Genomic DNA, 121,063 nt, shown 5'->3' on the forward strand with positions numbered 1-121,063 from the left:
GAGGATGCGGGATATAAACTTAAGGTTTTAGTTTAGTTCAATCGGTAAAGTTGAAAAAGACCAGCCCGCAGGCTTTAGAGGGGCGGACCCTGCCTCGGCGAAGGAGCTCGTCGTCCCCTTTCACACGGTGCGTGTCTTTTGTTTTTATTCCGCACAGTAGCGCCCAACTCCTCCCCTATCCCACCCCTCGTCGGGTTCAGAGAAAGAGAGGGGGGCGGTGCCGCGACTGCCCACACTCCCTGATTAGCATATGGCGCAGAGCGACGTCAAGCGCGGTCAGCGGGTCGAATGTTTACAGCTGAGCGGGAGCGAGGCGAGGCGGAGAGGGCCGGAGCGGAGCGAACAGGATCGGCTCTGTGACAGGCGCGGAAGCTGGCCGTTCCGCTCACCGGTAAGAGCGGGCGCGACGGACTCGGTGGCCGCTCTACACTGACACGAGAGCGTTGCGTCTGCCGGCTGCGGCGCTCCCGAAGACGAAAGGGGCTGGCCTGGAGGGAGCAGCGGGATCACTGAGGGCAAGAGCTGGAAACCGGGCTTGTCACTGTCAGACTAGTATCGGGCCTGGCTTCTAACCCAAGAGACGGTTTTTTGTGTGTGTGTTTTTGTTTTTTTGCAACGTCCGACTCTATGGCGCCTTCGCGCGGAGTCGGCGCGCGCAGTCTGTGACGTCTCCTGGGGCCCTGGCCACACCCCCATATGCTCCTCCTCCTTGTCTGGCACGCTGTCAATTCCTCTGCAAGTCATCTGTTAGTGGCCAAGACCCCTAAGCTGTGTAAGCTCTTGGCCTCCTTCAGGTGCCAGCTGCCTTCCCTTTCTGCTAGACTCTTCTCTTCCTTCTCTTAGTGGTCTTGGTCAGTAATTATTTCCCCTCTTGCTGCTTATGGCAGGTATTCCATCCCACCTTGTACAGTTTGCTCATGCTGTGCCACTCTTCCTCTTAATCTCATGTTCTCTTTTTGTGAGATTCTGAAGAACTGGGAGTGAATTCCAGGAGCCATCTTATACAAACCATACAGTTTCAGGATGTCCCTAATGAATATGCCTGAATATATTTGCATACAGTACTTGCAGATATGTATCATTAGGGATATATTGAAAACCTGATCCCTTTGCTAGTTATCAACCTGGCCAAAAGTTAAGATGTGTGGGATGTTTGTTTTTTGTTTTTTTTTTTTTTGGGGGGGGGGTGTTTGGTGGGGGGGGATTATCACTTAACTCATGCTATTTTAATTCAGGTCTCATTAATCCAATGACACCTATTCCCCCCCCAAAAAAAAACAATTATCTTGACAATTTGCATAAGAAGTTTATGAAAGGAATGGGGACTAAAATAGTTTGAAGTGTGAAGTTTGTAGATGGAGTAGTGTTTTTAGTAGCTACTATTAACGCTTAATGCATCAGTCCAAAAATGTAAATTTATGTGACTTATTCTATCTTGTAATGATAATAACTCCTTCAAAAATATCTTGTGCACCGCACTCAATTACCACAATATATATAGGTTGCTGCTTGAGCCATAGTTCTGTACATCTTATTCAAAAAGTTTCTGATAAATTTTATAATAAAATAATTTTATTTATATGGAACTCAAGCGCTCACAGTTGTACTGCCATTAGAATATATCTCGGGGTATAACTTTAGTGTGAGCTATCATCGGTCCTTATTTTTTTATTAATCTCTTTGAATTTAACTTATACTGTACCTATTCGCTATAACTGTTTACTATAAATTCTTCTTATATCATTATTGTAATAGTACTTAGCTTGACGGAAGATCTCCATTTCGCTCTCTCAATTTGCAACAGAGCTTCTTCAGGAGCACTATAGTTGATTTTATCAGCACTAAACAACAAAGAATAAAGACTAAGCTCACTAAACATAAATGCTATTTCAAACCAATTTTTCATTTGCTTGAAACTCTAACTATTACTGAAGGCTTTAAGGGTCAACCTAAGGTTACCTCATCCTATTACAGTCTGCATATTATAACCTTGCATAAATGCGTTATAAATACTTTTATTTTGTTTTATTTTATTTTACTATTAAAGTTACATATTCTTTATGGATACCATTTTGTTTTTACTTTTACTATATAAATGGTTAAAACATTACTACCTAAATAAGCATTATATTTAAACATGCCCACATCGATCTATTTTTGTGATTGCATATAACCACCCAAAACTATTAAAACTCCACTACACCCATTATCCTTACTAAAGTTCACTAACTTTATCTGCATCAAACTACACCCCTAAAACAAACCAACCTTTTAATAAAACGTTGTTATATAGCCGGTTCGAAGACTCCGAACTCTTTACCCTCGCTTAAAATTTCAAAGTGTCTTTCGTCACATCCGGGAATAGTCTGCCAGACGTGCTTACCGACATTCTCTGAAAATCCTATTTTATACATTTAGGGTCGTAACTCACTGCTGCCTGATTCGACTAAAACCGGAACTCTAATAGAGGTTTGCATATGAGGAATTCAATGACTTAAATAATTTAAACAAACGAATAACCTTTTTACAGAATATATAAATATGTATAACATTTTAAAAGAAAACTTGCCAATTAACTGTCGTATTCAATTCTTTAGGTTGGAGACTTTGTACTCGATCTATCCATCTTTGTTCTAATTGTAATTTTTTTCCCCTATCTCCCCCTCTAACAGATTCCGCCACTACATCAATGACCATGCACCATAGTTGTTCAAACGCATGACCGTATGTTAAACAATGTGCCACAAATGGGGCTTCTTTTCTTTTCAAATGCAAACAAGATTTATGTTCTGTCATTCTAATTTTAAATGGCCTAGTTGTCTTGCTGATATAAATTTTTTGGCATGGGCATTTAATCATATACACTACATGGTCCGTTCTACACGTTGTTCTATATCTCAACTGGTAACATCTATGATTTAAAGGGTTTTCAAATATAGTTCCTTGTATAGTTAAAGGACAAATTTGGCATTTTCCATACCTAGAGTGATTACCATTGACTACAACTTCTTGAGATGTTTTATCAGGTTTTAAACTCAGGAATTCTTTTAAGTTCCGTGTTCTAGAGTATGCTAATCGAAGTTTGATAATCTCAAAACATGGACTTCTCTGAACGATCCTCCAATGATTATGCATTGTTAGAAATCTGTTTAGATTCTGTATTGAATCTTAAAACGCATGTCTGATATTCATCAGTCTGAGGATGGAATTGTACAGATCCTGCCTGTAGGGATAATCGCGGGTGCAAAAGCCATTCTTGATTGTTTTTTGCTCTCCGATATGATCTTTTTAACACTTTTTCTGGATAACCTCTATGTTTCAGATTTTTGGCCAACTTATTGGCTGATTGTTTGAAATCACCTGTATGTGTACAGATGTGTCTATAATGTTAGAATTGCACCAACGGCAAGCTGTCTTTAAGTGCTGTTGAATGACAGCTGCCATATTGTAAAAGGTTTGTTGTATCTGTAGGTTTCACATATAGCTTAGATTCAAAATGATCACTTTTGTTGCTAACCCAAACATCCAAAAAGTTAATGCCTTCAACTGAATAATTCATTGTGAATTGTGTGTTGTCATCCCTAGTATTGAGCCATTTTACAAAAGATGCAAGTTGATCAATTGAGCCTTGCCACAATACAAATACATCATCAATGAATCTTTTCCATCCTTTAATGTGTTGATCCCAAGGGTGGGTAACTAAGTAAGTTTCTTCAGAGTGCTTCATATACAAGCACGCTATTGAAGGTGCACATGTTGCACCCATCGTTACTCCTTTAACTTGTAAATATAATTTAGACCCATCAGTAAAAAAATTTTTGTTAATGCCAGTTCTAATAAGGCCATGATAAATTCAGTTGGACTTTAATGGGGTCGTTACCGATTATTCAGTGCTTCTTGTGCAATTGTCAATCATCTTCTATCTTGGGGCAGTGATGTATACAAAGACACAATATCTAGCGTGACTATGATGGTAGATTTATCTGAAACATCGGTTGTATGAGTAGAAAATGACTCGTGTCCTTGATGTATGAAGCACTAGTTTCTATCGAAGGTTTTAAATAATAGTCTGCATATACGGAGAGGGGTTCCAGGATAGAATTTTTTGAGGATATGATCAGTCTTCTTGGTGGTTTATCCAGTCTCTTATGGATTTTAGGCGTTAAATAAATCCAAGGTATAGTGCTATGTTCCCTATTAAGGAATTTAAATTCACATTTAGTCACATAACCTTCATCAAAGCCTTCCTGTGTTAAAGTCAAAATCTGAGTTTTCAACTGAGGTATAGGATTATGTAGTACGATCAGATAGTTGTTGATTCAGTTCATTCCTATAATTTGTTTCATTCCAAATGACAGTAGCTCCACCTTTATCCGCTCTGCTAATAATTATAGTTTGATCCTGTTGCAAATCTAGCAGCGCTTTATGTTCTTCCTTAGATAAATTGTATGTTTCTATTTTCTTATATCGCAATTTAGCAACATCTTGAAGCACCAACTGTTTAAAGGTGGATATTAAAGGATCTATTGGTCCAGGGGGAATCCAAGTTGATTTTTTTCTTTACCACCGACCTATCATTTTGTGATTCACTCCCCCCAAAAATCTTTTTCAGAGATAAAGATCTAATAAACCTCTTTATGTCTATCTGGAATTGAAAATGATCATAAGGCACAGTCGGAATGAATGACAACCCTCTTGACAACACCTTCTGTTCATCGCTAGTTAGAATACGATTAGAGATGTTAATAATAGTGGAGGCAGGGATCTGGCCCATTCTTTCTAATAATTGCTGTTCCGAGCTCACCTTCGACCTCTGCTTCTGCCTCTGGATCAACCTCTTCGAAAATTCATCTGTTTTTGGTCCGCTAGATTACCTTCTGACCCATCACTTCTAGAAGAATTCAATAAACCAGAAAGCTGGTATCCGAAGACCTATCCTGAACCTTCTGTAGAGTGGAATACAAGCGTGCAAAACCATAAGCTAAAAGCCCAAACTTATAATGAGAAACTTCATTCAAACAGTCATGTTTTAACCATTTTTCTGAACTGCAAAATACCAGATGACTGCCTTATCTCAAGGGGCAAGGTATTCCACCACATTGGCCCCTGTACTGCCAGCATGGTTTTACAGTGACCAGAGTTTCACCACACCCAAAGATGGTACTTCCAAATATAACTTATCAATCGATCTTAACAGTTGTGACGGATGCTAAAAGTGCAATAATTACCTCACCACTGACAGGCCATCATTGTTCACAAGCTTGAAAATTATGCACAGCACTTTAAACTCAATCCGCGCACTAATTGACAACCTTAAACTCAACTTTACTTAGGGCCAGATTCTATAAAGGATGCCTAAGTTAGACACTGCATTGTTACGCCTAAACTTGGGATTTGCATTCAACATTTTTAAAAATTGGCTTAATTGGCATGGTAATTAACCATGCTGGTTTTCAGCCAATCAAAAAAATTACGAGTTCCGCGCCAAACTCTTAGGACATCTATCATTGCCTAATTAGAAGTGTCCTCCAACTTGAACAGTAAGCATGGTTAGGGGTAGAGAATAGGCCAGTTGTCCAATTAATAATTTTTCAAATTATTGAAACTATTAAAAGTATTTTAACAATTAAGGTCCTCTTTTACTAAGCCGCGGTAGAGGTTTCTAAATGCTCATAGGAATTCTATGAATGTTTGAGCATTTAGTGCGCTGGGCCACGGTAGAAACCTCTATCATGGCTTAGTAAAAGGGTTGGGGGCGGGGTAAGTTAGACACCTAACTGTATGCGCTGTTTATAGAATCTGGTCCTAGTGTTCATTAGTGTGAGCTAAGCTTTAGTTTAAAGGGTCCCTTAATGCATGAGGAAAAAGAACAGTCCTGTATGACTTTTTTATTTAAAAAAAAAAATTATATTCCGCACAGTCCCATAGTTCTGGTACAAATAACTCAAACAAAAACACACACAATTTCCCTGGCTTGGGGTCTACAAAGAAAGGGAGAAAAACATGCCTAAACATTAAACTCTTGTTATTTTAGTTAAATTTATGACTCTACTTTTTCAGGATGTCTTATCAGAAATGATTAATTCAAAACAATACGAAATCAATAACTTAAAAATACAAGTATAAATTGCTCATAGTAATAAAATACAATGCAGAACTAAATAGCTTAAAAATTGGATTATCAGATCAAGCCACAAATACCAGTTAGGCTGAAAGTCATAAAAGTCAGATGTTTTTATTTTGTATTTATTTTTAGTAGTTTACAAAGTGGTTTACATTCAGGTGCTCAAGCATGTTTCCCTATCTGTCCTGATGGACTCACAAGCTGATGTTCCTGGGGCAATGTGATTAAGTGACTTGCCCAGGGTCACAAGGAGCAGCATGGGATTTGAACCTACAACTTCAGGGTGCTGAGGGTGTAGTTCTAACCACTATGCCACACATAAATCTGCTTGTATTAAATTCTACAGCCCTTAGCTTTGTTCATACTTAAGAAAACATGGAGTAGTGTGTTACCAACAGCTTAACAGAGGAAAGAGGAACCAGAAGCAAACTGCTGAAAAAAGCAGGGTGATCCTGGAATATAATGGCACTATGCACTGTTCAGATATTGAGGGCATTTTTTTTAATCAGACTGGATTACATCCTTTCCCTTAACTCAAGGTACAATTTTTATATTCTCAGGGTTGACATGGCAGTAATAGGAGTAATGGGGTAAGGATTGGGGTCTATATAAATTCGATTTAGTATTAGCTCATTTTATGATTATGTATTTGGAGGTTGTACTTTATTTTGCTGTAAATAGCTTTGGATAGCTCAGTGCCAGGAAGGCAAGATGTACATATCTTATAAATAAGATTTAAAAAGATATGCAATAACAGGCACCCAGTGAAGCTTCTCTGAGACTGGCAAGATATATTCACAGGATCATGCTGTCATTCAGAACACAGTAGCCAAACATTTTGACAAATTGTAGCTATGCCTGCAAAAATAAAGTAAGATCACAAATCATTGCATTACAGAAGTCCAGTGTTATATTACATTTACATATGTTTTTGTAATCAAGTCCTATTCAGAATAAGGCTTAGGCAGTCTGAACTGGCAGAGATAAAAGCATAAGAAAATCCAGGCTGAGTCAGACTGAGGTCCATTGAGCCCATTAATGTCTCTGACATTGGGCAATCCAGGTTGCAGATACATGGCAGATGCCAACATGTAGATCTATTTCCAGGGCTAAACAATGGATCTCCCTTATCTACTTGGCTAAAAATTATTTAATGGACTTCCCATCCATACCATAGTAACATAGTAAACGATGGAAGATAAAAAGACCTGAGCCATCCATCCAGTCTACCCAACAGTCACACTCATTATAAACTCATGGCTCAGCAGGGAATGTGATATAAAACACCACTTGTTCATGGTTTTTCTTTGGCATTTCTGGGACTTAGACTGAAGAAGTCTGCCCGGCACTGTCATTATGCTCCAACTGCTAGAGTTGCTGCTGAAGCCCACTCCAGTCTATCTGAATCCATCTTATCATTTGTGGGACATAGAGCTAGATTCTGTATAGGACACCCAGTCTCAGCGGCCGCCTAAGCGGCTTTTGAGAACTGCACACAGCATCCTATATAGAATCACGTCTATACGCCTATCTACCCCGATTCTCTAACTGGCGTCCATGTCATAGGTGCCGGTTAGAGAATCGCATTACCACTGAACTGATAGCTGCAAGGGAATCTCCCTGCGGTAATCAGTTTAGCGGCCGTGACCAGGAACCTGTCTCCCCATGTAGTTGGCCGGCAGGAGGGGTGACCACTCCCTCCCGCTGCCACCCCCAACACCCCTGCCCCACATAGATACACACTGTCCGTGGCAGGAGGTATGTCCAATCTCTCTTGCCGCAAGCTCCAAAACAATTCCCGGCAGAAGGGATGCCCAGTCCCTCCTGCCAGAAACCCCCCCCCCACCCTGAAGATCAACAGCAGGAGGGATGCCCACTCCCTCCTGCTAGAACCCCCCGAATAAATGCCCCTACCCCGACATTCACTGAGCTGACCCGGATCCCCCTCCCCCCTGCCGGTACCTTTTTCTTACAGCCCAGCCAGAGGGGTATTTGCTCCCTCTAGCTGGCAGGCCCGCCTCTACAGAATGCACTGCTGGCTCAGCTGATCGGGGAAAACTTCCTCTGCCGCGATCATCTTATGGCTGCTGTGGCCTGACTTTAGGATCCCGTGACAGCATAGATAGGCAGCCGGAATATAGGCCTGGGTTTTCTGGGCCTACATGTCAGCCGCCTCTCTTGCCATGAATTGCAGCCGCTTTAACCTGCCTAATGCCACTTCCGTGATGGCCACGCCTACTTTGGCATTCTGCGGCCTAAAGTGGCTACCTAGCCACGATGCCAGTTGCCTTTTATTTAGGCAGCGGTAGGTGCTTCAACACTGCCATTTTTGGACGTTTCTGACAGCATTTTTCAATTAACTTAGGGATCAGCAGGGTGCCTACTGACTCCTAAGTTTAGGTGCTGTTTATAGAATTTCCCTGAATGTGTCAAGTGTGTTGAATTTAGGGGTGAATATGTGGAATAACTTGTAATTTATTTATTTTTAAAATTTCTATACCATCTAATTCCTAGGCGGTTTACATGGCTCCAGGTTATTCCCTTCTTGGTTGGACTAATGAAATTAATTTATTGAAGCATTGAACATTGTGCCACCAACAATTACTCAGGCTGCTGGACCGGCACGTAAATGCACTCTCTCCCTTGGCACCAAATGTTCTACTCAGCCAAAAGAAACAAAAAGTCATCAGACTGGTTTTTAGTTTGTTTTAAACCTGTTCTTTTTTATTCTTGGCAAAAACAAAACCACAAAAAGAATATGATCATGATTGCACATGTTTTATTAAAACTTGTTTTACTGCTTGTTCATACAACAGGTCCAAGCGGTTTACAATAAATATTCAGAAAGAACTCCAGTTATAATAGGATAGACCTCAAAACATACAAACAAGAATTAAATCAGGTTACCAGTCTGTAACAGAAGCCCATACAGCTTGTAAGCCAAAACAAATAGAAAAACAAACAGCTATCAAGTAATTTCTCTGGTTATAAAATTAGCACAGTTCCTGTGCTGAGCCATTTAATGGTTCTCTTCAGGGCTCCTGGGGCTTTCCAATTAAACGCCCTTCAGTAGGAGCCCCAGTCTCCCTGATTCACTCTGGGGTCTTCTACCCCGCTGGGAAGTTACCAACTTATAGTCCAAAGGTTAAAAAACCCCACATAAACAAAGCCCACTGTAAATCCCTGTTTCTGTGCCTTGCACTGCTTCAAAACAAATCAATTCCTCTTCTTTTTTTCACTCAAGCATTCTTAAAACGCAAGAGAATACCCCTAGGTCTTGGGGTGAAGGGTGTAATAAATCTAATCTAATCTTTGGTTTATATACGAGTCATCTCTGAAGGAGCTCGACTCGGTTTACAAGTAATTTAGATCAGAATATATAACAAAGCATAAAACCTTACAAAACTAGAAAGATAAAATATGCTACTAATACAATACTTCAGATAGGTGAGCCTCTAAGGTCTTATTCTCCCTCTCCTGTACTGAAGGAATTCAACAACTACACCTCTCCCCCACTTTCTTTCTAGGCTCAGGAAATGCAGGTATTTAAAAGAGGCTTGTGCAGTGCAGTAAGAATCTTTCCTTTCAAGGTTTTTTACAAAGGCATAACAGTTCGTAGTTCCTGACCTGTTCCTTGGTCTCACAACACCTCCATTGCCACTTCTGCTTTCTCTCCGGTCTGGACACTGGCTTCCCAATCCATACTACTCTCTGTGGGAGGGATTTCAGCAAGTGACCTGTGTATTTTAAATGTCTATCAATTATTTATTTATTTAGATTTATATCCCATCCTTCCCAAAGAGCTCAGAACGAGTTACAGTTTACATTCATAGTGTTACAATATAGGGTTTACATAGAATGTGTTGCAAAATATCTTCATTTAGGATTTGTTTCAGTTTGGATAGACTTGTGCCAAGTAGTATTCTTTGGGATCTTTGGCTCAGAAAGGATTGGAAGTGCAGTTCTGTATCACAGATACCGATTTCTGCAAGGCAGGCAAGGAGGATAGCCTGATCAGTGGTATCAAAAGCTGCACTCAGATCAAGCAAGACAAGTAGGATGTCATTTCTCTTATCCAGCAGTTGCCAGCAGTCATCTGTGATGTTGAATAAGACAGTTTCAGTGCTGTGGTGTTTTCTGAAGCCTGACTCAATGGCCAGGTTAGTGCTGCCTTTTCCAGTATCTTAGATATGTAGGGCAGGTTGGAGACGGGCCTGAATGGATGGTGTGTTTAGGATCGTTTTTTTTAGGAAAGGCCTTATAATTGCTGATTTCCAACTTTCAGGCACTTGTCCTGATGTCAGAGGGAAGGCTTCTGGGCCAGCCTTGGGCCAATTGTAGGAACCGTGGCTGCGGCTTTGTGAAGAGAAGTGTGGCTGGGAGGAGGGAGCCGGCCAGAGGAGATAAACACCTGCAGGAGGGAGGCACAAATTTGGGACACAGAACAGACGGAGGGAAGGACAACTAGGGTTGCGTTGGGACATGGAAGGAAGGAGGAGGGTCATGCTGGGACTGGAAGGAAGGAAGAGGTGCGCGTTAATCCCAGTTATCAATAACTAGGTCTCACTGCATAAAATGGGACCAGTGGATTGGTAGGGTTTTTTTTACCAATAACTCATGTTATTTTAGCATATCTTAACAGTAGCTTGTGTTGATAATTATGCCCTAAATCTTAGCAACCAAATTATAGACTATTCTTAAAGATTTGCTAGATATCACTATGCTCTTGTTCTCTGTTTATCTGTCATATCAGTCAGTGCCCTGATTATGGCTAGATAGATCTGGATGGGCTGGAGCAGTCTACGACAACAACTCCATTTCGGGCGTATGTCCAGTGCTAAGCAGACTTCTAGTGTCTGTGCCCTGAAAATAGCAAGGACGGATCAAGATCAGGAATATTTAGGTTACATTGCATCATATGCTATGAGTATATCTTAATGGGCAGACTGGATGGATCTTTATCTGTCATATATGTTACCTTCCAAGGTGTTCACCCTATTACAGATTTTGGTACCATCTGCAAATAGACAAACTGTGCCCCACAGTCCTTAGGCAATATTGTTTACAAAAATGTTAAAAAGACCAACGACTGATCCCTGTGACACACCTCAGAGTGAACTCTATTTACGAGTACCCAATGTCACCTCCCATGCAACCAGTTTCTAACCTAGTCAGTCACTTTAAGGCCCATACCAAGGGTTCTTAATTTATTTATGAATCACCCATGGGGAACTGTGTCGGAGGCTTTGCTGAAATCTAAATACACCACATCTAGAGCTTTTCCTCAATCCAGCTGTCTGGTCATCCAGTTAAAGAAATTAATTGGTTTTGTCTGACAAGACCTATCTCCAGTAAAACTTTTACTTCCTGTTCTTATATCCATTTAATAAAGAATGGAATATACACTGAAGATCCCTAAATAGAGTTTCACTTCAAAATAGCAGTGAAATGACTTTGATAAAATGTAGGTGAGAGGGAGGACCTATAACCACCTTACTGGGCAGACTCAATGGACCATTTCAGTCTTTATCTTCCACCGCCTACTATAGTTTGTTACTTCAGAAAATCCTTGAATGCTTTAGCAGATAACAATCCTGTATTGTCATGTGCTTTATCCTGTTCTTGTAATTAGAAGTAAAATGACATTCTTCAGAATAATTTTGTTTAGTACTTCTTATCCAGACAGGATTTCAACGTGATTTTGGATTTCCTTCTGGACTGCATAGAAGTTTCCAAGATGTCATGAAAGAAAATGATGATAATTCTCCAGTGATAGGTAAAGTGTGTTTGCTGGCCCAGGTCATGTAGAGTGTCATTAATCTTTACTTGTTGCAACGCTGGACTGTACCAGCTCTGACATTTAGAAAACTGCAGTCAGTGACTGGATTTCAGATTTGTTTATCCAAACAAGAAGAATTTTTCTTGTTCTTACCCAACTTGATCAATAAATTATCAACTTGATCAATAAATTATAGTGTTTCAGTACCCTGTGACACTCGACATCCATTCTTCTTACTGCAGCTGGGCTATGGTATTTTGTTAACAATATGGCACATAATTAGAATTGCAGGGTATTGATATCATTTGTAACCTTGTGCTTGTAACATCTGCTCTTAGGCTTAGACTTACTAATCTCTTTAAGCAGAGTCTATATAATATGGTAAACATTTTTCCTTTCTTCCAACTCCCCTCCCCAGAGGTTCATCTTAGGGCTAGTTACTTTTCATTAGAGAAAAATGGGAGGTGCTGTAAGCGCTGGGGAAGATAATGATGAGCTGATTGATAACTTGAAAGAAGCTCAGTATATCCGCACCGAGCTGGTGGAACAGGCATTTCGAGCTATTGATCGTGCAGACTATTATCTGGAAGAGTTTAAGGACAATGCATACAAAGACTTGGCCTGGAAGCATGGTAATATTCACCTCTCTGCACCATGCATTTACTCCGAAGTAATGGAAGCTCTGGACCTGCAGCCAGGGCTTTCCTTCTTAAACCTGGGCAGTGGAACTGGCTATCTGAGTACCATGGTTGGACTCATTTTAGGTAAGTGTTTTATGCATGAAATTGCAAACCTTGTATTGCCTACAGAATAATGCCTACAGATTATTCACTTCATTGTAAGGTAAACACTCTTTTTAACATCATGAAATATTCTTGCATAATGTGCCACTTTGAAGATGGCATTTTTTTGTGCTTATTGCATGCTATATATAGGATTTCTGTTTTTTTAAGTACAAATTGTAAATTTAAGTGTTTGGTTTTTTCCAGTTCTTTAGGGGTTCTTTGAGGTACAAAAGTGCTTCCTATGCTTTTGCATCCCAGGTGCTATTGTTGGGGACCTTGTCTGGTTGAATCAAATATGAACATTTGTGTTACGTAAGAGTCGGTGAAGAAAGGGCACAAAAACTGAGTGCCAGGGGAGGGGTGAGAAGACAAGGGGAAATGAAGATTTTTGGTGTTTAATAAAATACATATTTAAAAATGTTTTGGCATCAATGGGGTTTTTATTTTGGTGCTTATCTGTTAAAATCTAAAATAAAAAGCTGTAATGTTAAATATGGTATTGATTTGTGAATTCTACTCAGTCTAAATGTGACCATTTTCAAAATGTTTAGAATGTCTCAAATGTATTTTAGCATGATTTTTGCAGGTGAGCCATCTGTCTGTGCATTCTGTTTGTTTGCATAGTAGAGTTAAGAACCAATGGGAGTCCCCAGATAAAGACCAGGAAAGTATAAGGTTTCAATGAAAAATTTGCACAGAAAATTAAGGAAGGCACAAACCTAAGGGCAAGATGCACTAAAGGCAGCGATTTGTTGCTAAACCTATTTTCACAACTGTAGCGACGATCTCTGTTACTGACCTGATGCACAAAATGGCCCACTGCGTGTTTTTCCCCTCAATCGCCCATTTTCTGGTCTGGTCATGCAAATTAGCAAAACCCCCATGCAAAATAGCCAAGTGATTGATGCACAAATTGCTTGGCTGTTCCCTCCCCCTAAAAAAAAATGAAGTTTTAGCAATTGTAAAAACTGATTTATCTAGACCTGTCCCATTAAAAAAAAAAAAAAAAATTTAAAGTCCCTCACCACCGATGACAGCCTTCCTCAATGACTCCCGACGAAGCTCCCCCGACCCAGACACCCCCGAGCCACTGTCTCTACGGAACCCAAAACAAATGGTAGGAGGGATGCCCAATACTTCCTGCCATGCAGAACACCCCTGTGCCAGGCACCACGGAACCACTGCCCCCCCCCTGTGTCTCCCCAAAATGGCACGAGGGATGCCCCCTCCTATCTGCCACCAGATGCTCCCCCAAACCTCCCCGTATCTTTTTAAAATGTTGGAAGAAGGACGCCCGCTCTCAAGCTCCTGCTTTGTGCCTGCCTATCTAAATGACGGGCCTTCTCCTCCCTGGTGCATCATGTGATGCACAGGGAGGGGTTTTAGGCATCTGACTCAGACCAATCAGGGCTTGACCAATCAGGGCTTTAGGCTCCTCCCTCAGTTTCTTGGATACAGAGGGAGGTGCCTAAGGCCTGATTGACTCAGATGCCTATGGTCCCACCCCTTGGGAAGGGCCTTAGGCATCTGAACCAATCAGGGCCCCTCCCTGTGCATCACATGATATCTAAACAAGCCCACTGAAACAAGAAACCACTGCATACCCCACCAACATCACAGCTCAGGAACTAGCAGACTTCTTTCTCAACAAGATAAAAAATGTTCAGTCTGCAGTAACCAAAGCTCTTACCACCAGGACACACACCCTCGAAGCATCTCAACTCCTCACTGAGCCTACCAAAGCGGATCAAATCTGGACTTCATTCTACAGCCTGTCCATCCCAGACCCAAACAAACTACTATCTAAATTGTTGGTGCGCTTCAGCCCCCTAGACAACTGTCCCTCTTATCTCCTCACTACTTTTCCTGAACAGATCGCCAGCTGGATTACCAACCTCCTAATTAATACCCTAAATCAAGGCCACTTGCCAGAAACAATGGGTAAAATAGCATTCACCCCTATACCGAAATCACCAAAGGCAGATCTCTCCTCAGCCTCAAACTATAGACCCATTGCAGGCATACCCATCCTGACAAAAATCATTGAGACCCACATATGCAAACGGCTCACAACCTACATTGAACAACTCTCATGCCTCTACCCATCCCAATTCGGATTCCGGCAACAGCACAGCACAGAACTTCTACTCCTCACCTTGATCACCAAAAACAAACAACTACTCAGTACAGGAAGTCAAGCAATACTCCTCCAATCTGACATCTCAGCAGCCTTTGATTCAGTAGACCACCACCTACTAATAACAAAACTGTCAGAAATTGGCATAACAGGCACATTGCTAAGATTGTTCTCAGATTTCCTGAAAAAAAGGGAATAAATTGTCAAACTAAATGGAGAGATCTCCAACCCCTGAATAGCCTTCTGTGGTGTGCCACAGGGCTCTCCATTCTCTCCCCATCCTATTTAATCTCTTCATGAGCTCTCTAGGTAACATCAAGTTTGAAGACGAGAGCATATTATCCTACGCAGATGACATCTTTCTCCTTATTCCCATAACCAGCAATCACTTGGACATCACCAACAAAGTCTCACATAATATTGAAAGAATCCAAATCTGGGCGACTACCAACAAACTAAAATTAAACACAACTAAAACCAAAGTTATATACTTCCACACACCCCAACAGACGGCACCAATAAGCATTACTCTTCGATCGGGCAAAACCCTCCCTGTAGAAAAATCCTCCAAAATCCTAGGTTGCATCCTGGACTCCACACTTACCATGGAACCACAAATTTCCAGTCTCCGAAAGAAATAACTCTATACCTTGAGACAACTAAGACTAATCAGACCATACTTTCACCAACACCATTTTGCCTTAGTTGTACAGCTGATGATACTTCCACAACTTGATTACTGCAACTCCATCTACGTGGGAATCAGCATCACTCTGATTCACAAAATGCAACTCATCCAAAACACTGCTGTCAGACTAATCTTCAACCTGAGAAAATATGACTCGATTACAGCCTTCATCAGGCAACTACACTGGCTACTCATCCCGTCACGAATAACCTTCAAAACTTCATGCATCATTCACCGTATACTTTATGGAAACTCCGCAACCCCTCTCATCCAGCTCTTCAAGGCATGGTATACTTCCCGCAGAACCCTCAACAGAATACTTCTAAATCTCCCTTCCACAAAAAATCTACAATACAAGTGTGTTTTCCACTCCATGTTCACCTTTCTAGGCGTAAAAACTTGGAATGACCTTACTGAAATGACCAGGACGGAACCTAACCACATCAAATTCCGGAAGAAACTGAAAACTCATCTATTTTACATTTAATCACTTGTATCATCTTCTCCTCCTGTATCTTCCTGCCCTCCATTGTCCTCCCTACCCTCTTCTAACCCCTTCCTCTGTAATGTCGCCAAGAGCTTGTATAGGTATGTACGACGCACAAGTGGAAGAAATAAATAAATAAATGATGCACTGGGAAGGGGAAGGACTGCCATTTAGATAGGCGGGCCTGAAGCAGGAACCTGAGGGCGGACTTCCTGCTTCCAATATTTTAATAAGGTATGGGGAAGGTTCGTGGGGAGGTTCGGGGTGGGGGCGTCCAGTGGCAGGAGGGAGTGGGCATCCCTCCTGCCATTTTTTTTTTTTGGGGGGGGGAGTTTGGGGCAGGGGGCATTGGCTCCGGGGTGGGGATGATGACCATGGTGCGGAGGTGTTCTGTGTGGCAGAAGGGATTGGTTATCCCTCCTGACATTTTGGGGGTCTCGGGGGGGGGGGGGGGGTGGGGCGGTGGCAGCTGGACAGTGCTGGGGGTTTCTTTTTTTTAATGGGACAGATTGTGTGTGTAACACACACATCTGTGCCATATAAAAAAGAAGCCCTAACAGCAGTGACAGGAGGATGCTTCCCTTGTCACTGCCGTTAGGGCTCTGCGCATGTGTCAAATCGCATCTGTACTTGGACGATTGGTTGATCAGAGCCCTGTCTAAGTCAGAGGGAGAAAAGGCAGTAGTGAAAGTGGTCCAACTGCTGCAGAACCTGAATTGGATAGTCAACTTCCCAGTCCCTAGAGTATTTGGGAACTTGGTTCAGTATGGTGGAAGGCCATGTTTTTCTTCCCAAGCCATGCAAATAGAAGATCTGGAGATGAATTTCAAGCCTCTTGACAATGCTAGCACCTACAGTGTGGTACTACCAACCAAACAAGTGGTTCCTTGGGTGAAGGCTGATATGCACCCAAGACACCCTATTGTCATCCTGGTCCCTGCAGACAGATCCCCTTCAGATTCAGCTTACCTGGACATAAGAAGTGTCTGGTCTAAATAACTCCATGAACAGGCTACATACCACCTCGTTTCTTATCTCTATCTCCAGAGGAGGCCAAGAAAAAAACCTACGAGACACAAAAGTGTAGTTTTAAACATTCAAGCCTTGGGAGCATTTTGGCTTCCTACAAAACTGATAGGATGACAACCAAAAGTCTCACACAAATACAAATGACGGGCCATTTTATTTGGATTATGATATCATCAATTCATTATTAAACATATGTTGTTGGTACATCTGTGACTCATGTAGTAGGGGTGGAAAATGTACAATTTGACTATCTCTGCCAGCACACTTTGGACCCAGGGGAATGGTCATTGTACCGGGCAGCCTTTCAATGCTTTGTGCAGCACTGGGGACAATTGACAGTCAATCTCATGACTTCAGCCGTGAAGAAGAAAGCAAATAGTTTCTTCAGCTGAAAATTCGAGTCCAGAAGCACTGGATGGGATGCTTTAATGCAACCATGGCCAGAGAAAGAGCTGCTGTACATTTTTACCCTGTGGCCTATGATAGGCTGGGTTCTCCACAGAATAGCTCTCCACCCAGGATTGGTAAATTCGGCAGCTCCGAATTGACAGTGACAGGCTTGGTACACAGATCTGGTGTGTCTGCAGAGACAAAGGTCTCAAATTACCGGTACGTATAGATTTAATGTCACAGGGTCTGGTTCCCAGGGAAAATCCAGAATGATTTGGTCTTCAGCATGGCTCTTGAGCGCACAGCTTTAGCCCAGAAAGGGTATTTGGAGGTGGTTATAGCTACTCTCCTTAGAGCTAAGAAGCCAGTGACAGTTGCAGCATATGTTAAGGCCTGAAAAATGCTTCAGCTTTGGTGCGCTAATGACAATATGGAATTCTTCAGAGTTCTGATTTCAGTAGTCCTAGCATTTCTGCATGCTGGGCTTGAAAAGGGTCTAGCAGTTGGACCTCTCAAGGTTCGGGTAACTGGATTGTTGAGTTTAAGAGCCAAATTGGAAAAGGATTCTCTGGCTTCTCATCCAGAAATAGCCAAATTCTTGAACGAGGCGCTCAGGCTTCATCCTCCTGAAGGACAACCTTTTCCATCATGGAACTTTAACTTTGTGTTGTAGGGTCTCAGAAGGCTCTGTATGAGCCTTTACAAGATGTGTCTCTGTTGGATTTGGTGGTCAAGAGAGTCTTTCTAGTGGCTATCGCCTCAGCAAGATGAGTCAGAGTGGCAGGCACTTTCATGCAGAGAGCCATTCCTTAAGATTACAGAAGCTGGGGACTTTGCACATGGTTCCTTTCTTTTTGATGAAGGTAGTTTTGGCTTTTCATGTCAATCAAGAGATTCGACTGCCTGCATTTCAGCTCACAATTTTGAAGAAATATGGCAAACTGTTGAAAGTTACTGGATGTGAGGAGAGTTCTCCATTATCTCAAAGTGACAAATGACTTTCGGCTCTCCAACCATCTTTATGTCCTAACTAATAAGACCAGGCAGGGCAAGCCAGCATTTAAAGCATCTATTTCCAGATGGATTCACATGGCGATAACATCAGCGTACGTTAGCTGTGGTAAACAGCCACCAGTATCTTTGAGAGTTCATGCCATGGGCGGTGAGCAATCCCGCTTGAGGAGATTTGCAGAGTGGCTACATGATCCACATTTACAAAGTTTTATAGAGTGGATATAGCAACGCAAAAGGATGTCACTTTGGGATTCTCAGTGTTAAGGGCAGGCTTATCTGCCCTACCCTTAGATTCCAAGGACTACTTTGATATGTCCCACTTGTAAGGACTTGTATGCCTTGTGTAACGGAAGGAAAGATTAGATTCTTACCTGATAATCTTCTTTCTGTTAACATGGCATACGAGTCCTGACTCCCCACCCTATTTGTGTAATTATTTGCCTGCTTAATGGCTCGGACAAGTATGTCTGTCCAGAACTTGAGATCTTCTCATGTATTATGCCATTGCATTGTTATAAATGCAATTGAGAGTATACCAACTACATAAATGTTAGTGCTGGTTGCACTCTGATAGGTGGCCTATTTGTTTCACTTTGTTTTATATGATATGCTTGGATTAACATTGTTATACTTACTACTGAGCAGAACGGAAGTGTCTTGTTGGGGAAGTTCCCCATGCCCCTTCTTCTTATGTTTCCTATTGTAGGGATTATCAACTGCTTTGGTACAAACTGAAGAAGTGCAGTACAGCCCACTGGGGAAGGAGGTGGAGCAGAAGAAAAAATATATGATTCATTTTGCAACAGCTTGTGATTTGGGGGAGTTAACCCACTTGTCAGGACTTGTATGCCGTGTTAACAAAAGATTATTGAGGTAACAATATAATCTTCTCATATCTTGCAAGAAGCCTAAAATCTGTAAAATAGTACCCTGCTTATCATTTCAATTGCAGTTTTATGCAGTTTAGGGAAAGAAAGTACACAAACTGTGTTGTTTTGTAAGTGATCCTGTTGTGCATGAAGCTCTAAGTACTCTTTGGGCTAGATTCACTAATCTGCCCGATCGTGACCAATCTGGGCAGGTCTGATGGATTCAACAACCAGTAATATACAAATGGGGGCAATCAGAGGAACGCCCCCATCTGCCGGCACAGATCGCTGGTGTGCGATCCTGACGCATGTACAAACCATCTGTAGATAGTCTGTGCATGCGTCTAAGACCCGTCCGAGCTGCAACTTTTTTTTTTTTTTTAACTTTTCTTTTTAGCCCAGCGAGCCCGTGGTTTTAACCTGCTTTAAACCTGTGGGTTAAAACCATGGGCTCGCTGTGCGGGGAAGGGCAGGAGAGATTCGGGGGAGAGCAGGGCGGCAGGCAGGAGAAATTCAGGCGGTGATTCGGGGCAGCAGAGAGCAAGGCAGAGAGCAGGGCGGCAATGGAGCTGGAGAGTTGGAAAGGACGTTTGCGACTGGTCCCCAGTAGTCGCTTCTTGGGTTAATCGGCCAGCCCAGTTGGATTGTAAAATTTGTGTTGTGAATCGCGTCCCTGCCTACTTTGCATGCCATTCCCCTCATTTGCATGCGCGGATCGGAATCAGATCGGCAGAGAGGTAAGTGAATTGGGCCGGAGTAAAATCGGGTCGCAAACCTATCGGTACACGAATGGTTTAGCTTTATGAATCTAGTCCTTTCTTAGCAAGGACCTATTATAATGTTGCCTGACACTGAGCTGAGGATTTCAATGTGTTTTCCACAATGACTCCTAAGATCTTTTCTATGCTGAGTTTCATGTTGACTCCAGGATCCTTTGTCTGGAAGTGAGTGCATTTGCATTTTCTTGTACAACCCTACTCTATTCCTGAACACTTACGTAGTCAATCCTATCTTGTGAGATCTCGTGTAGGAAGCTTCATTTGCATAGTTTTGCTTCTCCTATCTTACATCTAGACTGCCCTCCAACTTCCACTTGTCTTCATACAAGCGAGACAGTAGGAACTAGTCTTTTCTCTAACTACAATATTTTTCTGCTACTTCACATACTTTCGTACTGCAGAGGATAACTTTGGCGGACAACTCTAGCTGCGGGAGATTGCAGACTTCAAGGACAAAGTCTGCTTCCAGGGAATTGACAGCTTTGCAGTGCAGCCACCTAGACTGTCTGCATTCTCAGTTTGTGGCTCAGGGAGCATTCCCCTGGAGTATTGCTCACCCCAGGTTCGTTCACTAGCGGATTTGAGCACACACTGTGTGGTTCCTTAGTGGTTTATCTAGGATTAGGGCCGACTGCATTCCTCCACCCTTTAGTATGCAAGGATTCTGGGAGGGTTGGAGGTCTCCAGCTGGTGCACTGGACCCGAGAGGCAGTGAGAAAAAACAGGCAGTCCAGGTTTCAGGCTTCTTGAGCAAGAGGATCTCCCTGTAAGCTTTTGCAGCTTCCAGCACACAGCATGGTACAGTGAGCAACAAGCTGTGACAGCCTGTGAGATCTATTTGGGAATGTCTCAAAAATTGCATTTTGGGATGTTCGGTGGGTAGTCCTAGGTTCCCCCACCTGAAAAATCCTAAAATTGACAATTTTTTAATTTTAGCTTGCCATTCCCAGGCTGTTTATGGCACTAAAATCACTTCTATGGTGGCCATCTTGGATTTCCTGATTTGAATTTAAATCATCTATCTGCCTCAAAACACCTATTTTTTGTTCAAAAACAATCGGGATGGACTCCTCAGGGCAAGATTCTGTAGATTCATGCACTGTTTGCAGTAGATAGCTATTGGAGGAGCATCTGTGTTCCACATGCCGCGCGGTGCATAAGGAGGGAGGTAGCATCTGCTTTGCCCCCCCCCCCCCCCTTCAGGGGGTTGTGATGCTCAGTGTATCCATGGACCTGTAACAAAAGTCAAAAATTGTGCCAGGGAGCAGCACAAGTCTGTCCCCAGCAAAACACAGCCGTGATTCATTGCCAAAGTCCTCCAAAAGCTCAAAACAGGGTCCAGAGGGGCTTATAAGAGATCTCACGAGATGGGATTCACTACCCGAGTGTTCAGAAATAGAGTGAGGGTTTACAATAAAGAAGATTACGAAGGTAAAACCTAATCTTTCCATGCCCAACATGATGAAATATTATACCAATATGCTGCATTAAAAAGCAAATAAAATATAGGAATTATTGGGAAAGACATGGAAATAAAATAGACAATTCTCTAATGCTCTTGGATTACTCCATAATGTGGCTGTGTATCTTGAGTACTATATAAACTAAACCTTAGGTTTGTATACCGCATCTTCTCCACGATCGTATAGCTCGGCACGGTTTACAGGATTAAGATAAAATGGAACTCCAAAGGATGGTTGTGGGTTAAGAAGAAAGGAGAAAAAAGGGGGGTTTTGGGTACCAGAGAGGGGGGAGGAGTTACATTTTTGAGAAAAGCCAAGTTGGTTGCCCCATATCAAAAAAAAGTTAAAGTTGAACTTAAATAGGTTCAGAGAAGAGAAACCAAAATGATAAAGGAAGATGGAGTAACTCCTCTGTGGGACAAAACCAAATGGGCTAGAGTTCTTCAGTTTGGAGGGAATATGTAGAGGTCTTACAAAATCCTGATTGGTTTGGAACAAGTTAATAGAGAATGGCTCTTTTTCATTTGCAACACTACTAGGACTGGAGGATGCTCTATAAAACTGCAACAGTAGGTGGCAGATTTAAAACAAATTGGAAAAAAAAATTGTCACTAAGTGCAAGGAGCATGTGGTTGAGGTATCTGACATAGCAGGGCTTGAAAGAGGTTTGGTCAAGCAATTGAAAGAAAATTCTCTAAACCATCAAACAGTAGTTTTACTAAGCCTGTATGGTTTCTCTGGGTATAAGCAACCAGGAGTAGGTCTGTTTGAAATCCAGCTGAGTGCTTGTGACTGAATTAGCTGGTGCTGAATTCTATGGACCTTTGTCATGATTATGTTCTTTACTTTCTTGTTGTCTATAGGTCCATTTGGTGTTAACCATGGGGTGGAGCTTCATGCTGATGTCATTGATTATGCAAAGCAGAAATTAGACTTTTTTATCCGAAGCAGTGACAGTTTTGACAAGTAAGACAACCATATGCTTTTGTGATGAAAGCTTTCTTCATCATGCTGAAGATCATGCAATGTTCGCTTTCAGTTGTTTACTGTGTTCAGTTTAAAATCTGTATGTTAATTTTTAAAGCATTGCATAGTACTGGTCCATGTTATTTGGTGGACATGGGTCAATATTCAGCTAGGATGGTTAGAGGGACATAATCAAAACATATGTCTAAATCTGATTTGGGCGGATGGCACTAGATGCTCAAAGTCAGCAAAGGGAAAATGCCTGTTTTTGAAAAAATGAATCTAGAATATAGTTGTTTTTTGTTTGTTTGTTTTTAGAAAATCATCTATCTGGATGTTCAGGCTATTGTTTGTCCAGACCACCATACCACGTTTTCAACCAAAATTTTGTCCAAGTGCCCAAACGCCCAGAACAAGACCATTTGGATGTGGGAGGGGCCAATCTTGTAATGGACTGGCCACCCAGGCGACAGAGCAGTGGGGTATCTTAGAGGGACTGCTGTAAACTTCACAAAAAGGGTGCCAGATAAACATCTCACCAGAATTCCCTTATAGCAGGTGTGTCAAAGTCCTTCCTCGAGGGCCGCAATCCAGTTGGGGTTTCAGGATTTCCCCAATTAATATGCAATGAGATCTCTTTGCATGCACTGCTTTCATTGTATGCTAATAGATCTCATGCATATTCATTGGGGAAATCCTGAAAACCTGACTGGATTGCGGCTCTCGAGGAGGGACTTTGACACCCCTGCCTTATAGGTTATGGTGAGCCCCCTAAAACCCACTACAACCCCAATAGCCCTTATTGTTGCAATTGGCACCTATATGGCATTAGAATAGGGTTTTGGGGGGGGTTTTGGTGGGCGCATATGTTCCACCATAAATGTAGTGGTTAGATTGGCTTATGGGCCTGGGTCGTCCTCTCTATGATTCACTAGCCCACCCCACAAGCTATTTAAGACACCTGTGTGCAGCTCTTCTAGGCTTTCCTATACCAGGTGCTGATGTTCTGGAGACAGTTATGTACTTTTTTAATTCTGATCTTTGTGGGAGTATGAGGGGGTCAATGAACACTGGGGGAATGTGTGTGGGTCTTTACTTTGTCTGTGCAGTAGTTATCTGGTCACTTTGGATACCTTTTTGGCACTTATATATGTTTTTACATCGTCTAACTCACAACATTTAAGTTTCGCCCAGGATGTCTAGTAAAACATTCGATTATCCCTACAGGACATCCCACCCTAACCACTCCTCCAGATAGGCTCCTTTCAGCTCTGGGCATTCAGAGGCATAAAATTCCCTCGACATGTCTAGAAAGTGCTGAGTTAGGCGGGTTTTTAGATGTGTTTACGTTTTGATTATGAGCCACAACTAAATCTGGATATTCAGCACTGCTATCCAGATAGTGACTGATGCTGAATATTCAAATTCAGCAGTGATTGGTATTATTATCCAGATAATAATCCCAATAAAGTTAGAACAGATTTTATGCTGCTAAAACTTTATACAGATATTTAGTCCTCTAACTGGATAACTTATCTCAGCTAACCGGATAAGTGTAGACTCTGCCCTAGCACTGTTCAGATAAGTATAAAAAATATGGATATTCAGCAACATTGTCCTATCATAATTGTATGTGCTAACAAGACACCAGTTCTATAGTTACTTCCTTAGTGTCCTCACTGTAAGGTTGGTTAGTGGCCCCCACAATGTATGGTTGGTGGGGTCACTTGAGAGGCGCCCTTACACACGCCAGGTCCCAGGTTCAGTTCCCTCACTGAAGATTCACCAGGAAGTAGAATCAAAAAGGCAACAGCCAGAGGTGATTGCATAAAGAATATATTATAGAAATAGGCTTACAGAAAAGCAATATTTATAAGCATTACAATTAATGAGAGAGCAACGCAGTTTCCCTGCCTTACAGAGTTCAGAGGAAAAGAGAGACATAGAAGCCTGAAGTTCCAGGGAAAGGCAGAGAGAGAGAAAAGGGGGATGGGGTGATGGTCCATGCTTCGTGTTCCATAGATAAAGAGAAGGATAGACAGAGAAAGAGAGAGCTTCTTGTGTGTTGCAGAGAGGAGGCATCCTATTCTGAATATAGAAAACTATTGAGCTTCAATAGAAGTTAAATCTCCCCCTCCTTAGTAAACTTGTGCTAGACAGCCGAAGAATAGGCTATGGTCAAATGTAATTTCCAGTATGCCTCTGACAATAGTTTCTGATTAACTTTAGTTATCTGTGCACCTGGACCCATTGTCCTAAGCACCCTCTTAATCAGACATTAACACATTAACACCTTTTAGCTAATCATGATTCAATCAGGGCTACTTAAAACCGTCTTTTTGGGTTATATGAAACAGTCTGCCTACACTCAGGGTCTATCTACATTCACATGTCAAAGTCAGATTGATATAATTTCCCATAGGCCTTTGCTGACATAAGTTATGCTGATTGCTAGCGATAGCTATGCTGACATCTCCCATACTTTTTTTTAAAAAAATTTTTCTTTTTATTCTTTGAAATGAAGGGAAGCTTGTGGTACTTACAGCCAGTCTGCAATTAGCAGATGCCTCTCTTACCTCCAACATTATAGCCGCACGTCCCCTGTCCTGAAGAATCTCCAGGCTATGAAGATAAACAGTTCCCATTATGAGTTCAAACCTCTGTCTTAGGTTGTATAGTCCGTCATCTGGGCGGGGACCCCAGTATGCTTATATCTTACCTGTCGTTGAACGAATGAACGGTGCATAAGGGATGCAGGAAGCTTTCTCAGAGGTTAAGGCATAAAGGTACCAGTATGGGATATGAGATAATATATTATGTCTGACCCTGGTATGGCCATGCCAAATCAAAACCAAATTAGAACCAAATTAGCAAGTGTCAGAGAAGATACTGGAAATACATGTATAACTGCCTTAAAAGCTAGAAGGAACTTTGTATGATATGCGTTGTAAAGAAATGTACATGTGTTTCACTTTACAGCAAAGGAAAATCATAATAATACATAGCAAAATTTGTACAAGAATTAAGATAATGATAGGGTGAATTAAAACATTAAATACGTGGTTTGCAGTGGGCGAATACTCAAAGAAAAGTTCCCAAACTGAGACATGAGTCTCGTAGCAAATTTTCTACAGTTTGTGCAATGTGTCCATTTTCAAAAGTGATAAATGTCTTGTTCCCCATATCAAGAGGTAGTGGATGCACAGCATATGAAATAAAGTCTGGAATGTCCATAGAATCATTAGTAACCAGAGGTGTGGAGTAGGTTGTCCCATTAATGGTGATGGAGGACAGAGGTGAATGACTACACCAGGTATTATTCAGTAAATAGGTTGAACTGTACAGCAAAGCGTTCATAGAAAGATGGCTATCATGAATCCGTAGATCCAACAAACAGGAAACGTTTTGTGGAAAGAATAGGTGAAAACAAAAATGTCCAGCTCCAAGGTAGTACAACGTGTGTGAAGAAGTAGAGGAGTAGGAGATCTTTGCGGACAGGGAGCAGGAAGCTGAATTAGTCCAGCAGGAACCGGCAGTCTCTTTAAACTGGTGAGATGCACACTTGGGATGAAATGATGTTTGCACAGGATCTGTCAGTCACTGGAAACTAGTGGTGTTCACCCTTGAGATGAAATGATGTCGGTGCATACAGGGAGGGATAAACCGGCTTGAAAAGAGTCCAGATATCATTCAGCAGCTGTACTCCAGTGTGATCCAAAGAAGAGATAGAAAACGAGAGAGAAACCATGTTGCCTGTACTGAATGTATATATAGAGAGAGACCAGGTTGCCTGTACTGAATGTGGCAACATGTAACAATATTAATGCATTTACTTGGTATAGTTATGGCAAAAGACAGACAATATTCAGGTACTTAAGGTTCTTAATCAGACATTCCAAAAAGATATGTTTTTGTGTGCTGCATATAACTATTATGGCAATTCAGAGAGACCATAATTCTGTCCTGAATGTATATATAAAAAAATTATGTCGGAAATGTGTACTGAATCTAGTGAGGATCATAGAATAAACACGGTATAAAGTAAAACCTTTACTTAAAAATATAACCCCTAACTAAGCTACATTTAGGATATGAAACAATAGGTAAAAAGAACATTGTGCAATTGGGCTAGTTAAAAAAAAGAATGGGGAAAAGAGCTCTAGAAATGGCCAATATTATGTATCCTGGGGTACCCCTCAAACTAAAACAAATAGACAAAACACAGACCACATGGCACAGACAAAACATAAAACACAAAGTTTGAGGCGTGAGGCTATTCTTCCCTCTGTCAAGTGTGCAGGGCTGAATTTAACTCTGCAAATAAACACATTGTTAAAAAAAAACCCAAAACAAAGATGAACACATGAGTCCGAACTGCTGCTAAGAAAAAGAAAAAAACATTTCAAATTAGCCGTATCCTCAAGGTCACTTAGAGCAAACTTCATCCTTGTTCCATTCCGGCCGACCTTGACCACATGTCTGCCACCTGGGTCCCACTGCACTCGGAGGAGTGGGCACTGCGGTGCAGAAGTCAGGTGCAGGCTAAATTTGTCGTCTTGTCTGCACTGTCGTGTCCTGGCATTCAGAGGCAAGGGGCAAATTCTGGAAATAATTAGTCATGTCTAGGACAGAGAAAAATGCACATTTAGGATTAAGTTTCACAGTAATGTCAGAGTAAGAGGCTGCCACTGGTACTACAGGCTTTGAAATCTTAGTTAGGGCCTGAGAGTGTATAGTGAGCCTAACAAAGCCCTCTGGTTTAGCATCTGACCAAGCTGGAGAGCCATATGCTAAAGAGAGAGGTCCACTCAGACCCTCTCCTCCATCTTAGGCACCAGTTCTGTTGCTGGAGGAAGTACTGGTTGCTGTGTTTGTGGTTGAGGATCTTCGGCCTCAAACAAAATTTCATTATACCTTTTCCCACAATCTTGTGCCCAAACAGAAACATCTGCAGCCTCTGAGTGAGTTACACTACGATCATGCTGCTGCACTGGCAGGCAACACTGTGTGGCTAACTGCAAAGGAATTCCTATACCCAATACAAGACTAGCCACTTCAACTATTTCTTTGTCTGTATTTTCACTCATGCTGGCAGTAGTTTCTACAATGTCTTTTATTTGTTCCTTTTGTGGGATAGACACACACTTTGAAGCTGTGCCATTTAGATCCTGAATCTCACAAATTTCCATATTTTTCTGATCTCCAGTAGGAGGCGCTCAATCTGTAAAACTGATTCCAGCCCCTGTATCAATCAAAGTTAATTTATCCTGACCCTCTATGGTAGTATTAACATTGGGGCGGCCGCAAATGTCCAAAATCAAAGATGCCACATACCTCAAGCTGAATTCTGAGTCTGACTTCTTTCCCTTATCCTGCGTCTCCAAAAGTGAGTCCACAGGTAAGTGAAAGGAGTCTGGCTGGGCTGTGAAGGCCTGAGTCACCTTGGCATTTGGACACAGAGAGTCAGGACATCCCTATGGACTAGCACAGTTGTTCCTAGCTATCAAATCACTTTTTACTCTGTCCAATTCTATCTGCATTGTGTGACGGTCCTGTTCCCATTTCATTTTCTCTTTTTCTAATGCTTCTGTCTGTGCTCTGAGCTCATGGAAAGGAATGTAAGTGGAGGCATTTCTGTAACTACCTCTGCCATGCCCTCTATTTCCTGTGTGTGGTGTTTTATTGTATTGGGGTGCTCCCTCAGCACGCCACCTTCTAGCTTCTCAAACTGAAATAATTTGAGCTGGCTGGGTCTTCCACACAGACCCAATCCTGAGCAGTAAAGTGTCAAAAGGCGTAGTTTTAGGGTCCTCCGAGAACAACAGAAGGTGTTTAGTAATCTCAGGAGATAATAATTCTAATAGGAATTCTTTGTTCTCTCTGACCATAATCTGAAGAAATGGGCCAATGTTCATGTTCGTTAAGTACCGCGTTGATTACCCACACTCTATATGCAAACAGCTCTGGTGTATCGGTTGGCAGGGGTGAAAGAGTTCTAAGTACTTGCAAAGAGGTGCAGCAAAATAGTTGTTCGATGCCCATCTTTACAAATTGATATGGATGAACAAGAGATCCAAATTTATAATAATGTGGACCCAGGGCTAGGTGCATAAGCTTATCAAAATCTGCATTGGTCCTTTTGTATTTCCCTAGACCCCAGTGAATCAATATGTCAGTAGCCCATTTGCACCATTCATTTATGGTAAAAGGCATAGGGCCCACTTTTTGTACTATTCTTTCAATGTCACTATCTTTCATATGTCCCTGCAGCACTACAGTTACTAGAGCTGTGTCACTTATAGGGGTACTATTGGTATTGCTCTGGCCTGGTAATGAATTTTCCTCACTTTCGTTTGTCGGTTCTTCTTCCTGTTCTACATCTGTAGCTAGTTTACCTTTTCGCTGACCTGCTACAAAAACAGTGTTTTGTTTTTCAATAAACTGACTACATGGATTATAGGGTGAATGATAGGGTGAATGTTGCCCTGGTGCAGACGGCAGAATCTGTGAGGAGACAGCATTAACCTGTCCCTGTGAGGCACATTTTGACTTTAAATACTTTAATTATCCCAGGACAAGCAGGCAGCATATTCTTGACTGATGGGTGACGGCACCGACGGAGCCCCGGTACGGACAATTTTAGAGTGATTGCACTCTAAGAACTTAGAAAGTTCTGGTAGGCCGCACCGCGCACGCGCGAGTGCCTTCCCGCCCGACAGAGGCGCGCGGTCCCCAGTTTCTTAGTTTCCGCGGAGCTAAGAAGACGCGTCTCTCTCAACGGCCGTTGTGAGAGAATTTTTGTGAAACTTCCCGCTCGCGAAAACTTGTTGAGGAAATATTATTTCCTTTCCTTTTTTCTTTATTTTCTTTTAAAAAAAAAAAAAAAACTTTATTGTTTTTTTGCCTTATTTTCGGTTTTGCCCCGGCGGGGCCTTTAGCCATCATCGAGGCCTCGGCCTTCGATTTGGCTGAAGCCGTTTTTACATTCATGCCCCCCCCAACCCGGCTTCAAAAAGTGCCAGCGGTGTGCACGACCAATTTCACTAACTGATCCTCATAATTGGTGTCTCCAGTGTCTTGGTCCCGACCATCGAGCGTCAACCTGCACCCGCTGTGCAACTTTAAAAAAGAGAACTCTTAAAAATCGAGAAATCCAACAGAAATTATTGTTTGGTGCCAAAATGTCTGATTCTACACCGGCACCGACATCGGCACCGGCGCAGTCGGCACCCACATCATCGACACCACGCGATACCGCGGCGGTGTCGACTCCAGGTAAGCCGGCTAAGAAGCCTTCCCCGTTGGAGCGTCCTCCGGTCTCGATGGCAGCGAGCCCAATCCTGCCGACCTCGAGGCGCCCACGGAAGCGCTCCGCTCCAATAGAGGTGAGCCCCTCTACATCGGGGTCCTCATCCTCAGAGCGTAGAGCGGCACCGCAGGTACCATTAAAGAAAAAGACGGTACCGGTGCCTTCCCTTGAGGAGCGTATAGCTGCTGTTCTGAAGGCGCAACTCAAAGAACAGCTACAGCACCTCCTGCCTTCAGTTCTGGCATCGACCTTACCGGTACCAGTCCAGTCTGAGCCACCGGTACCGATAGTGGAACGTCCTATTTTATCGACATCCACTTTGTCGGTACCGGTACAGTCGGTTTCCTCTGTCTCCATGCCGATTCTGGCACCGGAGCCGAGAGCTCACCATCAGGCTGTGCAGACTTCGGCTCCGGTGCGTACAGTGACATCTCCCGGTACCGAATCAGGCAGGTCGGGGGAAGTCTCTTCGCAAATCCCATCATTTAGAGCCTTCCACTCCAGAATCTCGAGACAGGAGTTTTCAGGTTCGGGACCCTGACTTATGGAGTGACTCAGAGGATCCTATTCTTTCGGAGGGAGAATGCTCTTCTGGTGATGAGGACCCATCTGCTTTAGGAGCCTCCTCTAGACCAGAAGTGTCTTCTTTTTCTTCATTTTTGAAGGAAATGTGTGACTCTCTCTCCATTCCTTTGGAGGCTGAGTCAAAGAAATCCAAGGCTTTTCTAGATGCCTTGGACTTTGACCAGCCTCCAAAGGAATACCTTAAATTACCTCTCCAATTCTGAGAGAGACATTCTATAAGAATCTGGAATCTCCTCTAACTATTCCAGGAGCCCCCAGAAAATTGGATTCCTTATATAAGGTCATTCCTATCCCTGGGTTTGACAAGCCCCAACTACCTCATGAGTCCCTTTTAGTGGAGTCCACTCTAAAAAAGTCCAAAGGGGCTAGTGTATATGCCTCAGTCCCTCCTGGCAGAGAGGGCAAATCTATGGACAAGTTTGGTAAAAGGCTTTACCAAAATGCTATGTTAGCTAATCGATCAGGAAATTATGCATTCCATTTCTCTTTCTACCTTAAGCAGTTGATTCAAAATCTCACTGCTTTTGAGAAATATTTTCATGATCGAAAAAAGTCTGCTTTTCACCACACTTGTTCATCTCTTTTGCAGCTCCGAAAATTCATGGTAAGATCCATTTATGATACTTTCGAGCTGACCTCCAGAGCCACAGCCATGTCAGTGGCCATGCGGCGGCTAGCCTGGCTTCGTGTTTCAGAACTAGACGTTAATCACCAAGATCGGCTAGCCAATGCACCTTGCTTAGGGGATGAGCTGTTTGGAGATTCCATGGACTCCACTACTCAAAAACTATCGGCTCATGAGACCAGATGGGACACACTTCTTAAAACCAAGAAGCCTCCACCATCCAGGCCTTTTCGTCCACAATCAACCTACCAACGTAGATTTGTGGCTCGTCCTCTGCCTCAAAATACACAACAGCCTAGACGTCAGAGGCAACAGCGACCAGCTGCTAGACAACCTCAGCAACAGCAGCAGGTAAAACCTACACCTACACAAAAGTCTACCCAGCCCTTTTGACTTGGTTCTCCAAAACATAGCCAGTCTTGCTCCTTCTACCCGACTTCCACAACCTATAGGAGGACACCTTTCTTATTTCATAAGCCGTTGGGAAATTATCACGTCAGATCAGTGGGTCCTGAACATCATCCACCACGGCTACTCTCTCAACTTTCAAACTCTACCTCCTGATTCTAGAACTTGGAACACGCACGATATGGCAGCTTAACCGCAGAGCTCCTGAGTCCCAGGCAACAACTGAATAAAATAAAACTATTTATTTACTTGTCTGACTTAAAAATAATAAAAATCAACGGCGGAAATGGCAGCGATAAGGCAAGGAAAAAATGAAAAACCTTGTACTTCGGGAGTGTCAGCAAAAAGGTCAAAGGTAACCCCTGTATCGCCGTCCAGCATACCAATCCCGCTGGAAGCAGATGAAATTAATGAAAAAGCTGACATCATGGCAGAATTATTTAAAATCAAAATAATGCTGACTGATAATGCCAACAAATTATCAGAAGTGAAGGAAGAGTTGATTAACCTGAAACAAGAAATCCAAACTGACAGACAAAGAATGTCTGTGATGGAGGAAAGAATCTGTCAGTTGGAAACTTTCACACAAAAGTATGAAGAGGAAAAGAAAAATGTAACAGCCTTAAAAAATCAACTAATTGATATGGAGAATCGAGGAAAAAGAAAGAATATTAGAATCCTTGGCTTAGCTGAAAATATTGAAGGAGAAAACCCTATACAGTTCTTGGAAAATCTTTTGCCTAAACTGCTGCAGCTGAATTCTAAATGGCCGTTGGAGATAGAACGTGCCCACAGAATCCCCACAAGAAAACAAACAAACCAGACAGCTCCTAGACCTCTGATCTTCAAAGTATTAAGATACCAACAAGCATTTGAGATCTTAAAAGTGGCAAAAGCAAATAAAAACCTAAACTATAAAGGATCTAAACTGATTTTTGTTCCTGACTTTGCTAAAGATACTGCAAATATAAGGAAACAATTCCTTACATTCAGACAACAATTAAAAGAAAAGGGCTACATGTATGGTCTTTACTATCCGTCTACAATGAGAATTTCTACAGGAAATAAATCTATGTATTTTCAAGATCCTGCTAAACTGAAAATTTTTGACACAAGAAGAACCAATGTCTACATAATAAAGCAGAATAAAGCAAATTTATCTAATGAAAATAGATGGAAATAAAGAAAGAAAAAAGAAGAGGAACTAATGTCTACATATAATCAGAATAAAATGGAAGTTTCATCTGAAGAAAGGATATAGAAAATGCAAGATAAAATAAGAATGACAATTTTTGATTCAAATTTTATTATAATATATTGAATTTTATGACTTAAATTAATTTTTGATTTTATTCCATCCATTTAAAAAAATATATATATATTTTATAATTTTTGATTCAATTATTATTAATATATTGGATGTTATGATAAATTTACATTATAATTGAATTGAATACTATTATAGAATTATTGCATATATATTTAATACTGCTATTATTAATTGGAAAAAAAAAAAATTTATTTTAGATTTGATTAAATGAGTGTGGAAATTATCATAACATAGATATTTAATTCCTATACATATTAGGTTATTATAAATGATGATGTTTAAAAATGTTATTATTACAATATGATATATGGAATTAGAATTATATTTTACATATATTAAATTTATTGTAGGGAGAATATATTTTTATCTAAGAATTGAAAATATTAAGATGATTTATCCAATTATAATTTATATGAATTACTACATCTATATTTAATTCTGCTAATATTAATGGAAAAAATTTTTTGGATTCGGTTAAATGAATGGGAAATTATTATAACATAGGTATTAATTATAAAATCTTTTTGATATAAATATTTATCTATACATATTACGATACTATAAATGATGATTTTCAAATATATAAAATGATTTACTAAAATATTTATTATTATATATATTATATATATAGGAATATCTAATTTGAATATATGAAATTAGAACTATATATGAAATATATTTAATTTATTGAAGGGGTAATATATTATTTATATCTAAGACTTGAAAAGATTAATATGATTTATCAAATTAAATTTGATATGAACTATAATATACAAGGGGATTTAATGAAGGTTTAAATGAATAATAAGGTGGATAAAGAAATATGAAATGTATTGAATTAGAGAATATTTTTATGAATGATTAGTTGCCTGGGGGAGGGGATTTAGGTTTTGCATGACCAATGTGTGTTCCAGGACAAACATTGATAATGGGAGGGTCGGGAGGGAAAATAGAGGGTGGGAATGGGAATCAATATATATTAATTGTGCTGAGATCTAATCATGTATATTATCATAGAATATTGGTTAAAATTTAATGATAAATAAGATGGATATAAAAATTTATTCTATGAATGTCAATGGTTTAAATCATCCTATTAAGAAAAAGAAAATATTATCGTTCCTTAAAAATCAAAATGCGGATATCTACTTCATACAAGAGACCCATCTTTCTGAAACTGAATCTAAAAAATTATCTGGGGGTTGGATTTCTAATTGTTTATTTGCACCGGCTTTAAAGAAAAAAGCTGGAGTGGCTATTCTGATAAACAAAAAATGCAATGCGAATTTCAAATTAATAAATTATGACCCCTTAGGTAGATGGGTGCATGTCGAAATGGATCTGGGAAATACAACCATGAATTTATTCAATTTATATGCTCCTAATACGAATCAAATGGAGTTTTTCAAACAAATTCAACAATTACTTTTACCACTGGCTACATCTAATTTAATAGTAGCAGGAGATTTCAATGCTGTAATGGATCCAATTTTGGATAAAAAACCAAGTAGAATTATGAAATCATTAGGCTTAGATAATTTGATTCAATCTTGTGATTTAGTAGATATATGGCGTATTCTTCATTTTAATGATCAGGAATTTTCTTTTTGTTCTCAGGTCCACAAATCCTTTTCACGAATTGATTATATATTTGTTTCTAATAACCTAGCGCAGCGTGTGATAAAAGCAGTTATAGATCCTATTATAATTTCGGATCATGCTGGTGTGTGGATTAATCTTCAAAATTATGATATTGAACATTTAAATTCAATTTGGAGATTTAATAATACTTTTTTAGCGGATTCAAATTTTCTCGAAGAATTTAAATTAAAAATACAAGAATTTTTTCAAATTAATGATTCAGATAATATTAATGCTGAGATTTTATGGGACGCTTTTAAAGCAACAATGAGAGGGAATATTATTTCATACTCAGCATATATTAATAAACAACATAAAAAACAATTTCTTGAATTAGGAAAACAAATTAAATTATTAGAAAATAAATTAATTGAAAAATGGGAAAATAAAACATTACAAGATTTATTAAAATTAAAAGTTAAATATAATGAGATTTCTTCTCAATTTGTGAGAAAAGATTTATTTAATAGACAAGTTCAATTTTACGGAAATTCAAATAAAGCTGGAAAATTATTGGCAAATTTCCTTAAAGCAAAAAAAAGAAAATCCAAGATTATTGCAATTAAAGATATACAAGGTAATACACACACTAACAATAAAGACATTTTAAGACAATTTCTTGATTTTTATAAAGATTTATATTCTTCTGAATCTTATGAAAATAAAGAACAAGATGGACAAAAATTTTTAAATTCATTTATTGGACCAAATGTTCCAGATCATATAAAAAGAAGTTTAGAAGAACCTATATCTTTAAAAGAAATAGAATCAGCATTGAAGTCTCTTAGAGTTGGATCCGCTCCGGGTGGTGATGGTTATACGGTTGAATTTTATAAATCATTTCAAAACATTATTTTACCATATCTATTAAAATTGTATCAATATCAAATGAATAATGGAAATATATCAGGTACTATGGCTGATTCATTAATTATTGTCTTACCAAAACCAAACAAAGATCCTACCTTGGTTTCAAATTACAGGCCTATTTCCTTATTAAATGTAGATGGTAAATTAATTTCTAAAGTACTAGCAATAAGATTGGCAAAAGCTCTTCCTTTCATTATTGATGTACATCAAACAGGATTTATTGCTAAAAGACACTCATCACATAACACCAGATTAGCATTTCACTCTTTAAATTTAGCAAAAAATATGAATGATCCAACTTTTATGCTATCTTTGGATGCAGAAAAAGCATTTGATAGAGTAGAATGGAAATTTATGTATCAATCTCTAGAATGGTTTGGAATAGGACCCGGTTTTATTAAAATGATTCAGACATTGTATAGCTCTCCTGGTGCAAGATTATATATAAATAACAATTTATCAGATAAATTTAATTTGCAAAGGGGAGTTAGACAAGGATGTCCTTTGTCTCCCTTACTTTTTGATATTGTTCTAGAACCCTTGTTAATTGCAATTAATCAAACTAAGGAGATAAGGGGAATCCCATTTTCTTACTGGGAATATAAACTTTCTGCATATGCAGATGATATCTTATTATATTTGAGAGAACCGGGGATTACTATTCCAAATTTACTTAATCTTCTAGAGGAATTTGGAAAATTCTCTGGATATAAAATTAATTGGAGTAAATCAGAAATTCTTCCAATTAATGTTCACTGCACCAAAGGATTATTTGATTCATATTCATTTATTTGGAAAGAGGAAGGATTAAAATATTTAGGAATTATGATCAAAAATACAATTGATGATACAGTCAAAGAAAATGAAAAACTTTTATTGAAAAAAATTACAGAAATGTGTGAACAATGGAATCCTTTACATCTTTCATGGTGGGGAAGAATTCAAACAATTAAAATGATGATATTGCCTGTAGTTTGTTATCAAATGAGTATGATACCAATATTTTTTCAGGGGTCCTTTTATAAAAAATTAAACAATATTATCACAAAATTTGTTTGGTTTGGGAAAAGACCCAGAATTGCTTTAGTATCTTTACAAAGACCAATTATGGAGGGAGGGGTAAATTTTCCAAATTTTTATAGGTACCATCAAGCCTATATTCTAAGACAGGGTATGTATTGGATCCTCCCAGATCTCATGGAGAATGTACCAGATTGGCTATATTTAGAATGGCGACTCCTGTTCCCATTACATTTAGATCATTTAATTAGTATAACAATGCCCAGAAGATACAAAGAAAACAGAATATTATTAGACACTTGGAAAACATTAAGATATATAAATAACCTATCACCAGATCCAATTTGTAAATCACTAAATCAATCTATTTGGGTAAACTCCAGGATCAAAATTGGCGGATTTAAGATCGTCTGGAAACAATGGATAAGTGCAGGTATACGAACATTAAATGATGTCATTTCAGAAGGTTCACTGCTTAGTTTTTCACAATTGCAAAATAAATTTGGCTTAAATAAATCACAATATTTTAAATGGATGCAATTGAAGCAGGCCATTCAGGTAGGGTTCCCTGAATGGAAAAATCTTAATACTCAATATAGTCTGCAGGTTTTATGTTTCCAGGCGGATTTCTTGGGTCACCAAGCCGCAAAATGGTACAAATTGATATATGGATTTTTAAATAAAAAAAAGAAAACTGGTCTTAGGGATATTTGGAGTATTGAGATTGGACAGACAATTTCTGCGTCTCAATGGCCACGATTTTGGTCCTGGAGATTAAGATCTACAAAGTCAGCATCTATGAGTCAAACATGGATGTTTTTATTACATAGAGTGTTATGGACCCCTACGCGCTTGCAAAAGATAGATAATACTAGATCCAATAGATGCTGGCATTGTAAAATAGAAATAGGGACGTTAGATCATCTAATTTTTTTTTGTCCCTGTGTAAATGCCTTTTGGAATATGATTTGGCCCCAAATTAACAAATTACTAGAAAATCATGTAGGACTCTCATATGACACTGTATTATTTGGAACTGCAATGAGAACTCGGAGTCCGATCTCAGTAAACAATAATAAACTACTATTAATATTGACAGGAGTCGCCATGCAACAAATAACTCAGAATTGGAAAGACTATACCAAATTAAATTATACGTTCTGGTGGAACTCTGTCTGTCATATATACAAAATGGAAAAAGTAATAGCATTACAACACGGGAACATTCATAATTTCAATAAAATTTGGCAACCATTGACAAATTATTCTAATGATTAGATTTCTTAGCACAATTATAATACTTATATAGAAAAGGGGAGGGACATGTATAATTTTTAGAATCATTAATTGGAAAAAGGGGAGGGATGTATAACTTTTGATTATATATAATATATACTAATTATAAATTAAGTTGTATTAATGATAGATACAATGATATATAGTAATTAATTATATCACTTGAATTTCAAACATTGTAAAAATTGAAAAATTCAATAAATAAAATTTAAAAAAACAAAAAACAAACTCTACCTCCTCCAAGTCAACCAAAAGAGTCTGCTTCGCACACTCCTCAGTCTTTCCTTCTTCTCCAGGAGGTTCAATCCCTCCTTCTTCTAAACGCCATAGAGGAGGTCCCTCTAGATCAAAAGGGACAGGGATTCTACTCCCGTTACTTTTTGGTCCCCAAAAAAACAGGAGATCTCAGACCCATTCTAGATCTCCGCGATCTCAACAAATTTTTGGTCAAAGAAAAGTTCAAAATGCTTTCTCTAGCCACTCTTTATCCTCTTCTCAATCAAGGCGACTGGCTATGTTCCCTCGATCTCAAAGAAGCATACACTCATATACCGGTCAATCTGGCCTCCAGACAATACCTCCGCTTCATGATCAATCGTTGTCATTACCAATACAAGGTGCTACCCTTCGGTCTTGCCTCCTCTCCAAGAGTGTTTACCAAATGTCTGATTGTGGTGGCTGCTTTTCTTCGCTCTCACCACCTTCAGGTGTTTCCTTACCTAGACGATTGGTTGATAAAGACCAGTTCATCTCAGACAGTACTCCAGGCCACCAACCAAACCATCAGGTTTCTTCAACTTCTGGGGTTCGAGATCAATCTACCCAAATCTCATCTCATTCCCACTCAGAGACTTCAATTCATAGGAGCTGTCTTGGACACAGTCCTTATGAGAGCGTTCCTACCGTCCAACCGTCTTCAAATGCTTCAATCTCTCTGTCAGCAGGTGCTTCCACAGCATTCCATCTCAGCAAAGCGTATGATGATTCTCTTGGGTCACATGGCCTCCACAGTCCATGTCACACCCCTCGCACGTCTTCACCTACGCAATCCTCAATGGACCCTAGCCACCCAGTGGTCCCAAGCGACGGATCCTTGCTCACGACACATATCTGTGACATCATCTCTTCGTCAGTCTCTACAATGGTGGTTGGTATCCTCAAATCTATCCAGAGGTCTTCTGTTCCACCAACCTCCTCACCAACTAGTCATAACCACCGATGCCTCCCCTTATGCATGGGGAGCGCATTTGAACGAGTTCCAAACTCAAGGCCTTTGGACAGTCCAGGAAAAGAAGCGTCACATCAATTTCCTAGAACTCAGAGCCATGTTTTATGCCCTCAAGGCCTTCCAACATCTTCTCTTTCCTCAAGTTGTCCTGTTGTGCACAGACAATCAAGTTGCGATGTACTACATCAACAAACAGGGTGGGACGGGCTCCCGTCCCTTATGCCAGGAAGCCCAGAAGATCTGGACTTGGGCCATAGATCACCATCTATTCCTGAAAGCTATTTACATTCAGGGAGAGGAGAATTCCGTAGCGGACAAACTCAGCAGAATTCTCCAGCCTCACGAGTGGACTCTCGATCCTGTAACTCTACAATCCATCTTCGCTCAATGGGGCACTCCTCAGATAGACCTCTTTGCAGCTCCTCACAATCATCAGCTGCCCCTATTCTGCTCCAGACTTTACTCTCCTCACCGTCTGGCAGCGGATGCATTTCTCCTCGATTGGTCCAATCTGTTCCTGTACGCTTTCCCTCCTCTGCCTCTCATGTTGAGAACCTTGTTCAAACTCAAGAGGGATCAAGCAACCATGATTCTGATTGCTCCGAGGTGGCCCAGGCAACATTGGTTCTCCCTTCTACTTCAACTCAGTTCCAGGGAACCTTTTCTTCTGCCTCTGTATCCTTCTCTGCTTACTCAGCATCATGAAACCCTTCTACATCCCAACCTACAGTCTCTGCACCTGACAGCTTGGTATCTCTCGGGCTGACTTCTCATGATACACTCTTGTCTCAGCCTGTTCGCTCGATTCTGGATGCCTCCAGAAAACCGGCCACTCTTCAATGTTACCATCAGAAGTGGACACGATTTTCTTCATGGTGTCTTCTTCATCATTATGATCCCACTTCCCTTGCAGTGGAGACCTTGTTGGATTATCTTCTTTCATTGTCAGACTCTGGCCTCAAGTCCACTTCAATCAGAGTCCATCTCAGTGCTATAGCGGCTTTTCATGAGCCAGTCCATGGAAAACTCCTCTCAGCTCATCCCTTGGTATCCAGGTTCATGCGAGGTCTTTTTAATCTGAAACCACCTCTTAAAAGCCCTTCTGTTATCTGGGATTAGAGAATGACACGGTGAAAAAATTGGTCCCCGTCACCGCCCCGTCCCCGTCTCACCATCCTCTGCACCGCCCCGTCACCACCATTCCCTTCACCGCCCCGTCACCGCCACTGCCACCCCATTCACCGCCCCGTCACCGCCACTGCCACCCCATTCACCGCCCCGTCACCGCCACTGCAACCCCATTCACCGCCCCGTCACCGTCACCGCTGCATATATAAAAGCCTCAAACGGGTACGATTTTAAATACTTTTCTTTATTTACGTATAAAGGAAACATTCTTTAAAACTTTAAAACTTAGTTAAATATTAGTTAATAACTATACAAAAACAAACACGACATGTACTTTTAATGCTTACAATGTTAGCCTACATGGTAAGTAGACGCGGCCGCTGTACCTAATCGTGTACCAAATTGTGTACCTAATCGCGGTCACTATGCTAATTGTGATTAGCATAGTGACCGCGGCTACGGCTGCAAGTCTCCCCTCCCCCCAGCGATCACGGCAGGAGGGCACCCAACCCCTCCTGTAGACCCCCCCCAACGGCCCTCCCGACAATCGCAGCAGAAGGGTACCCAACCCCTCCTGCCGGTCCTCCCAATGGCCTCCCCTAAGATCGCCGGCAGGAGGGTACCCAACCCCTCCTGCTGGACCCCCCCCCCCCCAACGAACCCTCCCACCCCGGAACCCCCTTAGTCTTACTTTCCAAGTTGGACCGGACGGCTCCTCACACGTATGGCCAGCAGGCTTGCCTCCGTCCAAATGAGGCGGGCCCGCCCCTACCCTGCCCAACCCACAGGATCCTAGGGCCTGATTGGTCTAGGCACCTAAAGCCACTCCCGCTATAGGAGGGGCCTTAGGTGCTTGGGCCAATCAGGCCCTAGGATCCTGTGGGTTAGGCAGGGGAGGGGAGGGGCGGGCCCGCCTCATTTGGACGGAGGCAGGCCTGCTGGCCAGACGAGCGAGGAGCTGTCCGGTCCAACTTGGAAAGTAAGACTAAGGGTGGTGTTTCGGGATGGCGGGGTTTGTTGGGGGAGGGTCCGGCAGGAGGGGTTGGGCACCCTCCTATTGGCGATATAGGGGGCCGTTGGGGGGGCCGGCAGGAGGGGTTGGGCACCCTCCTACCAGTGATCATAGGGGGGCTGTTGGGGAGCTGGCAGGAGGGGTTGGATATCCTCCTGCTGCGATCGTCGGGGGGGGCTGTTGGGGTAGGCAGGAGGGGTTGGGCACCCTCCTATTGGCGATATAGGGGGCCGTTGGGGGGGCCGGCAGGAGGGGTTGGGCACCCTCCTACCAGTGATCATAGGGGGGCTGTTGGGGAGCTGGCAGGAGGGGTTGGATATCCTCCTGCTGCGATCGTCGGGAGGGCCGTTGGGGGGGGGGGGGGTTTGGGGTAGGCAGGAGGGGATGGGTACCCTCCTGCCGCGATCGTTGGGGAGGGCTGGTTCTGTCGGCATGAAGGGCTGAGCACCTTCCTGCCGGCGATCGTCGGGGGGGGGGGGGGCGGGTTCTATTGGCAGGAAGGGTTGATCTGACAAATGAGGAGCCAGTATATTGGGGGGCGGAGTCAATGCGGCAACGTGCAGGTGAAACACAGGTAAATAGCGGTTCCTAGAAGGGGGGACATTGGCCTGCGGGGACAAATCTATTCACCGTTTTTGCGGGCGGTGAAAGGATTTGTCCCCGCGTCTGCGGCGATTTGCTAATGAGGTCACCATAACCCGCAGCCAAACCGCAGCCACGCAGCGGTTCGCTGCGGGGATCGCTCCCCGTGTCATTCTCTATCTGGGATCTCAATGTAGTTCTTTCCGCTTTAATGAAGCCTCCTTTTGAACCATTGGCTACTACTTCTTTCAAGTTTCTCACTTGGAAGGTACTTTTCCTTATTGCTCTTACCTCTGCCAGGAGGGTCAGTGAGCTACATGCACTAGTGTCGGATCCACCTTTTACGGTCTTTCATCATGACAAGGTGGTTCTGCGTACACATCCAAAGTTTCTTCCGAAGGTTGTCTCTGCATTCCATCTCAACCAATCCATTGTTCTGCCTGTCTTCTTTCCGAAACCTCACTCTCACTCTGGAGAACAGGCTCTACATACTTTGGACTGTAAGAGGGCTCTGGCTTACTATTTATATCGTACTAAGCCCCATAGATCATCTCCCCAACTTTTTCTGTCCTTTGATCCGAATAAATTGGGACGCCCTGTCTCTAAACGTACGTTGTCTAATTGGCTGGCAGCGTGCATTTCCTTCTGTTATGCTCAGACTGGACTGACACTGGAAGGTTCTGTCACGGCCCATAGAGTCCGAGCCATGGCAGCATCTGTAGCTTTCCTCCGTTCCACTCCTATTGAGGAAATCTGCAAGGCTGCTACTTGGTCCTCAGTTCATACTTTTACATCTCATTATTGTCTGGACACTTTCTCCAGACGGGATGGTCACTTCGGCCAATCTGTTTTGCAAAATTTGTTTTCCTAATGGCCAACCTTCCCACCATCCCTCTTTTTGTTAGCTTGGAGGTCACCCATCAGTCAAGAATATGCTGCCTGCTTGTCCTGGGATAAAGCACAGTTACTTACCGTAACAGGTGTTATCCAGGGACAGCAGGCAGATATTCTTGCGTCCCACCCACCTCCCCGGGTTGGCTTCTTAGCTGGCTTATCCTAACTGGTGACCGCGCGCCTCTGTCGGGCGGGAAGGCACTCGCGCGTGCGGCCTACCAGAACTTTCTAAGTTCTTAGAGTGCAATCACTCTAAAATTGTCTGTACCGGGGCTCCGTCGGTGCCGTCACCCATCAGTCAAGAATATCTGCCTGCTGTCCCTGGATAACACCTGTTACGGTAAGTAACTGTGCTTTCTGCCTTGGCCTCTTCTAATTGTTCATTTACAGTTAAAAAGGAATTTGTAGCTTGAACAATTTGGGTTCTTAGCATGGATATATTAATTTGTGCCTCATCTAAGTCTTTGGACAGCTGATGGCACTGAGTGTTCAAGTCAGTATTTTCTTGTCTTATGCTACGAAGTCCTCTACATAGCCCCTGAATGAAAAGGCATTTTTGTTTATTTGTTTTCTTTCTAAACTCCTGACAATGCGAAACCATTTGTTTCTGAATATCGTGCCATGTGTGTTCTGGAAAATTACCCTCATATGGACCCCCTTTCTTATCAAAATATTTGTGTACAATATCTGTGAGTTCTTGAAAATCAAAAGGGTTCATAATTGAGGCTGCAGTCTGCCTTGGTACGAGGGCCTTGCTCATCCCTGTCTGTGTGTAGCCTTTGAGATTGAAATGCTCCCTGATGAAGGAGGGAGACTTTAGTTAATAGGTAGAAAAAAATGAGGTAAAGCGTCTTAGGCAAGAGTCATTGGCATAAATAATACACTTATGCCCACACTTGCCCACACGGTTACTACCTGAAATTTACAGGCAGAAGTTTAGCAGGAAAAAATATAAGAAGTCTGTTAGAAGAGCAGAGGTGTCAGCTGCCAGTTCCAGTCCAGTGTGCACTGGGCCTTTCACCAGGGCAGAGACTGACAAGAAATAGAATTAAAAGCACAAGGTAAAAAAGTAAATGTGGCGTGTCTTAATTGAGTGACTGTTTTCACTTTGAACCCTGCTTTTCTTCAGAGCAGCTCAAATATTCTTAGAGCAACACACTCTAGCAAAGCATAAAATGCAAACTGGCACAGGTAACAATACAAAGCCTTTTGATAGTAAAATCTCACCAAATATAGAACCCAAAATATTACTGGAACTTTTCACAAATGTGTCACCCAGTCTAAAACAATTTAAGGGTTCCAGAAGGTTTTTTGATTTCTATCTCACTCTGTCTATCAATCAAAAATACAAAGTCTATTGATAAATAAAATCTCACCAAGTATAAAACCCCACAATATTACTGGAACTTTTCACCAGTGTGTCATCCAGTCTAACGTATAATCAATCTAAGGGTTTTCCAAGGTCTTTTGATTTCTATCTCACTCTGTCTATACTGCAAAACGTCTTTTGAGGGGAAAATACCATATCTCACCTTGTCTTAGGCAGCTAATAATCCTATTGCACAGTGCATACAAGGAAAAAAATTGAATTCTACTTAAAATGAAATCATCAGGAAGGACCGAGAGAAGCCCCCAAAATGTAAGGTTTGTTAGTGGCCCTCACAATGTATGGTTGGTGGGGTCACTTGAGAGGCGCCCTTACACACGCAAGGTCCCAGGTTCAGTTCCCTCACTGAAGATTCACCAGGAAGTAGAATCAAAAAGGCAACAGCCAGAGGTGATTGCATAAAGAATATATTATAGAAATAGGCTTACAGAAAAACAATATTTATAAGTATTACAATTAATGAGAGAGCAACGCAGTTTCCCTGCCTTACAAAGTTCAGAGGAAAAGAGAGACATAGAAGCCTGAAGTTCCAGGGAAAGGCAGAGAGAGAGAAAAGGGGGATGGGGTGATGGTCCATGCTTCGTGTTCCATAGATAAACAAAATAAACAGACTTTTCCTCTCTCTGTTAAATCCTAGCTCACGTTCACGGTCTAACACCAGCTCTGGCAGGATACACATTTCAAATCTGACATATTGTAATCACAAAATAGAAAATAGAATTATTTTTTTTACCTTTTGTTGTCTGGTCATTATTCAGATCTTGTTGGTCCCAGGCTCTGGTTCTCTTCTGATAACTCACTTGCTAGGATCTCTTTCTTTCTTTGTGCTAACCATCCAGCTTCTATCTCTGTCCTCCCCTTCTGTTTCCCTTCCCTCCCCCGGAGGTCTGGCATCTTTCCTTTTTTTCGTCTCCATCCCCAGATCCACCTTTTCTCAACTACCCTTTCACCTAGCATCTCTCCCTCCTTCCCCACCACCACAGGTTCCACCAGCTCTCCCTTTCTCTTCCCAACTACCCTCCTATCCAGTATCTCCCCCCCCCCCCCCCCCGTGTACAACTTCTCTCCCTTTCTCTTCCTTCCCTCCCTAAAGTCCACCATCTTTCTCCCTCTCCTGTTTTTAGATCCATTATTTCTTCTATGCCTCCCCCCCATTTCCCCTCTCCCTCTCCCAACTCCCCTCTCCCCCAAGTTCATCTCTCCCTCCCCCAAGTCCATCCATCTTCCCCCCTCCATCTTCTCCCCATCTCTCCTCCAGTCCACCAACTCCAAGTCCATCTCCCCTCTCCACCCAGCTCTGACTCCCAACACAGATACCCAGTATTTGGCTGGCAGAGGGCAACACTCGTGTATTGTGGCACTTACCAAGAGCTCTGGGCACTTCACATACACTTTTCCTGTGAGCTGCAGAAGATGCGGGCCTTGCAAAAGCCGAGTGAGAAGTGTCTCTGCACTGCAACACTTCCAATGTGCTCGCACCGCTCGGGAGCCCCCGTGCGGCACCACGTCACCCGGTGTTCGCAGGTGCGCGGGGTTCTGGCCGTCATGTGGCTGATGAAAGGCCAGTCGCTGGCAGGACTTGGAAGAGCAGGCACGCACCACTGAGCAGCAGCAGTAAGAGCGGTGCATGCAGGTGGCGGATCGGGGGCGTTTGCCGGGCTCCGGGGGGAAGCATGAGTGTGCATGCAGGAAGATGAGGCGCGGGCATCTGCTGCTAGCCAACCAATTAAAAATCACCTTGTTGCCGCCATTCTGCACCCAGAGGCCCACTTGGCTTTCCCTCTGCCACCGGAGTCCTTGCTTCTGGTGTAACTTCCGGTTTCGCAAAACCGGAAGTTACATTAGATGGAAGGATTCTGGTGGCAGAGGGAAAGCCCGAAGGGGTCTCTAGCAAGGGGGCAGATGAATCGGTGAGTTCAATTTTTTACAAAATCAAATCGATTCGAATAGATTCACCTGAAGTGAATCTGTGAATCGGGCAGCACTAGTAGACAATGAGGTTTTTCATGCCACTCAGAATGCGATGGTATGGCTACTCCTGGGAGAGCTTGAGATTTTGGCTATAAACCTTTGCTGTTGGGTTATCGCTCAAATATGTGCTATACAGGAGCAGCTAGATGTTTAGTTCCGGCTAATCCCAAGGGGCTTGAGTTTGTGACACACAGGTAGAAAGAGATGATTTCACTATGAAAATAAAATCCAATAATAATATAAATAATCAAACTGATCAGATATTAAAGCAGTTTCTTCTGAGCCTTATATGGAGAGGAAAAAGGATGGTTTAAATTTTTTAGATTTAATTGTTGGACCTAAGGTTCCTGAACATATAAAAAAGTTTAGATGAACCTATATCTCTAAAAGAATTAGAATCAGCGTTGAAATCTCAGAGTTGGATCTGCTCCAGGTGGTGATGGATATACAGTAGAATTTTATAAAACATTTCAAAATGTCATTTCACCTTATTTATTAAATTTATATCAGACACAACTTATAAAAGATCATATTAAGGGTACTATGGCTGAATCATTAGTAATTGTTTTGCCTAAGCCAAACAAGGATCCCACTTTGGTTTCAAACTACAGGCCTATATCTTTAATAAATGTGGATAATAAGCTTTTGGCGAAAATTTTGGCTTTGAGATTATCTAAAGCTCTCCCTTATATTATAGATATGCACCAGACTGGGTTTGTTGCTAAAAGACATTCCTCCAATAACTCTAGATAAGCGTTCCATTTGTTAAATTTAACAAAAAATTTGGAAGAGCCAGCTTTTGCGGTTTCTTTAGATGCAGAGAAAGCTTTTGATAGGGTAGAATGGAATTTCATGTATCAAGCTTTAGATTGGTTTGGTATAGGCTCTGGATTTATACAAATGATAAAAACATTGTATAGCTTCCCTGTTGCAAGATTAAATATTAATAATACGTTGTCTGAGAGTTTTCAATTGCAGAGGGGAGTTAGACAAGGTTGTCCTTTATCTCCTTTGTTATTTGATATAGTATTAGAACCTTTATTGTTAGCTATGCAACAAGCAAAGGGGATACAGGATATTCCTTATTCTGATATGGAATATAAGATCTCGGCATATGCAGATGATATTCTGCTTTATTTGAGAAATCCAGAGCCTACCTTACCTTGTTAGTTGGAATTGATTGATACATTTGTTAAATTTTCAGGTTATAAAATTAATTGGAGTAAATCAGAAATTTTACCTTTAAATGTTTATTGTCTAAAACAGGGGTGTCAAAGTCCCTCCTCGAGGGCCGGAATCCAGTCGGGTTTTCTGGATTTCCCCAATGAATATGCATTGAAAGCAGTGCATGCAAATAGATCTCATGCAGATTCGTTGGGGAAATCCTGAAAACCCGACTGGATTCTGGCCCTCGAGGACCGACTTTGACACCTGTGGTCTAAAAGGACTATTTGATTCTTTTCCATTCATATGGAAAGAGGATAGTTTTAAGTATCTTGGTATTCAAATTAAAAGTACAATTTATGATACAGTAAAGGAAAATGAAAAATTTGTATTAAAAAGAGTTACGGAGTTATGTGTGCAATGGAATCCTTTTCATCTTTCTTGGAGGGGGAGAGTTCAAACTATTAAAATGATGATTTTGCCTGTGGTTTGTTACCAAATGAGTATGATACCGATTTATTTTCAGGGGTCCTTTTATAAAAAGCTTAATGGTATTCTTACGAAATTTCTTTGGCTCAGTAAAATGCCTAGAATTGCTTTAGTGTCCTTGCAAAGGTCAATTGAGGAGGGCGGGGTAAATTTTCTAAATTTTTATAGGTACCATCAAGCCTATATTTTACGCCATGGTATGTATTGGATCCTCCCAGAATTCATAGATAATGCACCAGATTGGTTGTATTTGGAATGGTGCCTTTTGTTTCCTTTGAATTTAGTTCATGTTCCAAGTATTAACATGCCTAGGAGATATAGGGAAAATAAAATTTTAACGGATACTTGGAAAACATTGAGATATACCAGTAATTTAACACCTATCCCAATTAATAAGTCAACTAATAAATCCTTATGGATAAACTCCAAGATTAAAATCGGCGGAGCCCAAGTCCTTTGGAAGAACTGGATTATTGCAGGCATTCGAACTCTGAATGATGTTATTTCAGATGGTAAACTGCTTGAATTTTCACAACTGCAACATAGATTTGGTCTTAGTAAAACACAAAGTTTTAAATGGTTGCAGTTGAAGCAGGCTATTCAGGTAGGGTTCCCTGAATGGAAGACTTTGAAAAGTCAATATAGTCTGGAGTTCCTGTGCTTCCAAGCAGACTTCCTAGGACATCAAGCCGCATTGTGGTATAAATTATTATCTGAATACTTGAATAAAAAACCAAAGAATGGTCTGAGAGACATTTGGAGCATTGAGATCAAGCATCAAATTTCTGCATCTCAATGGCCACGAATTTGGTCTTGGAGAATGAGATGTACAGTGTCAGCATCTATGAGACAAACTTGGTTCTTTTTGTTACATAGAATGTTTTGGACCCCTGTTCGTTTACAAAAACTAGATAGTTCTAAGTCCAATAAATGCTGGCACTGTAATCTGGAACCTGGGACATTAGATCATCTACTTTATTATTGTCCCTATATTAAGATATTTTGGAATTCAATCTGGTCTCAAGTAAACTCATTGGAAAATCATGTTGCACTTTCTTACGATAGTGTTATTTGGCATGATGATGAGAAAAAAAAAGTCAAATATCATCATATAACAACAAGCTTTTATTAGTTATGACAGGGGTTGCAATCCAACATACAATCAATAATTGGAAAAATCACAGAAACCTTAGTTACACATTTTGGTGGAATTCATTATGTCATATATTTAAAATGGAACGAGCAATAGCAGTACAAAGAGGGACATATACTAACTTTATAAAAATATGGGAGCCATTGGCAAAATATTGTGAATAGTCATTAATTCTTCTCTTTTCCTTTTCTTTTTCTTTTTTAGCACACTAAAGGGGGAGGGAGTTGGGAATAATTTTACATAATATGTTATAATATGCTATATAATATGTGTATATTCCTATTGAAAATATGATAAAGGATGGGTGGTTGGGGGGGTATTGCATCACTAGATTTTTATGTGGTAGATATTAATGTGCTATTGTGGAATAATTTGTATAATATATTCTTTTGTGCACTTGCTGTTCAATTTGAAAAAGAATAAAGAATTAAAAATAAAATAAAATCCAACAGTAGCAAAAAAAAAATAGGGAAGGACTGATGCTGTTTAGAGTTGAGCAGAAACAGTAAAATCAGCTTTAGAGTAGAGTTGTGCGGGGACAGAAATCCCGCCCGCCCCTATAAACTTCAGAAATAGTTATTTCATTTAATTATGCTACTGAACTAAAGGCTCTGGTAGAAACCCGTTTACAAATAAGCAAAAAGACTTTATTAATTTGGAAATATTAATTGGGAAGAATACCAGAGCCTCTAATGTTTATAAATTTTTATCAACACAACTAATATACTACTTTATCCTGAAGCAAAAAAAAAAACGAAATAGAATTATTTTCCTACCTTTGTTGCCTGGTTTCTGCTTTCCTCATGTTCTCATCCAATTCCTTCCATCCACTGTCTCTCTTCCTTCTGCATCTTCCATTTGCTCTGTTACTGTGCCTCTCCCTTTCTCCCCCCTTTCAAATTGGTCTGGCACCCATCTTCTTCCCTCCGCTCCCCCCACAGTCTGGCATCTGTCTTCTTCCCTGCCAGCATCTTTTCCCCACTTTCTCTTCCCCATTTCCTTTCAGCGTCCTTCTCCCCCCTCTGTCTTCCACATGTGCTTTCAGCGTCCTTCTCCCCCCTCTGTCTTCCCCATGTGCTTTCAGCGTCCTTCTCCCCCCTCTGTCTTCCCCATGTGCTTTCAGCGTCCTTCTCCCCCCTCTGTCTTCCCCATGTGCTTTCAGCGTCCTTCTCCCCCCTCTGTCTTCCCCATGTGCTTTCAGCGTCCTTCTCCCCCCTCTGTCTTCCCCATGTGCTTTCAGCGTCCTTCTCCCCCCTCTGTCTTCCCCATGTGCTTTCAGCGTCCTTCTCCCCCCTCTGTCTTCCCCATGTGCTTTCAGCGTCCTTCTCCCCCCTCTGTCTTCCCCATGTGCTTTCAGCGTCCTTCTCCCCCCTCTGTCTTCCCCATGTGCTTTCAGCGTCCTTCTCCCCCCTCTGTCTTCCCCATGTGCTTTCAGCGTCCTTCTCCCCCCTTCTTCTCTCCCGCCCCGGGTGCAGCACAGCCGGCCAGGTCCCCTTACTTTTGTGGCGCTTCCCCGACCGACCGACAACAGCCCCGGTCAGACAAACCTCCCTGCCCTTAACCGCGAATCTAACTCCACGGGATCCCCGCGAATCTAACCCCACGGGATCCCCGCGACCCTAGTGGGGCGTCCCCACGGGATCCCCGCGACCCGAAGGGGGAACCCGCGGGATGCCCGTCGTCCCCTTTCCCGTGCAGCTCTCTACTTTAGAGCACATCTGTTTTTGCAAACCCAAAATATATTGACTCCTGAAGCAGGCATTGTATTGCTGAAACACTACTCTATGTTGAGTCTTGTTAAACTATACCATTCTCTTGTATATTTTCAATAAACTTTGATTCTGTTTAAGACTATGAGGATCTTCATCCTACATTTCAAATAGACATAAGAACATAAGCAGTGCCTCTGCTGGATCAGACCAGAGGTACATCATGCCCAGCAGTCTGCTCACGCGGCGGCCCATCGGGTCCAGGACCTGTATAGTAATCCTCTATCTATACCCTTCTATCCCCTTTTCCTTCAGGAAATTATCTAATCCCTTCTTGAACCCCAAAATCGTACTCTGTCCTATCACACCCTCTGGAAGCGCATTCCAGGTGTCAATCACCATTTGGGTGAAGAAGAACTTCCTAGCATTGGTTCTGAATCTGTCCCCTCTTAATTTTTCCGAATGCCCTCTCGTTCTTGTAGTTTTCGAATGTTTGAACAATCTGTCCCTCTCCACTTTCTCCATGCCCTTCATGAACTTGTAAGTCTCTCATGTCCCCTCTAAGTCTCTGCTTCACTGCTGAGCTGGTCACGGCAAGGGAATCCCCCTGCCATGATCAGCTGAGTGGCTTCAGCAAGTAACCCACCCTAGTAAAGTCAGCTGGCAGGTAGGATGCCCACTTCCTTCTGCTAGAACCCCTCCTGACGCAGCCGGGCAAGAGGGATGCCCACTCCCTCCTGCCCCCGAACCCCTCCTGAATCAGCCAGGCAGGAGTGATGCCCACTCCCTTCTGCAGATTACTTTATTTTCACCAACATTGGACTCTTAACCACAACAGATTAGTTAGTGCTTTGAGTTATTACTCGGGGATATGCCCTATATCTGATCAAAAAGCCTCCAAACCACCCAACAAAGAGTCTCTTCATTTCCCTTCAGCAGACCCTCCTTCACCAGAAACTTTTAGTCCTTCTCCAGCTAAATGCAGTAAAGCCTATTCCTCTACAGGAGAGAGGTTGTGGGTTCTACTCCAAATATTTCCTGATACCAAAAAAGACAGGAGGTCTTCAACCCATTCTAGACCTCTAAGGCCTAATCAGGTTTTTGCTGAAGGAGAAGTTTTGCATGAACTCTCTGGAAACCCTTCTATGCCTACTAGAGAAAAGAGATCGTCTTTGCTCTCTAAATCTCAAAGAAGCTTACACTTACATATCAATCCTACTTGCTCATCGGAAGTATCTTTGCTTCTGCAAAAGTCTCCGACACTTCCAATACAAGGTCTTTCCCTTCAGAGTAGCCTCTGCTCCTTATGTCTTCACAAAATGCCTATCGTGTTTCCCCGAAAGTAGACACCATCATATATTAATTTTGGGCCCAAAAAAAGCACTAGGTTTTATTTTCGGGGTAAGTCTTATTTTTTTAATGATCATCTCTCCCTTCTCCTCCATCTCGATTCTTCCTATTTCCTTTCTCTCTCCCACATGTACAGAATCTTTCCTCCCCTCTAACCCAGTGTTCTTCAACCTTTTTACACCTATGGACCGGCGGAAATAAAATAATTATTTTGTGGACCGGCAAACTACTAAGACTGAAATTTTATAAAAGCCCATCGACGCCCCATCCCTGCGAGCTCGGTCCCACAAACCATCTGATCCCATCTGCACAAGCATCAAATAGTTATGATTTTAAATTGAACATATTTTATTAAAGTATAAAAAGAAACAATGTTCTATACAATTGTCATTTTATAAACACAAATAATACAGGGCAAGGATCAACAAAACCCCTGTCTCCCCTCCCCATATGTCCCCTCTACTATCAAGAAAACTGAATAAGCCAAATTTTTACAGAATGCTACACAAATATCATTCTAACAGAATACCACAGTCGCAGATGACAGGAATAGTGTTAGGGGAGTGCAACTAGGGCAACTGCCCCCTGGTCAGAGAGAGCCCTAAGCCAGCTGAAAGCTAAAGAAGCACTGCCTGGGCTTTGCACTCCCCAGTTATGTCTAACATCAGCTCTAGCAGGATACATATTTCAAATCTGATATATTCTAATCACAAGATAGAAATAAAATTATTTTTTTCTACCTTTTGTCGTCTCTGGTTTCTGCTTTCATCATCTTTTCACTCTCTTCCATCCAGCGTCTGCCCTCTTGTCTCTTCAATCCATCATCTTCCCCTTCCATCCACTGTCTGCTGTCTCCTCCTTCCATATGGTATTTGCCTTCTTTTTATGCCCCTCTCCCCTTTCCATCCATCCTGTGCCCCCTCTCTCCTTTTTACATGATTCATTCTGCTCTCTTCATTTTTATCTCTCCTATACTAAGCATCTTTGTCCCTCTCTCCTTATTTCTCATCTGACCCCCTTCCCAGCATCAATCTCTCTCTACTTTCTCATTCCTCTTTCTCTCATCTTTCCATCATCTGATCTCTCCATTCCATCCTGACTCCTTCCCCTCCTCTAATCTCCCTGCCAGCTGTTTCCTTCCAATTTTCCTCCTCCCCTGTCCAGCAGTACCCCTTCTCCCTTTCCTCCTCCCCTTATCCAACAGTAATTCTCTTCCCTTCCCTTTCCCTTCTCTCCTGTCCAGCAGTACCCCTTTCCCCTCCCTTGTCCAGGAGTACTCATTCTCCCTTCCCTCTCCAGCAAATGTTTCCTCTCTTTAGGCTAGCGGCAGCTCTGTGTGCTTTTAACTTCAGCACACAGCTGCCCTTAAGCAGTAGTTTAGCCACAGTTTCATGAGGCAGCCTTGGGGCCTTTGGTAGGCCTCATGAAACCGCGGCTAAACTACTGCTTAGGGGCAGCTATGTGCCGAAGTTAAAAGCACACAGAGCTGCCGCTGCTGGTCTGGGGGTGCGGAGACAAAGGCAGGAGGCATACACGGCAGGAGTCCCGGCATAACAACGGCAATAGGAGGTTGCATGTCAGCTGACGCCAGCATCTTTTGTTCCTTCACGGACTGGCAAGATTTTTTGCGGCCCAGCACCGGTCCGCGGACCAGCGGTTGAAGAACAGTGCTCTAACCCATCCCCATGTGCAGTATCTTACTATCCCTCCCTCACATCCCTTGTGCAGCAGAACCATTGCAGCTTCTATCCTTCCCTACCATACCCTCCCCTGCTGACCCTTCCATTTCTCCTCTGCCATCTGTGAGATCAAAATACCTTGTAATAAACGGCAACGTCGGCAGCAGAACCCTTGCAGCTTCTATCTCTCCCTCCCTCCCTCCCATCCTTTGTGCAGCAGAACCCTTGCAGCTTCTATCCCACCCACCTATCCCTTGTGTATAAGAACCATTGCAGCTTCTATCCCTCCCTCCCATCCCCCCTGCTGCACACACACCCTTGCTGATCCTTCCATCTCTCCCCCGCCAACTGCGAGACCGAAATACCTTTTAACAAATGGCATCAGAACCCTTGCAGCTTCTATCCCACCCACCCACCCACCCATCCCTTGTGTATCAGAACCATTGCAGTTTCTATCCCTCCCTCCCATCCCCCCTACTGCGCACCCCCCCCCCCCCCACGACCCTTTCATCTCTCCTCCGCCAACTGTGAGGCCGAAATACCTTATAACAAACAGCAACATCAGCAGCAATCTAGACAGGCTGCTTTGCTGCCTTCTCCCGCCCGAGCGTTCCTCTGCCGCATCACTGATGATGTCATCAGCAAAACGGCACACCGAGAGAAGGCAGCATGCCTGTGTAGATTGCTGCCGACGTGGCCATTTGTTACAAGGTATTTTGGTCTCGCAGTTGGTGGGGGAGAGATGGAAGGGTCAGCAGGGGGGGAGGTGCGCGGGGGGAAGCGCTGCTGCCAGCAACTAGGGCTTATTTTCGGGGGTAGGGCTTATATTAAGACCTACCCCAAAAATCATGCTAGGATAGGTCTTATTTTCAAGGAAACACGGTAGTAGTAGTTGTAGCAAGCATTTGCTCATGGGGATTTCACATATTTCCCTACTTAGACAACTGGTTAATCAAGGCTTCATCTTCGTAACCAGCTCAACATGCCATAACCTCAACAGTTTGTTTCCTCGAGGTTCTAGGGTTTGCCGTCAATGACCAAAAATCACATTTACAGCCATCTCAAACATTGGAATTCATAGAGTACTCTTGAACACCATTCAAGATCAGGCTTTTCTACCTGAGCAGAGGGTCAATGATCTCATTCACTTGTGTCAAACAATCTCCATCCTCACTTTTGCTTGCCAGATGTTATGCCTGCTTGGCATCAACAGTTCATGTGACCCCATTTGCACACCTTCACTTCAGAATTCCACAGTGGACCTTATCAGCACAATGATCCTAAGCCACAGGATCCCTCTCTGCTCCCAGTTCAAGTCATCCCAGATCTACAGTACTCTTTCAAATGGTGGATGGTAGCACAAAATCTTACCTGGTGTTTTCCCTTCTAGTTCTCTCCCCACTAGAAACTTTTTTTTCCAAGTTCAAAAAAGAATTTTATTAAATGTCCAATAACATAGTGAAAAGCAAAAATAATAAACAGCAAAGTTAGCAAGATAGTATCCCTCCCCCAACCCCACAGTTTATCCCCAAGAAGAAAAGTATTGGAAATATGGCAGCACAGTTAAGAGAGGCTATCAATATACACTTTATATATCTGCTCTAAGGTTTCTGTTGATGAAGCACAAGACCAACAAATTAGAGGGGTCCACACAGCTCTGTGTGCAATAAAATACAGTATAGGGACTGGGTCAAAGAGGCTGAAAGAGAGCTTCTAACTGACAGAATACTTTGAAGTATGAAAGCTTGATGATAATACAAGAAATGAGGGAAGTTTGCTCCGCCAAGATCTTAAGCCTTATATAAAGTTCAAACTGCTATCCGCAGCCTCTTTTGCCACCAATGGAAGGATTGTAAAAGGCGCTCATTAGCTTTCTAAAATTGGTTAGAGAAGTCTGCCCCACCAGCTGAGGCTCAAGGGGAGACCATTGTGTACAAATAGACTGCACTTTATCCAAAATCCTTTTTTCGTTAGTATGCATTGTGTACTGTAAATCAGGTAACAACAAAATTCCTAAGTATTTCATACCCTGATTACACCATTAAGGGCTCCTTTTACAAAGGTGTGTTAGGGCCTTAACGCGCGGAATAGCACATGTGCTAGCCGCTACTGCCTCCTCTTGAGCAGACGGTAGTTTTTCGGGTAGCGCGCACAATATCCACATGCACTGTGTTCTCCCAATATACCAGAGTCTGAATGGTGCTTCAAAAACTGAAATCTTACCAGCCGCTGTTTGAGATTTTGACTCTTTGCATAAGCAAACCTGAGGGTATTTTGAAACTCCGGGTGGTATTAATAATACCCATCGGTCGTTAATAATCCGTTTGATTTAAAATGCATGAGTAGAGTACAGAAGAACGCAAACTAGAGATTGTTCATTTCGTTTAGAATTAGAGCTCAATAACTAAGGTGCACTAGCGTTTTTAGTGTGCGCTACAGATTAGCGCGTGCTAACCCCCGCGCTACGTGTAAAAACTAATGCCAGCTCAATGGTGGCATTAGCGTCTAGCATGCGCGGCAATGCTGCGCGTGCTAAAATCACCAGTGCAACTTAGTAAAAGGAGCCCTTAGGTTTATAGTTGCTAGTAACCTCAGGATTTTTGGTTAATGCTACAGAAATATCACTGTTTACATGGCCAAGAGGAAGATACTGGACTGGCAAGCTTAGTATTAAAATATCCCCATGTATTGCCAGAATATTGCAAATATTATTTTGTTCAATATGTTGCTTTTCTGTACATTATTTTGATTTTTTAATACATAATTCCCTGGAGTGCATACAGTGTGCATAAAACACAATCAGTAACAGAAGTACTGTCCCATTTTTTTTTAAAGAGTGGTGTAGTCTTCTTTTTAAGTATTCTTTTTAAGCTGCACTAAAGATCCAGTATCTGAATTTTAATCAGAGTAGCTATAAACTACATACGGATAAGTAGGGAAAGCATCCAGAATATAGCATTCTTTATCCCAGGACAAGCAGGCAGCATATTCTCTACATTTGGGTGACATTATCACCGGAGTCCCGTCACGGACAGCTTTTCAAGCAAACTTGATTGAAGATCTCAAAGTTTGCTAGTGCTGTACAACGCATGTGTGTGCCTTCCCGCTCCACTAGAGGGCGCGTCCCCTTCTCGTGGTCTTCAGTTCTTAGTTTTCCGCGGAGCCAGAAAGCCCTGTCTCTCTTCTCTGCGTTTTTTCTACGTGCCTTTCTTGCACTGCGGCTTCTTCTTTTTACTTAGTTCGTAAGTCGCTGTGCTCTTCTTATTGTTGTTTTTACTAGTTTTGTGTTTTTGGCAAATCGGGGGCTCCCGGTTTGCCTTAGCCGCAGCTATCTTTTTTGACTCATGTTCCGGCCCTTGACCGGGTTTAAAAAGTGCACTCAGTGCGGTCAAGTGATTTCGATCACTGACCCGCACCGCTGGTGCATCGTGTGCCTTGAGGTCGACCATCCTACGTGCTCTTGTTCTCGTTGCGCTACCCTCCAACCTCGGGCTCTCAGGAGGCGTCGAGCGTGGATTACGGAGCTCTTCGCTATGGAGACCGATCTACCTGCGGGCCCCAGTCTCGGCCTCGACCTCGACGTCGGCCTCAAAAACCTCGGTCCCGGGAAAATCACCCTTGACCTCGAAGGCCTCGATGGCCCATGCCTCGAAATTCTCCACTGCAGGCAAGTCTCTCCTTCGTCTTCAGGGTCAGTTCAGCTACCTAAGAAGCCCTTCTCGGAGTCTCTGACCGTCCAGGCGGTGACTGCCTCGACGAAACCGCCTACTAAGGCCTCCAAGCGTGCCTCCACCATAAGGGAATACTCTTCCTCGAGGTCGCCCCCGGTGGAGCACACTGCCGCACCTGTATGGCCGAATACGGTCTCGGTGCCGATGTTCGAGGATATGCTTAAGGCTATCATTTCCTTGCAGCTCTCCTCTGCTTTGGCTCAGCTTGCCCCGTCCTCGACCTCGCTCACGACGGACCAGCCTGAGCGACGCCTCGAGGGTTCTCGGGGCAAGGGGCATCGGTCTCTGCATCTGTCCTCGTCTGACTCTTCTCCACTTCCTTCGCGACGGGAGTCCTCCGCCGCTAGGCACCGGTTGAGGCATCTTTCTCCTTCGTCCCGGAGACCCGCTAAGAAGCCCAGGGATTCCTCCCCGAGGCGGAGTAGATAGCCAGGCCCTTGTACGACAGGGTCCATTAAAGCCTCGGACCTGGTGTTGCCTGATCTGAGTCTCCAGCGGTCGCCGGTGCGGTTTCGGACTCCATCCCGTGGGGCACCGACGTCAGGAGCTTCTGCCTCCTTTTCCCGACGCTTGTCATCTTCCCGGGACCCTCGAGGGGGGCTTCGTCGGTCCTCGGTGCCTCGGACCTCTGGGTCCTCGCCTGCGGGGACCTCTAAGCGCAAGCTGTCCTCAACTACCCCCCCCCCCCCGGTTCTTTCGGCGGGGCTTCCTCGACATCAGTGCTTGTTGACACTGACATGCCTGCGCGGTACTCCTGGGAGGCTTCCCCCTCTTTTTCTGCTGCCTTGCAGTCTTGCTCGACCTCCCCCCCCCCTTAGAGGTGGTCTGAGAGCAAGCCCTCTTCTTTCACCAGATTTGTGCTGGACATGGGGAAGGCGTCGGATTCCCGCTATACCAAAGAATATTTGGAGTAGATGGAACTTCCCTATCCTCCTAAGGAGTCCTTGAGGCTCCCCTTGAATCCGGTGTTACAACAAACTTTTTTCCGTAACCTGGAGACTCCGTATGCTATCCCGGCCATTCCATCTAAAATGGAGTCTCGGTACCGGACAGTCCCCTGTAAGGGGTTCGAGAAGGCTCAGCTTTCCCACCAGTCTTTGGTGGTGGAGTCTTCCCTCAAGAAGTCTCACCCTTCTAAGGTCTAAGCGGCTGTCCCGCCCGGCCGGGAGGGCAGGACTATGGATAAGTTTGGCAGGCGCCTATACCAAAATTCTATGATGGCTAACAGGGTCCTTAATTACAACTTTACTTTCACGGTTTATCTTAAGCAGTACATTAAATCTCTGCCATCCTTTCAGGATGACTTGCCGGTCCACCGCCGTGCGGATTTCCGCCGGCTTCTGGATACACTGTCGCAGCTTCAGCTTTACATGTTCCAAGCTTCGTATGATACTTTTAAACTTTCTTCTAGGGTCTCTGCCTTCGCTGTGGCCATGCGTCGCTTGGCGTGGCTGCGCATCGTTGATATGAACCCAAACTTGCAGGACCGGTTGGCGAATCTTCCGTGCTTGGGCAACGAACTCTTTGATGACTCCATTGTGGCGGCCACCAAGCGCCTCTCGGAGCATGAACGTTCCTTTGCTTCCCTGGGTCTGGGCTAAGGCAAAGCCTGCTCCTCCCAAATCGTATAGGTTGCCTCCTCGGCTCTACCCGCAGAAATCGATGCCGGCGTTTTCTAGACCTCCTCTGAGGCGCCAACAGCAGCAGAGGGCCCCGCCGAAGCCGCAGACCCTGGCTGCGGCCAATCTGGCGCCGTCCTTTTGACTGTCTGGGTGGGAGGGGCTGGCCTCTTCCGCCCTCTAGCTTCTCTGCCAATCGGGGGCCGTCTCAGCGCTTTCTGTCACTGCTGGGCTCTGATCACTGTGGACAAATGGGTCCTCTCTGTTTTCAGGAAGGGGTATTCGCTCCATTTCCAGTTCTCACCTCTGGACAGGCCCCACAGAGAGTATCCTTCAAGCGGCGCGCAGCTTCCCCTGCTTCTCCGGGAGGCTCAGGCCCTCCTTCACCTGCGGGCGGTGGAGGAGGTCCCCTGTTGTCAGCAGGGCTCCGGGTTTTACTCCCGGTACTCTCCGGTTCCCAAAAAGACCGGGGACCTTCGCCCCATTTTGGATCTACGAGGGCTAAACAAGTTTCTGGTCAAGGAGAAGTTCCGCATGCTCTCTCTTCCCACTTTATATCCCTTGATGGAAGATGGGGACTGATTGTGTTCATTAGACCTGAAGGAGGCTTACACTCATGTGCCGATTCACCCGGCCTTTCGACGCTTCCTTCGCTTTCGGGTGGGGGACCTTCATCTGCAATATCAGGTCCTCCCGTTCGGGTTCACTTCGTCCCCATGGGTCTTCACAAAGTGCCTCGTGGAGGTGGCGGCAGCCTTGAGGTCCCAAGGTCTTCAGGTGTTCTCGTACCTCGACGCCTGGCTAATCAAGGCACCGTCGAGGGAGGGGGTTATCTCAGCGACCCGTCATACTATTATCTTCCTTCAGCGTCTGGGGTTCGAGGTCAACTTCCCAAAGTCCCAGTTGTGTCCCTTTCAATCCCTGCAGTTTATTGGAGCCATGCTGGACACGGTTCGCCTCCGGTCGTTTCTGCCTCAGTCTCGGCAAGCCGTCCGTTCGGCTCAGTTAACAGGTCTTCCTGAGGGCTTCGGTCTCGGCCAGGCAGATGATGATCCTCTTGGGGCACATGGCCTCCACTGTTCATGTGACGCCCTTTGCCAGATTGCACCTCTGGGTGCCTCAGTGGACTCTGGCGTCCCAGTGGAGGCAGGATCGGGATCCCGTATCTCAGCACATTGTGGTGACTCCCTCCTTGAGATGCTCGCTCCGTTGGTGGACCGACTCTTCCAATCTTTCCAGAGGTTTACTCTTTCTCGTGCCTCCACCTCAGAAAGTCTTAACGACGGACTCCTCGGCGTATGCCTGGGGGGCTCATCTCGACGGCCTTCGGACTCAGGGTCCTTGGTTGGATGCGGACCGTCGCTGCCACATCAACCTGCTGGAGCTCCGAGCCATTTACAGGGCAATGGTGGCTTTCCGTCACTTGCTGCAGGATCAAATGGTCCTGGTGTGTACAGACAACCAGGTAGTGATGTATTATGTGAACAAGCAAGGGGGTACGGGTTCCCTGTCGCTTTGCAAGGGAGGGCTTTGGGAGTGGGCGATATGCCACAACGTCTTCCTTCGCGCGGTCTACATCCAGGGTGAGCAAAACTGCCTGGCAGACAGATTAAGTCGCCTCCTTCAACCGCACGAGTGGTCACTCCATTCCTCGACTCTGCGTCAGGTGTTTGCTCGGTGGGGGACTCCACAGATAGATCTGTTCGCTTCGCCCCTCAGTCACAAGTTGCCTCGCTTTTGTTCAAGGATCTACTCCCTGGATCGTCTCGAGGCGGGTGCTTTCCTTCTGAATTGGACGGTCAGGTATCTCTATGCGTTCCCTCCCTTTCCTCTGATTCTGAAAACTCTCGTGCACCTCCGATTGACGCACGCTGCGTGCTATGATTTTAATAGCACCTCGGTGGCCCAGGCAGCCGTGGTTCTCCCTACTTCTCCAACTCAGTGTCCGGGAACCTCTTCTGCTGCTGCACCCCAATCTGCAGTCTCTGCACTTGACGGCTTGGTTCCTATCCACCTGACTTCCTACCGTGGGTTTTCTCAGTCGGTGTGCGATGTTCTAGAAGCTTCTAGGAAGGCTTCCACTAGGCAGTGTTATTCTCAGAATTGGTCTAGATTCGCCGCGTAGTGTGTTTCCCAACGCGTTGAGCCTTTGTCTGCCTCTTTGTCCTCAGTGATGGAGTATTTGCTTCATTTGTCTCGGTCTGGGCTTAAAACGACTTCTATTAGAGTTCATCTCAGTGCGATTGCTGCTTTTCATGGGCTAGTCGATGGGAAATCGCTCTCGGTCCAGTCCATCCGCTGATTTCTCGCTTCATGAGGGGCCTCTTGAATGTCCATCCTCCTCTCAAGCCTCCCCCGGTGGTTTGGGATCTTAATGTGGTTCTCGCTCAATTGATGAAACCTCCATTTGAACCCCTGGATGGGGCCCATCTGAAGTTCCTTACTTGGAAAGTGATGTTCCTGATTGCTCTCACGTCTGCACGCAGGGTCAGTGAGCTGCAGGCTCTGGTTGCGGACCCATCTTTTATTGTCTTTCATCATGATGAGGTGGTCCTGCGTAGTAATCCTAAGTTCTTGCCTAAGGTGATTTCGGATTTCCACCTTAATCAGTCTATTGTCCTTCCGGTGTTTTTTCCTAAGCCCCATTCTCACCCTGGGGAAGTGGCGCTTCACACTCTTGACTGTAAACGGGCGTTGGCTTTCTATCTTCATTGCACCCAGTCTCATCGGAGGGATCCTCAACTTTTCTTGTCCTTTGATCCTAATCGGTTGGGGCGTCCTGTTTCCAAGCGCACTTTGTCCAACTGGTTAGCTGCTTGTATTTCCTTCTGCTACGCTCAGGCTGGTCTCTCACTGCGCGGTCGGGTCACGGGGCATAAAGTCCGAGCGATGGCGGTGTCTGTTGCTTTTCTCAGGTCCACGCCTATTGAGTAGATCTGCAAGGCCGCCACTTGGTCTTCGGTTCATACATTCACCTCTCGCTATTGTCTGGATGCTTTTTCCAGAAGTGACGGCCAATTTAGTCAGTCGGTTTTGCGTAATATGTTTTCATAAATTGCCAACCTTCCCTCCGTCCCTTTTTGGTTAGCTTGGAGGTCACCCACATGTAGAGAATATGCTGCTGCCTTGTCCTGGGATAAAGCACAGTTACTTACCGTAACAGGTGTTATCCAGGGACAGCAGGCAGATATTCTCGCAACCCTCCCACCTCCCCGGGTTGGCTTCTTTGCTAGCTATCTGAACTGAAGACCACGAGGAGGGGACGTGCCCTCTAGTGGAGAGGGAAGGCACACGCATGCGTGGTACAGCACTAGCAAACTTTGAGATCTTCAATCAAGTTTGCTTGAAAAGCTGTCCGTGACGGGACTCCGTGGATGACGTCACCCACATATAGAGAATATCTGCCTGCTGTCCCTGGATAACACCTGTTACGGTAAGTAACTGTGCTTTTCAACTTCCCTGTGCTTGTTTATTTATGTGTGGGAGATGCAGGGAAGAAAATTAAGACTGAGGACGGGGATGAAATATGCACTTCACTGCGGAGATGGGAATGCATTTTTGTCCTTGTACCACTCTCTAGGCCTTAGTACAGTAAACATTAAGTGACAAAAGCTCAGACTTAGTCCAGTTTATCTTATACCCTGAGAATTTGCCAAAGGTCTCTATTAATTGTAAAAGTGCTGGCAGCGTCTCTTGTAGGCTGTTGCAGGTATAGAAGGGCATCATCAGCACATGTCAATAGTTTATACTCGAGTCCTCCCACTGATATACCATGGATATTTTGAGATTGTTGGATGGCACAAAGCAGTGGCTCCAGAGCTACATTAAACAAAAGAGGGGATAATGTGCACCCCTGCCTTGTGCTCCTGTATAACCCATATGGCTTAGAAAGTCTAGTATCTTCTTATAATCGTAAAACCCTAGAGCACGCATGCGTTCTTGAAACTCCGTGATTCCTGGCGCCGTGAGGTGTGCCTCCGTGCGAATTCGATTTTCGAACACGGAGGCAGGCCAGAACACGGAGCAACTCCTCCCTCGCCGTCGCTCACCACCAGAGGAGGTGGAGGATTCTCTGCGAACTCCAGCCGTCTCCCTCTCGAGCGCTCAGTCCTATGAGCGCTGCGGCTCCGCTCGCGCTCCTCCTTCCTCTCGATTTCTGGAATGGCAAGATGACGGCGGGGCTGTGGCTGCGGGCGCTGGGCCGGCAGCGGCAGCCACCTTCACTCTCAGAGAGCTGGGACATAGGGAGCCATGACGAGGGGGGGAGGAAGAGGGAGGCGCCATTGGTCAGGCCTAAGGAAACTGGTGCGAGGCTTACAAGTCCACGGGCGAGAAAAGTCCCTGACTGATGCCTCTAAATGTTGGAACCGGGCATCCGGAAGCAACTTCCAGCGGCCGCAGCACTCTAAACACGCTGCTTTGCGGCCTTCTACTGCCCTGATTTGCTCTGCCCGACACGGCAGAGCAAATCAGGGCAGTAGAAGGCCGTGAAGCAGCGTGTTTAGAGTGCTGTGGCCGCTGCTAGAGTCTGCATGTTTGTCGGGACCGCGGAAAGGGAAGGGGGTGGGGGGGGGCGGCAAGGGACTAGAGACAGGGAGGAACTGGAGGGGAAGAGGGAAAGGGGGCTGCTTTGGGGGTGTGCTGGGAGGCAGACAGCTTTGCTTGGGGGGGGGGAGACAGAATGAGGGCCACGGAGAGACAGGGAGGAACTGGAGGGGGAGAGGGAAAGGAGGCTGCTTTGGGGGGAGGGGTGTGTTGGGAGGCAGACAGCTTTGCTTGGGGGAGGGGAGAAAGAAGGGTGCCATGGAGACACAGTCAGGGAGGAACTGGAGGGAGAGAGGGAAAGGAGGCTGCTTTGGGGTAGGGGTGTGCTGAGAGCCAGACAGCTTTGCTTGGGGGGAGGAAAGACAGAAGGGGGCCAGAGACAGGGAGGAACTGGAGGGGGAGAGGGAAAGGGCCTGCTGTGGGGGAGGGGTGTGCTGAGAACCAGACAGCTTTGCTTGGGGGGAGGAAGACAGAAGGGGAGCCACGGAGAGACAGTCAGGGAGGAACTGGAGGGGGAGAGGGAAAGGGGGCTGCTTTGGGGGAGGGGTATGCTGGGAGGCAGACGGCTTTGCTTGGGGGGGGAAGACAGAAGGGGGGGCCACGGAGAGACAGTCAGGGAGGAACTGGAGGGGGAGAGGGAAAGGGGCCTGCTGTGGGGGAGGGGTGTGCTGAGAGCCAGACAGCTTTGCTTGGGGGGAGGAAAGACAGAAGGGGGCCAGAGAGAGACAGGGAGGAACTGGAGGGGGAGAGGAAAAAGGGCCTGCTGTGGGGGAGGGGGTTAACTGAGAGCCAGACAGCTTTGCTTGGGGGGGGGGAAGACAGAAGGGGGGCCAGAGAGAGACAGGGAGGAACTGGAGGGGGAGAGGGAAAGGGGCCTGCTGTGGGGGAGGGGTGTGCTGAGAGCCAGACAGCTTTGCTTGGGGGGGGAAGACAAAAGGGGAGCCACGGAGAGACAGTCAGGGAGGAACTGGAGGGGGAGAGGGAAAGGGGGCTGGTTTGGAGTAGGGGTGTGCTGAGAGCAGACAGCTTTGCTTGGGGGGGGAAGACAGAAGGGGGGCCACAGAGAGACAGGGAGGAACTGGAGGGGGAAGAGGGAAAGGAGACTGCTTTGGGGGGAGGAGTGTGTTGGGGGAAGACAGCTTTGCTTGGGGAGGGGAGACAGAAGGGGGCCACGGAGAGACAGTCAGGGGGGAACTGGAGGGGGAGAGGGAAAGGGGGCTGCTTTCTAGCACCCGTTAATGTAACAGGCTTAAACACTAGTTAACATATAATCTGGCAGTTGGGCAGGAATACAACAATCGAACCATGATAATAAAAAGTCTCGCCAAAACCAAACCAGCGCAATGCCCAAAACAAATAAGGCCATTCAACCCTAACAAATGCCTTTTTGGCGTCAAAGGATATTAAAAAGGCAGTTCTATCCAAATTTCAAGTATGATTCATCAAATGGAAACACAAACTCGTATTGTTAGAATCTATTACTGAGAAACCTAGCTTGATCCGGATATATAAGTGTAGAAAGAGGTTCCATAATACAATGGGCAAGCACTCTCACATAGATCTTAGCATCTAAATTGATTAAAGAAATGGGTCTGTATTTGTTACTTCAAGAGGATCCCTTCCTGGTTAAGAAAGAACAATAGTGAGCGATTATGAGATCGTTCCAGTCATTGAACCTTTATGAAGGTAGTAGTTAAATAATTTCAATAACCTAAGAGAGAGATCCTCCCAAAATGTTCTGAAAAATTCCACATTAAGCCCATCAATACTAGGAGTTTTATTCATTTGGAAAGATAATATAGCCTGCTGGATTTCTTGGAGTGTAATTGGAGAGTCAAGAGAATGGGCCACCTGTAGGTCTAGCTTAGGACCCTGAATAGAAGATAAGAAGGACGTGATATCAGGTGTGGGTTTGGCACTTTCAGAACAATATAGGTCAGTGTAGTATTGTAGAACCCCTCTCCAACTAGATCAACGCTTTACCCTGTTTATCCTTTATAGAGTGAATGAGCTCCCTTTTCTTTCTCCTTTTCAAATAAGATGCAAGGAGCTTCCCTGCATGATTACCCACCAGATATCTAGATGAACCCTGGAAGCACATTTCCTCTCTGGCCTCTGTGCCCAAAATAGTATTATACTCAAAATGTTTTTTTAAGTAGCTGCTGAAGGACATTTTTATTCTATCTGTGCTTTATAGTTGTCTGTAAAGTAACTAATTCTGTCTCTAACTGCTTTAGCTGGGCTCTCATGTGTGCGTTTTTACAGGCCACATAACTGATAATGACCCCTTGCAGAGTAGCCTTAAAGGCATCCCAGATCAGGCCCTCGGAAAGCATACCTTTGTTGAATGAAAAATATTCGGCGACAAATTGTTTAATTAAAACCAGAAAGTCTGAGTCATTCAACAAGCTGTTAAGGGCTTGATTCACTAAAGATAGCGATTCAATCGCTGTTGGCCGATTTTAAAACAGCAATTGATTCACTATCTTTTTTGCATGCAAATGATTTGCACGGAGGTCACTCACTGAGCAATTGAGTCAGGGCAGAGCCCTGACAGTAGTGACAGGAGAAGCAACCTCCTTTCACTGCTGTCAGGGCTTCTGCAGGGTTGTTTTCTTTTTTAATTGGGCACATATTTTGCGTGTATTACACACACAAAATAGCTGCTCAATAATTTAAAAAAGCCCCCCCCCCCAACAAAGTGCCCTCTCTCTCCCAAACCAAAATGACCGCCGTCATCGTCGCCGCCGCTTTAAACTGAATGGCAGGAGGGATTCCAACTCCCTCCTTCCACCGGACACCCCCTCCGCGTACCTGTCGGAAGCAGGAGGGGTGCTCAGTCCCTCCTGCTCTATGCCTCCAGCACAGTCAGTCAGTCTTCAGGAGCTGGAGGAACAGCAAAGTCTTCATGCTCCTCTAGGGGGGGGGGGCACGACACAATGCCAGCCTTAGGCCCCATCCCGGTGCATCAGGTGATGCATGGGGAGTTGCCTAAGGCCCTGATTGGCTCAGGTGCCTAGGGCTCCCCTCTCCAGGATTGGAAGGCTTAGTGAATCTAGGCCTAAGTCTCCATAAGAGAGATAGCATATTGGGTAAGAGCCCTTGAAAAGTAATAGAGACTCCAGCATGATCAGAAATAGTAGTGGGTGTTATGAGAGCATCCAATCGAGAGAAGATTAATGATTTGATAATTAAAGTATAGTCTGTGCATGAAAAGGAATTGTGAACCTGAGACATAAATGTGTAATCCACCTTTTGGGGATGTAGGAATCTCCAAGGGTCAACTAAACCCAGGGATTCCTTGAAATGAAAAGCATCCTTAATTCTCAAATGAGAGGGACAACAAAGCTTACAGTCTAAAAAAAGGTCAAGAACTTGATTATAATCTTCCATCACTACGACTTCTGATACTGAAGTGTTAGCAATAATAGTTGTAAGGGATTGAGACCAAAGAAAAAGCTGAGGAAGGGGAAATCTGCAATCGTAGTGGGAGACTCAATCCTGAGAGAAGTGGACAGTCACATAGCAGGAGGGAGAGAGGACTATCTAGACAGATCCAGAGCTGTCAAAAAAGCAGTCAGAGAGGCCAAAATCCAAATGGAGGAAAATCTAGCACAGAACATTAAGAAAGGAGATAAATCTTTCTTTAGCTATATTAGTGACAAGAAAAGAAACAAAGATGGGATTGTTCGCCTGAAGCAGTCGGACGGTAACTTTGCAGAATCGGATTCTGCCAAGGCAGAACTACTAAACAAATATTTCTGTTCAGTCTTCACATGTGAGGCACCGGGAGACGGTCCACAGCTTCAGACAGGAGATAACCAGAAAGACCAGTTTCAGGATTTCGAATTTACGCCAGATAGCATCTACAGCGAACTATCAAGACTCAAAGTGAACAAAGCCATGGGACCAGACAACCTACACCCCAGGGTACTCAGGGAGTTATGTGAAGTCCTGGCGGAACCATTATCTGTGCTTTTCAATCTTTCCCTACGCACAGGAAGAGTCCCCTTGGACTGGAAAACCGCCAACGTAATCCCACTCCACAAAAAGGGCAGCAAGACAGAGACAGCAAACTACAGGCCAGTGAGTCTCACGTCTATAGTGTGTAAAGTCATGGAAACACTGATCAAACGGAATCTTGACACAATCCTAGATGAGGAAAATCTACGTGATCCCCACCAACACGGGTTCACCCAGGGTAGATCCTGCCAATCCAATCTTATTAGCTTTTTTGACTGGGTTACTAGACAACTGGATGCCGGGGAGGCACTGGACGTGGTGTATTTGGACTTCAGTAAAGCATTTGATAGCGTCCCACACCGAAGGTTATTGAACAAGCTGAAATCAATGGGCTTGGGAGACACTCTAACTAAATGGGTTGGGGACTGGCTGAGCGGTAGAGTACAGAGGGTGGTGGTGAACGGTACCCCATCAGAAGCGTCGGACGTGCTCAGTGGAGTACCGCAGGGCTCAGTCTTGGGCCCGATTTTATTCAACTTATTCATAAGAGATATGACGCAAGGGCTTAGGGGAAAGGTATCACTGTTCGCCGATGACGCCAAAATTTGCAACATTGTAGGCAACAACTTATTACCTGACAATATGACACAGGACTTACTACTGCTGGAAAGATGGTCAACGACTTGGCAGTTGGGCTTCAATGCTAAAAAATGCAAGGTAATGCACCTGGGTAAGAGAAACCCGCGCAGAACTTATGCACTAAATGGAGAGACCTTGGTTAGGACCAAGGAAGAACGTGATCTAGGAGTGATTATTAGTGATGACATGAAGGCTGCCAATCAAGTGGAGAAGGCTTCCTCCAGGGCAAGACAAATGATGGGTTGTATCCGCAGAGGTTTTGTCAGCAGGAGACCTGAAGTCATTATGCCATTGTACAGATCCATGGTGAGGCCTCACTTGGAGTACTGTGTTCAATTCTGGAGACCACATTACCGTAAAGACATGCTGAGGATCGAGTCGGTTCAGCGAATGGCCACCAGGATGGTCTCGGGGCTAAAGGATCTAACGTATGAAGAAAGACTAAAAAAGTTGCGACAGTACTCACTTGAGGAACGAAGAGAAAGGGGAGACATGATTGAAACATTTAAGTACATCACGGGTCGCATTGAGTCGGAAGATGATATCTTCTGTCTTATGGGTCCCTCGACTACCAGAGGGCATCCGCTGAAGATCAGAGGAGGGAAGTTTCAAGGAGACTCCAGAAAGTACTTCTTCACCGAAAGAGTGGTGGATCAGTGGAACAAACTCCCACTGCAGGTTGTTGAAGCCAGCAGCGTGAAGGATTTTAAGAGTAAATGGGATGCTCACGTGGGATCTTTAAGGGAGTAAATTCGGGAGCGAATACTTTGGAATGGGCAGACTTGGTGGGCTATAGCCCTTTTCTGCCACTATGTTTCTATGTTTCAATGAAGATGCTGAGTGGGAACAATGCTGGGAAGAAACAAATGACATACCACAGGGGTCCAAGGGTCAAGTGGAACAAGAGAACAAAAAGAAGAGCATACAGCAGGAGTTAGGGGAACAGGTGAAATTGAGGAAACAGGCTGAGGATGAAAAAGACGAGACACTGGGAGAGGAAGAACAAAACGGAATTCAGGGGCTGGAAGCCCTCAAGGGGGACGGCAAGAGGAAAAATTCACAAGGCAGAACAGCGAGGAAGGGAAAAAATCAGGACTTAAACTGCTTATACGCAAATGCAAGGAGTCTAAGGGCCAAAATGGGAGAACTGGAAGTCACAGCCAAAAATGAGGACCTGGGCATTATAGGAATTACAGAAACATGGTGGACTGAGGACAACAAATGGGACATAGTATTGCCTGGGTACAATCTCTATAGGAGAAACAGGACCCACAAAGAAGGGTGGAGGAATAGCACTATATATAAAGGACACCATTCACTCGACCAGATTGGATACGGCAGCAAGGGCGGAAGAATTGGAATCATTATGGGTTAAATTACCAGGAAGAAATGGAGCTGACATAAAATTGAGACTGTACTATCGCCCACCTGGACAAACGGAAGCAAACGACAAAGAACTGGAAGCAAAATTGAGGAGGGAATGCAAAAGCGGAAGTGTACTGGTAATGGGGGATTTCAACTACCCCGGGATAGACTGGAGCATTGGGAACTCAAACTGTGCGAGGGAAACGGAATTCCTGGAGGCTGTGGGAGACTGCTTCATGGAACAGCTTGTTAAAGAATCAATGCGAGGGAATGCCACTCTCGACCTAATCCTAAACGGGCTAAGGGGACCTGCAAAGGAAGTGGCAGTTGTAGGACCACTAGGAAATAGCGATCACAACATGATCTGGTACAAATTAGAGGTAGGAACATCCAAAGTGAAGAGAACTGCAGCGACTAAGTTCAACTTCAGGAAAGGGAACTATGACGCTATGAGAGCAGTGGTGAAAAAGAAACTCAAAAATTGCTCAAAACGGATGGAAACCATAGAGAAAGCCTGGTCCCTATTCAAGGACACGGTGCTGGAAGCATAAAACCTGTACATTCACAGGTTTAGGAAAGGGTGCATAAAAATCGAACAAAAGACCCGGTATGGATAACGACATAAGTAAAGAGGGAGATAAAAGATAAAAAACAATCGTTCCGAAAATGGAAAAAGGACCAAACCGAGGAAAACCGGAAAGAACACAAAAAACACCAGAAAAACTGTCACCGAGTGGTTAGGAATGCAAAGAGAGAATACGAGGAGAAGCTGGCTGAGGAATCCAGAAACTTGAAAAAGTTCTTCAGATACGTCAAGGGGAAGCAACCGGCGAGGGAGGAAGTAGGACCATTGGATGATGGAGACAGAAAGGGGGTGGTAAAGGAGGAAAAAGAGGTAGCCAACAGGTTAAATAAGTTCTTCTCGTCGGTCTTCACGAGCGAGGACACATCAAATGTACCAGAACCCGAAGAAATCATAAGTGGAGATTAAGAAGAAAAACTGGTGCATATATAGATAAGCCATGAGGAAGTTTTCCAACAGATAGACAGACTAAAAAGCGACAAATCACTGGGCCCGGATGGAATCCACCCAAGGGTTCTAAAAGAGCTAAGGAACAAAATAGCGGAAACTCTCTGACAAATTTGTAACTTGTCCTTGAAAACTGGGGAGATCCCGGAGGACTGGAAAATAGCAAATGTCACACCTATCTTTAAAAAGGGATCAAGGTGTGACCTGGGGAACTACAGGCCAGTAAGCCTGACTTCAGTCCCAGGCAAGATGATGGAGGCACTGATAAAGGACACTATCTGTGAGCACATAGTAAAAAATGGACAACTGAAAGCGAGCTAGCATGGCTTCTGCAAGGGAAGATTGTGCCAAATGAACCTAATGCACTTCTTTGAAGGGATAAACAGCCAGATGGACAAAGGAGAACCCAGAGACATCTATCTCGACTTCCAAAAAGCCTTCGACATGGTACCCCATGAGCGGCTTCTTAGGAAGCTGTGGAACCTCGGGGTGGAAGGGGACGTACACAGGTGGATTAAACACTGGTTGACAGGCAGAAAGCAACGGGTTGGAGTGAAGGGCCACTACTCGGACTGGCGGAGGGTCACGTGCGGTGTTCCCCAGGGGTCGGTGCTCGGACCACTGCTGTTCAATGTATTTATAAACGACCTAGAAGCGGGGACGAAGTGTGAAGTTATAAAATTTGTGAATGACACCAAACTCTGCAGCAGGGTTAGAACCATGGAAGAATGTGAAGACCTATAAAGGGACCTAAACAAACTGGAAGAGTGGGCAAGTAAATGGCAAATGCGCTTTAATACAGAGAAATGCAAAGTCATGCATTTAGGGGAAAAAACCCCGATGTTCAGCTACAAAATGGGGGGATCAGTGCTAGGGGATAGTAACCTTGAAAAAGACTTGGGTGTGCTGGTAGATACTATAATGAAATCAATGGCACAATGTGCAGCAGCCTCAAAGAAAGCAAACAGAATGTTGGGTATTATTAACAAGGGCATTACAACCAGGACGAAGGAAGTCGCTGTATCGTGCGATGGTGCGCCCGCATCTGGAGTACTGTGTCCAGTATTGGTCACCGTACCTCAAGAAGGACATGGTGATACTTGAAAGGGTCCAGAGAAGAGCGACGAAAATGATAAAAGGTATGGAAAACCTTTCATACGCAGATAGGTTGAGAAGGATGGGGCTCTTCTCCCTTGAAAAGAGGAGACTCAGAGGAGACATGATAGAGACTTTCAAGATCATGAAAGGCATAGAGAAGGTAGAAAGGGACAGATTCTTCAGATTATTGGGAACCACAAGCACAAGGGGGCACTCAGAGAAGCTGAAAGGGGACAATTTTAGAACCAATGCTAGGAAGTTCTTTTTTTACACAGAGGGTGGTGGACACCTGGAATGCGCTTCCGGAGGTACACTACGGGGGTTAAAAGAAGGATTGGATAAATTCCTGAACGATAGGGGGATTGAGGGATACAGATAGAGGTAGAGATAGGTTTTAGACAGAGTATGGATAAGAACATAAGAGTTGCCTCTGCCAGGTCAGACCGGAGGTCCATCGCGCCCAGCAGCCCGCACCCGCGGCGGCCCATCAGGTCCATGACCTGTTAAGTGACCCTGTCTTTCCTGTACCTATCTCTGTCTATCTGTCCCTGCCTTTCCTATACCTATCTCTATGTTTATCTGTACCCCTCAATCCCCTTATCCTGTAAGTATTTATCCAAACTTTCTTTGAACCCCTGTAACGTGCCCTGCCCTACCACAGCCTCCGGGAGCGCGTTCCATGTGTCCACCACCCTCTGAGTAAAGAAGAACTTCCTAGCATTTGTTCTAAACCTGTCCCCTTTCAATTTCTCCGAGTGCCCCCTTGTATTTGTGGCTCCCCTCAGTCTGAAGAATCTGTCTCTGTCTACCTTCTCTATGCCTTTCAGGATTTTAATGGTTTCTATCATGTCTCCTCTAAGTCTCCGCTTTTCCAGGGAGAAAAGCCCCAGCTTATCTAACCTATCAGTGTATGAAGGGTTTTCCATACCTCTTACCAATTTAGTTGCTTTTCTCTGGACTCCCTCAAGTACTGCCATGTCCTTCTTGAGGTACGGCGACCAGTACTGGACACAGTACTCCAGATGGGGGCGCACCATTGCACGATACAGTGGCATGATGACTTCCTTCGTCCTGGTCGTGATACCCTTTTTGATGATACCCAACATTCTGTTCGCTTTCTTTGAGGCCGCCGCACATTGTGCCGATGCCTTCAGTGTTGTATCCACCAACACACCCAGGTCTCTTTCAAGGTTACTTACTCCCAGCAATGATCCCCCCATTTTGTAGCTGAACATTGGGTTCTTTTTCCCTACATGCATGACCTTGCATTTCTCTACGTTTAAGCTCATTTGCCACTTTTTTGCCCATTTTTCCAGTTTCGTTAGGTCCTTTTGGAGGTTCTCACAGTCTTCCGTGGTTCTAACCCTGCTGCAGAGTTTGGTGTCATCTGCAAATTTTATAACCTCACAATTTGTCCCCGTCTCCAGGTCGTTTATAAATATATTGAACAGGAGCGGTCCCAGCACCGACCCCTGCGGAACTCCGCTCGTGACCCTCTGCCAGTCGGAGTATTGGCCCTTTACTCCAACCCTCTGTTTCCTGTCCTCCAACCAGTGTTTAATCCATCGGTAGACATCCCCTTCCACCCCGTGGTTCCACAACTTTTTAAGCAGCCGTTCATGGGGTACCTTGTCGAAGGCTTTTTGGAAGTCAAGGTAAATGATGTCAATGGATTCCCCTTTGTCCATCTGGCTGTTTATCCCTTCGAAGAAGTGCAGTAAGTTCGTAAGGCATGACCTTCCCTTGCTGAAGCCGTGGATAGAAGGAAAAAAGGATCAAAGGGCTTAGAGAAGGATCACATTACAGGTCATGGGCTTGATGGGCCGCCGCGGGTGCGGACTGCTGGGCACGATGGACCTCTGGTCTGACCCAGCAGAGGCAACTTCTTATGTTCTTATGAAAAAATCCCCTGCTGCGCCAGTAGGAGCATATATATTAATCTTTTTTTTTTTTTTTTAATTTCTTTATTCAGTTTTGCATATTACAACAAGTATATCAGAAAAATTCATATAATCTTATAAATACACACTTGATTTTCTTCATGAACACTTTAAGTACAATATATCATACTTATATTCATATTTTATAATGATTTAAATATTATGTAATACATTTAATAAATATGATAAATGTAAATAAAATAGAAAACCCCCAATCCCTCACAGCACAAACGGGAAGAGCTGAAAGCCGAGGAAATGGCGGCATACATTTGTGCTGTGCACTACTGTTGCCGCGGAATTGTCAGCGCGCCATTATCTGGCTTGCTTTTGCCGGTATACTGCCCTGAGTATCAATTTTGTAGTCAAAAATATGTACTGCATATACTCAAATATAAGTTGATCTGAATATAAGCCGAGACCCCCATTTTTCCTCCAAAAAAGGAGGAATAATGGTTTACTCTAATATAAATCGGGCGGCTTAATATTCAAGTGCCCTGCCCTGCCAGAATCTGCACCCAGCCCCCTTCCCTCCATCCCCTGTCAGGCTATGCACCCAGCCTCCTCCCTGCCACGCTTTGCACCCAGCTCCCTTCCCGCCCTCCTCTGTCAAACTATAGATCCAGCCCCCTCCCTGCCAGGCACTACACATGGCCCCTTCCCTCCCTCTCAGGCTCTACCCTGTCCATCCTCACTGCCCTGTCGATTGTACCTCCTCTGCCGCTGAAATCCCTGGTGGTTCAGAGGTGTAGCGGGCAGGACTGAGCTTTCCGCGCTCCTGCCCCACTGCTAACCCGATCAATCACTGCTGTGAGTTTCAGCTTCAGCTGCTGAGCAGTACAGAGCAGAAGTGCTTTGTGGCTTCCTGAATGGCTCCCGCGAATTCTCACTCAGGATTGTGTATCCCCTCAGCCATCTCTTTTCCAAGTTGAAGAGCCCTAACTTCTTTAGCCTTTCATCATATGGGAGGATTCCATACACTTCATCATTTGGTCTCTCTTCTTTGAATCTTTTCTAATTCTGCTATATCTTTTTTTGAGATATGGCATAGAGAATGACATGAGAACAAATTTATCCCCATCCCGTCCCCGTGAGTTTTGTCGATGTCCCCGCCCCATTCCTGTAAGCTCTGCCTTAACCGCACAAGCCTCGAACACTTATGATTTTAAAGTGTTTGAGGCTTGTGCAGATGAGGATGGAGCTTGCAGAAATGGGGCAGGGACAAGAAAAGAACTCACGGTGACGGGACGTGAAAATAAGTTCTCACGGGGATGGGGAAAAATTTGTCCTTGTGTCATTCTCTATCAGGCGACCAGAATTGAACACAGTATTCAAGGTGAGGACGCACAATGAAGCAATATAGAATTGTTGCTTGCTGCTGATGCTCTTTTCCACCAATGGGTGGCAGTTCGGAGCCCAAGTCATCAGACTTGCCTTTCTACTTCTCTTGGACTGGAGAAATTTTCATCACACTCCTTGTAGGAAACATGTATAGGGACTTCGTGCATAGCTGGCAATTGTTTGGACATGGAGGATTTCTTTGCCAAGGTCCTCCATTTGCCCAATAAGTTCATGGCTTCACCTCATTTGCCAGCTCAGTAGTTGGTTACATAGAGGCTTGTCCTCAGTGTTTTAGTTCCCAGTTCAACTTCAGTTTGCCACTTTTTTTAGGAACTACAATTGAATTTGATAAGTGGAATGAGGGTGAGCACCTTTATGTTCAATATGTTTGTGAGTGACATTGCTGAAGGGTTAGAAGGAAAGGTTTGCCTTTTTCAGATGATACCAAGATTTGTAACAGAGTAGACACCGTAGAGGGAGTGGAAAACCTGAAAAAGGATCTGCAAAAGTTAGAGGAAAGGGCTAATATCTGGCAACTAAAATTCAATGCAAACTAATGCATTTGCGGATTCGGAAGAAGCCGTATGTGCTGGGAGGTGAAAGTCTGATATGCTCTGATAAGGCAAAAAAACAGTGTGACAAGGTGGCGGCTTTGCCAGAAAGATGCTGGGCTGTATAAAGAGAGGCGTAACCAGTAGAAGAATGAAAGTGTTGATGTCCCTGTACAGGTCGTTGGTGAGGCTCCACTTGGAGTACTGTGTTCAGTTTTGGAGACCATATCTGGCGAAGGACATAAGAAGACTTGAAGCGGTCCAAACGAAGGTGACAAAAATGTTAGGAGGTTTGCGCCAAAAGATATGAGGAGAGACTGGAAACCCTGAATATGTTGTAAACCCTAGAGGAAAAGAGAGACAAGGGAGATATGATTCAGACGTTCAAATACTTAAAAGGTATTAACGTAGAACAAAATATTTTCCAGAGAAAGGAAAATGGTAAAACCAGAGGACATAATTTGAGGTTGAGGGGTGGTAGACTCAAGAGCAATGTAAGGAAATTCTTCTTTATGGTGAGGGTGGTGGATGCCTGGAATGCACTCCCGAGGGAGATGGTGGAGAGGAAAACGGTGACGAGTTCAAAGAAGTGTGGGATGAACACAGAGGATCTCGAATCGGAAAATAATAGTAAATATTGAAGAACTAAGGCTAGTACTAGGCAGACTTGCATGGTGTGTGTCCGTATATGGCAGTTTGGTTGAGGATGGGCTGGGGAGGGCTTCGATGGCTGGGATGGTTTAGATGGGCTGGAGTGAGCTTTGACGGAGACTTCAGTAGATGGAACCTACACACAGTACTGGGCAGAGCTTTGGGTTCTTGCCCAGAAATAGCTAAGAAGAAGAAAAATTTAAATTGAATAAGTATTTTAAAGAGTGGATAAGATTGGGCAGACTGGATGGACCATTGGGGTCTTTATCTGCCGTCATCTACTATGTTACTATGTAGGATATGGTTTCTCTCTATCCTTTTGGAGAGAAGATTTTTGTAACCTGGGATGTTGAGGGGCTGTGTAGCTGGTTTATGTGGGTGTCTGCTATTCAGCCTGTGATGTTACAGGCTCAGTGCGGGTTTAAATTCAGAAGGGCAGCGCCAGAGGAAACTGTTGTTTCTGCCTGCATTAGTCTATGCACTTTGGATTAGCATTTTTATTGCTGTGAAGTTGCTGCACTTGTTTTTTGAACTTTCTCCTGCTTTTTTATCCATTAATGGATCCATTACAGCATTAAAATCTCCAGCCACCACTAAATTAGAAGCAGCCAGTGGTAATAACATATTTTGTAACTTTTTAAAAAATTCTGTTTGATTCGAATTAGGGGCATATATATTGAACAACGTCAGGGTATCATTTCCCATACCTATATCAATATGTATCCATCTTCCATGATGAGAAAAAAAAAGTCAAATTTCACCAGAAAATAACAAGCTTTTATTAATTATGACAGGGGTTGCCATTCAACATATAACTAATAACTGGAAGAATTATAACAACCTAAATTATACATTTTGGTGGAATACAATATGTCATATATTTAAAATGGAAAGAACAATAGCAATACAAAGGGGGACATATACTAAATTTATAAAAATATGGGGGCCATTGACAAAATACTGTAATGAATAAATAGTAGGATTTTCTTCTTCTTTTCTTCTTTAAAGAATCTTTTTTATGACACACATAGAGGGGGGGTAAGGAAAATAATTTCTATATAATATGATATAATATATTATACAATATGTAATGTATGAATGAAAAGTAATAGAAGGGTGGGGGGAGGGAGAGGGGATAAAATTTATTTAGAACATAATGTATTAGATATAAAAATGTTATTGGATATTCATCAATTGTATTCTAACATGTTGTACACTTTCTGTAAAATTTGAAAATTAAAAATATTACATTAAAGTAATAAAAGGGTGGGGGGAGGGGGAGGGGGAAAATCAAATTTAGATATTTAATGTATTAGATATAAAAGTGATAATATGAATTTATCAATTGTATTTTAATATTTTGTACACTTTATGTAAAATTTGAAAATAAAAAATAGGGGAAAAAAAAAAGAACTTTCTCCTGCTTGCTCCCAGCATTTGCTGCCACCTATAGAACATTGCTTTAGCCCTGCCCCCTGTGACATCACAGGCTCGGCGCGTTTAAATTCAGGAGGGCAGCACCGGAGGCAAAGCACCATATTTATCACACTGCGAACTTCGGCGAAGTGAGGTGGTTGAAGACAAGATATGTACTGAGTCATTATTGGTTATATTCTGGTTTGTGTGGGAATGAGAAAGTATGGTGATTTGATGAATATATGGAAATTTGTCCAGCCTAGTTATGCTGATTTGAGGAAGATTGAGACAACTAAAGTTTGAAGTTGGAGGGGGGGGGTGGATCATCTATGCCTACATTATTGGTTAATGCTCTGTCTGTCAGAAATAAGATTCAGGTTATTTCTGACTTACTGCTCTCTTGTAAGCCTGATGTTTTCTGTATGACTGAGACTTGGCTGTTAGATTCTGATCAGGTGCTTCTGAATCAATTATGTATTGATTGATAGATCCCGTTTTCAAAGCCAAGGGATGGAAAAAGAGGGGGATGTTTCTTGTTTCTTGTTAAGAACTGTTTGGGTTTTGTTGCCAGAGAAGTGGTTTCCCACAGTGGTTTGGAATGTTTGCATATTTCATCCCCTTGTTTGGATTTTTTGCTGTGCTAGTGTCCGCCAGGAGTACTGCTGCAGGATATGTCCATACTATTTTAGATGTTGATTGAAAATAAGATTGATTGCAATTGCACTGTATTGTTGGGCAACGTGGACTGTAGTGATACTGAAATGGCGCCAGCAATATTTTTGCAAATGCTTGAAGGATGGTATCAGGTTGTGAACATTGTGACGCATAGGGCCGGCCATATGCTGGATCTCTACTTTGTAAGTAGAAAGCTGAATGGGCAAGTGAACGTTGTTGGATGTGTGTTCCCATAGTCTGACCATTTTGTTTTATCGTTTCAGATCCCGTCATATGAAATTATAGTTCAATAAAGGAGTGGTGCTATTTAGTGTGAGGGAAGAGGTCAATTGGGGGAGCTGAAAGCTAAGTGGGTGCCACTATTAAATAGAATCTCTCAGCTGGAAGTTGGGGAGGCCACAGATTTTTGGTATACCTCTTTGCCTCTAACCTTCAGAGGAGCCACCTCCTCTAACACTGAGGACAAGCAGCATGATCGGATTGCACCTTGGTTTTCTGATGCGATATGAACTGCTAAATGAGAATTGCGACAGGCCGAGTAAAAATGGCGTAAGAATCTGGATGTCATGACCCTGAAGGAGTACTTCGACTGTAAAATTGCTCTCGCATCTAGCTCTTCTAATGAGTTATTTAAAATCGTGAAGAAACTCACTGTCATGCTGGGTTGTGATAAAGAGTGTTCTTTTTCAAGTCATCCAGTGAGTGATGTGCCAACAGTTAAGTTTCAATCACGTGATAGCAGAGGGAGATACTGTAGGTGGGGGTTTTTTGGGTGGGGGGTTGCTGTTTTTATTGTGATATGTTTAGTTTGATAAGGCTGTAATTTGTAATTTTTTATTATTTGGATGTTTTATATTACTCCACATAGAATTGCAGGATATGCAGAATATAAATTTTTAAAATAAATAAATAGTTCTGAAGGGATTCTGGATTTCAGATGCAAACGTTTAATGGCGGAGGCAGCGTTGACTGAGGAATTAGGGTGAACCAACGGCCTTAGTTATGGTTAGGGGTGATTCTGTTCAGGTATCACTTAAGCTATGGAGAGAGAATTTTCTCCAACTTCTCTGGTTGGTGGGTCTCCAGATAAAATGTTAATTTCATTGTTCATTTTCTGTATTATTTGCTCTCCTCCTCTCATCTTTCCTGATTGATTGTGGTTATTAATTTGACATGCATAAATGAAATATGATATCTTGTGCAAAAGTGAATCCATTTAGATCAGGGCTGCCCAAATCCGGTCTTGAGATCTACTGGCAGGCCAGGTTTTCAGGATATCCACAATGAATATGCATGAGAGAGATTTGCCTGCACTGCCTTCTTGGTATGCAAATCTCTCTCATGCATGTTCATTGTAGATATTCTGAAAATCTGGCCTGCCAGTAGATCTCGAGGACCGGACTTGGGCAGCCCTGTTTTAGATCATTGCTTTGTCAATCAAAATACTGAAGATCTCAGGCTGCATGGTGCCCTTGAGGGGGTGACTCACACAGAGCTATGTTTTCTCTATCTCTATCTGTTGGTTGACCGATATGTCTCACCAGACCAGCCCATTAATTAGCAGGTAAAGATCTAATTTCTTCATGCTGAGCACTGATCTTCATATTGGGTATTATATAATGTGATTTCCTTTGCCTCTGCAAATTTCATGGTATGATATAAGGTCCGCCAACTCCCAATATTTATATTCAAAACAGATTACAAATCCAGTCTAGTGATTTGACATGAGCTCATCTGATGACAGAATCCTTTGTATGTCCTCTTTCCTTCAGGTTTGAATTCTGTGAGCCCTCTTTTGTGGTTGGCAACTGTCTGGATATCTCTCTGGACTCCACCCCATATGATCGCGTTTATTGTGGTGCAGGAGTGCAAAAGGAACACGAAGACTACATGAAGAGTCTCCTAAAAGTAGGAGGCATTCTAGTCATGCCCCTGGAAGAGAAGGTGAGTTTCCATATCTTTTATTAGGCGGCACCTTTACTATGGAATTCTTTACCAGAATTTTAGAGATGAAATGTCATTATCATGTTTTTAAAAAGTTTGAAAGCCTATTTGTTTAAGCAGGCATATAGGACTGAATTGAGTAATAATTAATTTAGTTTGAGGATCACCCATGTTCCACATGCTGCGCAGCACATGATGGTGGGGGGAGGGGGCAGAAGCCTCTGGCATAGCCTCCTCTGGTCCCTCAGGGAGCGTTAGTGCCCAGTTGGTCTGCTGGCCTGGCAAAAAATCCAGATTTGAACCTGGAAGCAGTGCAAGTGTGTCCCCAGCAAAGTGCAGTCACAAAATCCCAGAAAGGAGCTCATGAGCTGCATGGTCAGGACGTCCTGACCAGGAGTTTCCTCAAGAATTCATCATTATCCTTAGACAAGAAGGCAGCATATTTTCACATGTGGGTGATGTCATCCACGGAGCCCAGTATGGACAGTGGTAAAATGTACTATCAACTTAAGCTTTTAACTAAGCTTCGAGACTGCCCACACTGCACATGTGCGAGTGCCTTCCCGCCTGACACCGGCTCGCAAAATCATCAGTTTTGTTTCCTGCAGAGTGAAGAAGACGTATATCAACTTCATTTCCTCGAGTTTGCTTTCCCACTTCATTTTTTCAATTATCCTGTTATTTTACTTGTTCATTGCTTTTTATTCTCTACCTTATATATTTTAAAAAAAAAAAAAAGTTTCAGTATCAAGGGGAACCCTCAGACAGTTTTTAAGCTTTTGCCCCTGCCGTCAGTGTCGACGGTTTTTCAGCCTTCTTTTTACTCCACCACAGTATCATCCTTTCCGGCTGGCCCTGACTCTGGGGCTACCATATATACTCTAATATAAATTAATCCAAAAATAAATTGAGGTAACCTTTTTTTCCCCCAGAAAAGGAAGGAAAAATGTTGACTCAAATATAAATCGGTGGTTTATATTCAAGTATCAGTACAAGGCAGAAGCAAACCCTCCTCCCTTCCCTGGTGTCTTGTCTGCCGGCTCTGCAGCCAAAAAGTCAGCCAATCCGCCCCTTCCCAGAACAGCCACCCCCTCCCAAACCCACCGCGGGCCTGCAGTGCTGCCCTGGTGGTCCAGTGGTGTGGGGAGCTGGAGCTGCCATCAATCCCTCCCTGAAGGTCTACCTTAGGTCCCCAGTGGTCCATGGTGAGGCAGAGCAGGAGCGATTCCTCAATGCTCCTGCCCAGTAGTCTCCGTAGTGAAAACGTGACTGCAGCGAGATCCTGGGCAAACTTTTACTCATGGTTCTCCACTGCACATATGTGCATTAACAAAACCATTGAATACTATTGCAGGGATCCACCATGGGTGTAGAGTCTGTAAAGTGGTATTCCCTTTTATTTGTGCACTATAACCATGGAGTAAACAGGGCATGTTTTTTCTCCATGGTTTAGAGCACAGGTGTCAATCGGTCTTTGAGGGCTGCAATCCAGCTGGATTTTCAGGATTTCCCCAATGAATTTGCATGAGATCTATTAGCATACAATGAAAGTGGTGAATGCAAATAGATCTCATGCATATTCATTGGGGAAATCCTGAAAACCCGATTGGATTGTGGCTGTTGAGGAGCGACTTTAACACCCCTGGTTTAGAGCCTATTAAGTCTGGCACAACTCTTCTGTTTGTTACTCCATCATGCTCTCTCCTTCCAAACTGTTGAACGAACTAGGATGGATCGTTTATCTCATTCATCACAGCAACTCTGCTTATTACATTACTAGGATTCTGATGGAGGGATCCTATCTAGGCGTAGAGCCTGTTAAGTTGGATCCCCTTCCCCCCCTTTTTTTTCCATTGCGGGAAATATCCACTATCAGAGTACAGCCTCTCAAGTGGATTGCCTTCTTTTCCTTGACTGTCTGTTTCATCCATATTCTCCATTGAGACTTGAAGATGGAGAATACTTTATAGACGATTCACTGATTAGGTTCCCTCAGCAGGATCAACCAGGTTTTTAACACAGAACGTCTACCACTGTACTATCAATGCTAATATAATACTCTGGGAGATAGTCACACTATTCTTTTGGAATATCTTGCCCTACTGCTCATTTCCTAATGTCAAATGGACAATGTCAAGATCAACCTTCATCACAATCTCCTTCTTTGTTCTAAAGACATTGGAGGCTTGGGACTGGCTGCAGGGGAGGAGGAAGAGGTCTGTAAATAGTCTATTTAGGATGTTTTTTTACTTTTATAAGCCTAGACCTCTTAAACCTCTTCTCGTCCATTCTGGGATGTTCACTACCAGCTGACTAGACTATGAACAGGTTCATACTCATATCTTTGACATCTGTTCTGTAACTCTACACTACTCCCTTTTTTCAGCAGCTATTTCAAGGCTTCTGCTGAAAAGGAACATACCTTTGTTTAAAGTTTTCTTCTATTCCAAATTATATATCACTCCCCTTTAGAGCATTATTCTTTTCTACCTGTTCTACTGCTATGGAGCATACCTAAGAACAAACACAAGAGACAAGAGTGCACATCTGCACCATTGCTCAATGGTCACGTGCAGGGCTCTGTAAACAGTCCAGGTTTCTAAGTTTATTTACAGTTTTGATATACCTACCATCAAACAAATATCTGGACGGTTTACAATTGCTAAAATTGGAGTTTAAAAAAGAGAAATAATTAAAAAAAAATTAAAATAGGGCAACATAAAGGCCGGACAAAGTTGATACAATAGGCACTGGGAGAGGGGAAGATTCAAAATTACATTGAAGTGCCCAATCCCTCCTGCCGGAAACCCCACAAACCCCCCACCTGAATGAAACCGGCAGGAGGGTGCCCAATCCCTCCTGCCAGAAACCGCCTCACCCTATCTAAGATTCCGGTTGGCCCAGGTGCCTAAGGCTCTGCCCATGGGAGGGGCCAATCAGGCCTTAGGCCCCTCCCCAGTGCATCCCACAATGCACCAGGAAGGGGCAGGCCCGCCTCATTCCAATGGAAGCTGGCCGGCTGGACGGAGGGAAGACCTGTCCATCCGGCCATCGTTTCAAGTTAGAGGGGGGTCCAGGGAGGGAGGGGTTCAGGTGGAGGGGTCTGGTTGGGAGGGTTTCTGGCAGAAGGGATTGGGCACCCTCCTGCCGGTTTCGTTCGGGGGGAGGAGGCCTGACTTCAACAATCCGTTTCTGTAAACTGCGTCTGTAACATGGACATTGGTTAGAGAATCGGGTTTAATTTAGGCAGCCATAGGCCCAATTCTATATAGGAAGGCTGTCTGCTTCTGAGCCCGGGCATCCTATACAGAATCTGGCCCTTAGTATCTATCACATGTTTTTAGCTGGAATTAAAGTTTACAGCAGTACATGCTTTCCATGGTTTATCTGGCTTATATTGCTACAATGCAAAATTAATGTCTCGTACTGAATCTACGATTCTTTTCCACTTGGCTACTGTTCTACTTTCTGTTCTATCCTTTCTTGCAGAGTTTTTCTTATGCTCATATTATCTGTGCAACAATACTTTCCTTCTGGCTGCACAGTTACTCTATTTCTCTCTATTGCTTTGTGGCCACCTTCTTTGTGTAGCCTTCTTACCTCTCTTACTTCTTAATAAAAAGCTATGAAGCAACTCTTAACTCACAGGCACATTGCCTCTGTCCATTTTATTTGATCGCCTTCAACTCTAGAGTGTTCTTTAACCTTCAGTTGATATTCTTAGTTCGGGGGTAAACTAATAGTTTGGTATCAAGCAGTTCATTTAACAGGCTTGACTTTATTGGCTAGTTTGTATTTTCTATTCTAATTTAAAAAAATAAAAAAACATTGAGAACAGAATACAGCTGTCCTTTGATCATTCTACAGTTTACTTCCATTGTACATGTATTTTTTTCTTGTTGTACTTCTCCACTATTCACAACCAGATTCATGGTATCTCTTTTTTCCCCTTTTCCTGCCTTTCATTAGGACAAGGTCATATATCTCCTATTTGATTCTCAGGCTTCTGAGCTCACTACTCTCCATTTCAGTAGAAGATAAGATCGGTTTCTGCAATATCCGTTTTTTTTTGTTTCCTTCTGTACGGGGATATCCCACATTTCCATTCCCTGTTCACCATGACTTTTACTACATTTTTTGGTTTCCTTTTTTTCCAGCATATTTCTTAAGAAGTGCTACTTCTTGCCATCCATGCACTGGCTCTGGTTATTTTCAAGACATACCAGAGCTCTCTCTCAGCCCCCAAGGGGAGCATTTATAACGTGTGGCTTTGCTCCCAGTCCAAAACTATTTCTTTCTATGGTCCACAGTAACAAATTTCAGTTTCAAGTTTATAAAAAAAAATTTATACTGCTTATTCAAATTTCTAGGCGGTGTACAATAATAAAAAAAAATATCTTAAAAGAACAAAACAGTTGGAGTTAAAATATTATACAGAACTGTGTTAGGTTAGTAGACACATAGAAGGGTAGAACTACAATCTTTGAGAAAAAGCACACTTAGGGGTAAAACAGTAGTTGAGGGTAGAAGCTATAATTTTTTTAGTCCTGAAAAGGACAGTTTTTATCCAAAAGCATCTTCAAATAAGAATGTTTTTAGTTTTGCTTTAAATTGCTTTATCGTGGATTTGATTTGTAAATGATTAGGCAGCGAATTCCAAAGAGAGGGTACAGTGACAGCGAAGTTGTTGGATCTCAACGTGTTAATTAGTTTTAATGATGGTACAACTAGGAGATTTTGTGATGTAGAACGAAGAGATTTAGTGGGATAATAGGGAATTAGGAGTCTATCAATAAACTCTGGTTGATTATTTGAGAGAGCTGTAAAAGTTAATAGTAAAATTTTGTAACTAATTCTATGTTTAACGGGTAGCCAATGTGCGTTGAATAGAAGAGGAGAAACATGATCATATTTCTTTGCGCCATAAATGATCTTGATAGCAGTATTCTGCACTATCTGAAGGCGTCTTATTTCCTTTTTTGTAATGCCCTTATAAAGGGCATTACAATAATCTATACAAGAAATTACCAAAGAATAGATTAGTGTATTCAGAGATGCTGGGTCTAATAGTTTGGAAAGGGAACGAATCATTCTAAGGCGGTGGAAGCATTTCTGGACCACCGTACTATTATGATTGTGATAGGAGAATTTAGTCAAGAGTGATTCCTAGTAGCTTTAAAGTGGGTACAACTTTAATTGGGAAGGATTCAAATTTCAAGGGGGCCTGAAGAGTTATTCCCTCTTTAAAGGGAAAAATCATTAGTTTTGATTTATTGATGTTGAGGGACAACCTATTTGAATCTAACCACAATTTGATTTTTTTGAGTTTGTGGTTGATGGAAGCAACATCCTCTGTGTTAAGATTGATAGGGTGGATTAATTGCACATCGTCGGCGTAAGCGAATGTGGTAAAGATGTTAAAAAGTAATGGTGACAGGATAGAGCCATGTGGAATTCCATGTTTAATGGAAGAAGGCTCGGATGATGTATCGTTAAAAATAACCTTGGATGATCTATCTGAAAAGTAGGAGGTGAACCAGTCCATGACTTGACCTGTTATGCCAATTTCGTGAAGATGGGATAGTAATAAGCTATGATCAATGGTATCGAAAGCAGAAGAAAGATCTAAGGAGAAGAGCAGAACTGACTGATGATGGTCAAGATGGTAGAGTATTTTTGTGGTTAAACCTAGCAAAGAGAGTTCAGTGGAATGGTGGTGACAAAAACCAGTTTGATTGGGATGTAGAACTTTTGTTTTTCAATAAAATCGGAAATTTGGTGGAAAACAATTTTTTCAGTAAGTTTAGGTATAAATGGTATATTAGCTATAGGTCAATAATTAGACATGTCTTGAATGCTGGATTTTTGATCCTTGATGATTGGATAAATGATTGATTGTTTCCAAGTTTTGGGTAAAGAACCCGATGATACGCTAGAGTTGACTAAATCTTTGATATATGGACCAAAAATAGAAAAAAATCATTTTAAGAGGAAAGGAGGAATGACTTCTGAGCTGGTCCCTTTTGTATTAAGTGAGTTGAGACATCTTTGCAATTCCTGTAAAGTTGGGAGGATGAAACGAGAGTATTTAGAAAAGGACAGGTTTGAAGAAGTAGTGGAGTCAGTGAATTCTTTAGCACCGCTAGAGATAAGAGTTTGTGAAAATGTCTCCCTGATTCTTTGTACTTTGTCTATAAAGTAAGTAGCAAGGGCTTGTGCTGATGGTGCTTGATTAGTTTTATTTGTTTCTTTTTTCTTCGTAGTTAGAGATTTGACTACTGTGTTTTTTCCTTAGTTTCCTTGAAACTATTCTAACCAATGGAAAGCATGCTTTCATTTTGCTTGACAAAATTCCCTTTCACTCCCATCTGGGTCTTTATTAGCCACACCTGGTTTTACCTACTCTTTTTGGTCTGGTTGTCCATATTTGTACATGTGCCAGTATCCATTTATTCTTTTCTTTTTTAATCTTTCTGGTGTCTTCCTCGCCTTTAACTTGGATTCCCCTGCCGCTATGAAGTCATCTATTATTTATAACCTCAATTACTATAGTATTCCCTGAGTTCTTTTATCCTCTTCTTGAGGATAGGGTTCTTCTGCTAGTCTATATTTATTTCCTTCCCTTGCCTTCACCTACTCATATCAGTCAGTATACCTGATTTTATCCTAGGACAAGTAGGCAGCATATTCTGACATGTGGGTGACATCATCCACATGAGCTCAGTATGGACAGTGTTAAAAGTGAACTGTCACGTTAAGATCTACTGAACAGCACTTGCTGACGATTCCCTCTCTTAGAATTATTAATACTAGACGGCAATTGATTTTTTTCTGTTACAGCCCCCCAAACTTGGAACTCACTTCCTATTCACTTGAGGGAAGAAAACAACTTAGAAAAATTCAAAAGTAAACTAAAGAGCTTTCTTTTTAAAGACGCCTTTGAAAATTAGCCATTTAGTCTTCCAACCAGTTTTACTTTTTCTCTCTAATTTTATTGAAGTAATTTTTAACTTCCCTTTCCTTCTGTATCTCCCTTATTTGTCTCTTTAACTTTTAAATAATTTGTAGTTCTTATCCCTCTCTTCCCTTATGTTCTTAGTTTTGTTACGTTTGTCAATAGTCTTGTCAGACCTGATTTTTGTTATTTATTGTATTGTTCCCCACATTTTGTAATTTTATTATTATGTACATCGCTTAGAATTATGATTAAGCGATTAATCAAATCTCCATGAAACTTGAAACTTTAAGTTTTAAGAAATTTTGTGACTGCCCGCATCGCACATGCACAAGTGCCTTCCCGCCTGATGCCAGCTCTCGATGTCGTCAGTTTTTTGTTTTCCACAGCGTGAAGAAGACAAATCTCTTGTTTCTCCATCGAGTTGCCTTCCCGTTTATTTTTTATAACATTTTTTTCAAATATTTCAAGTTTCTTCTTTCTGTTCTACTACTTTTTTTTTGACAACAAGCAAAGAAGAAAAGTAGAAAGGAAAATAAATTTTAGACTTTCTTCAATCTTCTTCCATCCTTACTTCCTCCGTGATCATCGATGGATTTTCGGCCTTGTTTCTACTCCACATTGGCTTGCCCTCTCTGACTGTATCTGACTCCGGGGCTATAGATTAGAAGAAGACGACAAACACTATTGATTAATGTCAAAGTTTTTCTTCTCTTGTTTCTTTATTTCAACATATAGGTCTGGAGTCAGACTTCCAGTGACTGGTACCGGTAGACATCGATATCTCTGTCTACTTGCTTCAATGGCATATTAGCATCGTCTAATGCATGCCTTCTGTACCAATGTCTCAACCACAGATGAATCGCAGTGGACAGTGCCCTACCAATTAAGCATCGAGCCCATTTGATGCATGGCTTTCTTGGTGTTACAGGTTGTCTTTTCTGAAGTGCATCACTTTTTTAGGCACTCGCGCTTCAATGCCTGTGGCATCGTCGATACCACGATGTTATATGATCATGGTGTCTCCTCGTCATCAATGAACATCGATACAGATTGTTATTTTAGAGTACATCATCTTCTCTGGTATCCATGCTTCGACAACTGTGGCACTATGGTGTTGGTGCCTCCTCTTCATGCATCGATCTGCATCAGTAGCATATCTAACAATGGTAACTTCTCCAGGTCTTCTTGCATCGTAGCATCGATGGTCATCGAGCCTTAATGCTGTATTTTCTTGCAGTAGCAGATTTTTCTTGAATATTGCAACATCTACAATGATGGTTCCTGCCCGGGATCCAAGGATATGCATGTACATTGTCAAGGAATACTTCCACATCAACACCGTCGCTCTTCTTCTGTGCAGGTTGTGTCTCCTATTGGGCGTGCATCCTCTTTGAGGTCTCCCACCCTTCAATATCCTGTGACACCATTGAAACCTTAGTCTCATGTATTGGTGCAAGATATCACATCAATTATTGGGAAAGATTCCGGAAGACTGGAAGGTGGCGAATGTTACGCCGATCTTCAAGAAAGGTTCGAGGGGAGATCCGGGAAACTACAGACCTGTGAGTCTGACCTCGGTACCGGGAAAGATGGTAGTCACTGATAAAGGACAGCATCGTTGATCACCTTGACGGACACTGGCTGATGAGGACCAGTCAGCACGTTTTTTGCAAAGGCAGATCGTGTTTGACGAACTTGCTGCACTTCTTTGAGGGAATAAACAGATAGACAAGGGCGATCCGGTTGACATTGTATATCTGGATTTTCAGAAGGCGTTCGTCAAGGTTCTACATGAACGACTACTTCGGAAAATTGCAAGCCATGGAATCGAGGGTGAAATTTAAAAACTGGCTGGAGCATAGGAAACAGAGAGTGGGGGTAAATGGACAATACTCAGACTGGAAGAGTGTCACCAGTGGGGTGCTGCAGGGCTCGGTGTTTAGACCCGTGCTCTTTAACATCTTTATAAATGATCTGGACATAGGTACGACGAGCAAGGTGATTAAATTTGCGGACGATACGAAGTTATTCAGAGTAGTGAAGACACAGGGGGATTGCGAAGATCTGCAACGTGACATAATCAGGCTCGAGGAATGAACATCGACATGGCAGATGAGGTTCAACGTGGATAAGTGTAAAATGATGCATGTCGGTAGCAAAAGTCTCATGCACGAATACAGGATGTCTGGGGCAGTACTTGGAGAGAGACTTCCCAGGAAAGAGACTTGGGAGTTCTGATCGACAAGTCGATGAAGCCATTCAAGCAATGTGCGGCGGCGGCAAAAAGGGCAAACAGAATGCTAGGAATGATAAAGAAGGCGATCACAAACAGATCAGAGAAGGAGTACTGCGTCAAGCACTGGTCGCCGTACATGAAGAAGGATAGGGTACTACTCGAAAGGGTCCAGAGAAGTGCGACTAAGATGGTTAAGGGTTGGAGGGGCTGCCGTACAGCAAAAGATTAGAGAAATTGGGCCTCTTCTCCCTCGAACAGAGGAGATTGAGAGGGGACATGATCAAACATTCAAGGTACTGAAGGGGATAGACTTAGTAGATAAGGACAGGTTGTTCACCCTCTCCAAGGTAGGGAGAACGAGAGGGCCCTCTCTAAAGTTGAAAGGGGATAGATTCCATACAAATGTAAGGAAGTTCTTCTTCACCCAGAGAATGGTAGAAAGTTGGAACGCTTTTCCAGAGGCTGTTATAGGGGAAAACACCCTCCAGGGATTCAAGACAAAGTTATACAAGTTCCTGCTGAACAAGAATGTGCGCTGGTAGGGCTAGTCTCGGTTAGGGTGCTGATCTTTGACCAGAGGGCCGCATGAGCGGACTGCTGGGCATGATGGACCACTGGTCTTACCCAGCAGCGGCAATTCTTATGTTCTCAATGAAAACCTTTCATACGCTGAGAGATTGGAGAAACTGGGACTCTTTTCCCTGGAGAAGAGGAGACTTAGAGGGGATATGATAGAGACTTACAAGATCATGAAGGGCATAGAGAGAGTGGAGAGGGACAGATTCTTCAAACTTTTGAAAAATAAAAGAACAAGAGGGCATTTGGAAAAGTTAAAAGGGGACAGATTCAAAACGAATGTCAGGAAGTTCTTCTTTACCCAACGTTGTCACCAGCGGTGCTCAGGGCAATGGGTCCTGGATCCCTGGGACAAGGAAATACTCTTGTGTGCCGCGGAGGGAAACACAAGGAAAAAGAAAGTCAGGTTTAGTGGAAGAAACACATACAAACTAGGAAGGTGAAAATCAAAACCCGGACTGGATTTATTCTTCAGAACAAAATAAAACAGTTGCTTCTCTCTTTTGTTCTCAACCCAGTCCTCAAATAAATCAAACATAAACTTTGTCAGGCTTCAGCAGCAAATAATAAAGTCCCAAAACATAAGGTTTCACTCAAACCAAAAATAGTCCAAACATAAGTTTTTACTTTCCTCAGGAAGACTTGTGCTTGTATCAGTGCACCAGCACTGATTCGTCCAGCAGCAGTAGTTCTGAGCAAGGTGGCGTGCTCCACGTGCTGATAATTTGCCAAGATTTGGCCCTCGATCCCACCGCATGAATGTGGGGCAAACCCCACCACCTTAGATACCAAAACAGTCAAACTTCCAAAAAGGAAGAAAAGAAAACTAATCCACAACAGGATAAGTCCAGCACAGCCCTTGTCAAGCAATCCTATCCTGCTTTAAACATAGCAAGACTGACAAGGCACAGTATAAAAAAAAATAGTCCAAACAGCAAAAACCCGGATAATTGTAATCCACAAGAGTTTTAAACACTTGCCTTGGACCAGCATATTTCCATGGGCTGAACACCGTTAGGTACCTCAGTAATTGGCTCCAGTTCCATGGCTTGGAATTCTTCAAAAGGGTCAGAAGGTAGCTCTGCTCCAGCCTCTGTAATCTCCATCCATTCAGGTGAAGAACAGCTTTGCAGAGCTCCCAGCCCTGAGCTTTGCAGTTGCTTCTGTTCCCTCCAACTCTCCCTCTGTCTCTCTAGCAGCTCAGACCTCTGGTTTAGGAGCTGGCAACCACGCCCCAAACCCTCAGGTGTAGAGGATATCCGGTTCCTTCCTCTGGGATTACGTGGGGGAAGGGAAAACTGCTGCTTAACCCCAGGGCTCCCCCTACTGGAAACGGAAGGTACATCAGGCAACATGCTAAACTGGGGTTTAACCTGAGCAGGTTGGGAACTGTCTGCTTTTGATATAGGTCTAACCCTAGGGCCAGACCTAGCAGGCACAGTCTGCATATCACAACATGTGGTGGACACCTGGAACGCGCTTCCAGAGGGAGTAATAGGGCAGAGTATGGTACTGGGGTTCAAGATAGGATTGGACAATTTCCTGCTGGAAAAGGGAATAGAGGGGTATAGATAGAGGATTACTGCACAGGTCCTGGACCTGTTGGGCCGCCGCGTGAGCAGACTGCTGGGCACGATGAACCTCAGGTCTGTCCCAGCGGAGGCATTGCTTATGTTTTTCTTATGTTCCACTTCAGCCTGTATTCATACACATTGCTCTGCTTTGCATCGATGTTCCTTAAATTGATGACGACGTTCGTCCTTGGAGTGTCCTTCTTTCATAAGGTATCGATACCATCGATGATCCTCTTCATTGGAGCATTGATCACCAGTGAAACACTAATGTTCTTCTGTACCTCGAGACTCTGCATCGAGGTATCGAAGATCTTCATTGGGGCACCAAAAGCTTTTTATTAAAAATAAATTTGAACTCACTTTTAGCCATGACACAGCATTCCAGCTTTAGTTTCTTAATTTCCAACAGCCATAAGAACATAAGATTTGCTGCTGCTGGGTCAGACCAGTGGTCCATCGTGCCCAGCAGTCCACTCACGCGGTGACCCTCAGGTCATAGACCAGTGCCCTATTTGAGTTTAGCCTTACCTGCGTATGTTCTGTTCCAGTAGGAACTTATCCAACCTTTTCTTGAATCACTGAAGGGTGCTTTCCCCTATAACAGCCTCCGGAAGAGTGTTCCAGATTTATACCACTCTCTGGGTAAAGAAGAACTTCCTTACGTTTGTACAGAATCTTTTCCCTTCTAACTTTAGCAAGTGCCCTCTCATTCTCTTCACCTTGGAGAGAATTAACAATCTCTCTTTCTTTTCCTATGGACTCTGCTGCACAGATTCGCATAAGAAGGGAATTTGATGTTATTTCACAGGTGGCATCACTGCTTATTTTGGAGCATCAGTCTGGGTTCAAAAGACATCGATGTCTTGTTCCCGTTGACAGTGATCTTCCTCCTAGGACTTTGATTATCCTCGAAGCATCAACACTCTTCTTTGCATCGAGATTCTGCATTGACATCAATGTTTTTTCATTGGGATACCGTGAGGCTTCCATCTACATCTCAGAAACCAGCTCAGTCTTTTAGACCTGCTTCTAGAGACTGTTTTCTTTGGTACCGGGCCTACCTAAGCATAGCATTTTGGGGCTACAAGATACCGAATCCAGTTTTCCATGGAGGCATCGATTTACATTGTATCTGCCTTTTTATACTACTTCAGGAATCCACCATGGGTGTAGAGCCTGTAAGGTGTTTTTTGCCTGTTGTCTGGATAATCACAAGTATTAGTAGGGGAATCTAACATGGGTGTAGAGCCTGTTAAGTTAGATTCCTTGCCATGTTAAAAAAAAATCTCTTTCTCCATATTAATCAGAAGCTGAATGGGTTACTGCTTTATCCTCTAAACAAGATCAAGCAGGTTTTTTACCTCCACCTGACAAATGTCAGAACTTCAGAGATCCATTTCTCAGAATTTCAGACTCAGGCGTAGTCTTACGCACAGTCCCATCTTTCTTACCAAAAGTGATTTTCAGCTTTCAAAGCAAGCAAGAAGTCTGCTTACCTGCCTTGTTGGATGTGCACAGATACTTACTAAAGTTTACAAATGAATTTCGATTGTCAGATCATCTGTTTGTATTGGCTGGGGCTTCCCATAAACGACAATTAGCCTCGAAAGCAACCATTTCAAGATGGATCCGTTTTGCCTTTTCTTCAAACTATATTAGAAATGAAATAGGTCCCTCTATATCCATAAAGGCACACTCTATTAGAGGCATAGCTTCCTCATGGGCAGAATCTTCGGTGGTGTCCCCAGACAAAATCTTTAGAGTTCCAACTTGGTCTTCTCTCTATATGTTCACAAAGTTTTACAGGGTGGATATGGCAGCCAAACAGGATTACACATTTGGATCTTCAGTTCTGACAGCAGACTCATCTGTTTCACCCTAAACTCAGGGGACTGCTTTGATACATTCCACACATTCAGGAATGGAGTATCTGTCGCACTAGAAGGAAAGATTAGGTTCTTACCATGATAATCTTCTTTCTGATAGACAGACAGTCCATTCCTGAAGCCCAACCTGTGAGATGCTCATTTGCCTGCTTTATTACCTCAAAGGTGCTGAAAAATCTAAACATCTTGTTTCTTTCCTTTGTCCAATCTTGACAAGAATAGAGGACTCGACTGCCACGTTGAAAAAGCTAGGAGGTATCTATGAAATCTCCCACACTTTTAGTGCAGGTGGCGCTCAAGTTGATGTTATGTATTGCATATGGTTAAGTTTTGTTCATCTGTTATATGTTTAATGATATGAGCAGAACAGACGTGTTTCTCGGGGAGTGTCACCATACCCCTCCCTCTTCTGTTTCCTCTCCAGGGCTGACCGTCTGCTTTGGTATGAATTGAGAAATTGGAGGATAGCCCAGAAGGATGGGAGGTGGATCAAAAGAATGCTAATGAATGAGTCAAGAGCAAGATGGTGGCGAAGGCGGTTCAGTGAGAGGATGCTCTGACTAACATTGGATACCGCCGAAGAATAACATGGTGAAGAAGAAAGGGAAGCCACGTTTGTTCCCAGTCGAACCAGCTCCCTCCCTGGTGTCGATACAACAGACGCTGGAGAGCTTTCTCTTACCGGTTAAGCCTGAAAGTCCACGGGGAAGAGGTGAGCAGCAGATAGGAGATTTCGCCTGCAGCATGGCAGAAGCCACGCTGAGCCCTGAGGACCTCGAGACTCCACTTCAACCCGGAAGTGAAACTGAGAAGTCGATGGGAAGCCCCGCGGATACCGGAGAGGTTGCCGATGGAAGCTTCGTTCCTGGGACATCATTTCCTTTTGCTCTTTCCCAAGAGGTGGCACAATCAGCCTGGGAAATCTGTGAAGGAGCAGTAGGAGGATGGTCGAGGGGATTGCTCCTGAGGTCTGACTACACAGCAGCCAACACTGCAGATGCTGGGATTAAGAGCTCCACCAAATTGAAGAAAAGACCGGAGAAAATAACTTTGGAGGAGGTATGGGAGGCTGTTACGGTTATGGAGGAAAAATTGACTGAACGCTTAGATAAGATTTTCTAACTCCCAGAGGTGATACAAACTTATACTAAACAAATTGGGGACTGTACAGTAAAGGTGGACTCCCAAGTAAAGGAATTTTTGAAACTATAGAAGGGGTTAAAGTTCAAACAGCTTTGGTAAAGGATAATTTGAATATTCACCAGAGAATGGAAAGACTGGAAAATTATGAGATGTCTGAATTTAAGGTTTTTGAATTTTCCACAATCTTCGATTTTACAACCAATCAAGATGTTAAAGAAATATTTCAAAGAGGTCTTGAAAATCCCTGCTGAATCTATGCCCCCAATAACAAAAGCATATTACATTTCCTTGGGTAGCCCACTGAAAAAATTACCTTTGTTGCAAAACCAGCAGGCCAGTTTAGATATTACTGGCTTACTGGAGAGCTCTGAATCTATTTCAAATACAGCAACCCTAATTGCTTCATTTGCATTAGAATATGATAGGAATTGGATATTTCAAATATTTCTGTTTTAAAGAAGAAAAATTTATGAATAATTCTGGTTTGATATTTCTTGACCTTTGTAGGTCCACTCAACAGAGGAGAAAGGCCTTTTTGGCACTTAAATCCCTGGTATTGGACCTCAAAGGGACTTTTTTCCTGCAATTCCCATGTAAATGCATTGTTAAAATGGAGGAGAAATCCTTTGCATTCTTTAATTCTGAACACCTGAAAAATTTCTTGGAAGCAAGGAAACCTCCAGCCCCAGCTCCAGCCAATAGCTCTCTCTACCCCTTCAAATGCGAATTAAGTTGGAATTTAAGAGGCTTAACAGATCCACTTATTGTAATCTAGTCTTTCTTGATAGTATTTTGAATTATTTCCTGTCTTTTCAACATCTTGCCCTAGTTTTCTAATTTCCTTCATAATGAGGTTTAATAGAGTTACTAAATGCTAATTTTGGTTGGTATTGATTCTTATTATAATTTCTTATAATTTCTAACTCTATTTTCATTGTCAAGATATATGCTTGTAAAAATTGAAAATTTTGATAAATAAATTAAAAAAAAAGAATGCCAATGAAGCTCCCTACAAGAATTCTCACGAGAAGGGATTGACTACCCACATGTTTAGAAATGGAGTGTCTTGGCTACTAGAAAGAAAATTGTCAAGGTAAGAACTTATTCTTTCTTTGCCACTGGACTGCATTACTGAAATCTTTTGAGAGTTTGATATAAAATCATAATATTCAGTTATTAGCTTTTATAATAATGGCAAACGTCCTTTCTAGTGCAATAGGTGTGTCATAATGGATGGACGGGTAATATCACCATGCTCACGAGCCATGCAGAAGGAATCTACTCCAGCTTTTGAATCCCTCCTCTTTCACTAAAGGGCTCTGCTGCCCCATTGTTTTTCCTTCTGTATGCAAGCCAGAGGAAGTCTTTCTGATCTGCTCTGTATATTTCTTTAATTTTTTTTGGGGGGGGGGTCTTTTCAGTCTTTCATGGGTTGTTTTTTTTTTTTTTTTTACGGCTTTCGGTGCTCAGAGCTCCCTTTCTCGAGGGTCCAGCACTGTCTACATGAAGGAGAATCAGACTGAGGTCTGCAGTTGACACGCCAGTCCGTCTGTGGTATCTGTTAGCCATCCTGCAGAAACTTTCATAGATCTCGGGGTCCAGTCCCCTAGTAGCTTTGCTCACCTACTGAGTCGCAGGGACTTGAGCACAGGCTGTCGGGCATCTGTAGTGAGTTCAGCAGGGTACTGCTGTGTTCACCTGCCCCATTTCACCTGCACAGGTCCGCGGGGGTTAAGAGTTTCAGCCAGACTCTGGTCTAACTGGCAGCCCGAAGATTCAGTAATGGAGGAGCAGTCCGTTTGAGGCAGTGATTTCTTTTTCCAGATCCAGCTACTTTAGGAGCTGAGGCAGGCTGCAGCAAATATCCAGCACAGGTCACAGTGAGTAAAACTGTTACAGTCTATGATACTGTGGATGGATCTTAAAAAGACTTTATTTCAGGTTTCTGCCCTTTCCCTTAGATTTCCCTACTTCCAAAATATCTTTCTCGCTAGTTTTTTTATTTTAATTATTTTAGTGTTTTGGAGCCTTTTTTGGCATCAAGACACTGCTATGGCAGCCATCTTGGATTTACCGGGTTTGTTTGTTTTTTCAGTTCTCCAGAACCTTCAAATTACCTCATTTTGCCTCAAAACTGGCAGGGATGGAGTCCTCAGGCTCCTTTACCCTTAATTCATGCCAGGTTTGTGCTGGATGGGTGCCCGAAGAGTGCCCTAGTGCCATTTCCATGCAACAAGTGAAAGGGGGGGGCAGAAGCAATAAGCTTAGCCTCCCCTTTGCTCTCTAGGGATGATGAACGGTTAGGGGTCCATTGATTTGAAGTAAATCCCTTCCAGAGCCCCAGAATGGCAATCATCCTAGGCACAGGAGCATGGAGACCACAAAGAGATGCAAGCTGGGTCATCTAAAGGAGACTCCATGCTGCCTAATACAGCATTTTCTCTGGAATTTGTCAATCTGATGTGAAGAGCTTATCTGGACGGATGAGATCCACAGGGGAACTCTGGCAGTGCACCAGGAGGCATGTGAGAGGGCTTGGGTTCCCAGGATGCATCTGCCTCAATATTAGAGGCTGGCCAGGATCCAATGGGCCTTTCCAAGGGAGACTAAGAGGATGAGGGGACTGTTTGTATGCCTTTACTGTCACAGTGCAAGCCCTCCCTACTACCTTGTTTCCCCTAAAATAAGACCTACCCCGATAATAAGCCCTAGCAGGATTTTCGGGATAGTGTCTTAATATAAGCCCTACCTCCCAAATAAGCCATAGTCCCGGGATTCACTGGCAGTTTCCCTTCCATCCCTTGTGCAGCAGAACCCTTGAATGAGCACTGCCCCCTCCCCGAGCACCTGCCACACAGCCGAATCCCCATCCTTCCCTCCCTCCAATCAGAACCCCGCCACGAGGGAGCTGCTTGTTTTCTGTTCGGGACGCCAGAGGAGACCTTTAATGCTGCCCCATGTAGCTCGCAGCAGCGGCAGGGCCCAGAGGTGGAATCGGGCAGGCACCTTGGAAGACAGACCCCTGACGTCATTGGGTCCGTCCTCCTTGCCTTTGAATTTCCTTAAATTTGACATTGCTGCCGCGGAGAGCCTGGGAGCTGCTTTTTTTCTGTTCAGGACGCCAGAGGAGACCTTTAATGCTGCCCCGTGTAGCCCGCAGCAGCGGCAGGGCCCGGAGGTGGAATCGGGCAGGCACCTTGGAAGACGGACCCCTGACATCATTGGGTCCGTCCTCCTTGCCTTTGAATTTCCTTAAATTTGACACTGCTGCCGCGGTTGCCGCTGAAGGGTGTGGCCGAAGGGGCGTGCCCTAAGGGGCAGGACTCGCCCCTTGGGAGCCGCTTGGAGCAACGTGGAGCTGGGGAGCTGAGTTCAGGTTGTATAACTTTATTCTGATATGGGTAAAAGAAAAATCAAGCCTAAGAGCTCAACGCCTGCTGTTTCTGGTCCTATGGACAGACATTTGATATTTCCCACAGAAACTCCAGTACAAACTTTACTTGATATGAATTCTCCCACATCCAGAGCATCGTTGAGCCCCCTCGAAAGGATACTCCCCCCCCTTCATCCAGTATCTGGTGGTAGCGGGAACAATATTCCCACTATTTCTGCTGGTTTTGTGGTATCCTCTACTCAGACAAGTAAACTGGCTTTTACTGAAATACCTAAACCACTTGAATTTTCAGGTGTAGTAGAGGAGCAACCACAAGCAGTGGAAAGCAAGATATTACCCTCGACTTGTGGTTAGGTATTTCTAGAGTTGAAGGGTTTCTCAGAGAATCTGTGAAACAAACATTGGATTATTCACGCTCTGTGACTTAGTTTGAGAATGTGGATTCTAATTGAAGTTGTTTGGATAAAAGACTAGGTTTGGTTGAAACTCAAAGTAATACGTTGCAAGCTGTCTCAGTATCTGCTGTTAAGGATTCTACGGTGTTACACTCTAAAATGGAAATGTTGGAAAATATGCATAGAGCGAGGAACCTCCGCTTGGTTAATTTCCCTGTGACTCATTTGTTATCTTCGGAAATATTGTTAAGGAAATATTTTAAAGAAATACTGGGATTACCCAATACGGATAATTTCCCAATAAATAACTGTTATATTCCACAGAAGAAAATAATCCGACCATGATGTGGACCACCTGGTAACAGATGATATAAATTTGACAGAGTTTTTGGAAGACACTCAGGATGTTATCCAGAGTAGGTCCACCATGGTAATAACATGCATGAGTGAGATAGATAAAATGTTGATAATGAAACTTTACTTTAAAAATAGATTGACTAAATTTTGTGGAGATCTGGTTAGAATTTATCCTGATGTCTCAAGAGTTACGCAACTAAGGAGGAAAGAATTTCTGAAATTAAGAACAAGAGTTCTAGCTCTTGAGGCATCTTTTTATTTAAAATTTCCATGCAAATGTCTTGTCAAGGTACAAGACATTGAATATACATTTTGGGATCCTATTCAACTGCAACAATTTTTGTTAGCTCGAGAACAGAAGTGAGTCTTATCTTTTTCTTCTTTTGTCTTTTAGATTCATTGCTGAGAAAATGATAGGATGTTAGAGTTCCTTATAATAGGGAAAGGTTAGGATTCATTCATATGAATCAAACCAATTTCTTTGTTTTCCTTTATTTAACGTGGTTGTAAAGTAGCATGTCTCCCCAATATTATGGGCTTGAGAAGGATTATTTTGTGTTTGTATAAATTTATAACCTTGAATGTGAACCTTTTTCCTCGGTATCATTTGATATTGTTAATCATTAAATTTTCAATGGAAAAAAAAAGGACCCCGCCGCGAGCCCTACTTACCTCCCTAAGCAGCTTCGGGCCAGCAGCACTTTAAACAGGCTGCTTCGGCCTTGTCCACCCATGAATTCACTGTCGTTATGCGGCTGGAACCTCCCCTCTCGTTAACCCTTTGTTTGTCAAAAAAATACTGCTGGAACATTAAAGTAAGCTTTACCAGCAGTTTTAGGGAAGGAATGATAGGGTAATAAAGTGGAGCCTTGTGCTGCTGCTGCTGCACTATTTCCTGTTCCTTGCCCTTCTGGTGTGGTTGCAGTCTGTTTGCCAGATTTTAAAGTCCTGTTTCTTTCCCTAGGAATGGGTACTGGTTTAGCACAGGTAGGACTAGCAGCAGGGTTTGTGGGCATGGCAAGGTCTTGCCTGTCACAGTGGTTACAAGCTCAAATTCATCCAGCCTTTAAAGGACTGGTTTGTGGACTCCCCAGTGGGGTGACCAGAGAAAGCAAGAAAAGTTGTTGCTTCAGTTCAGAAGCTGTTAGATATTCAGGCCATAGAGTCTGTGCCACCTGAAAATTCGGGCTCGGGCATATACTCATATACTTCACCGTGCCCAAGAAAGTCTTAGGTGATTGGAGACCCATTCTGGATCTTATACATGTCAATGCAGCACTGATTGTTACATGCTTTCGCATGGAGACAGTACGATCATTCATAGCGGCAGTGGCACTGGGGGAATTTCTGGCCTCTCTGGATTTGATAGATACAAACCTTCACATTCCCATTTTTCCAGAACACAGAAAGTTCCTGAGATTTCATTTCCTATTTCCTATTTCTTAATCTCACATGTTTACCAAGGTGATGGTGGTTGTAACTGCCCAGCTACGTAACACGGGTTTGCGGGTTCATCCATACCTGAATGACTGGCTTATCAGAGCTCTGTCATTCCCAGAACAAGAGCAAGCGGTAGTTCACGTGGCCTTGGCCCTGCAGAGCCTGGGCTGGAATGAATTTCTGAAAGAGCCAACTGGCTCCAACCCAGTCTCTGGGAAACCTGGAAGTCTTCAGCACGGCAGAAGGTCATGTCTGTCTTCCAGAGGCATGCAGACAGAAGCTTTGCATCCAGATAATGAGCTTGTTGACCAAACAGCTCTGTCCATATTGCACTACCTCTAAGTGCTAGGCTCTAAGGCAGCCACAATAGATATGGTCCCATGGGTGAAAGCTCACATGCATCCTCTCCAGAGTGCGTTGCTATTGTGGTCACCTCAATTGGACTTTCTGCAGATGTCTCTGCCATGGACTCCAGAAGCCCAGGCCATTATGAACTGATGGCGACAATGTCCACATCAATTTCCTCAGCAGACATGCACTGGATCCGGGCTGTCTGTGGCAGCCTTTCAATCCGTTGTTTGTTGCTGGGGTCACCCAACATTCAATCTGATGGCAACAGCAAGAAATAAGAAGATGGACCAATTCTTCAATCAAAGATCTGAATTCAGAAATGCAGGTCTGGATGTTGTGGTTCAGCCGTGGCCAAAGAGCAAGTTCTTGTACGTGTTTCCTCCATGGTCCATGATAGGCCAGATACTCCACAGGATTGCAAGCCATTGGGGAACAGTCATTCTTGTGGCTCCAGATTGTCCACACAGACTGTGGTATGTAGGCCTAGTGCATCTTCAGAGGGGTGCATGTCTCAGACTGAAAGTACAACCGGACCTTCTTTCTCAGGGACCATGGTCATAGAAGATCCGGATTGCTTTGCTCTTAAAGCATGACTCTTGAGCGTGCCATGTTAGCATGCAAGGGATACTCTACTTGGAGCCAAAAAGCCTACGATGGTCTCTGCTTACGCCAAAGTATGGGAAACATTTCAACTGTGATGCATTAAGGAGAACGAGGAACTGTTCTCTACTCTGACCTCGGTGGTGTTAGCTTTCCTCCAGATTGGCTTTGACAAGGGTCATACAGTGGCATCCCTCAGAGTCCAAGTGGTGGGACTCTCTTGTTTCAGGGCTTGAGAACATAAGGCTTCGTTGGTGTCTCATCCAGACATAGCCAGATTCCTAAAGAGGGCCTGGGGCTCAGACCCCCGATAAAACACCTGTTTCCTTCATGGAACCTTAACGTGGTTTGGCAAGGCCTCAGTCAGGCTCCATACGAGCTGCTGAAGGAAGAATCCTTCAGGGATCTTACACTAGATGTTTTTTCTTGTGGCTATTACCTCAGCGAGAAGAGTCTCGTAGCTACAGGCTCACTCTTGAAGAGAACCTTTCCTCAAGTTCACAGAGGCCTAAGTTTCTTTGCGTACTGTTCCATCCTTTTTGTTGAAGGTTGTGTCGGCTTTCCTTGTCAATCAAGAGGTCAGATTGCTGGCGTTCCAGTCCACAGATTCAAAGAAGAAGGACCAGATTCTGAAAAAGTTGGATGTGACAAGAGTGCTTCAACGATATCTTGAGGTCACCAACCAGTTCAAGCTATCTGACCATCTTTATGTGTGGTGCACCATCTTCCAAGGTCACGATTTCCAGATGGATACTTGAAAGGGTCCAGAGAAGAGCGACTAAGATGGTTAAGGGGCTGGAGGAGTTGCCGTACAGTGAAAGATTAGAGAAATTGGGCCTTTTCTCCCTCAAACAGAGGAGATTGAGAGGGGACATGATCAAACATTCAAGGTACTGAAGGGAATAGACTTAGTAGATAAGGACAGGTTGTTCAGTCTCTCCAAGGTAGGGAGAACGAGAGGGCACCCTAAAATTGAAAGGGGATAGATTCCGTACGAACGTAAGGAAATTCTTCTTCACCCAGAGAGTGGTAGAAAACTGGAACGCTCTTCCGGAGTCTGTCATAGGGGAAAACACCCTCCAGGGATTCAAGACAAAGTTAGACAAGTTCCTGCAGAACCAGAACATACGCAGGTAGGGCTAGTCTCAGGGCGCTGGTCTTTGACCAGAGGGCCGCCACGTGAGTGGACTGCTGGGCACGATGGACCACTGGTCTGACTCAGCAGCGGCAATTCTTATATTCTTATAGAGCCATTTTGTCAGCATGGAAAACAGTCACCAGTCTCCATAAAGGTGCATTCAACTAGAAGTATGACTTCATGGGCAGAAGCTCGGGCGGTCTCCCCCAAGCAGATTTGTAGGGCAGTAACTTGGTCCACTTTGCATACATTTTCTAAGTTTTACAGAGTGAATGTAACGGCAAGGGAGAACTCCGCCTTTGGGTCCTCAGTGTTATGAGCCGGCACAGTGGACCTGCCTTAGATTTTTGGGACTGCTTTTGTACATCCCATCCTTCCAGAATGACACATATTGCTCTAGAAAAAGAGATAAGTTCTAACCTTGATAATATCTTTTCTAGGTGTGTCATTCTGGAGCCCCACCCTGTCAGTTATTTCTTGCACCTGCCATCTGTCTCAATCAAAAAATTTGAGTCCAAACTGAAATTTGGATGTCAGACCTTAAGAGTATAAAGAATAATCTATTGCTATAACACATTGAGGTAATATTTGAGCTCCATAAATGTTTCTGTTTTGCATGATTGTTTTGATGTATCGATTGTTCAATGGCATTTTAATGTTTGTTATAATTTCAGAGCAGATCAGAGTTGTATTTAGAGAATGACATGGAAACTACGAGGTGACACCAGGAAATTCTTTTTCACTGAAAGAGTGGTTGATCGCTGGAATAGTCTTCCACTACAGGTGATTGAGGCCAGCAGCGTGCCTGATTTTAAGGCAAAATGGGATCGGCACATGGGATCTATTCACAGGGCAAAGGTAGGGGAGGGACATTAAGGTGGGCAGACTGGATGGGCCGTGTTTCTATGTTTCTATGGTGGTTGTTACCTGCGGCTGACCGTGAGTAGCCGCATGTAACCTGCCGAAACAGGGACAAGGCCATTCGTCTTATGGAGCAGTGAATGGCCTTGTCTCCGCAGTGAAGTAAGCACGGATCATGTGGTCCAGCAGCCCTCTCCCACCCGATTGCCGCATCCTGCCATCTCTCTCCCTCCCTTCCCCTCACCTTATGTGCCAAATTTAATTTTTCTTCTCCCAGCGGCACGCTTTCAATAAGTCACATGCACGGCTGCTTGAGTTGTTTAATCTTCTCCTCTGACGCTACCGGAAACAGGAAGTTGCGTCAGAGAAGATTCAACTCAAGCAGCCATGTGCACGACTTGTTGAAAGTGTGCCGCTGGAAGTAGAAAAATTAAATTTGGCATATAAGGTGAGGTGGAGAGAGGAAGATGGTAGGACACGGCGATCGGGCGGGAGGGGGCTGCTGGACTGCGCAATCCATGACTGCGCTTGTTCTCTCACAGTAGGAAGGAGGGAGTGGAAGGGAAAGAGATGCTGGGCGAAGGGGATGAAGAGGGAGACAAATATTAAACCCACAGCAGGAAAGAGAAAGGGGAGGACAGGCAGGTGAGCCAGATGCAGGAAGCGGGGGGAGAAAGAGGGAAAGGAGCTAGATGGGGTTGGAGAGGAGAGAGACACATTGGTGTGGAAGAGGAAGAGAGGGGAAATCTGGACACAGGAAGGTAACAGAAACAGAGGGGAAATTATGTGCATGAGGGCATAGGGACAGAGACATAAAGGGGAGATACATGGGGATGGTATATGGACACAGGGGGGCAATGGCAGATACAGAGGGGAGATATTAAAAATGGGGAAATAGGAACACAGAAATGAGATGGGTTGTGCGGATGGGATCAGATGGTTTGCAGGGAGGGGATGGGGACCGAGCTCGTAGGGACGGAGATTCAGCTCGCGGGAATGAGCTCACGGAGAAAAGGACAAATTTTTTTTCCCCTGTGTCATTCTCTAGTTGTAGTTCGCATGTGTTTCTATATAGGTCTATTTCCTGCTTTGTACTAGTGCTGCCCGATTCACGATTCGAATCGATTCACCGATTCACTTCGGGTGAATCAATTTGAATCGATTTACCCCACCAAAAAATCGGCCTCCCGATTCATTGACTGACCCTCCCCCTCGCCCCTAAAGCAGGAGCGGCAGTGCTGCCTCTTGCTGGTCTGCTGCTCCTGCTTTAGAGGGCGAGTGGGGAGGGTCATTCGGGAAGTGGCTTACCCGCTAGTGTCTGGCTTCCTGCAGCAATTTACTGAAATTCAGCAGCCTGCCCTGCAGAAGAAGATCGCTGGCTCTAGTGATCTTTGTAAGCTGCCATAGGTTGTCCAAGTTGTCTTCTCTCTGCCGCGGTCCCGCCCCTTCTCTGACATCAGAGAAGGGGTGGGACCGCGGCAGAGAGAAGACAATTCGGACAACCTATGGCAGCTTACAAAGATCGCTAGAACCAGCGATCTTCTTCTGCAGGGCAGGCTGCTGAATTTCAGTAAATTTAAACACGCAGGCCTTCCGGGGGAGGAGGGTTGTAGTCCTTTGTTGGGGGGGTGCAGGCCTTCCAGGGATAGGGGGGTTGTAGTCCTTCGAGGGGGGGTGCAGGCCTTCCGGGGGGAGGGGGTGTGTAGTCCTTCGGGGGGGGTGTAGTCCTTCGGGGGGTGTAGTCCTTCGGGGGGGTGCAGGCCTTCCGGGGGGAGGGGGGGTGTAGTCCTTCGGGGGGGGTACAGACCTTCCAGGGGAGGGGGGAGTACTCTTCATGGGGGGTACAGTCCTTCGGAAGGGACAGGCAGGCCTTCGGGGGGTGGTACATGCCTTCGGGGGGGGTGGTACATGCCTTCGGGGGGGGTGGTACATGCCTTCTGAGGGGGGTGCAGGCCTTCAGGGGGGACAGGCTGGTCGTCAAGGGTGGGGTGTAGGCCTTCAGGGGGACAGGCTGGTCTTCAAGGGTGGGGTGTAGGCCTTCAGGGGGGACATGCAGGCCTTCAGGGGGGGATGCAGGCCTTCTGGGGGGGTGGTACATGCCTTCGGGGGGTGCAGGCTGGTCTTCAGGGGTGGGGTGTAGGCCTTCAGGGGGGGTGATACATGCCTTCTGGGGGGGGGGGTGCAGGCCTTCAGGTGGGACAGGCTGGTCTTCAAGGGTGGGGTATAGGCCTTCAGGGGGGTGCAGACGTTCAGGGGAGGGGGCCCTGGTGTAGAAGTACACGGAGGGAGGGAAGGGGGGTTTCAAAGAGACATGCATATGCCGGATTTGGGGGGGAAGAAATAATGGGTCTAATACAGAGGAGAGGGAGAGATGGTGGACAATATGATTTAGGGATAAAAGGAACAGAAAGTGAGAGATGGTTGACCCTGGGGTGTTGGGAAAGGAGGGAGCGATGCTGGATGAAAGGGTAATTGAGATAAGGTGGATCTGAGGATGGAGACGAAAAAAAGGAAAGATGCCAGACCTGGGGGAGGGAAGAGGAGGACAGAGATGGAAGATTGATGGTTAGCACGGAGAAAGAAGAAAGAAGGAGATCCTGGCAAGCAAGTTATCAGAAGACAACCAGAGCCTGGGACCAACATGATTTGAATAATGACCAGACAACAAAAGGTAGAAAAAACTAATTTTATTTTCTGTTTTGTGATTACAATATGTCAGATATGAAACGTGTATCCTGCCAGAGCTGGTGTTGTACCACGAACGTGAGTTAGGATTTAACAGAGAGAGGAAAAGTCTTTTTTGTTTGTTTATTTTGTTTACACCACAGCGCCAGTGTGGTTAGGAGAGGGTGAAGAGGCTATAAAAGGAGTGAAGAGGCTATAAAATAAACACAACAGGATGTCTTTAAAAAAACACCTAATTGGGCAGGAAAATCGAATCGAAAAATCGATTCAATAGGCTGAATCGAATCGAATCAAAATTTTTTTTCCTGAATTGGGCAGCACTATTTGGTACAAACCAAAAGAGGCAGCAGAGCCCTCTAGTGAAGGAGGATGGAATCAAATGCTGGAGAAGATTCCTTCTGCACGACTCGCAAGCATGGGAATATTACCCATCCATCCAGATTGACACAGCTATCTACTAGAAAAGATATTAGCAAGGTCAGAACCCCAATCTCTTTACAGCATTTGATATAGATTTTTTTCTTGCTGGCATGTTTCATGCTGTATTAATGGAGCTAAGAGCTCTTCTGAAAATGGCCTTAGTGCCATATAATGCTGACCTTTAGGCATGTTTTTCCACCCCCTTAATATTTTCCTGTAGTTTGTAATGTGAATCAAGGGGTAATGGTACCCATTTCCCTTTGGATTTGCTAGCACAGCTTTCTACTATCTATCTCGTTCCTCTGGAACCAAAATGTCCCACAATCAGAGCTGAATTGTCATTTACCAAATTTAAAGCCCTTTTTTCTAGCTGAGCTACTTAGGGCTGTCCTATTGTTTTAATGTGATGTTTTGCTGTCTTGCTGTCTTCTTGTCTTATATTTTGGTTTTTTCAAAGGATTGTCTTCTTTTCTATCTAAAGTGGAGTTCTTCTGATTGTTTTATGGCTATATATTTTTATTGAATATTGTAAACCACTTTGATCATTGTTTTCTAATTGCAGTATATTAACCCCCTCTTTTATGAAACTACGATAGCAGTTTCTAGCGCGGGGAGCTGTATTGAATGGCCTGCGCTGCTCCCCGTGCTAGAAACTGCTATTGCAGTTTCGTAAAAGGAGGCCTAAGTCTTTTAATAAACATAAACTCTGCTACTACAGCTATTAGTTTTTCAGATGCTGTTTACAGAAAAGGTTAAGTTGAGGAGAAATATATTTAATGACCTTTTATTTCAAATATAATATTGAGATTTAAGAACTGACTGATTGCACTGATTTTCTGTTTTGATAAAAGGCAATTCATAGCTGTTGTGCATTTTATATGGACTGGACATGACTTTCTTTGTTTTGGGGGGTGGGGAAGCTGACCAAGATAACCCGCACTGGGACTTCTTCCTGGGAGACCAAGAAGATCTTGGCTGTCTCTTTTGCTCCCTTGATACAGCCCAGCAAGACTGATTCAGGAAAGTCCAAGACTGTTCACTTGCGTGAGTACAAACACATTTATTTCCCATGAGTTGTTGCCTGGTAATAGAGGAAGGCAAATATTTCAGTTTAATTAGTCTTCTGTGTGATGGTGAAAGAACATATTACTTTTCATCAGATAAGCTATCTCTATTTTTGTATGTACAGTGAAACCTCGATTTGCGAGTAACCCGGTTTGCCTCGCAAACCGAGCATGTTCTGGTGTACGAGCACCTCCCCCCCCCCCCCCCCGCTCTAACCAGCATCGCAACACCCCCCCCCTCCCCCCCGCGAGAACCACAAAGCACCCTCGTGCTGAAAGCGGCATGCGCCCGCCCTTCCTCCCAAGCACGGTCCTTACCCCTTCTGCTCATTGTAAGGGTGAATGCGAGCTCCCGCCTCTTGCCTTCTGGCTCTCGTTCTCTCGGAGTATATTTGGACTTTCGGATGTTGACACTTTTTGCATATTTTCAAGCTCGTCACTATGTCTGATCTTTGCCCACCTGTCATTTGACGGACACTTGCTATGAGACTCTTTCTGAAATGTTCAGTTTTTCTGCACAACAAATGATTCCTCTTCGTTTTCATCAGGTAGGCATTCGTGATAGTCAACCTGGCCCCAACTTTGATATTTTAACAGTAACCTGGGCTGAGGATCTCCAGTGTGTTATTACCTCCCATCAGATGCAGCAAGTTGTCAAAAATTTGAGAAAGATATCCACCAATATTCAACATTGAGAACTGCAGTTAAAGTTTATATTCCGCCTCTACATAGCGCCCATTCGGGCTTATCGTATGGGCATCACTCAGCTTCATCAGTGTCCAAAATGTACTCAAGCACATGCGTCATTGGGACATATGTTTTGGTCCTGCCCTTATATACTCCAGTTTTGGCTTTGTTTGGGATCCTATATTACCTCTCTATGGGGTCGGCGGTAGACCTCGACCCCCAAAGCACTATTTGGATTTTATGACATTGCTTCTTCTAAACCTAAAGGCCTTTCAGCTTTTGTGACACGAGCCGTACTGCTTGGCAAGAAGGCTATACTGACACAGTGGCTGACCAGTGATGTTCTAACTTATAGCCAATGGAAATCACTGATGATCAATACATGCATCCTTGGAATGTAGACATTTTACCAATCTCGACACAGGTCCGGGCTGAAGATTTACCTTGATTTGGGAGCACTTTTGGCTGACCCTTACTCCTATGGCTTGGAGTAGACTCTTGAATTCGTAATATGTTTATTTCTTATTTTATTGTGCTCAGGGATTTTTATGTGTGGGTTTTGTTTGGGGGGAGGGGAGGATAGGTGGGAGGGTTTGTATTGGTGCATAATTGTAAGTATTTGGTTGTATTTTGTTACGGATGTTTTTCCATGCACAATGAAAATTAATCCAGCATCTGCCCCTTCCATTCACTGTCTGTCTTTCCCTGCCATCTCTTCTCCTGCTCCCCCCCCCCCCCAATTTGGTCTGGCATCCATCATCTTCCTTCTGTTCCCCTCATGGTCTGGCATCTCTATCCTTCCCTCCCCCCTGTGGTTTTTAGCATCTCTCTCTTCTCATTTCCTCCACTCAGATCTGATATCGTTCTCTGTTCTCTCTTCCCTTTTCTTCTCTGGTCTTCCTTCTCTATTTTCTGCCTCCATCTAAATTAAATTCTTTCTTACTATTTAGTCCCGTTTCCCTCTTTTCACTCTGTCTACCCACAGCTTGTCACCCCTTTCCCTCACCCTCTCCATTATCTTACTATTTTCTTCCCCCTTTATTTATCTCCTCCTTCCATCCAGTATGTGTTCTTTCCCCACTTCCATTCAGCATTTGCTCTCCCCTCTCAACTGACATCCATCTGCCTTCTGCTCTCTCTTCCTTCTTCTCACTTCCATCATCTGCCCCTTCTATCTCTCTCCTCCCCCCCCCCAACTTCCATCATCTGCCCCCTTCCCCTCACCTTTGCGGGTCACTTTCTTTCCCCTGAGGGTGGCTCATGTCAGAGGGGAAGTTTTGGCCGAGCAGAACCGCTTGCAAGGAACAGTGGAACTTACTTGATGTCGATGCTGGGGCCTATTGCTGTTTGAAGAAAAAAAAAAGGGACCTGCAAAGGTGAGAAGAAGGGAAACCTCCAGGACAGCTGCTCTTTGCCCTCCTTTAGCGGCCCAAGAGTCTTTAGGCAAGCAGCAGCTCTGCGTGCTTTTAACTTCGGCACAGAGCTGCCCCTAAGCAGTAGTTTAGCGCGGTTTCATGAGGCAGCCTCGGGGCCTTTGCTAGGCCGGCCCACATCGCATCATCGAAGCGGGCCGGCCTAGCAAAGGCCCTGAGGCTGCCTCATGAAGCCGCGCTAAACTACTGCTTAGGGGCAGCTCTGTGCCGAAGTTAAAAGCACACAGAGCTGCCGCTGCTGGTCTGGAGGTGCGGAAACAAGGCAGGAAGCTTACGCGGCAGGTGTCCCGGCGAAGGCAGGAGTCCCGGCACAGCCATGGCAACAGGAAGTTGCAAGTCAGCTGACGCCGGCACCTTTCATTGCGGCGGGGACCCGAATCCTTCGCGGACCGGCAAGATTTTTTTGCGGACCAGCACCGGTCTGCGGACCGGCGATTGAAGAACTGTGGGTTAGGACACAACACAGTCTCATACGAACAAAACACTTTTTATTCTTTTTAGTTTACCTCACACTTTACAGTGGCTTACCTCAGTCAAGCAGTACAGGCATCAGTCCTTTTCCCACAGCTCTGCCCTCAGCTAATGTCTAGGGAAAAATCAGGAGTTCTCTTTTCTCTCAGGGACTTCCCCAAACTGATCCCAGACTCAAGCAAATATTCTCCTTCCTGCTGGAGGACCACCCCTGTGACTCAACAGGACTGCTGAGCCCAGTGCATCCTGGGAGCTGTAGTTTCCACACTACTGGACCAGCACCCTCTACTGCCCTGTGATAGAATAATATTACTGAGAGAGAATCCCTGACTCTTACAGAGTTCCAGAGATGACTGGGAAATTATAGATCAGTGAGTCGGACGTTGGTGCTGGGCAAAATAGTAGTAACTATTAAAAAAAACCAAAATGACACAACATATACATAAGCATGGATTAATGAGAGAAATCTTGCCTCACCAATCTACTGCATTTCTTTGAAGGGGTGAATGAACATGTGGATAAAGGCGAGCCAATTGATATCATATATTTGGATTTCCAAATGGCATTTAACAAAGTACCTCATGAAAAACTTCTGAGAAAATTAAAGAGTCATGGGATAGGAGGTAATGTCCTCTTATGCATTAGGAGCTGGTTGAAAGACATAAAACAGAGAGTAGGTTTAATTGGTCAATATTCTCAATGGAGAAGGGCAAATGGTAGAGTTTTCCAGGGGTGTGTGCTGAGACCGCTGCTTTTTAACATATTTATCAGTGATCTAGAGATGGGAATAACTAATGAGATAATTAAATTTGCTGATCGCACAAAGTTGTTAATCGCAAGAGGATTTTGAATACAGAAGAGACGAGGGGGGTAGAACTACAATTTAGTTTTTTTTAAAGTTCAAAGGAGAAACATGTATGGAAAAGAGAAAGAGAGAGAAAAAATAAGGTGAAGAAGGGGAGAGAGGAAAGAAGAAACGATCGGGTGAGAATAAAAAGATATTATGTTTAAAAATAAAAATTTAAAGGCTGAAAGCATCTTTGATTAACTTCCTCTCTTAGATGTTTTGGCATAGAATTCCAGAGCTGGGGCACCATCATCGAGAAAATGTCTTGACGTCGAGTCCCTATGATTTTCAAAGAGGGGACTGTTACATAAGATCATAAAAATAACCTTACTGGGTCAGACCAATGGTCCATCAAGCCCAGTAGCCCGTACTCACAGTGGCCAATCGCAGGGGTAGGCAATTACAGTCCTCGAGAGCCGTGGCCAGGTCAGGTTTTCAGGATATCCACAATAAATATGCATGAGATAGATTTGCATCTCAAGGAGGCAGTGCATGCAGATCCATCTCATACATATTCATTGTAGATATCCTGAAGACCTGACCTGGATCTGGCTCTCGAGGACCGGAATTGCCTACCCCTGGCCAATCCAGGTCACCTGTACCTGACCAAAACCCAAGGAGTAGCAATATTCTATGCTACCGATACAGGGCAAGCAGTGGCTTCTCCCATGTCTTTCTCAATAATAGACTGTGGACTTTTCCTCCAGGAACTTGTCCAAATCTTTCTTAAAACCAGCTATGCTATCTGCTCTTATGACATCTTCTGGCAACACGTTCCAGAGCTTAACTATTCTCTGAGTGAAAAAAAATTTCCTCCTATTGGTTTTATAAATGTTTCCTGTAACTATTCTTTGTAATTTTTGACAGAGTGAAAAATCAATCCACTTGTACCCGTTCTACTCCACTCAGGATTTTGTAGACTTCAATCATATCTCCCCTCAGCCGTCTCTTTTCTAAGCTGAAGAGCCCTAACCGTTTTAGTCTTTCCTCGTATGAGAGGAGTTCCATACCCTTTACCATCTTGGTCGCTCTACTTTGAACCTTTTCTAGCACAACTATATCTTTCTTGAGATAAGGAGACCAGAATTGAACACAATACTCCAGATGAGGTAGCACCATGGAGCTTTTGATCCATAGACCGAAGTGAACACGAGATACTGTATGGGATGAGCAATTTATTGATAAATAGTGGTTCTTTTGATGATAGAGTTTTGAATGATAAGAGTAAAATTTTGAAGGTGAGTCTATGGATGATCGGAAGCCAGTGAGATCCATAGACCGAAGTGAACGTGAGATACTGTATGGGAGTCATTATCAATGATAAGCTTTCATATCACGAGTACATAAGCAGTATAGTAAAATCTTGTTTCTATAGGCTATGAATGATCCGTTCTATTTCCAAATTTCTTGAGGCAAATCATTAAATATACTAATTCATTTGTTAACTATTGCAAAACTTGACTACTGCTAATTCCCTACTAATAGGAATAACAAAAAAAGAAAAAAAAAGTCTTCAAATAATTCAAAATACTGATGCTAAACTGATCCATATTGCTAAAAAATATGATCATGTAACGCCCTTATTAGTTAAATCTCACTGGCTTCTGATCACCCATAGACTCACCTTCAAAATTTTACTCTTATCATTCAAAACTCTTATCATCAAACAAACCACAATTTATCAATAAATTGCTCATCCTATATACAGTATCTCACGTTCACTTCGGTCTATGGATGTTGTAAGTTGTTAAGGATAAAAGGGACACCTAAGTTTGTTCCATTCTTCCATGGGAGAAGTAAGATTTGTTTTTTGTATATTTAAAGCCAATTGGAATTTAGCCATTGTCTGACACACTCAAGTTTATTGTTGATTTCAAGTATTTCTTCTTTGATTTCTGAGTTCAAAGGATGCAATAGCTGGATATCATCAGCATAGGCAAAAGTGGTGAAGCCGATGGACAGGCAGAGCCTTAGGAGGGGCGATAGAAAGATATTAAAAAGTAGTGGAGACAGAATAAATTCTTGGGGTATTCCGTATTTAAGGACATAAGGCTTGGAGATGGTGTCATTAAAGATAACTTTAGATGAACGATCGGTAAGAAAAGATCGAGGCCATTCAAAAATTTGTCCTGAGATACCTATCGAAGTAAGCCTTTCAAAGGTGTTCAATGGTATCAAATGCTGCTGACAAATCTAGAGAGAAAAGGATAACAGAATTATGATGATCTAAATTATAAAGTATGTTAGTGGTCAAACCTTTTAATGACTTTCTAAAACCTGTTTGGTTTGAATGTAAAGCATTGGTGGATTCTACAGAATCTGACAATTGGTCAATACTATTCTTTCTGTTAATTTGGTAATAAACGGGGTATTAGCAGTAGGATGGTAGTTCAATGTACCTTGCAAGTTTGCTTTAAAGCCTTTGATTATCGGGTAGACTGTAGCAGTTTTCCATTTTAGTGTTAAAGATCCAGATTTTAGGCTATTTAGGATAAGAGTTTGTATGAAAGGTCCAAAGCATGGAAAGAATCGTTTTAAGATGAATGGTGAGATGATCTCTGAACATGACCCCTTTATATTGTCCCACTTCTCACCAATACAATGGTCAGACTTAAACAAACTCTACAACAAATACAGCCACGCAACTTGCAACCTCAACCACTGCCCCCCATACCTATTGAAAGCCTCCAGTACACTATTTCGCACCCTACTCTTGCAATGGATACAAATCCTACTCACTGACGGCCTTGTCCTACAAGACCTCAGCGAAATCATCATCACTCCAATCCTGAAAGGCCCCAAAGGAGAAATAGACCAACCATCCAACTACAGACCCATAGCCTCAATACCACTTTATGTCAAGCTAATGGAAGGCCTTGTAGCCAAAGTCCTAAACTCATACCTAGAAAGCCACAACCTACTCCACCCAACACAATCAGGCTTCAGAACCAACCACAGCACTGAGACCCTACTAGGCTCACTCATGGACACCGCCAGACAACACCTCAGCACAGGCAAAAAAATGCTAATTATCCAACTAGATCTCTCCACAGCCTTTGATCTAGTAGACCATAACATCCTTCTACAGATACTGAACTCAGTAGGAATCAGTGGTAAGATACTATCATAGTTTAAAGGATTCCTACAATCCAGAACATACAGAGTTAAAACAAATAAAGAAAAATCCGAGCTATGGTCTAACCCCTGCAGAGTACCTCAAGGATCACCTCTTTCTCCCACACTCTTCAACCTATACATTGCCTCCCTCGGCTCCTACCTAGACAAGCAAGGTCTAACCTCCTACAGCTATGCAGACGACATCACCATTCTCCTTCCTTTCGATCAACCAGCATCATCCATAGCAGACACAATACACAGAACAACACTTGAAACAGTGGCAGCATGGATGAAAGACCACAAACTGAATCAGGACAAAACAAACTTCATCCTACTCAAAAATAACAAAACCCCAACCGTAACAAACCTTTTCATAAACTCGACAACATAGTACATCAAACTCACTTTAAAACTCCTGGGAGTGCTAATAGACAGAGGCTGTACAATGCAGCCACAAATCAACAAAACAATAAAAAAAAAAAATCATTCGCAGTCATGAGAAACCTGAGGCAAGTCAGAAAATTCTTTGACAGAAAACAATTCCAACTCTTGGTGCAATCCCTAATCCTAGGTCTCATAGACTACTGCAACATACTATATCTCCCTTGCACAGCAACCATGATAAAACTACAAACAATACAAATACAGCCCTAAGACTAGTCTACTCACTGAAGAAATTTGACCACATCACAGAGGCATACCACAACTCACATTGGCTCCCAATACAAGTGAGAGTACACTTCAAATTTTACTGACTACTATTTAAAGCAATAAACGGAGACAGCCCAGCCTATTGGAACAATCGACTAATTCAATCCACCTCAACCAGACATAGGAGAACCCACGCACCATTTACACACCCTCCAACCAAAAACGTCAAAAGAAAAAAACTGTACAACAACCTCCTAGCCACTCGAGCTGCAACACTTGATCTCCAACTCTACAACCTATTGACCTCGACCACAGACTGCAAAACCTTCAAAAAAGAAATAAAATCCCTTCTATTAAAAAAACACATAAAACCGAACTAAGTCAATCAGAAATGTCCCAAGCATCGCCTGCAACTACTCCATATGTACTTCTAATACCATGCCAATTCAGATGTAATCCTTAGCAACTCAAAGAAATGTACAAACTACTCCCTAAATACTTGTAATGTCCTGACGATCCATTTGTAATCCACCTTGAACCGCAAGGTAATGGCGGAATAGAAATCCCTAATGTAATGTAATATATTAACTCTCTGGAAAATGTTTTCAATATTGGATAGTGAGGGTAGTTTAAACGTGGAACATTTTGCAAGTGGTAAGTGGCAGTCCGATAGGGTACTGGGAAGATCTTTGACCAAGTTGCTTCTGAATGTCATCTATCTTTTTACAAAAGTAATCAGTGAGATTTTGGACTGTTGGGCAGGTATTAGAAGTAGTATTTTGTCTATGAGTCTTAGGGGCAATGGATTTCAAAATAGAATATAGAATAGAAGGATTTTGCTTTTACAATTTGAGTTGAATAATAGTTGTTTATTTGCGCAGTTGATTTTAATTTTGTAGAAGGAATAGATTTGTAAGTGTTTTATTTCGTCTCCACTTTCTTTCAAGCAGTCGTAGTTGTTTTTCCAGCAGAAGCTCTTCTGAAAATCAGGGATTTTGAATCTTACGTGAAGAGATAGTTTTAGTTATTAAAGGTGCCTTTTTATCCAGTAGTGATTGATTTTGCTGATTCCCATATTGTAAGTTGCTCATCTATGAAGTCAACATTCAATTTTATTGTTTTAGGATTAATTAGACATGAGATAGTTGATGCCTCTAAATTCTTAAAATCACAATATGAACTGTTTTTCGGTTGTGGTCGTTTTGTCTTTTGTTGAAGGTGGATATTAAATGAAATAAGGCAGTGATCAGACCAGGGAACTGGTAGGTTACAAGGATTAGAGAATATAACAAGATGGGATTTTGGGGCAAGGATCATGTCCAGGGTATGGCCTGCAGAATGGGTTGGGCCTAGGACTAATGGTTGCAGGTTGAGATCAGTAGTATGTGTTAGGAATTCAGCGGTAATAGTTAGGTTGTCAAAATGTATATTAAAATCGCCAAGGATCACTGGATGGTCAGAGGAGGAGCAGAAATCAAAGACTAAAGTTTGAAGAAGTATTAGGTTATCCTGACCAACAGGTGGTGCAATGTAGTAGACAGTCAATTTTGGGATTAGTGTTAAGTTTAACTTGTAGGAATTCAATGGCCACATTCCCTGAGGAGTGATCAACAGTTCTTGCTATGTTTTCGTGGCAAATGATAGCTAACCCCCCTCCTTTCCGTCTGTGTTGGTGATTGAACAGATAGGTATAGCCAGGTGGACTGCAAAAGGAGAGGTATGCTTCTCCCTCCATTAACCAAGATTCAGTAATACAAAGGATGTTTAAGTTATGGGAAAGAATTACTTCTTTTATGAGGTGGTATTTGCCTTTAAGTGATCTAACATTTATTAAGCTTAATTTCAAGTTTATATTAGATAAGTTGTTATTAAGAGGGGAATGAAAAATTGAGTAGATTTCAATATTATTGGGCTGACGAGGGACTGTTGCACTATGGTTGATGGGACGGTGAACCCAGAAAAAGGGAATACTTGATGGCTGAGATCATTGCGCAGGAATATATGAAACCAAAAGTTAGCAAAAATAGAAAGCTCCCAATAGTTTGTTTGTTTCTGTTTTTATGAAAAAGTGTAAGTTTAGATTTCAAAGCAAAGGCTCCCTCCGTTAGTGCGCACCAAGGAGTGCACCAAGGAGCAGTACCTGCTTCTTAAGCGCGCGCCACAAATGCCCAGAATTTAAAGATCATGAGCAGACCTGGAATGTAGGCGCTGGTGCAGTGCTGAGATAGTCTGGAAAACAAAGATGAAAATATTTTAATACCCTTGTATCGCTCTATAGTACAGTTGTACCTTGAATACTGTGTGCAGTTCTGGTTGCCCTATCTCAAAAAAGAAATAGCAGAATTGCGTGCCTTCCTGCTCCAATAGGGGGCGCATCCCCTCGTGGTCTCCAGTTCACTTAACTAGCAAAGAAGCCAACCTCGGGGAGGTGGGCGGGTTGTGAGAATATATGCCTGCTGTCCCTGGATAACACCTGTTACGGTAAGTAACTGTGCTTTATCCCAGGACAAGCAGGCATGATATTCTCACATGTGGGTGACCTCCAAGCTAACTGAAAAAGGGATGGAGGGAAGTTGGCAATTTAAGCAAATAGATTTCGCAATACCGATTGGCCGAACCGGCCATCGCTTCTGGACAGTGAGTCCAGACAGTAGTGGGAGGTGAAAGTATGAACCGAAGACCACGTGGCAGCCTTGCAGATTTCCTCAATAGGTGTGGACCTGAGGAACGCTACGGAGGCTGCCATTGCTCGGACCTTGTGTCCCGTTACTCGACCATGCAGCGCGAGACCAGCCTGAGCGTAGCAAAAGGTGATGCAAGATTCAGAGAAGGGCAACAAAAATGATAAAAGGGATGGGATTACTTCTCTATGAGGAAAGTCTAATGTGGCTAGGGCTCTTCAGCTTGGAGAAGAGACAACTCAGGGGTGATATGATAGAGGTCTATAAAATACTGAGTGGAGTGGAAAGGGTAAATGTGAATCACTTGTTTACTCTTTTCAAAAATACCAGGACTAAGGTACTAAGTAGTAGATTTAAAACAAACCAGAGATAATATTTATTCACATAATGAATATGGTGAAGTCAGTTAGCTTAGCAAGGTTTTAAAAAGTTTTAGATAATTTCCTAAAAAGCGAAGTCCCTAGGCCATTATTGAGATGGCTTTGGGAAATGCACTGCTTATTTCTAGGATAAGCAGCATAAAATCTGTTTTACTACTTGGGATCTAGCTAGGTACTTGGGACCTGGGTTGGCCACTGTTGGAAACAGGATATTGGGCTTGATGGACCTTTGGTCTGTCCCATTATGGCAATTCTTATGTCTCATTAAGAAATAAGCACCTGTTCTGCCAGCTATCTCAGTCTCATTTGTCTATACCTAATGTATAAATTCCTAGGCTGTTCAAAAGTGTTTTACATACATTAGAATTGACCTTTTTTATCACTACATTAAAACAGCAAGCAGACTAGATTCAAAACATCTTGTATTAGTAGTAAAATTCTCATCTTGCTACAGTTACTATGTGAATGTGTGCCACAGTCACAATACTTAAACTCCTTATACGTTTTTTGAGATGAGATTTATGGGTGGGAGGAATCATTTTTGTAAACATTTTAGTAGTTATTTAGTTTTTAATATGTGCTTTGAGATGAGATTTATGGGTGGGATGAATCATTTTTGTAAACATTTTAGTAGTTATTTAGTTTTTAATATGTGTTTTGAGTTGTAACTAGCCTAGAGATGTAGATACAAGGAAATAAAATCTCTTAATGGCTTCTGATGATTCATTTATTTAATTAGTGTGTTTTAACTCTTTCTGATTTCTAGCTCCAGCAAATGTCCGTAGCCTGCAGGATCTGGCTCGTATTACTATAAGAGGAACTCTTAAAAAAATAATCAGTTATGAGGCAGCAAGCAAATGTGGAAATGGGCTGAAAAATCCACCTCGATTTAAGCGAAGGCGGATCAGACGCCGCCGCATGGAAACTATAGTCTTCTTAGACAAGGAGGTGTTTGCTAGTCGTATCCCAAATCCATTTGATGATAACAACAACTGTGAGGAAGCAGAAGAGGAGAAAAGAGAGGAAGATGATAGGAGTCTTCCTGAACTGAAACCAGACCCTCCTATAAACTATTTGAGAGAGAAAATTTTGAGTCTACCTCTCCCAGATCCCTTGAAGTATTACTTACTCTATTACAGGGAGAAGTGAAAGGCTAGGCAGGACGTGATGAAAAATAATGGAGATAGAGGAGGGCCAAAAATGTTTCTAGTGCTTAACAGCTCTATGCCATTCGCTTGCCTTTTCATATGACCACCTGTAGAAGGAGGCTGGCTGGTTAGCTAGCTAGCTAGGCAGTATGGCTGCCACAGATTTATAAAGATCCATTTTGTGGGGCTTCTTTCCTTTCTCTCTGGTTTTGGTTACCTACATTCAACAGCGGGAATTTTATTTTTAGAAAAAATCTGTTGAAAAACATGCATGATTGTTAGTTCACACTATAGACCAACTAGGGCTGCAACTTTACTGAAAGCAAATACTGTATTGAGAAAGCTGCAAAACTTTGAGCCTAATTTAACCACACTGCAATTTAGGACTTTCCCCCCTCTTTTACTAAAGTGAGCAGCATTCTTTGCTCTAAAAATTTGCATTAGAAAATCCTACAACTGTTGCAAACATAAACATTTTAGATAGTGCCACTGTCTACAGGAGGATAAGCTCTCAGATAAGCCTTAAAATTAACTTTTTTATTTTTGCTTACCCAGTTCACTTTTTGTTTCAAAAAGTGAGGTCTGCTAAAAATGTAGAATTTTAATAGTATGGAGTATAAAGTGAGAGGATGCATGTATAATTATATACAGAACAGGATATCTAAATATAGAGACAAGATACTGTGTCCAATGGCAGGCTGTTAATGCAATGAAATAAGACATGTTTTTTTCTTGTGTTTTTAAATTTTGATGTGCAGACTTGTGGTAAGGACAGATGTAAATAGAAGGCCTAGGACAATGTATATGTAAGAGTCTTGCTTCTTGGACTGCAGGGATCAGTTGTTTTACAAAAGCTGAGAAATTGTCCAGAAATCTGGCTCCAATGTTTGTTTGATTGCAGCATTTTATGTTCCAGCCCCTGCCTTTAGAAAGAAGACTTCAAGAATCTGAAGATTGCACAGCCCATGTTATCATGGGCTTAAATTTGCAAACCTGTATGTTTAGTTTGTCATTACTAGCTTAAATGATTGATTGCTTTGAATAATTTTGCTTGTACAGAAAGACATTTGATTTGGCCTGTAATATTACTTGAGCATTCAGGTTCTAATATTTACCACCAAGTCTTCCTGTGGTAAAGGATGAAAGAGTTTTATATACTTATTTCCAAGATGGGGAAATTATGTCTTTTTGTAATCAAACATTACCACAGCAAATAGAACCAGAAGAGTTCACACAGGCTGGGTAGCTTATCTTGCTAAGCCAACCTGTCATGTTCTTGTGGCTTGTGGATGCACTGGTATTGAATTGCTTGATTCAGACCTTTGGCATGCAAGATGATTGAACTGAGATATGTAGCTCTTAGCCAGTTCAGGGTCACTTGTACAGATGTATGTCTCCTTTTCTCACAGCAGGGTTCTTCTAAAAGACTAATCTGAGGTCCTGTTGAGTTGCTTGTAGTAAACAGGTTTATTTAAATAGCTGATGCCAACAACTATGATAAATGTTTTCCTTCAGCCAGTGTCAAAATAAAAATCTGGTTCTTTTTGTATTAGCTGGAGAAGGTAGTATAATGCATTTTTGTGGTCACACTTGCACATCAATTATTCTTCCTAGTTCTTGGTATCATAGGTTGTGTGCCCTTCTTTTTAACAAGAGCAAGATTGTCATGACCTCCGGAACAACCTGTGGCATTAAATGACCAAAACACGTTTCATTTATACACTATCCATCTTTTTGTTCTGTTGAAATCTTTACATTTATTGTCACCATAACAGCAAAACTTTGAGTGTTCATAGTATTTAAAGAGTCACATTAGTGTCTTCAGATTAAATTAAAAGACCCCCCTACCATTTGACCAAATTTAATCTTTTGACGTCCCTTCTTAAATATTGATCATGGAGAAGGTATGTTAGAAAGTTGCCTTCAGCTGCCTTATCCTACAAAAGTTAGTGATAGTGTAATTGCGTGTGAAAGACAGACTTGATATTTTCAGAGCTAACAAGACGAATACTTCCGATATATAGAATTGGACTCAGTAGAGATTGTCTTGTGCTGTGAACAATATGTTAAAAATCTGTTTCAGAAAACTACAATAGAACCATCAGCTTGATAGGTTCCAAGCTATGGCTTTACTTTTTCCCTTAGCTGAGAAAGGTACAGATAAAGGGTAGCTAATAAAAGGAAATGTAGTATTTATTTTCTTCAGTGCCATTTAAAAAGTATAAATTATTTTCCGTGGTCTTTTCTTTCCCTAGGTTGTCAAGTTTTGATGTCCAAAAGTAAATAGCAACTCCTAATATTCATGTAATGGTGAGCTTTTTGGTAGCTTAGGGTCTGTATAGGTGCTGTATATATGGTTTTCCTGTATGTGTGCATTCACTTTGTGGTTTAGTTCTTGTATGTTTGACAGATTTATGTTGTATACTTTTTGTATTGCCTGCCCTTGAATAAAATGTAACCAGATTTTCTTCTTATCATTTGTCTCAAATTTTTAAGCATTCTGCCTTTTGAAAATATATGAAAAAAATTATTGCACTATATGAACAGCAAGACTATAAACATGGCAATGATAACGTTCATTCTTTTATTGGAGCATTTCATCAGGACATTGTTGCTAGATCTGTAACACCCTTTAACCACAAGAGGTCACTCTTTTCTTTGACTCTAATTAATGTTTCCTTCCAAAAAATTCAGGTCCAAAGTTGATGAAGTCCATATCTTAAGC

At 43.3% G+C, this 121,063-nt stretch overlaps 1 protein-coding gene across 4 annotated transcripts; it reads left to right on the plus strand.

Moving 5' to 3' along the window:
- Nucleotides 1-232: 232 nt before the first annotated feature.
- Nucleotides 233-120,812, plus strand: PCMTD2 (protein-L-isoaspartate (D-aspartate) O-methyltransferase domain containing 2). Of its 4 annotated transcripts, XM_033963568.1 has the most exons (8): nucleotides 344-391; nucleotides 11,807-11,900; nucleotides 12,322-12,667; nucleotides 22,408-22,510; nucleotides 79,674-79,845; nucleotides 106,780-106,903; nucleotides 110,015-110,137; nucleotides 117,957-120,812. In XM_033963568.1, exons 3-8 carry the CDS (start codon nucleotides 12,361-12,363, stop codon nucleotides 118,337-118,339), a joined length of 1,212 nt encoding a protein of 403 aa, XP_033819459.1. In that variant the 5' UTR covers nucleotides 344-391; nucleotides 11,807-11,900; nucleotides 12,322-12,360; the 3' UTR covers nucleotides 118,340-120,812. The 4 variants fall into 4 exon arrangements, with proteins under 4 accessions (XP_033819462.1, XP_033819459.1, XP_033819463.1 ...); XM_033963571.1 differs by lacking the exon at nucleotides 12,322-12,667 and having other exon boundaries at nucleotides 233-391; XM_033963572.1 differs by lacking the exon at nucleotides 110,015-110,137.
- Nucleotides 120,813-121,063: the final 251 nt, after the last annotated feature.

The sequence above is a fragment of the Geotrypetes seraphini genome, chromosome 11 (genome assembly GCF_902459505.1).
Source record: "Geotrypetes seraphini chromosome 11, aGeoSer1.1, whole genome shotgun sequence".
NCBI lineage: Eukaryota > Metazoa > Chordata > Amphibia > Gymnophiona > Dermophiidae > Geotrypetes > Geotrypetes seraphini.

What these genes read in the sequence shown, in the direction of transcription:
- PCMTD2 (XM_033963568.1), top strand. Translation starts at nt 12,361, where the DNA reads ATGGGAGGTGCTGTAAGCGCTGGGGAAGATAATGATGAGCTGATTGAT. An exon ending in CATGGTTGGACTCATTTTAG is followed by an intron (nt 12,668 to 22,407) that starts GTAAGTGTTTTA and finishes TGTTGTCTATAG; the next exon opens with GTCCATTTGGTGTTAACCAT. An exon ending in AGCAGTGACAGTTTTGACAA is followed by an intron (nt 22,511 to 79,673) that starts GTAAGACAACCA and finishes TCTTTCCTTCAG; the next exon opens with GTTTGAATTCTGTGAGCCCT.